This window comes from Hyperoodon ampullatus, assembly GCF_949752795.1.
Source record: "Hyperoodon ampullatus genome assembly, chromosome: 11".
NCBI classification, from domain to species: domain Eukaryota; kingdom Metazoa; phylum Chordata; class Mammalia; order Artiodactyla; family Ziphiidae; genus Hyperoodon; species Hyperoodon ampullatus.
Window position 1 is genome coordinate 73,461,821 of NC_136924.1, and position 111,697 is coordinate 73,573,517.

At 37.3% G+C, this 111,697-nt stretch overlaps 3 protein-coding genes across 3 annotated transcripts; 2 read left to right on the plus strand and 1 right to left on the minus strand.

Moving 5' to 3' along the window:
* Positions 1 to 7,436: 7,436 nt before the first annotated feature.
* On the minus strand, positions 7,437 to 56,356 carry ZFC3H1 (zinc finger C3H1-type containing; the record flags this gene model as incomplete). Its single annotated transcript, XM_079715707.1, has 35 exons — positions 55,373 to 56,356; positions 50,048 to 50,464; positions 43,346 to 43,410; positions 40,232 to 40,430; positions 39,760 to 39,983; positions 38,010 to 38,133; positions 35,780 to 35,877; positions 34,277 to 34,486; positions 33,912 to 34,076; positions 32,847 to 32,984; positions 32,081 to 32,202; positions 31,515 to 31,664; positions 29,575 to 29,749; positions 29,202 to 29,333; positions 28,277 to 28,819; positions 28,082 to 28,191; positions 26,877 to 27,008; positions 26,649 to 26,770; positions 25,595 to 25,696; positions 25,271 to 25,390; positions 24,183 to 24,366; positions 22,673 to 22,859; positions 20,919 to 21,107; positions 20,027 to 20,264; positions 17,616 to 17,721; positions 17,335 to 17,533; positions 16,652 to 16,746; positions 12,968 to 13,078; positions 12,593 to 12,697; positions 12,296 to 12,461; positions 11,072 to 11,172; positions 8,701 to 8,802; positions 8,024 to 8,063; positions 7,704 to 7,766; positions 7,437 to 7,574 (listed from the first exon to the last, which is right to left on the minus strand). The coding sequence occupies exons 1-35, from the start codon at positions 55,968 to 55,970 to the stop codon at positions 7,437 to 7,439; spliced, it is 5,970 nt and encodes a 1,989-aa protein (XP_079571833.1). The 5' UTR covers positions 55,971 to 56,356.
* Positions 56,357 to 56,871: 515 nt separating this feature from the next.
* Positions 56,872 to 66,563, plus strand: THAP2 (THAP domain containing 2; the record flags this gene model as incomplete). The annotated part of the gene is made up of 3 exons (XM_079715743.1): positions 56,872 to 56,942; positions 62,763 to 62,958; positions 66,174 to 66,563. 3 exons carry the CDS (start codon positions 56,872 to 56,874, stop codon positions 66,561 to 66,563), a joined length of 657 nt encoding a protein of 218 aa, XP_079571869.1.
* Positions 66,564 to 73,789: 7,226 nt separating this feature from the next.
* TMEM19 (transmembrane protein 19) lies at positions 73,790 to 86,351 on the plus strand (the record flags this gene model as incomplete). Its single annotated transcript, XM_079714729.1, has 6 exons — positions 73,790 to 73,934; positions 74,514 to 74,627; positions 82,151 to 82,288; positions 82,672 to 82,926; positions 83,781 to 83,990; positions 86,185 to 86,351. Exons 1-6 carry the CDS (start codon positions 73,805 to 73,807, stop codon positions 86,349 to 86,351), a joined length of 1,014 nt encoding a protein of 337 aa, XP_079570855.1. The 5' UTR covers positions 73,790 to 73,804.
* Between the last annotated feature and the right edge of the window lie 25,346 nt (positions 86,352 to 111,697).

The following is a 111,697-nucleotide window of genomic DNA, read 5'->3' on the forward strand; positions in this document are numbered from 1 at the left end:
TTCATCCTTGAATTTTTGCTGTCCACATAGCCACCTAAATAAAGACTACATTCCCCAGCACCCCTTGCAGTGGCCAAATGTCAGAAGAACGGGACAAAAGTGGATATGGTTATATTTAACTTCTATGAAGTACTCTTAAGAGAGGAGGTTTGTCTTTCTCCTTGTTTTTCCTTCCTGCTAAACAGAATGTGAACAAAAGGCCTGGGACTGGAAAAGCCATCTTGAACCATCAGGACCACGACACTGCTGTGTGCAATTCAGAAAAAGGTCCACCCTCCCCATAGAAGTTGGGGTCCAGGTGGTCCCTTTTTGTGAATTAGAAAAAGACCCTCCTTCCTCCAGACCGACTCAACCAGTGCCCTAGGATGCTTGATAAGCTAGCCGATCATGGGCTTTGACCATGTGCAGGACATGACAACCAGAACCATATGTGGCAGCTCTCTTGGGAATGGTGATCACACAAGACAGCAACAAGACAGAAGGTGCCTAGACCCTCTATCACCAGGGAGTGCCACATTGCCTGGATTTTTACTTAAGAAACTTTTCTTCCTTCCTTCCTTCCTTCCTTCCTTCCTTCCTGCCACATTGCCTAGATTTTTACTTGAGAAATTTTCTTCCTTCCTTCCTCTTCCTTCCTCCCTTCCTTTCCTCCTTCCTCTTTTTCTTTCTTTTTTTTTTTTGTATTTATAGCCAATTTAAAATTTTATTTTTATTTTTAATTTTTTGCATTTTATTTTTTTAATAGTTGATTTACAATGTTGTGTTAGTTTCAGGTGTATAGCACAGTGATTCAGTTAAATATCTATACATATACATATTCTTTTTTAGATTCTTTTCCCTTATAGGTTATTACAAAATACTGAGTACAGTTCCCTATATTATACAGTAGGTCCTTGTTGGTTATCTAAGCCACTGCTATTTTCATTTGCCAGTCCTAACATAGGAGGCTCATTTACAATATACTGGAAGCCCTGGATTTTACTCTTTTACTCTTGGCTATTTCTACTCAGACTCTCCTCTCCCACCCCCTGCTAGATCACATTGCTTTTATTCGGTACTGCATTAATCAGTCACCAAAACTCAATGCTGCCAATTACCTCCTGCTTTACTTTCTGTGATTTTTATCTTTTTCCACCACTGGGACCAGAGCTCCCACCAGATTTGGCCTCATTACAATAAAAAGTAAAATCATAGTTAAAAATAAGGCAATTCTCTACTCTTAAGATTATGTTCCTGGAGGGCTGTCTTCCAGCTTGGGGATCATGCAAACTTTATGCAATTTCTCTTGCCTGATTAGGTGATTTTATTACTTTTGCCTGGAAGCATAAGTAAACATAAATTGGTCAATACTGCCATGCCTTTCATAAGCAATTCCAATAAAAAGTATGGAAAGTGGCTTGGATTACTGGCTACTCTTTGCACTTAAACGAGCAACGAATGCTCTTTCTAGATCCATGAACACGTGAACACTGAGTTCCGAATTAAGGAGTGGTCTTTACCCTCCATGACACCATAAAAAGAGCCCACCCAACATGCTGAGAATCCTCAGACTTGAAAAATAGAGTCTTCATATAGACCCTTTTGACTTAAAAGTTAAGACCATCTGCTAACGGATTGTCTTACCTGTTATTTTAGGCAATAACATCAGGAATGAACCACTGAATTTAGATGGCAGTGATCTCTGTTGTGTTTTTTAATTAGACAGCAATTAACTCATGCTTGACTATTGGTAGAGTCATATGCTCCAACCGATGGCAATGAAACTATGTCCAAAAAAAGTAAATTGTTATTTTATAGCATCTCTTTGCCCTCAAAATTTTGGAAAATGATCCCAAACTCAAAATATTATTTATTTTTTTAAAGATAATTTCTATTATATGATCTCTCAACACCCCTGAGGTAAGTACTCATATTTCCATATTTTGTATATGTAGAAACAGACAAGAAGAAATGAAATGTCCTATCATGATTACACAGCTAGTGGGAGCTAAATCTAATATCCAGATCTTTTAGATATGCTTTTTTCATTACTCAACAAATGGTTCACACTCCTCTATTTCTTTGTAGCTCCATTTCAACCAGCATAAAGTGCCAAATATATCCACAGGCAGTCTCATAATTTTGACTGTAGGATGTGCCAAGCTGAGTGTTTGTCTTGGCCTTGGCAGAAGATGTTCTGATTACCTCCATTAATGCAAACAGCTCACCAACTCCTCTATCACCCTTCCTAATTGGTTCAGCTCCCTTAGGCTGCTGGCTATTATTCTCTTTCATAAGTCTTACATCACTAGGTAAGAACATTTGCAAGATTTAATTTGCTTGATAGACCAAACAACATTGTAAACCCACCTTTGATTTTGGCTGAATTGATATTCAATCTTGAAGCTTTAAAATAACCAAGTAAAGGACAAATGCAGTATATTCTCTTTTAGAACAGCTGTGCAAATAGCTTTCATGTTTGGATTCAGGCTTTCACTTAATTCATTGATGATGCCCTTGAAGAATCATATTTGTTTCTGTTTTGGGTGGGCTCCAAAACTTACTAAAAAGCTTTGCATAAAAGCAAAATATTCATAATTCTATGTGGTAGCTGTGATACGACAGACTTTTTTTTTTTTGTGGTACGCGGGCCTCACTGTTGTGGCCTCTCCCGTTGCGGAGCACAGGCTCCAGACGCGCAGGCTCAGCGGCCATGGCTCACGGGCCCAGCCGCTCTGCAGCATGTGGGATCTTCCCGGACCGGGGCACGAACCCGTGTCCCCTGCATCGGCAGGCGGACTCCCAACCACTGCGCCACCAGGGAAGCCCCAGGCTTATATTCTTAACAGTCTATTCACTGTCTTCTATGCAGTTGTGTCTTTAAACTGGAGGAAAAAATTCAGACCCACCAGCACTCGCCGTAAAGTCACATCACTTAAGACCAATCAAATTGGCCTTGAATATTTCAGATCTTCTGCTTTCTTGTTGAAAACAGGAAGCATATATTCCTTTTAAGTTCATGCAAAATTTTTTGCTCCCCAAGTGAATTATTTTATTCCTGGCATTACTGAGTTCCACGTCAATTGAAATATTTTTGGAATTGGGCTAAAATATGTCATTTGGAAAAATCAGTTTAAAGCACTGAAGACTGGGCCATCTCCAGGTAGTTCTTCTATATAAATAGAAAAATAACCATGATTCATAAGAGTCACAGAATATACCTTATAGCCTTGGCTGGGAATGAAACAGGGCTCTGCAAGTTGCAGATATTAGTAAATGTTCAAAGTAGCATTTTATTCATACATTACCCAAAGTTAGGGAAAAAAGAAAGGAAAAAACTAGTAGCAGCAGTTGTAACTCCAATTTGGCTTTCTATGTCAAGGCTTTTTAAATTGGGCCTGATAAGATTGACTCCTACTCAATCATGCTCATATGGATTTAGAAGCACAATATGCCTCAAGAGGTCTCTCTTCTGGACCCGTGTGGCTGCTGTGGAGTTTCACATGTCTTACAATGTCATCATGTCTAACAAACTGTCAGTTGTGCACGAATTAGCACAAAGCCAGAGAAGCTTTTTAGAAGGTTTTTAGGAGGAGCTTCAAGATGGCGGAAGAGTAAGACATCAAGATCACCTTCCTCCCCACAAATACCTTAGAAGGTTTTTAAAAATCCACAGGTTTTTAAACAGTGCAAATCATCCTACAGCATTTAGGTGTAAGTGCCACATAATTTTTGAAAATAGTATTACCTGCCTCAAGTTTTCATCCTTCTATTTTATGACTTAGCCAATAATCCACTTCTATCTGGGAAGACTTTCCCAACCTCCAACCCCAAATTTGGAGCCCCCTTGGAAATGCTTCCTTGGCATATACTCTTCTGTTCTGTTAGACTAAGGGACCTCTATTCATCCTTGTGTTGAGAGTGTCTTAGCACAGGGCTCAAATTGATTCTGGAATGAAAAAATGCCTGACTCTCCACTATGGGGCCTCTGAAAACATGTTGTTGGGTCCCTCTTTTCAAGGTCACCGAATGAAAAGTGGAAACAAATTCAATAGCCATTTCACCATCTATGAAAGACAGACACAGCTTTCTATTACCTACCTCAAAGATGTCAGAGAGAAAAAAATGAAAAGCTCTTTTCACATTTAATGCAGATATCTCAATCAAGTAGTACTCAAAAAGTATCACCTAACGATTACTGAGGAAAGGCTATGTGAGTGGTGGTGGAAGATGGGAATGAGAGTAGGGTGGGGCCACACACCCTTAGGTGGCTGTTCACTGGCCCCTGAAACAGTGAGCACACAACTGAAGAACACCTGCAGAAAGTGAGGGCATTTTTTGGTGGCATATGGAATAGAGCCCTAAAAAAATTTCTTTTAATTAAAAAAAAAAACACCTCTTTTTCAGCTCAGCTCTATGACCTACATTAAAAAGTACCATGACTTGAAAAGATAAAGATAGAGACCCAATTGTGAAATTGTGAAGGTCAAAAAAGAATATAAAAAATGTTCCTTAGAAGCCTATCTTTTCTTGAAAAGCTCTTGTTCCAAAATGCTCTGTATGATGACTGTTAATTTGTACTGAGGGGCAATGATACATTTGCAGGCATAATCCCCAAACCTGCAAGGTCACTAAAATCATATTTCCTCATTCTTCCCTCACACTAATGTTAACAGAGAGATATGAAAGCAGACTTAAGGAAATTATGACCTATCTGTGAAAACATGACAGCTTTAAGCAAGAATATTGGTCCTGCTTTGTATTATAGCCACATGTTCCTACTTTTTCAACAACCTTGAAAAATAAATATTTAAACTCCAATCTTCAATAAAGTCCCTCTACATTTGTTGTCAGCTTTTGCTTGTCTGCTTAGTGCCTTTAGTTCTTAGATGTTGCACCTGGAGATTCTTGCTTGCTTTATGATGTAGGTTTATATGCCCTTTAATTGAAAGCAAACCGCCTTAGATAAGCCAGTGACAACAATGTTACAAGGTCCACTTTCCGTTAAAAGGCAAATAGAAATATTAGGCTGTTCTCTAAAATGAAGAAAAACACATAAAAATACACCGCAATCTGCCACACCACTTCCTTTATTGGAGATAAAACCCCATAGCCTAAAATGCCTCTTTTGTGTTTTTCCCCCCCACAGGAGTGGGAGAGTTTAAGGAACTGCAGTTCTCAATGACCAATCTTTTCTCACTGTATAACATTTCTTTGCCCAAAGAAAGACTTTAGTCATAATGTTAAATATTATATTCATGTTACTACAATAACTATCAACTTTCACCCCAAGTTTTAATATTCTAATTATTACTTGTTCAAAGTACTTCATTAAAAAGAAAGTAAAAGTGAATATGGAAGGATGACGGGAACATATACCTCACTCGTAAGCAGTGCTTGCTATTCTTTTGTGGAGGTTAAAGTGAGTCTGTAAAATGACAGGAAGAAAAGGTGACATTATCTCTAAGGCAATATAATTTCTATAAGATAGCTTCATGATTTTAAGTAGCAATAGGACAACTGATCAAAAAGGAAACAGCTGCTTAACATATGCTAAGGCCTCTGCCTGCATGACTGTGAGCATGTGAACTGGGACCTCTGGAGTTGTTACAATGTACAGCCTGCATGGCTGGATCTTGCAGTTGCATTCTTTTTTTAAAAAAGAGACAAACGTTACTGCTGATGGAATTGTTAATGCAACAAATGGTAGGTTTTAGAATTTACAAAAGTTCAAAATTCAGCAGTCTCCAAAAAACTACTGAGACATTTCAATTAATACCAAAAATATTACACTATGGGGAGACAGACTGGAAATATTTTTCCAAGCACCTAACAGTGGTTTTCAAATAATCAGGGAAGGAAAAGCTTTCAAGGTTGAATAATTAAATGCATACAATGGAGGAATACCCCTCTGGGATTACTATCTTCCACCCAAGTTTCTTTGGTTTTAGATAAAAACCATACAGCCTCTTTTTGGTTTAATGAAAGACCCTAGACAAATGGGTTCTGTTCTTGACCTCACCAAACAGCACTTACTAGCCAAATATGCACTGTCTGGTAGGCACATTAGTAGAGCATCAAAACATGGCTTTATTTTAACTAAGCATTATAAAAATGTACAGATGTACAAATTTGCCTAGTATTTCATGGGGCTGTTGCTCTGTCTTCAACAATTAGATTGCATTGTAGCTGTAAGACCAGATTTGTGGCAGTGTGTGTGTCATTAACAATTTTTCTACCAAGCGCAAATAACCCACTACAGACTGAAAACAAAACAAAACAAAGCAAAACAAAAACAAAGTCATCTTTACATTTGGTCATATTGATATTCAATGTAAGACCGCATGTCGCTAAGCAAATCATTCAAACTATAGTTGGGAGATACTTTCTAAACACCGTGGTCGTAAGAACAAGGAATTTAATGATAGTGCAAGCCTATCTGTTCATTGTCCTCAAAATAGAACAGGACCCATCTTCTCGTGAATTTAAAAAGACACTGGAATGTTTTTATGGGAAAGCAGTTCAAAGTAAGAAGTACTGATATAGGTATAGTGAATATCCATATCTCCTACTTCAACCCTTTCCCACCGGAATGTGAAAAGTGAATAAAGACAGCAACATTTTTCAAAAAGTTAACTTATATTAAAAATATTTTATAAACAATTTTAATACTACAAAGTAGTATTGCAATACAAAGCAGTTCAAATATTAACTGTTCTTTAAACTGTTAAACTTTATTATAAATTAAAATTTCTTTACAAAAAAAATTGCACATAATATTTGACCACTCTTAGGTTCTGATGCACTGGCATTTGCAATAGTTTCTTTAATCTTCAAGTTAAACAGTCTCGGCAAGGAGTCCAGAACGTAGAAAGGGCAATAAACAACCCTGTTAGAGCATTCAAGTGCAACTAGCAGACTTGTGGCCATGGCAGTTACACTTTCCTTAAGATGGACTGCTTAAGTTTTAAATCCTGAAATGAAGAATCTCAAAAGGTTTAAAGAGGAAAAACTAAAAGGGACTGCCGGCTTTTTACTGTAAACACAGCCCTGGAAATTAAATCCCAAACAAGAATCTCTCAGGCATCAGAGAGTGTCAAGTGAATCAGGAATAGCACAACATAAAGGAAGGGGGAAAAGTAAAAAATAAAAACAAAAACAAAGCAAAATGAAAATAAATGTCAGTCACTTTGAGGAACTATACTTACGTACATGATGTTATGAGAATCTGGCAGGGCCTAGAAGCAGGCCAAACAGGAAGTTCATTTATCCAAGCGAAGAGGGTCATGTTCATTGCTTCCGGTTTTGAGGATAGGATATTGTAGGGGACTTGATATGATCAGTAATGCTTGTCTGCCTTACACAGACCTTAGCCAGGGATCAGCCTAATCTTGAAGGATCATTCAAATAATTTTTGGCAATAATTATAAGGACTTAGAACTGACTGCACCCAGTGTTCAGTGATTCTTGCTTTCTGTTTTGTAACTGTTTAAATTTAAGAGCTCATTTAGGCTGACTCCAATCTCTTGGCACTTGGAAACTAGTTTTCTCAGGTTATCAGTTTTACCTCCTTCTGATGCTTCAAACAAGAGTTGCTGTAAAAGACAGGGAAGCATAGAAGTAAGACTTAGCTAGATTTTGAGCATTACCACATCAATGGATATGGCACATGCAGAAAATTTATAGGAAAACTTCAAGATGAAATAAAAGATAAAAAGCATTACATCTTTCCACAGTGATGCACAAAGAGGTAACTTCTGTAAGGCTCTCTGATATAAACGGTGGACCTATAAGATAGATATATATACAATTCCATCAGGAAATGTGGTGGAAAACACCTTCATAATCCTAACTATTTGAATGGTATAACAACATTCAAGACAACATGGTTATGCTGGATTTTGGAGTTTTCAAACATTTAGAGTTCTTAGGATGTTAACTTCTATGCTTTAACCCTTTTAAATTGAGAAGTCAACAAAAAGGGCAGAATAGCTATTCAAAAAAACAAAAAAAGCAACCCATCTGAGAGTCAATCATGGCTTACCTCTCTTTGTCCCTTTAGAACAATCTCAGCAGCAATGGCTCTAAGAAAAAAAAAAAAAGGAATATAGAAAAGGGAAAAGAAAAATTTATATATCTTTGAACAAAATGAGATACTACCACTGGCAGAATACTGACTGTGGGAATCTGAGTACAAAACTTCCTGAAAGTAACAGGCTAAATTTCCAAGGAGGGTAACCTATAGTGAAAAGAAAAATTCAACAATTTTTATCAACTTTACAATAATAAAGCAGGCCAGTGTTTTGAACATAAATAACGTTCATGAAAAATATTCATAATTACTAGTGAAAAAAAATACTTGGCACTAACACCTTTAAAAGAAAGAAGACATCAGATTATAATAGGGGAAAACCCCGCATTTTAAAAGAGATAGTCTTAATATGTGTATAGCAGATCTGTTTGTTTGATAACAGTATTGTTATCTATATGTTCTCCTTCAAGGAAAATTAAAACTATCCATTTTACTTTTAGAGGCAATTGTTAATGAGCACTCCTTCACTCTTGGTATAAAACCTCAGCAAGTGCCAAAAACAAATCTAAATTAGAAGAGAGATCTCTCCGGGGGGAAACAATAGATGTCGTTTCAGATTTACCTGTCTGGAGCAAACCTTATAAATAAAAGCAATAGCTATAAAAACATGTACATGATTGTTGCATTACATTTTCCAGGTGGCCAGGCATGTTGGGATATTATATGTAAACATCTTGGCTTGAAGTTTCAGAATCTGAACATTGCTTTCTTCCCATTCATGTTGAAGTAGCCTGTAAAGTACATTCAGGAAAATGAACAAAAGCATTGCAAGTATAGGGAACTCCAAATGAGCTCTATGAGCAGAATGTTCGATGAAGCATAATTTTTGGTCAGTTAAATTCTATCAAGACTATTCAGCAGGTATTTGTAGAATGCCTCTTACAAAAATTACCCTGGGAAAGAAACACGCAAACTAGCAAAAGGTCCAGTCAAGACCAGTACCATCTTCAACAAACTAAAATAAGGCTGACGTATTCTTATAGGATACTAAAGCATTCTCTCCAAATTACACTCCACATTCCCCCTCCCCGTAAATTTTCTAAAATAATGAATTGATATATTAGTGCAATTTCTTGGTATTTTTCTTTCTTTATTAAACACAGTATACTTAATTGTGAATGTTTCTTGAGCTAAAATGTAGTAAGTACAGTGACTAATTATTAAGTTCTCTATTCTGAAAAAAAAAGGACAAGGATGACCTTAAGGAAATAAGAAGTATCAAAAGTGGAACTTTACCAACAAAACCAACAATTAAACTATCTATATTCCAAAATGCCTATCATTACAGAAACTACTCAAAACATCAGCACATTTTCTATTTCACATGTTTTATCAAAGGTGATGTTTTATAATACACATTTCTATAATTAACTTTGGCAGATTAGCATGCTTACTAAAAATTTTTATTATAAAACCTATGGCATTATTTTGTTACTCTTATCACATTCTTAGGCCTTTGAATTTTTTTTCAGTCTCATATCATTTTCCTACATACATGCTAAGTGGAATGTAAATGCTCTAGAACACAAAGGAATATCTGATAACTATTTTAGGCACCTTATAATCCATAAAACAAGCTTAGAAACATAAGACACAACTGATGCAGTGGAAATGACAGCACAAGTAGAAGCCAAAGCTTTAGTATGCAGTGTACCTTTTTGAATCAAAAAGCACAATTCCTGAAGGTTGAAATGGGTTTTACTCTATCAGAGCAGAAAAACTACAAAGAAATGCTCTAAAAAAAATATTCTAATTCAACGTATGAAATCCCTGGATAAGTGTTTCCCAAATGTAGTTTGAGGGCTCTAGCTCAGGAATCTGCATTTTAAATAACTATCCCAGGAGATTCTGATGCATGCTAATATTTGAGAATGACTGACGTATATGAAAAGAAGTCATAGTAGGACTTCCCTAGTGACGCCTGCCAATGCAGGGGAAACGGATTCGAGCCCTGGTCCGGGAAGATCCCACATGCCGCGGAGCAACTAATCCCACGCGCCATAGCTACTGAGCCTGCGCTCTAGAGCCCGTGAGGCACAACTACTGAGCCCGCGTGCCACAACTGCTGAAGCCCACGTGCCACAACTACTGAAGCCCACGTGCCACAACTACTGAAGCCCGCAGGCCTAGAGCCCATACTCTGCAACAAGAGAAGCCACTGCAATGAGAAGCCCGCAAACCACAAGGAGTAGCCCCTGCTCACCGCAACTAGAGAAATCCCACACACAGCAGTGACGACCCAATGCAGCCAAGAATAAATAAAAAATAAAATAAATTAATTAAAAAAAAAAAAGTCGGGACTTCCCTGGTGGCACAGTGGTTAAGAATCCGCCTGCCAATGCAGGGGACACGGGTTTGAGCCCTGGTCCGGGGAGATCCCACATGCCGCGGAGCAACTAAGCCCGTGCGCCACAACTGTTGAGCCTGTGCTCAAGAGCCCACAAGCCACAACTACTGAGCCTGCGTGTCACAACTACTGAAGCCCACGCGCATAGAGCCTGTACTCGGAAACAAGAGAAGTCACCGCAATGAGAAGCCCGCGCACCGAAATGAAGAGTAGCCCCCGCTCGCCGCAACTAGGGAAAGCCCGCATGCAGCAGCAAAGACCCAACGCAGCCAAAAAAAAAAAAAGTCATAGTAACCAAAATATACATGGGTGGCTGCTTATCTCTTTAACACTTAAAAACCTCTTAAGTAATATTCCTTTGCTGCATAAAACATGCTCTGTGCTTATAATGCATGTACTACAGACAGATGGTATGTGCTTAGGGGACACAGGTGAACTTTACTTGAATTATATGCCCCCTTATAATCTGCAGTTTTCTGAAGTGACTAGATCTCCACATTGACTTTTACACGAATAGTTACATATTGCTTAACAGCTTTGAAATTAAAGTGGAAATGAGGCAATAGCCAAAGAGCAGACTATTAGCAAGTTTTCAAGAATAATTTTATATGAAGAGCCTATAAAATTGAGCTGAGAATTTTATTTTTTCTTACCTCAGTGCAAGTCCAGAATTAGTTGGCATAATTGAGCAAAACTGTTCCAAGGTTTTGGAATGCTGGGTCTTTGGAATACAGCTCAAATAAAAGAAAATAACCTGTGAAGGTTGGGGAGGTGGGGAAAGGAATACAACAAAATGTGAAATCCAGTTACCTATGTGTTTTAATGAGAAAACCAAAATGGTCTTTAAGACATGAATGTATAAATTATAACAATGTATGATGCTGTGAGTTATAGTTCCTGCCATTAATTATATTAGTGACTTTCCAAATATGAATTAGGAAATATGGTCTAGTGATGAGAGCCATGGACTGAGAACACTGACAAGAAGCCAGGAGTCCAGGTTTTCATTCCTGAGTCTACCTTTACTTGCTGTATAGCTGGGCAAGTCATAGGGCTAATAATACCTGCCACATCTTGCTCATGGAATGCCCGTGTGTAAATGACTTAATGTCCATAAAGTGGTTTGAGATCCTGGGATAAAGAATGGCATAGAAGTACAAAGCATAATAATTGGTTATCCCGGTAACAACAAAACCACCCCACCAAAAAAATAAATAAATAAAACACAGAGATGTTTTTGTCTATACTGAGCTTTAGTAGGAGCTTTTAGCTTACATGCACTGAATAAAAGGGGTCTCTGAAAATAAACCAATTTTTTAAAAACCCTTTGCTTCACTGCCTATAAGAAGATGACCTTATAAATATATCACTATCCAGATTCTACTCTTAAAATTCCAAACAGCATCTGATTTCAGCTTTCTTATGTCCTATGAATAGCTATATCTGCTTGACAAAATACTGATTAAAAGAGCAGCTACAACATGTAAGCACATTCTTACTTATTTTGAAGTTATGGAATTTTTCATTCAGTAAAATGTCCAATTACTCAAGCAAAACATTACTGACATTATTACAATTACTTCTTTTGATCTCTCTTCTTTAATATGTATTAAACCTTAACATGTCTTCACTTTTGCTTCAATGCTAAATTTTCTTAAATAGAAGATAATCAATATGCACATTTTATCTTAACTGAACTTTAAAGGGCTCTGTGCCTAGATTTTGAAGAGATAAATAGAAAACATGGTCAAGAACAACAGTAAATGCTAGTAAAGTGGTCCTAGGAAAATCTCTCGATATTAAACAGGAGTTTTGCTATCATTTAAGTCCCCTACTTTTGTATAAATATCTAAAGAAAATAAGTTTTAAATTCTTACCCTATTATGAAATTCATAGTTGGACCAATAATCAGCACTGCTAAAAGGAATGGGGTATCGGGCAGGGACTGTAACCAAACATCTATTCACTAAATCAGTAAAAAATCTGAATTCCTGGACTTTGTTTCTGGATCCAGCGGCTCTATTATTGGCAAAGACAAGATAACTGCCAAAAGAAAAACATCATAATTTAGAATAATTAAGCCAGTAGTTCCCTAACAAGAAAGCTCATCACCCCTTCCCCAACCATATCCCCTTATTTCAAATCCCATTCTTATTAAGAGGAATTAAACTTACTCCAGCCAAATCTTCTGCACTATATCAGAGTTCATGGCCACCCCTAACGCTGCCTCATATGCCTCCACTGTCTCTTTAATACTTGATTGAAGAGGATGACAAAGGCTGTTTAAAAAAATGAAGGAAAACATTGTATGTCTACAGCTCAATTCGATCAGATAAAGGAATGACAAAGTATAAACATTAGAGATATTATTACAATAGAATCCTTCTTTCGATCTTTCTTTTTTTAGTAACGTATAAACCTTAGCATCCCTTAAATTTTGCTTCAATGACTTTAGCAACAGGTTAATTTTAACACAGTGTAATTCAGTAATAAATAACAAATGCAAGCCTAGTATGCAACATTTCTCTCCACAGTAGATAATGTCTCACCAGTATATCAGCCACAAATAAGGAACTTGGTGGTTAAACATTTCATCATCAAAATTTTCTTTACATAAACAGGCTGGAATATCAAGTGGTCCTGGGATATTTAAGAGATACCTGAGGAAAAAAATCATGTTTGAAATTATGCCTATGTACACATGGATTACTAATGCTTTTTTAAAAAAGATCCTGTTTCAACTAAAACTTCCTTGAAATATTTTTATACGGTAATGAGACTTTATTTTCATGTGTATATGATACCGCTTTGGTCACATCTCTAGCATCATATATTTATTATCTTATACCTACTTGAATAACTCTCCTAAAATGAATTTTTAAAATTTTATAGTCCAAATTAAACAAACCACCATAATCATCTAATGAAACCTAATTAAAAACAGAGAACAAATGAGACTACCAAGTATCTAAAATTTTCCCACAAAATCTGTACTTCCTTGAAAAAAAAAATTCTTTATAAAACTTGGTATCTGAAAACAATTTCTCCCTCACATACACACATACACACAAATACCACTCTACATTTAATTTTAGACATGATATAAAAGCGTATTCTACAACATACTGGCCCATAAGGCACTTGTCAAAAAGAGGTCTATGATCAAATAAGATTGAGAAATACCGCAAATTAAAGCCCCCTCTTAAAAAGCCACAACACATATTAGGATATTAAAGGCTCTAAGAAGCCAATCAGTAAAAAAAATCTATTTTACTTTGGTAATTCAGGTTTCCCAATATATTTGAATCTGTGTGTATAACATTACCAGCATCTTCAGGAACAATGTTTTTAAGGGAAATACGTTGATTTTTGAAAATGACAACCTAGTATAACTGTTCACAGTGAATTCAGCAATTATTTCAAGGAACTAAGTTTTAATGGATTAGAGAGGCTGTATGGCGGCTGGGGTGGGGGAGGTTGTCTGCTGGGGGCCGTAAGAAAGGCAAGAAATGCTACTTCTAGAAGGCAGATTATCATCCCGACTTGGCCGTAACTAGCTGTATTACCATGAGTTAATCACTTAACTTCTAAGAATATTGACTTTTCTCAACTGAAAACTGCAGTAAGTAAGAAGAGATAACTTTAAATCTAATCTATGTAAGACTATCCCTACGCCAACTTCAGTAAGGTGAATGAAATCCCCAAGTTAACTTTTATGGTTATCTACTAGTCTTCAAATTGATTTGAAACACACGAAAATTACCCCATCTAGATCTTTCTGTCTGTATTTATACTAAATTTTGCACATAAAATTTTCCAGTATAGGGGGCTTCCCTGGTGGCGCAGTGGTTGAGAGTCTGCCTGCCAATGCAGGGGACACAGGTTCGAGCCCTGGTCTGGGAGGATCCCACATGCCGCGGAGCAACTGGCCCCGTGAGCCACAAATACTCAGGCCTGCGCGTCTGGAGCCTGTGCTCCACAACGAGAGGCCGCGATAGTGAGAGGCCCGCGCACCGCGATGAGGAGTGGCCCCCGCTTGCCTCAACTAGAGAAAGCCCTCACACAGAAACGAAGAGCCAACACAGCCATAAATAAATGAATGAATAAATAAATAAATTAATTAAATTAAAAAAAATTTTTCCAGTAAAAAATTTATACTAAATGTTATATAGAAAGAGAAATGACAGACTCTAATTCTAAATAAATATTACAGTTCTACGTACTTTGCTTTACAATTTCTACTCATGAAATAAAAAAGTATTTTGAACTTATTAAGAGCACTGACTTCTCCTATTAATGAGCTTCGGCTCTTTTATTTTAAAATTTTAAAAATTTCTATCAATACCAAGTAAGTATGGCAATGCTGAAAACTCTCTCACTTACTGCCATTCTCTTAATATTTGACTCAAAGATTTCCTAAGTTAATAGAATACAGCATACTCTGTAAATAAGGACTTCAAATTGTCTAAATAAACTAAGCACAGGATACCTTTTCCTCATAATTCTTGGTGAATTATGAATTATAACTTTACACAAAAAAATTAATAAAGCAAGATGACTTAGCAAATAATGAGAAGATTATTTGGAGGTAGCCCACTTTCACATTTTTATTGTCACTTATTTATTCTGCTTCATTAAGCTGACATCAAGAAGATCTGAAGATCTTTGACCATGGCACAAACTGGCAGCATCTTCTTCAAAGCTAAAACAATTACCTCCATGCTGAAGGGAAGATCAGAACCAGCAAATCTTTAAAAGTCTGGTTCAGCCTTGAATTTATCCTGTGCTTAAGTCTGAGATGTTAAAGCAATCTAATTTAAACAGGGAGAAAGTCAGCATGGGGAAGCTAAACAATCTCTAAATTTCTCATACAACAGTTTAATTTTTCTCTATTAATTTGCATTTCAAATTATTCTCTTGTAATTAATTATAAGATGTTAATCCATATGTAGCAAAGCAGAAAGACTTTCAGGAAGAGAACTAAAATCACTATGTCAATAAACTGTCTACCTACCATAAGAGGACAGATGTAAAGACTCAAGTCTGGTAAAGAACGGTGACCCAAACTTTTTGCCAAATCTCAAATAAAACTGCCATGTTCACAAAATATTCTAGGGTGGATAGACCACTGACTTAACAAAATGTGGGTTATTTTTGAAAATATGTTTTTATATAACACTGCTATACTGTGGGTGGGTGCAAGGAGGGAGCACCTAAGAAGAGAAAAATGTATGCAAGCATTAGACTTGCATATAAAAATCCAAGACTCTATCTTCACTTAGTATTTTCCACAAGAATATTTTTTAAGGAGATATCCAGCTTAGACCTTTCTTCTCTCAGTTCTTCCTAACATACAATAAAGAAGTATGTCATGACAAATATTTTCCTTTTGATGCTGTTTTACTTAGGATCAGCAAACTACACCTATCTTCATAAATAAACTTTTATTGGAACACAGCCATGCCTATTCATTTATATACTGTCTATGGCTGCTTTCTTGCTACAAAAGCAAGGTTGACTAGTAGTGACAGGCCATATGGCTTGCAAGCCTAAAATATTTACTACCTGGCCCTTAAGGAAAAAAGTTCGCTGATCCCTACAGAGAGATGAGGAGGAAGAAGGAAAGAGAACTTTAGAAGCCTCCGAAAAAACCTCACTCTTTACGATCTTCTGTGGCCTCTTATTGTTGTTAGAACAAGAACTCACAGGGAACAAATAAAGGTAGTAAATACAGAACTCTGTATAAGCTACTGAGAAAGTGATGGTTGAGAATAGAATTCTCCAAAGTTTCTTACTCAACAACCTTTCAGAAGTTAAAGCAGTTCTCTTCAGAATTTTTTTTTAAAAGGCATATTATTTACATTCACTTTAAAATCACCAATCCAATAAATTAAAACTCATTTTTTCGAAAATCACTGAGATTGTCTCAGGATAATTTGTTGCTACAGTATTAATTGCTAAAATTAACAATGGCAGTAATTAAAAGAAGCATGAATCACCACGGTGTTAACATAAATTTAGTGTTCTTAATCCAAAGAATGCAAAACATTTTACATCTTGTGTCCATTTTTATTAAATTCTACTGCCCTTATAACAATTCTGTAAGAGGGTATTCAAGTGTCTTAAAAAAAAATCAGTCTAAAATATAATCAATCCACCAAGAAATTGGTAATCTTTCCACTGAGCTACACTATTTCTCATTCCTCTACAAATCAAGAGTTCTACAAACTTACCGAAACAGATCCAAGTTACTATACTTCTCAAACCCAGGTTTAAAGAAGGATGCGATAAATTTCCGCAAAAATGGAAGAAGATTATCTCCTCGATTCTATTTTTAAAACAGAGAGGAGGGACACACATTAGGCTTACAATGTTTAATTAAAATCTTTCAAGGAAGGAAAGGCCCCACCACCACCACCCTCCCAACCACTGATTAGATTAGGTTTTTTTGAGTAGGTGGAGGTAGAGATGACTTTTGTATTCTGATCTCCAAATTGAACTAAACATTAAACAGTTTAACACCCAATATACCACAAGCTCAAGTTTCACTCACCAATTTCACCAATTAGCCATTAAGCTCTATTTACATGTTTGGCACTGTGCTAGGTGTTGGGGGTAGGGGAGCTCTAAATCAGAATAAGACATGGTCCCTGCCATCTAGGAGTTCTTAGAATAGTATACAAAGTAGCTATAAGCAAAATTACAATGTAATGTAATTCAGTGCAGTGGTAGAACTATGCATTATGGCAGAAAGAGAAGGAATACCTAACAGTATTGCAAAGGGCAAAAAAGGATCAGTAAAAGCATCCTGGAGAGGCTGATGCCTGAAACATCTTAAAGGATGAATCAACGTGAAACATAAAAATATCATATTTAAGAATTATGAAAAAAAAATAATTATGAGTCTTTTTTTTACCTGCGAGATGAAGAATTTGCACGTATGATAAAAAACCTCTGCATTCTGAAGATTTTTTTCAAATGCAGTAAGCCACACTGTCCTAGCTTTGTCGTGCTGATTTGTTTCCAAATATAAAGCAACAAGGGATTCCAACAACTGGCAGTTCATGGGACATGATTCCAATAAATATTTACAAAGTTTCACCGCAGCCTCATACCTTAAGAAGAAAAACACACATTTAAACACATGAAAAAATCAATTTTTAATATGAGGTTAACTGCTTGTCAATTAAGTTTTACCTCTCAAGAAGCTGGTACAGAACAATCATGTTTGTGTAAAGTGGAACACAAGCCTCTACTCTTTCCTCAACAGTAAGGCTCTCATCTGTGCAAGCTTTCACCGCATCTATCCAAAAACACCACAATAACATGAATCAAACATAAAATGAATTATGTGACTGTGTTATTTAAACTCTAAGGTAGCCTATTCTTTTGTTTGACTATATCTTATTCACCTTTACTAAACTCCTGGTTTTCACCCAAAGGAGGTATTTCAGATATCTCCAAATTCCTAAAATTGAATCTTTCACCCTCACTTTCCTGTTAAGAATAAAACACCCAATATGAGCTCTTGAATCTTTGCATTTATACTAAATTCCTGAAAAATTATGTCAAAGAAATTAAAGAATGAATTATCTTTTCATCTTTCTCCGACCCACTTCAAGAGGTCTTGCTCTGCTGAACTACAGCCATTTAAACATCTCCCCCTAAACTAGATCTTTTCCTTACTCCTTCAAACACTTTTCCCTTTGTAAAGAGTCCTTTACTCGATCTTGCTACTTCTTAGAGAAAAGTCCTCCACTGTTTCACTTTGCACAACTGTCACCATTTCCTCCTTGCCCAAGGTGGTATGACTTCCCAGAACTGCTGAGTTTAAAAATGAATGCCATTCTGAAACAGCACTTTTGAAGTTCACTTATAAGGATCCTATCTAAACAAATCTATCTCTACATTCATTTTATCTGATTAGCATTTGATAATGTTCTTCCTCTTCTTTTTAATTTCTTCTTGCCTCTGCTTCCAAGAAATTGTTTATATTTTCTCTTGGTCTCATTCACTGACTCAATTCTCCCTTTTACCCCTTACTGCTATACTTTAAAATCTCCATTTCCTCAAAGAAAGAATCTCATAGCTTCAGCTGGTGAATAACTTACTGGGAGTGCATATTAAAAACTGTAAAGCACTATATAATACAAAAATTTCTATGTTGATAACTTTCAAATCCATTTCTCTATCCATAATTGTCCATTTAAGGTGCACTTCCTTATTTCCTTCTGCCAACAAGCATTTCCACTTGGATGACCAATTATCATTCACAAATACCACTCCTACTACCAAAATCAGTCTTCCCAATTCACCAGTTTTCTATTAGTACCCTTCCCTTTTCCTGGTCTCAAAACCCTGAAATCATCTTTGACTATTTTTTCTCTTCTTCCCTGACATTTAATCTGTCCCTAATCTCTATATGGTAACTTAAAATGTCTCCAATAAATACTCTCTCTTTCCCAGGTTACTTTTTTTAATGCCTCAGTTATGGCTGTCAGCTTCTGGTTGGTTTTCCTACCTTTGGTATCATTTCTCTCCAGCATATTCTTCCTTTCTTAAAGAATTTCTATTGCCATCAAGCCTACCATACTTAAAAGTTCTTGAAAATCTGGTATCATTTCCACTTATCAAGCTTAATTCCTACTGTTCTCCAGCACAAAAAGTCTCACTTTGATAAGGACTCTCCCTTCTTCTAATCTCCCTTTAAATCCATTGCACCAATTCCTATCTACTTGTTGCTTTTTGTTTACTTAGCTCCCCTAATAGGAACAGCCTTTTACTTCCTTTCTTCCTTAGTTTATTCAATGAACATTTACTAAGTGCTCAGTACACTGCCAGACATTATAGGCCCTTGAGAAATATAAAAATAAGACAAGAGTCCCATCTTTGAGGAGGAGGCCCACCATGTCAGTCACATTATAGGCAAGCTTCAAACTTCAGCTCCAAGTCCTAATTCGTCTATGAAGACATACTTGATCATGCCAACCTGCAATAATCTCTTCCCTCAGGTTTATGGCCTGTACCATGTAATTCTCTAAATCACAGATCCCAGTCTCTTCTCTAAGCACAGAATTTAGACTATATTCTAATAGACAGTTATGTGGCCTCATATGTTTATTAATTATGTCAGATGTATAGATTTTATCTTCTGACTAGGCTATATACTTCTTATTAGAAGGGAACAGGCTTTATATCTTATATATGTTCCAAAGCAGATACCTCGCTTAGTACATAGAGGAATCAAACTCACTGACTGATGGAGAAAATATTAATTACTTGAAAAAATAAGATATTATCTTTTAACTTTCACCTTGATAGATTGCTTTACAAAAATTTACCTGGTTCTATGATTCAATCAACTCATTAAACCTATGTAAATATGCTATATTATGTACATATTTAGCTGATATCCTTTGCCATAATCAGAAAAACGTGGCTTTCATAGATGCCAATGCTCATCTTATCTGATTCAATCCTTAATTTTTTAAGCATTTATATAATAAAATGTAAAACTTGCAATACATAAATTTGTTTCATTTAATTTTGAAGAATCATAATAAGCGATAAGTTGATGTTCTAAATAATTTATAAACATTTATACTTACCTTCAAATACTGCTAATAACATGTCAGGATTAGTCTTTACATCTTCAACTGCTTGCCACGGCATTAGAAATGGTTCTATATTAACAATTCTTGAAGGATTGGCATTAGACGGATCATAAAATTTTGAAGGGAGAACGTTGAATTCAATAAGATGTATGTAGGCCAGCCATGCCAAACATCGATCACTTGTTTTAAGGTGTTCAGCTACTATTCCATCATTAGCCAATTTCAATGCATTCTAGGTAAAATGGAAAAACAATCTGAAGGTGTTTTTAAAAATATTCCTAATAAGATTCAACTGTGAAGGCAAAGAAGATTAAAAGTGTTTTATTTCTTTGGCATGGTTCTTAAATACCTAAGTCAAAATTCTGATACTCACCAATTTTTTTAATGGAAAAACTCTTTAGAGATATCAATACCAGATTACCATAATTTTTATTTTATTTTATGCTAAAGTTTATGACATAATTAATGAAAAAGTTAAATTTATTTGTACATTTTAAGTATCTTGATACTCAAAATCTAGTAAGATAAAGAGAAAAGAGTAAAAATAAACAAAATACCTCACCACACCCATATAGAAGATTTTCACTATGGACTAACTTTTTCCCCTTATGGTTTGAATATTGAAGTTTATTCTGGTGGGTGCTCAGCAAATATTATTTTCATTTAAACATCATAAACACTCTAAATAAGGTATTATCCCTACTAAATAAGCAAAGGAGGAAACAGCTGTAAACTTACCCAAATTCACACAACTTACCAGTAAGTGGCAAACAAAGATTCAAATCTAAAGCCTGTGTCCTTATCTTTCAACAATGCTACCTGTACTGTTTTAAACCTTCAAAAAATTCTCTACAGAATGTCATTAAATGCTATAATAAATGTTTACCTGTAAAACTGCAAGTGCACTTTGGCATCTTCCAGTAAATATGTGTAGCTGAACTCTAAACAACAGAGCCTCTAAAAGCTGAAAGGACAGAATATCTGATGTTTCCCGCTTGGCTGCTCCCATCAGGAACTCCACCATTCTCTCACATACGTAATCCTTTTCTTCAAAGGTGCTTTCTAGGTGCAGAAACTGCCCAAAGGAATTTCATATGATTACTCCTGCTTCATAACAATAATCTAAAACTACAGATTTTTCACATTTCATTAAGAAACTATCACATATTAAAAATTCAATTTCTATAAAAAGGATAATTACAAATATGTATAAACCCATTGTACAGTACTATAACCTAAATTTCCCCTTCTACCACAAGTTGGAAAGTGGAATCAGATGAAAACTAAAACAATACAGATATACTCTCAGAATTATCACTAAAGCAATTTCACGTCTCCTTTCCTTGAATAAGTAAGTGGCAGCAAGACCATGATGGATCTCCAAAAGCTCACGTTTATGATCACATACAATCTAAATTGCTCAGGTGTGTATAAAAATTTTGAGAATAGCATTCATATAAGAAATATGTGACAAAATAATTAAAAGATTTAATCTTTTAAAGAAATTAAGAGGTCCTTTAAAGACCAAACAACTGGGCTTCCCTGGTGGCGCAGTGGTTGAGTCCGCCTGCCGATGCAGGGGACGCAGGTTCGTGCCCCTGTCCGGGAAGATCCCACATGCCGTGGAGCGGCTGGGCCCGTGAGCCATGGCTGCTGAGCCTGCGCGTCCGGAGCCTGTGCTCCGCAACAGGAGAGGCCACAGCAGTGAGAGGCCCGCGTACCGCAAAAAAAAAGTAAAGACCAAACAACTTAAGGAAAAACATTACACCCTATAATTTGTGGTGATCAATAGCATTAACTTTGGTACAAGACTGCAGGTTAAAAGTCAAGCATTTTTCATTGTCTAAATCTATTCAGTGAGTTAGGAGAGTAAGAAAGTGGCAAGTTCTTTCATTAAGGGATACCATGTTATCCAAATCTATCTGTTCTGAATTTCAGTTAGCAAGTAAATGGCAGATCTGATAGTAACAGTTTATATGAAAGTTTATCTGAATCTAATAATTCCTGAGTTCAGCTGGTTAAAAGTTCACATATTAATGAATATTTATTTTATAAGTGAATTAATCATAATTTTAAGTTTAAGCCTGGGTAAGAAACACCCCATTTTCTCAGAGAATGGGGAAAAACCCAGTTTTTCACCAAATCTTTTAAACTTAGCAAGGTTCGATATTAGTATGATTTACAGATAAAGTTTTTTCCATAAGTAACAAGGGTATATAATAAAAATACCAAATTATTTCCTGGCTTTCATGAAAATGTTATATAAGCATAAGAAAAAAGTTTTTTTAAATTATTTTCAGGTGCTTAGCAAAAAATTCATTTAACTTTGCCCAAACCAAAACTGCTTAAGAATAGGTTAGTCTAAAATGTTTTAAAATGTTTATGTTTCCTAATTACTAATAAAGTAAACAACAACAACAAAAATCACCTCTTCACTAAATACTGTCTTGTTTAGTCTAAATTAATCCTGACCCAGAGAAGTGGTTTTGAGGTTACTGGACAGTGAAAGTAAGGTTATTATTATATCTATATGCAGACAAAACATATGATCTATTAACCTACACATCAATATTTAAGATGACCTAAAGAATTATTGATAACACACACAAACACACACACAACTTTATCTTTTCTACTCACAGTCCAAAAACTTTGATAATCAGGAGCATATTCAACAGCTGTTTCACACATTTCCTGCACCTCCTCCTTGGTTCCTCTTTTTGAGAACAATCTGAGGTAATGACACCAAATTTCTGGATTGTCTTTGTTGTTTTCCAAAGCTCGAGCCAGAACATTTAAAGCAGAATCCAAGGACTCGGAACATAGCCTACATGTTTGAAAGAAAAAGCAGGACCATTTTTTTTAATGCTTGAAGATACTTTTAAAATCAGTCTAGTTCTAATAAGTCAACTTTTTAATTCCATTTTCTATTAGAACCTACCAAGAAGCTAGAATCACCAATGACAAAGGGAGGTAGATTAAGATTTTAAATCACATCCATCAAAAACAGGTCCCGATTTCCCACTGACCCAACAATTCCCTTTTAAGTGGATGTTCAATGCGCATTTACCAGATAAAAACAGTGTTATAAAACCACTAGATTATCAACTTCAAATGTACTTTATGTCCATATTCAGCAATACCTTTTATGATTTACACTGGTCTGGGAATGGGAAAAGTTAAACAAATCTCCCTCAAGGCCAGCTACTACCAGCACAAAATAATCAAAGCTTTCAATATAATAGTTCTTTTCAACAGTCAAGGGCTTGCTATCTCTTGGAGAAGAAAACTGTCTCTCATGATCCTATTCATAAAATAATGTACAGTTTTTTGGCCTTCACTCAGTAAATGAGTCAGAAAAGAAAACACTGTAACTTATCCTATCAACATGAAAATGACACACAGGTAAGTTAAATAAGCACCATGTTCAGGTATGTGTGATGTATGAGCATTCTGCAGTGCTACCTTAAAAAAGTTTTTATACCAAGTTTTAAGACAGAGCAGCCTGTTTAAAAAAAAAACCTTACTATTGTAATTCTAAAATTACAGTAATAAATATTACTCCTGGTAGTAAGAGATTATTCCTGGCAATCCTATCAACAAGTAGGAGTCAAAAAACACAATTATGTAATAGGAGCTGTCATTTTTGAGATAAATTACTATTTATCTTATTTGAATACACATAACATAACACCACACACAGAAAAAAGTCAATTCACCAGAATTTAGAGGTTCTTAGACAAGCTTTAAATCTCCAAATTAAAATTAACATGAAATTTAACCTGTTCCACTGTGACTTTATCACAATTTTATTGAGACCATGACTACCTGACTTATTAAAAAATCCAATGATTAATTCTTGGACCACTCAGAATTTACTGTTTTAACTGACACTGCTTTGAAATAAGAGCCTACTTAAGTTAAAAACTGTAGCTAATTTATTACCCATACACTAAGCCATGCACATAACTCAAGATCTAATCTTAAACTTTTTCTAATAGCTTTAAAACAATTAAGTGCTTTTGGCTTTGTCAAAAAACAAAGACTCCATTGATAGTAGCAAGGAAACCTGATTACCAGAGATGAAATAAACTTCAAACATAAAAATATATATGTGCAACAGTTTACACAAAGATAGAAGGGGACGTACCCCTCATTTTGATTCAGGTACTTGTATGCAAGCTTGAGCCAAAGTTGTACATGAGAAGGATTTTCAAGCACACTTGCTTCTAAATTAGCAATGTCATCAGTCTCATTTGTAAAGTATCTGACATCATCTGGAGTGACAACTGTATCCAAAGCTGGAACATTTATTCGGTTCTCTGTCTGGAAGACTATAAGAAAAAGCACCATTAGCTTCACAATTTCTCTAAATCCACAAACCCAAGAAAAACCGATTGGCCTTATCTTTAAAATAATCTAAAAATCTAAAGCTCATAGCTTTAAGGTAGAGCAATCATATAGCTTATTGTCCAAACCAGGAAACTTCTAAGAGTAAAAAGGGATGTTAATAAAAATTACACCAGGATGACAGGTATAAACTAGGACTCTGCTGGGCAAACCAGAAGTATGACCTCTCTACTCTAAGCGTAAATGACATCAACTGATAATTCACATTCATTAAGTTTTAAGAGAATTATAATAATTTATGAAGATGATTTATTCCATATTCCACTACCTCTAAATTAGAGAAAAAGTGTTAATGTAAATAAGTACAGGAGAGCATATTTGCTAATCCACCAATAGTAGGCAATTAAATTATGCAAACTTGAGAATATAATGTAAGATGTATTCGACAATAAGGCACTCATTTATACATTACTTTGTTCACTCATTTAATTCATTCATTCTGTGAGCCTACTGCATGTCAGAAAACACAGACTCAAAGATAAAATAAAATAGAACTCCTGCTCTCAAGAAGGACACAGGCCAGGCAGTAGTTCTCAAATGGGAGCAGCACTGCTCTCCTCTCCCCACTCAAGTAATATTTAAAGCTGTCACATTTACTAAAGGGTGATCCATGCATTTACTGGGCAGGGGTCGTGAAAACAAAACATCCTGCAATATAAGGCACAGTCTTGTCCAAGGAAGAACTAATTGCCTTAAACGCCAAGCAGCATCACTTTTTTAAAAACAGAAACTTTTAAAAGGCTAGTAGATTACACCAAAAGATTAGCAAAGTGTTAGCAAAGTGTAACACCACAATTTAATGATTCTGGATCTTAAATTACTTCTTACCATACTTAATAGGTCCTGTAGACTGTTCCTCATCACTACTGAAATTATTCTCTGAAATAGGTTTTCTCCAAAACTTTGGCTTCCACTTTCTTTTATCTTTGTAGGTTGTAAATGGAGGTGCTAAAGTAGACAGGAGAAGACTGCTGGTTAACAGAACTAGCCTTTTATAGTTTTGAAGGATACCCAAATGGTACTCAAAAAGAGCTAAATTTATTCTATCATGTTATTCAGACATGGTATACATATATTTCTACATAATGCCAAAAAATTTGTTCTCATAAACTCTAAGGTCCTTTTGTGTGAGAGAAAGATACATATACTCACTATGGCCTTTACTTTCATTGATATTGCTCACAAGGAGAACAGCCATCTGGTCCATTGACATTCGATCTTTGTTTACTCCAAAAAGTTTCTCAACATATTTTTCTGAAATTAGAGCAGTGTTATCTTCATAAAAAGTATAAAAAACACGGATTACAGAGATGAGGCTAATTAAAGAGTATGAAGTAAAGAATAGTTTAAAAATTAAAGGTACTAGTCAAAAACACCTATGGCTTTCTAAAGGGCAGGGTCTACATTATCTTAACTACTACAGCAAATCCTACCATATCATGCACCCCAATTTGGACTGAAAAAAAGTATTTCCTAAAACAACCTAGGCAAGTGAAAATTAAAGTCCCTAATTAGGAATGACTAAATAGATTCAGTGATGTTACCATCACTCTGAGTTGTGATAATACTGAATTTAACAAACACTAATTCCCCTACTTCGAAAGACTTGTAGTTTAAGGTTTAATATTTGGCACTCAATCTGGGAAAAAGCGTAACAACATTTATTCACAATGTCTGGCAGTAATCTATGCTTTCTACAGTGTCAAAGTGTATAAAGTCCTTTTTTATTTCATTGTAGAATCTGAAATTATAGTCACCTCAACTTCTAATCCCCCTCTATTTTTGAAAATAGTAAATAAAAATAGGGTCTATTTTTAAATCATTGGTATTATTTCTATATTAACATATTCTTCTAAATAAAGTGAAATATTTAGATGAGCTCCGTCAAAAGAACTGTCTGCAATAATGGAAATGTCTCACACCTGCACTGTCTTACTGGTAAGCACTTACCAATACTGAGCTCAATAGTACCTACTGAGCACCTGAAATGTGGCTAGTGTGACTGAGGAAGAAAATTTTTATTTAATTAACTTAAATAGCAACACATGGCTAGTGACTACTGTACTGGACAGAGCAGATCTAGATAAAGTGTCAAAGATGAATGTATTGAATTATTATGGCTGTTTAAAGATGTCAACAACTGAATATAAAACTTTTAAATTGCCTAAATTCAATTTTCACTTGGGAAACAAGAGGTCTTTAAAACCTGCTGCAGCAGCAATTTCTTCATCAGTGCTTGTCTCTGAACAACCAATCAAAGACAGATTATATGACAGAATGTCCTGGAATAGCTGTTTTCGGCTAAGCGTATAGTCTTGTGTATGCTGCCTAAAATAAAATAACAACACAGAAAAGATAATCATGTATATATCAAAGCTACATAACCAAGACTGCCTTTTAAATTATAAAATGTTAACAAATAAAAACTACTCACCACTGACAATCATCATCATTACATGTTCCTGTTAAATCAAAACGGCAGAAACACTGATCTGGTTCGATCATATTACTATATGATACTGAGCTTAGGGGAAGTTTTTCCTTGGTTCGATAGTATGGACTAAATCTAAGAAGAGAGGTAGAGAGGCACATTACGATGCTCCATAAACATTCCTCAGAAATTTTAAAATTTTTTCATTTTTTCTTTCTCAATTAAAGTTTCTATACTTTGAGCTTACTATTTATCTAATTACTTAATACCAAAATTAACTCTAGAAAACAACCAGAATATCAAGTCATAGGGACAAACTACTTTTATACCCAGACATAAAATATCTGAAATAGAAAACAAAGAACAAAAATATCCTGTATTCTAAACGTAGCATTTTCCTACCACATAATAAAATGCTGTATAACACTGGTATTTCTTCCACACATTACCAGCCAACCAAAAACTAGAGAAGTCTATACCACCTGGTAGGTGTTGTACGATTTTATGATTAAATCATACCAATTCAATACTCTCACAGCTTCTAAAGAGTCTTTAAAAAAAAAAGAGGGCCTCCCTGGTGGCGCAGTGGTTGAGAGTCCGCCTGCCGATGCAGGGGATACGGGTTCGTGCCCCGGTCTGGGAGGATCCCATATGCCGCGGAGCGGCTGGGCCCGTGAGCCATGGCTGCTGAGCCTGCGCGTCCGGAGCCTGTGCTCCGCAACGGGAGAGGCCACAACAGTGAGAGGCCCGCATACCACAAAAAAAAAAAAAAAAAAAAAAGAGACAACCTCCCAAAGTTAATCATCTGAAAGTGTCAAATCAATTTTATGAAAGCTAGCCAATGCATTCCTTAGAGTAACAATAAAATTAAAAAGCAAAAATTTTAAATTCTCCTAAGACTCCAGTTATTTTTCCTAAAATCCTTAACAGATGTAGTAATTCAGAATTCTCCACAATTTCACCAGTAGCCAGAAATTAGGATTTGATAAGAATTAGTAAACCCAAGTGTAAGTTAAATCTTACTTCCTGTTTGGTTCAAGTTTGACAACAAGGCACTTAAATTTTTATATTCCCTAAAAGGACAAGTTCATTTCTGAGCAGCCATGATTCAATTTTTTTTTCATGGTCATCACACATTCCAGATTAAGGTATCATTAAGAACAAGGAGCAATCCTGAACCTCAAGTTTACTGAATCTTTCTTCTATACCTGTAAGACTTAAAAACTAGAAGGGGACTATGGTAGGGTCTAAACGGACATGGCTTCACTTCTGTTGTTTTACTCTGTCCTGTCACGAAATCCACATCCACAGAAATCTCCTGCAAAAGAAAACAGAAATTGCATAAGGTAATAAAGGCTAGGGTGAATTCTAGATTTTATAAAGAATATGAAATGTTCAGTTACCTGACCACGCAAAACCTTGTCTGTAATGCCTGTGGTAGTTTTTAAAATCAGTTGTTTTAAGCTATCAGCTTTTGAATATAATTTCTGCAATTCACCAATTTTTAACCCTAGAAAAAGTTCTGGTTTTTCTACTGTATTCTTAGTAGGTTTGTTTATACATTCTTTGTTAGGTGTATCAGTGTGCTTAAGGTTAGGTTTAGTAAAAGAATTGGATTCTAAGAAGGATCTTCTTCTTTCTCTGTTTGACCCAGACAAAATCTCATCATCAACATCATTTTCCTCAGTGTCCAGACTTAATTTATCTTGAGTCAGATCGTGAAGTGAGGGTTGAGGCAAAGAAAATTCAGGTTCCTCTTCCACAAGTGGACCAATATTTTGCTGTTCCTTTGCTTTAAGGGCCCTGGCTTCTTTTAGTTTCTGAATTTTCAGGGCATATTCATATTCTAGCTTTTGCAATCGTCTTTTTTCCATAGCAATTAGTTCTGCTGAATGCTTTCTTGGACTTGATATTGGAGAATTGTCCAGTCTCATCATTTTGTTAGGCTGGGGGGAAAAATGATAGCAATATTTTATACTGCTATGACTTTATAAACAATTTTTGGTAAGATAATTGTGCTATCCCTACAATACAATGCCAACATTATAAAACTAAGTCAATAACGAGAATAAAACAGTTTTACAAAAGCCTCCAACAGATTTGCTAGTTAATCTATGAGGTACGAAAAACAAACAAACAAAAAAAGTCAAAATAAACAAACAAAAAAAAGTTTCCAAATATGTGGGCGCCATTTAAAAACAAATCTTTAATCTTATTCTCTTTGAATCTGCAGGGAAAAGCTTGAACTTTTTATGCATCTCTTACCCTCAAAAGAATAATTAAAACCTTCTCCTTTTCAAACATTAAATATTTCTACAAACAACTTACTCCAAGGCGATCTTGTTCCAGTTTACGTTTTCCTATTTCTTTACTAGCCACTGCTTTTGCACGAGCAAGTTCTTCTCCATACTTCAGAGTCAAAGCTTTCTTAACTGTAACACGTTGTTGAACTCTGTGAATCTGAAATATAGGGTAATTCTGAATATGTAAATCTTAGGAGAGGAAATACCTTCTTAAACATAATTTCTTTGGGGTATTCAAGTGAACATTAAAAATATGCTAATATTACATCTCAATGGAGAACAATGTATAGGTTACACATTTTGATGGCTTTGGTTTATGGTTTTATTAAAAATTTGGCCCATAAAAATGTGTAGTAAACATGGGACCACAATATTTGAATTTAAGAAAAGAACATTACTTGTTCCTGAAGCTTCTTCAAAAACATTCTGTTGACACTGAGAATTTTCTCTGTTGCCTGAAGCTGCTCTGTAAGTTTTGTAATTTTTGTTTCAGCATTTCGAACAGATTCTTTCTTCTTAGCTTCTTGCTGTACTAGATTCTTTAAAACAGATTCATCTTTCATCAAGAGAATCCTAATTGGGAAATAACAAAAGTCTTATGAACGTTTTTCTAAACTAGTGGACTGACACCATCAGAATAAAAAACTTACAAAGTAATAGCTCATTTTTAAAAATATGTTTATGATACACAGAGGTAAATATTTAGAAGAATAAAATAAGTATTCAGATAGACACTGTTAAATTTTATGAAAGCAAATATGGGTTGGTCGTTTTTTTTTTTTGGCAGCACCACGCGGCTTGTGGGATCTTAGTTCCCCGACCAGATACTGAACCCAGGCCCTCAGCAATGAAAGCGCAGAGTCCTAACCACTGGACCACCAGAGAATTCCCTGGGTCTGATCTTTAAAAAACAAAACAAAACATGCATCTGAGTAATGTGAATTACAGTTGAAAAGCTATTAATAGTAACCTTCAATGTAGCCCTAAATAACTCCTGAAAAATGAGGACCTAAGAGGGCTTCCCTGGTGGCGCAGTGGTTAAGAATCCGCCTGACAATGCAGGGGTCACAGGTTCAAGCTCTGGTCCAGGAAGATCCCAAAGGCCGTGGAGCAACCAAGCCCGTGCACCACAACTACTGAGCCTGCACTATAGAGCCCACGAGCCACAACTACTGAAGCCCGTGTGCCACAACTACTGAAGCCCACATGCCACAATGAAGAATAGCCCCGCTCACCACAACTAAAGAAAGCCCGTGTGCAGCAATGAAGACCCAACACCCCCCCCAAAAAATTAAAAACATAAAAAATTAAAAAAACCTCAAATAAAAAAAGAAAAATGAAGACTTAAGACAGAAAATCGCCGTTTAGTTTCATTTATAATGCTCCTAATAAACACACAAATAAACATCTAATAAACATAATCAAGCACATTTAATTAATTTACAAACCTCTAACTCATTTTATCTAAAGCAAAGCAAAGGAGAGAAAAAGACGTCTAATTTTTAAACAATAGACAGATGTAAAGACTGGAACTGAGAAGTAAAAATCAGGACAAAAAGACAAATTTACAGATACAGATTTTCATCTTTTCAACTTCTGAATATTGTGATAAAAAAAAATCAAGAATCTTTCCCAGAAAGATACCATATTTCAAACAGTCATGACACATGACATCTAGAATGAATCATAAAAACAGAGAATATGTGATAAAGAGAATGAGGAATAGAAAGACAAAGAATTTTTAAAAATCTTTTCATTTGTTATAAAAGTTATTAAAGAAATGGAATCTATATGAATTTATTTTCATTTCTTTTAAAACATACACAGTACCATTTCTCGTTGATAATTTTGGAGATTTATGGTCACCACAATATTTCACAATATTTCATCTATGAGTAACATTTTTCAGATCTCTAATATCAGGGTATCTTAATGTTACTGCATATCATATTTTTTGTAATAACACAATATTTGACCATGTGTCTTACTGAACAGACTAAGTAATGACTATTTCCAACAATCAAGTCTACCAATTTTAACAATAAAAATATGCTTCCAATAAAGGTCTTTAAAAAACAGGCCAGAGGTTTTAAGCCAAACATAAATCTGAAGGGGAAAACTTTCTTTTGAAGTCTTGATATTTTTATTTAAACATTAATACTATTACTTCACGTAAATGTACAGTTCGACAAAATGACAGCCTTCTCTAGGCCTATCAAGTATGAAAGAATTAGTAATCACACAGTATACTTATTATTGACATACACCACAAAAATATATCCCTCTGATATAGGAACACTTAGATACATGCAGTATTTAATCAGATAATGAGACTCACCTATGTTTTTTAAGTTTTGCTTCTGCATCTGTAACCTGCTTAGTAACCATTGCTATCCTGCCAATCCCATCAATTTCTACATCAGAGTTTGCTGGGGATGATGAACTTGTCTTCAGCTGATCTGATTTAATCAAACGCTGCTTCTCACGACTAAAATAATCAATAAAGATTAATAAATTATACCAAAAAATAAACTGAAATTATTTTTTAAAGATGTATTCTATTTCATAAAATAAAGTAAAAATATTAACTAAGTGACTAACATATTGACTAATAACAATGATGACCAATATGCATGACCCAAGTTGGCATTCAAAGGTGATAGTGTAGTTCTCCTTTGTAACAGCTTTTATCTTTTTCTAAGCTGTTTATACCTCAGTGCATCACTGTCTTCAAGCTTACAGATGATCATCTGGCTCCCCATCCTGTGCAAGTTCTAAAAACATTAACTCTTCATCTTGGATAAAAATCATCATCTTCATTTCCCAATGCCAATAAACTGTATACAGATTAAGCACCGAAAATAGTACACACCTTTAAAGCTAATTACATAAAATGCCACTTACTTGGCAATCTCTTCCTTTAACAATCTATATTCAATCTTCTTTTCTTCAGGCAAAGCTTCAGGTGTTCGCATGGGATCATTTTCTTTTTCAGATTTTGGAGGTACTTTCGGTTTTGAAGCTTGCTAGAAAATATTTGAAGTCAACCAGATCAAAAGCTTTTATAATCCCACACTAAGATCTATATTTTACATTATCCAGTACACATTTATATGTTTAGAAATAAATAAATATCTTCATCCATATTTTCTATTCCGTTTAAAAAAACGCAATGCCGGCCGTTAACCACCAAATTAATTGTACAATCCAAGTAGTCAAGACTTATGGTTTGAAAATAATTGAACTGTTTCATATCTAAGCAACTGCTGCAATTAGGAATAGGGATAAAAGTTGTATTTAGGTGATACACTTTGATAAAAAAATTATTTTCTGGTAATATAACAAAATTCCAAAACAATAAATTTCCTTAGTACAGAGGACAACTATCCACACAATTTTACTATTTTGAAAAAAGGGACAGTCAACTGGAAACAAAAATAAAAGGGGTTTTTTAATAGTTAAACCTATCTAAATTTATACACGCTTCATTACATAAACTCCTAATAATACAAATACTTATTTGTATTATTTATAATTTCCGTAATTCTTATTTATATTTCCGTAATTCAATATATTAAAAATCTAAACCTCTAAGGTCTAATTTCCAGGAAAAACAAACAAACTTTAATGATTGTCAATAAATCTTTTCATCTTTCATTACTGCACTTACCTCAGCAGTTCGTCTTGCTTCTTTAATCATGGACTCCAATCCACCAAAAACACTATTGGTTGACTTGGATGCCTCTCCATCAGATTCACTATCATCGGAATCATTTAGGGTTACAACCACTGATTTATGCTTTGGAAGCTGCAAAGACAGTATATTTGTTACTCTTGATGACAAAAGTATCTCTATCCTTTTCTTGGCTCTACCACAATTAGCTTCATGACCTTGAACAAGTCACTTTATCTGTATGAATTTAAATTCATAAAAATAATGGGTTTCAAGCAGACAGTCTATGGTTCCTCCTGTTTATATTGTATTAATTGACTTACTTTGTCCCACTCCACAGATACTGGTTATATCCAAAAACATAAAAATATTCTATTGATTATATTCTCAGTCTCTCTAGATACTATCATCATTTTCTTCATTAAGTCTTATTTTCTCCAACTTTCTATAAAGAACCATAATGCAATCTAAATTAACCTTTTAAAGCCAAAGAAAAAATTAATAATTCTACATTATTATTAACAAAACTTTTTGGCTTTTGTGCTTATATATGGAGGATAAGTTTACCGAACAGAGGCAAGATTTCAACTTGGCTTTGCTCCATTTATTTTACTTTAAACCCATTAGAAAACAAGGTAGAAATAAATTGTCATTTCAATCTCCTTAATAAACATTGAAAAACATCATAAGTTCTTCCATTATAGTATAGTCATTAATTGAAAAATTATGAGCAAAGATGGGAGAAATAAAAAATATATATAATTTGCTAAAACTGACTAGACAGAAAATCTAAATGGACCAATTTATATGGAACAAAAACTGAGGAAATGGCAAAAAATACCACTCTGAGGAAAATAATGCTTCCCAAAAAATATTATCATGAACTCTAGCAGTTTTTAAGTGAAGAAGCTGCTCCCATTTCACTATTAATAAATAAAAAATAATACATATATGTTTGTATATAATAAACTAGGAGTTAGGGAATAGGACAGCAAAACTGCAGACAAATTTCTCACAAGCTGTTTAAATAACAATAAGACTAATTATTTTGTTTGTTTTTACCGAGATCACAGTTCGTGGAAGACGAGGTCCTCTGTGAAACTTTGGGTTCTGTATCCTAGGCTGAGATACTGTATTAATACTGACTATCGATAGATTGCTTCTTGGCACAGGCTGTGAATTGTTCAGAACTGGAGGTGAAGGTGGGTCACTATTACTGGATGTTTCCTAAAGAAGGAAGAGACAGATATGAAGTAATTTTAAATGAAAAGAAATTTCTGTCACCTTTAAAGGTCTTGAGCAAAGTAGTATCAGACTTATCCCCACTTTACTGAAAAGCCCAATGAATCCCAAACTAGCAGAGAAAAGTAGGGCTACCTAAAACTAAGCTCAACAGCACCACCTAGAGGTTCAGATACCTAAATTACCTCTGGCTTGAAAGCTCTTTTATTCGCTAGAGATTTAAGTAGCTCTTCTCGAAGCAGCATTTCTTCCTCTTCTTCCTCATCTGCAAAAGGTGGTTTTGGAGGCTGTTCTGGATCTTCAGGTGGAAGAGGTGGTAAAGGTGGTAGAGGAGGTAGAGGTTCAAGAGAAACACACAAGCCTTCCACATAAGGCTGGCTCAAAGGTGGTATTGACTAGTTGTTTTTTTAAAAAAAAGAAATAATAATTACTATGCAAATTTTACCCATTCCAAGTGTTTATCTTTAGAGCAACATTAAATTAGAAAAAGGTAAACAGGTTATTACTTTACTGTAAGCATAAGTGAACTAAGAATACTGGAAATCTCAAAACTAACCAAATCCAATATTCAGCCATGAAAAAGTATAATTTTTACAAAAAAATAAAAATCAACAATATTTGAAACATTTAATTTATAAACTGCAAGATAGAGAAATCAAACTTTACAGTGTCTATCTCCCTAGATGACTACCTGAAAACAAACAGATAACAAAAAATCAGATACATATGACACTTAAGTAAAAATCAAAACTTAGGAACCAAAGGGATTCCGGGTGGGAGTAGTCTAGAGTATCTCAAGAATTAATTGTAAAGAAGAGTCACCACTACCCTCATAAAATCCTTGTGAAACGGCTTCTTCGAGATTATCTATAAAGACAATTTTACCCAAATCCCTGAATTTGCACATATTTTTGCTTCAAAGACCTTCCAGTATTTCTCTTGGCATATAAAACAATTCAAGGAAGAAAGAAAAAATGTTTCTCTCTCACTCTCTGCTCTAATATTCCCCTCATCTTCAACCTCCTAGGAGGACACCAGATATCTACCTAGGAACTGTGAAATGGCAAGGTCCCCACTAACCTACTAAGAGAGATCCAGTGTGACCTCTAGGTTCTCTCATCTGAAATAATTTCAGAAATTTTACTTAGTGATCCCCCACTTCCTTTTTTTTTTCTTTCTTTTTTTTTTAACAGGGACTGACAGTTCTTTCAAAAGGTAGGGAAAAGAAATTAACTTGCATAGACAATGCTTTTCTTTTACTGAATTTTCAAATTATAAGTAACTATTTAATCAAAAGAGGAGAAAGGACAAAAGTTTCTAGAAGCACCTTAATGCACTTAAATCCCAATTCCCCCTAAAAAATCCAGAACAATAGATAATTCTTACTCTGCTTTGGAATACATTTTCTGAGGAACAAAGAGAAGAAAGAAGGAAACATACTAAGTACTGAAAGAAAGTCAACATGAGAGTAAAAATTAGCTACGAAAAAAATCTACCAAATGGACAGTCTGCCAATAATTAATCAACTGTTTATTCCACAGATTTCATAGCTATTAATTCTGATAAGCAATTTTGATTTTACACTCTCTTCAAACCTAACAATTAATTATAGGCCAGCTTTTCAAAACAAATTAGAAAAGACATAAGGCTACAAAATATTCGTAGAAATCTTATCAATTCTCACTTACAGAAACCTGAGGTGGTGGAGGCAAAGAAACAGATGGTGCCGGAGAAAAATACCCCAATGAACATTCAGAGAAGAATGGTTGTTGCACTGGTGAAGGAGCTGCAAAAAAATTTTTTTACAAGAGCTTAATAATAGATATATTTCAACAGGAATAAATTAAATTTATGATATTTTTAAAGAAATACAATTGCATCTAAGTAGAGTACAAGTGAGATTTTATTAATCTCCAATAAAATATTTAACCTCCATGAGACCACCTCCACCTATTTAAAATTGTCCTTATATCATTACAAAATCAGCCATCCACTTAAGTTGATATTTAGTCCCTCAAAACTCTCTACTTTGTTCTACTTTTCACCTAGTGGTGGTAACAGGGAATAGAGCAGGAAAGGCTAGAAACACTTTTTTTTTTTGGAAATAAACATACTTTTTAAGAAATAGTAAAACAAAAAATTCCCCTGAATCTGCCAAAGTGTCCTAACCAAAGGAAAACAGTGATGTGGTGACTCCATTCCTCCCTTCATGTGGAGAAAAGTGAAGAAATGGACTATTTAAATTGGATAGAAAGCAAACAGGACTAGCAATGAAAAGAACTACCCGTTGTATTTAATTATTAAAGTGTACACTTTTTCACATTTTAATAATTCTGGGGACTTCCCTGGTGGCCCAGCGGCTAAGACTCCCAATGCAGGGGGCCCGGGTTTGATCCCTGGTCAGGGAACTAGATCCCACATGCCACAACTAAGAGTTTGCATGCCGCAACTAGAAGATCCCACATGCCACAACTAAGACACTGATGCAGCCACATAAATAAAAAAATAAATATTAATAATCCTGAAATAGTTACTGATGCATCTCAGTTAAATTGTTAGCATTTCTTCCTTGGCAGCAGCTAAAAATATTGATAATTGCACATTTTACTGTCAGTGGTTTCTTTAGACTCACTGAAATCTGGCAGATTCAAAGACTACTCTTGCTACTCAATGACCATACAACCTTAGGGAAAACTAACATTTCTTCTTTGTCCCCGTTGTCTCTCAAGTCAATATAGATATTAACCACATGCCTTATATGGGGCTGACTTGTGGCCCAAATGATGCCATTTGACTATACACTGACCCTTAGAACACTTTACTTCTTGAAAATGTAAATATTTGTGATGAATATGGCAAAAAGTTAAAATTTAGAAAACTGAGTAGAGTACATTCTCTGTATAATAATTTTTTACAAAATTCTTTTAAGAGGGTAGATCATAAAATTATTTTATAGAAAGAGTAATAATAATATTGTCAATACTTGGGAACTACAATGAATCATCTCCAAGAACCTGGAAGTATGAAAATTAAAGATTGACCAAAGAGAATTAAACTATGAAATCAAAATATAAGATTATTAAATATGAACCGAAACATAGTAACCTGAAAATGAGCACTTTTATTAACATTACCAAATCATACAGATTTTGCCTTCTCTCTAGGCACACTAAAGTAGAATTCTAGTTTAATTTGGTCTCACAATATGACCACTGGAAGAAAAACACTGATCATGTGGCCTTGCAGGTAAGTATTCTAGTTCCTAGAACACCAGCTGCATTTGGTTGTCTGCCTCAGTTTTATGTGTGTTAATTAGTAAGAGAACAGGTCTCTCACAGCTGATCACCACTGAATATCAACTAAAGCGAGCCTCTAGCCCGCAAGGATGGTCATACCCTAAAATGTGCAATCTAACTGAGGTACAGCCCTAACAGTTCTAACCAGCTGATCCTAAGACACCACTAGTATCACTTTCCATCTCCCTATTCCTACAGAGTATCATCCATCAGTGGAAGGAGGAAGGAAGCCTAAAATCAAGAAAGATTGCCCCCGCTTTTTTAAACTAAAGCGAAGAATGCCTTAGATACAAAGATATTTAAGAAAGCAAAGGTTTGTTTGTTTTTTAAAACAGTGTTCTCACCTTTCCCACAATCTTCACTTTTTAGATCACATAGATAACAGTAAAACACTGCCTTCTTATTAAAATGCTATATAGAAATACTTAGAAATAAAGGTTAATATTACACATCTGAGGTTTGCTCTTGAAGTATTTATAACACCAAATAATATCTATGGTTGTACAACCTGCCAGCAAATCTCACCTTCATTACACATTTCTTTCAAGGTTTTGGGTAGCTTTGTGACCATTTTCTACTTAATAATTGTGAATATGCAAATGTTTTAAGGTTTGGCTCATACCTGGAGAATTGGTTTCACTATCTGTATCCATAGCAACTTCTTCATAGTTATCATATTGATAAATGCCTCCTCCACTATCAGTAGGTTGCTTATCTAAGGATCGTCTCAGGTCAGGATCTGAAGACTTAATTACATAAGATTTTTTTTTAGTTTCACAACATTTTCTGTCTTAATCTATTCTTAGGCTAGAAATTACAAAACAATTAATAATTATCTTTTATGCAGAACAGTATCAAAAATCATGATGATCCAGTTAGAACTGCCTATCACATCTGATTGGGGAAATTCAATATACATGACAGGTACACTGTGGTTGACATTTTACAACTGTCAGAAAATGAAACTAGCAAGTACTACATATACAGATGAAATCTCCCAGAGTGAGCTGAGCCACTAAATAATCAGCTATTCCTCTAGAAAATAAGATGACCCCAAGCTCATAAATACTAATGGCCTCTCTCTGTAAGCTAAGAAATCAGATAAATGAATTCAAGTTTTATGTAATCAAAACTATATTTAGAATATTGCCCAAATAATCCATTAACATTTTAGTTATGAATAAACTAATGATAACTGAAAACTAAAAACTCTTGTCATATGCTCGTATGTTTTCTTTTTCTTTTTCTTTTTTTTTTTTTTTTTACTTCTTACAATGTTCCACTCGGAGACAGTTTATAACAAATTGAAAACTAGCAAAAACTATCCAGGGCTTCCCTGGTGGCACAGTGGTTGAGAGTCCGCCTGCCGATGCAGGGGACACGGGTTCGTGCCCCAGTCTGGTAAGATCCCACATGACGTGGAGCAGCTAGGCCAGTGAGCCATGGCCGCTGAGCCTGCGCGTCCAGAGCCTGTGCTCCACAATGGGAGAGGCCACAACAGTGAGAGGCCTGCGTACCGCAAAAACAAAAAACAAAAAACTATCCAGATGGATATGAGTAACATACAACTATTAATAAAATACTTCTCTAAAAAAAGATTCTATCAAAGTGCTTTCTGGAAGTTCAAAGTATGAATACTTACATATTCCTTACTTAAGCAAACCTAACTCTTGACTTCCTACAATTAAAGAGCTCTTATTCCTTAATATCCCTCTATTCTTTAATAATACACTCACGAGTGTATGAGACTACACTCGTGAGTGTATTATTAAAGCTCAGAATTCTGAAATTTGTCACTGCTAATAGCACTAGATCAGTATTAAATCTCCAGTTTACTTCCTAACACCATCCATAAAAGACAATGACTTAGTCATTATCAATGACTTATACATAATAAAGGCTCACAAATGCTTGATAACTAAAGTCACATGCACTAATGCTATTACTATATGACGATTTAACTTTCTTTTAAAATAGGCCATATCAATTAATCATGACACATTTCTAATTCTACATTACTAAAAAATGGAAAACTAATAGGGAACAGTCATTTTAAGAATAAGTCCTCACTACAACTCAGTAATGTTACTTTCTTCTAAACAGAAAATGACAAAAAAGTCAAAAGGAAGCTTTTCTAACCATAATATTATATTAGCCTTTCATTTATTCTATTTCTAATATCTATAACTATAAAAACGACTCATTCTCAATTATAACCTGCCTTCCCTTCTTCCCAAGAGTTATTTATATAATGAGCTCTATCAAACAAAAGAACTTAGTACTTTTTCTTAGTTGACTGAATTTATGAAATAAGACTATAAGGACAGTTAAATTTGAGTAATATTTTGATTTTGTATTTTTGAACTCCTTACTTTACTCCTTGATCTCCTCTTTCCACCAACCAATTTCATGAATCGATTGTATTGCTCTTCCTGATTTGAGAGATCTCGAATTTTTCTGATTTCTTCTTCTCTTTTCCTTCTCTCTTCTTCTTCAGCTTGTTTCCGTTGATCCTCTTCTTTCTGCCTTTCCTGTTCTTTTTGTTGTTGTAGTTTCTTCCATGCCTTTGTTTGCTGCTTCCTCAATGCTTGTTTAGCTTTAAATAAAAAATACAGAAACATCAGTACCTATTAGAGTTAGAATTTTCTAGAAGATAAAAGAAAATAAGAGCTTTAACAATTTTTTTCATTATTAAGTCATATATACAGCTGCTCCTCTAAGTTCATTTATATAAGATTATCCTTTAGTCAGGATATAATTCTCAGCTCAAAACTTTCTGAATTAAAATCTAAAAACCATACTGATATAGGAAATCAATTAAAAGAATTTAACAGAAATGATCACCTGTAGTGCTAACTTTTTTGGCTGAATGTGTTTTTGTACTGGTTTTAACTTTTTGCTGTACAGTTTTCATCTTAGTCAGCTTTTCTTTGCTTTCTTTCATCACCTGCTGTTCTTTTTGTTGCCATTTTTTACTGGCTGACTGAAGAGCCAAAAGACGAAGCTGCAATTCAGATAGCTCCTCTTCATCTTCACCAAGCTTCTTTAAAAAAAGAAACAGTTGCCATTTAAAAATTATTTGACTTTAAACATATTATCAAGTCAAATCTTTTATAAGATCAGTTTGTTAGTTTTAAGGCAAATACTTAATGGTAAATATTAATACAAATAAAATAAGGAAACTGAATAACTTACCATAGCCCTATACTCTAATTCAGTCCCTGTAATACAAACAGAAGATCAACCTGTAGAGGGTATGTGTGTATATGTAAGTGTGAAGGGTTAGAAGGGGAGGGTACAACTGATGATGAAAAAAAAAAAGTTAAGGGTTAGAGATTGGCATTTAACTGCCTCCCAAACAGGAGTAGAAATCTGATGGCAGTGAATGGAAGAAGAAATCAACCCAGGGGAGGGAAGGAATGAAGAACGAAGTGGTTCCATAATCAGGTGTACTTGCACTAGCCTTACAAGTACTACATAGAACAGGCACAGTGAATGTCAAGATACAAATCTGCAAACTTTTTAAAATATATATTTTATAAATCTTTAATAAATCTGTAAATCAGTTTTTTTGTTTTGTTTTTTTTTAAGAAGACATTGATGAAACTTTTTTTTTTTTTAAGATGTTGGGGGTAGGAGTTTATTAATTAATTTATTTTTGCTGTGTTGGGTCTTCGTTACTGTGCGAGGGCTTTCTCTAGTTGTGGCAAGCGGGGGCCACTCTTCATCGCGGCACGTGGGCCTCTCACTATCGCAGCCTCTCTTGTTGCGGAGCACAGGCTCCAGAGCGCAGGCTCAGTAGTTGTGGCTCACGGGCCTAGTTGCTCTGCGGCATGTGGGATCCTCCCAGACCAGGGCGCGAACCCGTGTCCCCTGCATTAGCAGGCAGATTCTCAACCACTGCGCAACCAGGGAAGCCCCCTTTAAATCAGTTTTAAAGGAAAAAATATGTAAAGATTTGCTTATATTTGAGCATTCCATGTTCTAAAGCTACAGATATTTATCTGAATATTGAAAATATTTTGAACACCCAAGACCTCTTCAGGAAAGCTAAAACAGGAAAACAGGTTAGGAACAAATGTTTGAGAACTTTTCTCCAATTGAAGTAACTTCTTAATTTTTTCACTCTACTTTTTTTGAGTTAATTTTTTTAAATTATTCTATTCTGTACATTTTAGCTAAAATATAACTGAAAATGTCAGGGAACCTAAGCAGAGGTTCTAAATTGGAGTCCATGAGACTTTACTGGGAGGGAGAGAAGGAGTCCTTTGGCATCCCCACTACTTGAAGTTAAACACAAAGCTGTATATGTTTTTCCTTTATGTGTATATATGGAGAAGGAGGGGCGACTCAAAAGAGGCTAAGACTCAAGAAGGTTAAAGCCCGCTTACCCAGTGACTTTCCCTTATAGGTGAATTGTAATGACATTTTTAAAATCCAATAAATTATTTAATTGTTAAACATAAAAAAACAAACAAACAGGGATACTACCTAGTAGTTTAACCTTATATAGACTATTATAAATCTCTAATTAAACTACCAAAACATATTTCAGTACTTCAGCTTACCCAAGCCAGGATACAGTTACTCTTTCCTTTTTTGGGAAGTATATGTAACAAATGAGCTTAAAAATTATCGTGAGTCTTTTTTACTCCAAGTCACTTAAACATATCAAATTCTACTGCTTGGTACTGAAGACCTATAGCCATGCTATCCAAAAATGGGATCAACAAGCCACGTATGGCTATTTAAATTAAGCTAAAATTGAATAACAACTTTATTTCCTCAGCCACACTAGTCACATTCCAAGTGCTTAATAGCCACATGTGGCTAATAGCTACCATATTGGAGAGTGCAGGTATAGAACATTTCCATTATTGTAGAAAATTCTATTGGACAGTGCTGATCCAGAGCTTAAGTAAAATAAAGCTATCATACTGTTCCACTGAGACTTAAAAGTCTTTGATTATCTTTTGCTACTAACCCTTCTGGAATGAAAGAGACCACTGATTCTGTCATTCAACTATATGCTACTTAAAGCAGCTACTTGATCAGCAAGCGCACTGAGCCTCATTCAAACTCCTTGTTCTGACGCCTAAGTCCTATGTAACTTTAGGCAAGTCACTTAATCTATGCACATGAATCTTAGTTCATCTGTAAAAGAGATGTCAACCTACCTTACAGAGTTATGGTTATGATAGTCAAAACCATACACATATAAACGCACGCATGTGTGTGTGCACATGCGTGTGTATCTATTATATTATCATCCTTAAATTCAGGACCCTTTCTTTTCTAACGCTTCTAGGCTCTTTGCATCATTTCAGTTTACCCATAAAAAGCAACTGAAATCTTAACAGAAGAAACTGCAGATATTTCAGATCTCTAATTCAACAAACAAAAGGCTTGGGCCAGTGAGTACCTATTACACATCAAACACAGTGCTTGATGCTCTTGTACTTTATCCTGCTGAACCTCACAACAACCCAGAGAACAGATGACATTAAACTCATTTTGTAGAAAAGAAAACAGAGGCAAGCAAAGGCTGAACAGCTTACATAAGGATCACTCAGCTAATAAGAGGAGCTAGAATTGGATACCAGGTCAAGGTTTGTCTAACTCCAAAGCTTTCTCACATAGCATAATCCCCCAAAATTAGGAAAAGAAAATCTGTGGAGGAAAATTAGAAGTTTCAAAAACCAAAAAAGCAAAAACATTATCTATAGATACATATAACATTTCAATTAAATGTAATCTAATTAAACCCAGTGGAGATACTCCAAGATGTCTCTCCAGATTTTCTTATCTTTAAGGCTTATATCCAAATGAAGGTATAGCAATGATGGAAAAAAAAAAAGAGTGAAAAACAAGACAGAATTTCCCTTTCAAAAGAACAGAGTAAAGCAGTGCAAGAATCAGTCTTACAGAGATATCCAATCTCACAAAGCAATATCTTACCTTTTCAGATAGAATATCTGAGGCACTAATTCTTCTCGTTAAATTTTGTTCCTTATCTTCTAATCCTTTAAAATAAAACAGCATACTTTGAATGCTTTAAAAGATTGTCACAATCAATTTAAAATAAAATGCTACATGATATTTACTAGTATTTATTTTAAACGGTCTCATTAAAGGGTCTCATTTTCTCAATCTCTCAACCAAAAGGAAAGAATCCTGTTAGAGAGAATGAAAATCTGAATAAACTTTCCAAATCAGCCTCATTTCTGAAAGTTATAATGCAAAAACAATTCAAAATATTAAATTATAAATTAAAACTGCACTATGGTAAGAATGACTTCTGAACTAAAAATAATTATTTCAAATAAGAACAGAATTTATAGAGTAGACAAGAAACAAAGCTTCATTACTGAATAGATAATACACAGAAAAGAATATGTGATGATTAATTCAGACCTCAAAAGTTGAAATGAATTCAACATTTAGAGATTGTATTGGATTTATTCATAAAAGAAATGTCTTCGGGACTTGGCCAAAAAGTAGAAAAAAGAAAAAAAAAAAGATATGTTCTCTATTTATGCAGAAAAGCATCAGCAGAAGTAGGTTAAGTATCAACCAAATTAAGTCCTTCCACACATTTTCCAGAATTCTAGCCTTGGGCCCAGATTTCTGATTAAGCTATTACAAAATCTTATTTATATATTATCTAATCTATGACAGCTCTACAAATTACACAATAAAGTTACAGTACATATATAATAGTACTGAGAGAGGCACTTTCATAGCTAAAACAGATTAAGTTAAAAACTAAGAAAATCTTTCCTCAAGATGACACAAATGAATTTGCAAAGCTAGGATTCAAACTAAGTCTAAACTCCAAGCCTAGTTTTTTTTTTCCATAATACCACTACCAGTACTCCAAATATCCTAATTTGATTGCTCAAGAAGACCTACTGATAAAAGAATAGGCAACTTATTCAATACATAGAAAAATTATTATATCAAGTACCCTAGAAAAAGTAAATGGAAGGCAATCACCAAACTTTGAGTTAGGTCAGTTCTGCCATAAGGCTTGTTTTGGAAATATGAATTTGTTGCAACATGATTGATATATTAGAAAATAATCTGAGGACAACACAAATTTCACATTTGCTTACGTACAATTTGCATCCAAGAAACACTAAGAGAATGCAGAAAGCTGCACCCAGGTGATCCATGTAGGAATATACAAATCCCACACATGGTGATCAATTTACCAGCTACTTCAGTTCACTGTGTACGCACACCCATCCCCATCTGGTATTGCAACTTACTGTCCAATTTCAAACAACCTTCCTTGCTCTACTTCACAATAACTCATAAGCTGCAGATCTACTTCCACAAGCACATTTTAGGTCTTTTCCAAGGTAAAGTGACATATTTATTGTAGTATTTCAAGCATTTTTACCCATTTGATGTGTAAACCTGCATTACCGTTTTTATTAGATTCCAATCTTTTTTCATGTGCACTGACAAGGTTTCTGAGTGTTGTTTTCCCTAACACCATTTGCCCCTAGCCCTGTGCTTTTTATTGTGCAATTCTGCAGTGTAGTGATTTCCAGGAATGCATATGTCACCTTATAACAAAACTGACCATACTTCAAAGAATAAGAGAATAGTAATAACTCTTAGACAAAAATGAACAAGGAAAAAAAAAAATAAAGACAAACTTTCCACAATAAATGTAGAAAGAACTTTTCTCCTATACTATGAGTCATTAGTCATGAGAGTCTATTAGTTGATGAGGCTCTCTTTCGTCTATAAAAGGTGGCAGCACCTCCCTTTAAGGGAGCATAGAGGCCACTATCCACTAAGCTGGCAGATACCTAATGAGCACAATGTCACCTGAAAAACAAGCAAAAACCATAAATTTCAGACCATAAATCTAACTTTACACAAAGATTAATAAAAGCAGGTTATGATTTAATTGACCAAACATGTAGTTTGGTCCTCCTGTCGTACCACTGTCATGGATCTCTGTAAAAATATTTCTATTTCAATTCTTACTCAATACTTCCGCAATGAAAATTGGTCTTGTACAGTCATGCAGTATTTTTAAAATTATTACCTGAAATTCTAAACTGAGCTAGAGACAGTCAGGATATAGGTGGTACCTAAAACCATAATAACTGAGAACACCCAAGGAGAAGAGAACAGTGAGGACATCAACAGTTAAGAAGTTACAAAGGAAAAGTATTTTTTTTTAAAAAAAGGAAAATCAGAAAGTTGTAAGAAACTACTGATGTGTACAGTAGCAGAGAAATCCCAAAATTTCAGGATTAGTGAGAAAAACATCACTGAATATAACAGATGTGTCTACTCCCTACAGGATACTCTCAACATAGCAGCAGTGATCCTTTGAGAATTTAAAACACATTATGCCAATCCTTTGCTCAAAACCCTGCAACAGCTCCTATTTCACTCAGAATAAAAACCACCTTACAAAATACTACATGATCTGTCCCAACCCGTTATCTCTGACCTCTTCTCTCCCACTACTCATTCCCTATCACTCTCTCTTCTTTAGTGGCACTGGTTTCCCTGTTATTCCATAAATATGCCAGTACCCTTCTGCCTAAGGGTCATTAATCTAGTTCAGTGATTCTCAAACTTCGTCAGGTATCAGAATCAACAAGAGGGCTTCTTAAATACAGATTTCTGGGCCCCATTTCCAGAGTTTCCAATTTAGTAGATCTGGGGTAGGGCCTAAGAATTTGCACTTCTATCAAGTTCCCAGGTAAAGAAGGTCCAAGGACCACAGTTAGAAAATCAATGCTCTAACTATTTATTCTCTTTGCCTAGAAACCTCTTGCCCCCATTTGGTTATTCCCCCACCATCTTCAAAGCCTTTGTTTAAATCTCACCTTCAAATTCAGGCCTCTCCTGATCACCCATTAATACTGCAGCCTGTACCCACTATCTCCATCCTAACTTACTTACTGCTATGCTTTTTCTCTCTCTACAACTGTTATTTAGTCATCATATTTTCTGTCTCCTCTTCTTAAAATGCAAGCCCATGAAGGCATAAATGACTGTCTATTTTCCACTGATGTACTTCCAAGAGGCTGGAATAAAGTGCTCAACTAAATTTTGAATAAATGGAAGAATGAAATAAAAAATGAATGAAAATGAAAAATGAATTTTGCAATTAGGTCAAAGTAACCGTGCCATGAGTAGTTTCAGTATTCTGGTAGGGTCAGAAAAGCAAACTACATTGAATTAAGAAGGAATGACAGGTGAAGTGAAAGGAGTCAGCGTAGATTAGCCTTTCTGGAAGTCTGGTTGAAAAGACAGAAGTTGGGCTTCCCTGATGGCACAGTGGTTAAGAATCCCCTGCCAGAGCTTCCCTGGTGGCGCAGTGGTTGAGAATCCGCCTGCTAATGCAGGAGACATGGGTTCGCGCCGTGGTCTGGGAAGATCCCACATGCCGTGGAGCAACTGGGCCCGTGAGCCACAATTTCTGAGCCTGCGCATCTGGAGCCTGTTCTCCGCAACGAGAGGCCGCGATAGTGAGAGGCCCGCGCACCGTGATGAAGAGTGGCCCCTACTTGCCACAACTAGAGAAAACCCTTGCACAGAAACGAAGACCCAACACAGCAAAAATAAATAAAATTAATTAATAAACTCCTACCCCCAACATAAAAAAAAAAAAAAAGAATCCCCTGCCAATGCAGGGGACACAGGTTCAATCCCTGGTATAGGAAGATCCCACATGCCGCACAGCAACTAAGCCCGTGCACCGCAACTACTGAGCCTGCACTCTAGAGCCCACAAGCCACAAGTACTGAGCCCGTGTGCTGCAACTACTGAAGCCCGCACGCCTAGAGCCCGTGTTCTGCAACGAGAAGCCACCACAAGGAGAAGCCTGCGCACTGCAATGAAGAGTAGCCCCCTCTCACCAACTAGAGAAAGCCTGCGTGCAGCAACGAAGACCCAACGCAGCCAAGAATAAATAATTTTATTTTAAAAAAATGTTTTATTAAAAAAAAAAGACTGATAGCTGACTTTTCAAAATCAACAATGGAAGCCAGAAAATATCTTCAATATACTGAGAATATACTTAACTAATCTAGAATTCTAAACCTAGGAAAATTGTCTTTAAAATAGGGTAAACAGAAATAAGTTTTTCATATAGCAGACATAAAGTAAAGGAAATTTTTAAAAATGTATTTTAAGCATAAGTGATTCTAGACACAGAAGGAAGAGTGAGCCAAGAAAGTGTTAAATGCATGGGCAAAGGTAGGCAAATACTGGTCCTTGTATATCAGGGAGAGGGTAAATAACTTGATTAACTTTAAACACTGATAAGAATTCATGTTACAATTCCTAAAGGAATCAATGAGACCAAAAACTTTGTATCTAACTTCCAAAAGAGTAAAAGAAAAAAAAAATTGTATTAAAAAAAAAAAAAGTTGGGCTTCCCTGGCGGTGCAGTGGTTGAGAGTCCGCCTGACGATGCAGGGGACACAGGTTTGTGTCCCGGTCTGGGAAGATCCCACATGCTGGGAAGATCCCACATGCCGCGGAGCGGCTGGGCCCGTGAGCCATGGCCGCTGAGCCTGCGCGTCCGGAGCCTGTGCTCCGCAACAGGAGAGGCCACAACAGTGAGAGGCCCACGTACGGCAAAAAAAAAAAAAAAAAAAAAAAAAAAAAATCACATACTAGACAATAAAGCAAGTCTCTACAAATATTTCAAAAGATTGCTACTATATAGATCTCATTCTCTGAGAATGTGATTGACTTAGAATTCAATGACAAAAAACACACCTAAAAAACCTACGTGTTGGGCTTCCCTGGTGGCGCAGTGGTTGAGAGTCCGCCTGCTGATGCAGGGGACACGGGTTCGTGCCCCGGTCCGGGAAGATCCCACATGCTGCGGAGCGGCTGGGCCCATGGGCCATGGCCGCTGAGCCTGTGCGTCCGGAGCCTGTGCTCCGCGATGGGAGAGGCCAGAACGGTGAGAGGCCCGCGTATGGCAAAAAAAAAAAAAAAACCTACGTGTTTTGGAAGTTAAGAAACACACTTCTAAACAGCCTACAGGCCAAAGAATAACAAAAATCAGAAAATACTTAGAACTGAATGAAAAAAATTTACAAATGACAAACTGAGATGCAGCTAAAGTAGAAGTTTCATAGCCCCAAATGATGTTAATAGTAGAGAGGCTAAAAATTAATGAGTTTTAAAAGCTGTGGACTTATTTCTGGGGAAATTTTAAAAAGATGATGGGAGACACAATTAATAACTGCTGCAGATAATAAAAAGGTAAGATTCTTCAGAATAACTTAGTATAAACTGTACAACTTCAGGAAACGAGCACATTACAAGAAAAATAGTTCACCTAAACTGCCTTAACCAGAAATAGAAAACCAACAGTCAGTAGTTTAAAACCTTCCCAGAAAAAAAGCCATTCTGGCCCAGATAATTTTACCAGCAAGATCTACCAAATATCCCAGGAATGATCCCAACTTTAAAACTATCCCAGAGAACAAAGAGGAAACCACTCCCCAACTCATTCTGAGCATCATAACCTTATACTAAAACTTGTAAGGAAAAACAAGGAACAAAACTACAGGCTATGAACCTACGTGAAAAATCCTAAACAAAATATTAGCAAACCTTTATCTATGAAGGTTTTGTAACTGCCCCAAACTGGAAGAACCAAATGTCCCTGAAGTGGGAAATGGATAAACAAACTGTAGCATAGCCATACAACGGGACATTCAGCAATAAAACAGAATGAACTACTGACATATGCAACCACATGGATCAATCTCAAATACACTATGCTAAGGGAAAGAAGCTAGGGTTAAAAGGCAATGTTCCACAAGACTCCATTTAAATGACATTCTGGAAAAGGCAAAAGTATAGGGTCAGAAAACAGACCAGTGGTTACCAAGTAGGGTTGGTGGCACGAGGGAATCGGTGGGAGTTAATGAAACTGTTCTATAATAGTGATGGCTGGTAATGGTTACCCAACTGCTTGCGTTTGTCAAAACTCAAAGAACTATACAGTTAAGTGGGTAAATTTTTACTGTATATAAATCATACGTTCATAAAAAAGAGGAAAAGAAAAAATTAACAAACCACATCCATGATGTATAAAAATGATATATCATGAACTGGATTTATCCCAGTCATACAAGGGTGGTTTAACACTACAAAAATCAATTAATATAATCCATTACACTAATAAATTAAAGGAGAAAAATTAGATGCTCTTCTCCATAAATGAAGAAAAAAGATTTGATAAACTTCAACATCCATTCATGCTGAAAATTTCAAACAAGGAATGGGGGCTGGGGTGGGGGTGAACACCTCCTTTACCCAATAAAGGACTCCTACAAAAAACTTAGCCAACATCATATCTAAAAGTAAATGGCAAAAGTATCCCCCATAAGTTAGGGAACAAAGGTGCCCACTACCACTTATGTTAAAAACTGTATTATTAGTCCTGACCAGCACTTAAGGCCAAAAGTGGTGAAAGATCAGAATGAAACAAAACTTGTCATCACCCAACAATATGACTATCTATGTAGAAAGTGCAAAAAGAATTCACCGATAAAACACCAGAATCATTTCCATGAAGTACACTAACAAAACAACTAGTTACCCCTTTAGAGGAAGAAGAATATCATCACTAACTGAAATTTTAAATTCCATTACCTTGACTAGATTCAGTAGTGTCAGATTTCAGGGAAAGCTGTTTTGTACCATCTTTAACTTTTTTCAACCGGTTCTTATCTCCTGGTAAAGTCAATTTTTGCCTGAGTGGTTTTAATTCAAATGCCTGAAAAGTTTTGACCTGTGTTTTCTCCTCAGGAGCTACTTCTTTACTTGAGTCCTTTATAATACTGACATTATCAGTGCTCGTTTGGTCCTCAAAGTTCAGTGTTTTAGGATCTTCTTGCACATTCTCCTCTTTGCTACTCAAAGCTAGTTTTTCATCCTTATTGATGCACTCTAGTTCCAATTGTATTTGCTTATACTTCAAAAGTAAATCTTCAAAAGTTTCTTCCCCACAGTTTTCACTTTTTGATGAATAATTCTGTTTTCTTGATGGAGATCTTCCAAAACTTTTAGCTGAACAGCATATTAAGGAAACCAGTTTCCAAAAATTTTCCAGTTAATTTAACAAAAACACATTAGGCTATAGATGAATTGTCTCCCTTTTTCATGTTTTTCAAGGAAGATGAATTGATATTTTTAAATTACTAAATGCCATTTAACATGTGCTGCTAATGCCCACTTTCATTATGTGCCCATACTTTAAAATTAACAAGTATGCATATAAATAGTCCACTTACAAAATCACTAGTGTCACTTATTACCTGTTGTATCCACAGGTATTACACCTAGTTAGGTTATAGCATCCTTCCTTCTGCAGGTTATCAGGAAAGTCCATAATGAGCTGGATGTTAGAGATTCCCTTCTGAAGGAAGAGGGGAGAAACTGAACGGTTTGTCACAGATGTGGATAATTTACACTTCAGATATCAGAAGAAAACGTTTCTTCTTTTTAATTAGTTTCTTGTCATGTCTCAAATTTTTAAAAAGAGATAAAAAATGAACACTGACAATAGTTAAGACTAAGTTATGAATAAGAAACACTGTATTAAAAACCTAACATAACAATTGTAGAGCTCATCAAGTATACTAACATCCAACATATATACAACTAAGACAATGAAGGCAGTTAAATAATAAAAAAAAACTTAAGTTGTATTCAAAATGTATCTTCTAAACTAATTTTCCCCTGAAGAAAAGGATATCTAAAACCAATTACTTTTGTTTTTTTTTCTTCTCTAACATAGTGATACATAAAACTTAACTTCTTGGTTGGAAATGGCTACAAAGTTCCAAACTACAATTTTTATTCAAATTAATTCATACATATGAGAACTGTTCCACCTCACTTCTCCAGCCTAGAAATTAACAAAAGACAAGTAGTGGTTTTAATACAATGTCATTTATAGATCATTAAATTGGCTATGATATAACATTACAGTTCCCCAAATAGTTTCTTTTCTGTGTAACTTACCGGACAAGCAATCTACAAAGATTTTTAAACTTCCCTAATGACCAATTTAGGAATGGGAATTACCACCAAATATTTTAGAAACTAAATGAGCACTACAACTGAAAATTTTTAACAGTTCTGCAGCAAAACTGTTCTAGTAAATCTGGTTTTCTGATCTCCTCTTCAGAGCTCAGTTTCTTGAAAGAATACTAGTTTCTCATTACCTGTCTTACTCCTCCACCAAATGGAATCTGGTTTCTGCTGGCTGAGTTTATCCACCCTGACTTCTCTGCAGCATTAAACACTGTAAACTACTTCTCTCTTGGCTTCCATAACTCCACTCTCCCCTTGTTTCTTTTCTTTTTTTTTTTTTTTTTTTTTTGCCTATAAGTCTTCATGACTCCTTTCTCTTCCAACTCCTGCAAAAATGGTGCTCGCCAGTGAGCTCTACTTAGTCTCTCTCTTTCAATTTTGAGCATTCTAATGCACTCCCATAGTTTTGGCTGGTGATAGACATTTAGGGTTCTATCTCCCACAAGCCATCCTCCATCCTATTGGTAGACTAATCTTTCTAGAACACAAATCTGATCAGATCTCATCCCTTGTTTTAATCTAAGAATAGAGTCCAAAATCCTTAAAATGGCATATAATGTTTCATGATTCCTTTCCAATCTCGCCTCTTCCATGTTTATCACAATTTATGCATAGCTTTGTGTCTAGGGTCTTCTGTTCCTCAAATTGACCCCAATTCAAATGCCACCCACTATGTGAAGTCGGGTAATTACTTGCTCCCCCACCCCACCATTACATACTCTCTGTACATAAACTATGTAATTATCTGCATTTACATCTCACTTTTTCAATGTAGCTACAGTAACTTAAAAAAAAATGACTAGAGTCCTTGGAAACATTCATAAAGGGAAAAGATTCAATATGCTAACAAAAAAATAAAATAACTAAAGGACAGAAAAATGAGAAGCAACTGTGCTATGACTAATTAATCTCCTTCAAGGCTAAATGCAATCTCCTACTTCTGTCTATACAGAACAGCTAGGATGAAACCAGCACTTAAAAGATTTAATTTGAAATTGGTCAAGATGCAATTTCTAACTGAAACCTGGTTTAAAAAAAGAACTGCCATTCAACCTTTACAACTGCAGGTGAAAATGGAATGACTTTCTACTGATGAGACACTGGACTCATTACGTTAGCTCTGATCAGATTTGAAAGTTTAAAACAGCAGCCATCCAAAGGAGACATATGCTAAGATTGATTGACAAAGTGTCTCTCACTAAGGAAAATTAAAAATGAATGAGAATGAAAATAACTACTGCAGGGGCTTCCCTGGTGGCGCAGTGGTTGGGAGTCTGCCTGCACATGCGGGGGACACGGGTTCGTGCCCCGGTCCGGGAGGATCCCACGTGCCGCGGAGCGGCTGGGCCCGTGAGCCATGGCCGCTGAGCCTGCGCGTCCGGAGCCTGTTCTCCGCAACGGGAGAGGCCACAGCAGTGAGAGGCCCGCGTACGGAAAAAAAAAAAAAAAAAAAGAAAATAACTACTGCAATAGAATCTATTTGGTTTATTAGATTCTGATAGAATCTAATATCTAAATAGAATATGAATCTAAATAGAATCCAAATAGAATCCAAATAGAATCTAAATAGAATAATGGTTTATTCTATTTCTTTAAAGCTGCATCTAGCATACCTTAATTATTACAGAAAAAAAAAAAGTTTTAAAAAACAAAAACCCACCTGCACTCATGCTACTTCACTTCTAGATTATGGAAGTGAGTCACAGAATAACCTTATTCTTTCTTAATGCAATATTTGTAAAATGTCATTATTACAATCATATAGTGGAAATATGAATTAAACTTAGTACAATCATGGTATTTGGGTTAACAAAATTTTGTATTACAAATTTTGCTTGCTCACATTACACAAAAGTGGCTGGGAGCTATGTTTTCCTTCACAAATTCTTATAAAGAATACCACCTCTAGGATGGGTTAGTGATACTTCACAAGGAAAACAATGAGCAGAAGATCAAAACAATCATCCTTAAGTGCAGCATCTGTGAAAAGAAAAACAGCAAGAGAGCTCATTTCTAATAAGTTACTACAGAAATCAGACTGGATATTTTCCCATACTTGTTTCACAACATCATGTGCCTGTTCATTAATAACAACATGTAAGATTAACAATTAATAAAGGTATGTGGTAGAGGTATTGAATGAATGGTCAGAAAGAAGGCAAAGGCAGGAGGTAGGCAAGTCCATGTACCACTTCCTTCTCTAATATAAAATAAACTAGGAAAAAACTTTAAGCGCCCATAGTACTTTTTACATACCTCAATTTGAACTTTTTACACTGAACTATAATTATTTACATTTGCCTCTCCAACACAAATTAGAAGTTACATCTTCGTATTCTTAAAAAATTTACATATTTGTACTTAAATAGCCTCTCTGTTTTTAGGCTCAGAATTGACAACTAACAAATCCTTGGTTAAAAAAATATCTTGGGCAGAGGTTTTCTAACTTTATTGAAAGAGCATCCCTCTTTTTAAAAGTTAAATACCTACGTGATTTTTTTCTGAAACAATCCTGGAGTGCTCCTAACCCAACTTTTGATTGTAGAAGTTTTTTCAGAGCACTAGCACCAGAAGCTCCTACTTCTTACCTAAACCTACATTTCTGGTCCCCTTCCTATCCCGACATCTGGGAAAGACTGTTTGGTCCTAAGTATTCTGTGAAAAAAATGTTGAGTGTCTCCCAAACAAATGTCTTTATATATAAGTTTCATATATAATGAAGATATTAAAAAATCATTACACCATGGAAATTACAACCAGTAATAAATGTTCTTCGTAAACTATTTTTATGCAGTTATCATGGAATATGTCAAGACACAGTTCTACAAAAAAATCTGAAAAAGTATATATTACCTTACTACAATAAATTATAGTATTATAAATATAACTGAATCACTTTTCTGTACACTTGAAACACGTTGTAAATTAAGTATATTTCAATTAAAAAAATTTTTTTAAAGACATAGTTCTACAAACACGTCTTAAAATAGCAAACCCTCAGATGAGTAAACTCAGGAATGTTTACAATAACTATGAATAAGATTATAGGGGACAAAAACCAGATTATTTTGCTATTTTCCTTCTTAACCTCTCCATAGACTCCACCTTCCCATAAACCCCATGGTTTCCAATATATTAAAATAAAAATGCTGTTAAGTTTCATTCTCTATCTAGCCCACATTTGTCAGCAGTAAGAGTTATAAAATGTCCAAAATGTGAACATAAGAAATAGAAAACTTAAGGAGCTAAAGTTTCCTCCAAAGATATGTGAATTTCAAACCTCTGAATTTGAGTTGGCGAGGAAGATACCAGGTCTTTTTTTTTTTTTCTTTAACTTTAAAAAAGCAGCAATGTGTTAAGAATAAATCAAGAAAAGTAAAAACAGAATCACAAATAAAACCAGTAGGATTATGAACGATGAAACTTCACAATTTTCAATGTGACACTGCAATATGAAATAAGCAACAGTATTCCCCAAACTTTTTATGGCCAATTATTTTTTTTCTCCCTCTAACAATCTAAGGCAACTTCACATAGCAAAGTTCCTGTACTAGCAAAAACAAAGGCTAATGAAACTTGGGCTTCTGATGTAATACTGCAAATCTGATTTTACACTGTCTTAGATTCCACTAGCTTGGCCCCCATCCGTAACACGTTCATGTTAAAAAGCAATGCACCCAATAAAGCAATTTTAAGAAATAACGCTACAGTTTGACACATGGGTGGGGATTACCAAAGAACCGCCTACGTTAAGTATACTGACACAGTGAAAGCAAGCGGTTCTGACGGTTCTGAAAAGTTACTCATCTCATAGACCTGAGAAGACGCTAAAGGGAACTTCAGTGACACACCCAGGGCAGACCGCCACGTTAAGGATACAACTCTTCCGAGGTGGAGAGGGCTCTCGCCAGCTCTGACTGCTGCCGAATCCGGATCCCGCTCCTCCTCCCAGAGGAGGTCTGCCCCCCGGCTTGCCTCCTCGCTCACCCCCTCCTCGCCCCCGACTCCAGCGACTCCCACCCCGGTAAGGCCTGCCTCGAAAACGGAAACGGTCCAAGGCGATGTGGCTCCGTTCCCAAAAGGACGGCCGGGGACTGCTTTCGGACAGTGAGCTTGAAGGCATCCGCACGGAGGGCGGGTGAGACCGGAACGGCTCTTTGGGTCGGTAGCTGCTGTGTCCCCTGAGGTGGCCCCGCTCCGACGCGTGCCGCGAGCGTGAAAAATTCCTCAGCTGCTGCTGAGAAGAGGACGATGACGAGGAGGAGCCACCGCCTCCGCCGGATCCACCGCCCCGGGCCGGGTGAGGAGGCCTTCGCCGCGGGTACGGTAACAGCCCGCCACCACTGCTGCTGCTGCTGCTCCGGCTCCGTACCTGGCTGTTATTATCGTCGTCGCTGATCTCCCCATCTTCGAGCTCCCCTTCTTCCTTGGGCGAGAGGCCACTGGAGGCCGGGGCCGGAGTATCTGCAGTCGCCATACCGGGAGCAGCGCGTTCCACACAACCTTAGCGCTCTGTCCGGGGATCCGCCCGTCAGCTGCCTTCCTGCTCAGTTTCCTTCTTTCTCAACGGACCCGGTCGGTGCGGCCTTACCCTACTTGCTCACCTAGCGGGCTCTGCTCCCCAACTTCCCCGCACCCCAGCTCTTTCTCGCCGGACCGTCGCAACCCACTTCCCTGCCCTAGCGCCCCCTTGCTCCTCCGCGATCTGGCTCTTCCGCCTCGCGAGAAAAGATCTCTGGAAGTGGCTCTGCTTGCAACGTCACTTCCTGCGGCACGCAGGAAACAAATCTCCCAGTTACACCGTGATAATTAGGACAACGCGATCCTCACTGGGAGTTGTAGTCTTTTTTTTTTTTTTTTTTTGCCTCTTGCTTAGGGTTTGTCCTTCCAGTCTGAGGCCCGTCCGCACTCCAGACGCTGCTTTGGGGTTTCTGGGTGCGTGGCGGGGTAGGCGGGCCCGTTCTTAACCTCGGCCGCGAGAGTTTCAGAGTAATGGGGCTATGGGAGGGACACACGTCTTTTTTTTAATTGCTCGGAGGACAGCTGCTGAAGAGAAGCAGTAGTCCCACTCCCTTTTGGGAGCGAGGGAGAGGACGGGGTGCGTCCGCCATGTTGGTGAAGGCAAACGAAGAGGACTAGAGCTCCAGGACTGTCGGCTCCTGTGGCTCAAGTCCGCCATATTAATAAAGAGAAAGGGAAGGCTGACACCACCCCCCTCCCCGCACACATACGTACACCCCTTCTTCCCACCTAGCTCCCGCAGCTTAGCTGGGTGGGCCCTTCCCCAGCCTCGCTTGCCCAGTCTCTTCCCGAAGGAAGCGTAGCAGCCCGCGCCTCAGATTAGGCTTAAGACAGCGCCGAATGAGGGCGAAAGGGAAATGCCGACCAATTGCGCCGCGGCGGGTTGTGCTACTACCTACAACAAGCACATTAACATCAGCTTCCACAGGTAACCTGGGCAGGGAGTGGGGGTGACGGAAACGGGAGTTCCTAGACTGGGTATCGCTTGTGTGGAAAGAACAGGATTCTACTAATTCTAATAACTTCGCTAGCTAGCTAGCTAGTAGCAGGGACGCATCATTTTTGCCCTTTGTGTGTGTTTCTCAAATCTGTCCAATTTTTCGCTCCCTTCGGGGAAGGTTTACTCACTTTGTAAAAGAGAGCCAAGTTCTCTCCGTAATTACTCCTTCTCTAGAAAGTGACAGGAGGATACCTTAATTTTCTACTCTTTTACTCCCTGTGTATTAGACCAGGTTTTGATATTAATGACGCCATAAGAGGAAGCGAGATCTGCCTTTTCAAGTCAGCAATCACCTAAAAAGCCTGCTGTGTTACCGTATAATTAGTCAGTTTTCACTGGCTGGATTGACATGGGAAGCATTTAAACTTCAAATAGTCACGCACAGTAACTGCGGAAAAATTGAGTCATCATCATTAGTAGCCGTGGAATTAAGCGATGTTAATGAAAGTGGAAAAGAGAAGCTTTCTATTCTTACTAGAACAGAGTAGTATAAAAAGAACCCAGGTTATGTTTTGCCTTCGTTTGCTGGAAGAGCAATCAAAATTCTTTATTTCTGTCAAATCAGAACTCTGGAAAGCGCTTTGAACCCTACATGAAACATAATAAGTACTTGGTAAATGTTTACCTTCTCGCAAGTGCCTGCCATATGCCTGAAGAAAAGAAGCATTCAAAAAGTTAAGTACAAACAGTTCTGATTTTATATACCTCACAACTTAAGATCTTAGAATGTAGAAAATGATATCCTTGACCTTTCTCCCTACTTCATTATGACAAAATGTACCCACTTATTAAAAGTTACCACTTAAAAAAAAATCCTTGTGGTGTTTCTGTTTTTCATCTACTTCATGCAAATGTAGTGCTTTATTCATTCATCCATCAAATGTGTACCAAGCTCTTATTTCCCCGACATGGTGCTAGGGATCCAGAAAACTCTTAACCTTCCTGGAGTTGGAATGAGAAAGACCAACATAAATAATTGTGGTCAAGTGCCAAAGAAGAGACCTTCAGGGTCTCTAACTTAGCCTTGGAAAGTCAAAGAACACTTCTCAAAGGATGTGAAATTTCAGATGAGACCAAAAGATGACATAGATTTGGTCCTGTACGATACTTTAAGGATTTTCTATTTTATCCAATGAGTACTTGAGAAGTTATGGAGGGCTTAAAAAGAGTGGCGTGATTAGATTTGTATATTAAAAAGCCCTCAGGCTGCAGTGCAGAGAATTACAGTGTTACTTAAAGTGCTGGTCAAGCATCATCAAGAGATGAATTTGACAGAAAGGAGCTTATTACAGAATGTTAATGCACCTGCTATTTCACAAGGATATCCTGCTACAGCGTCAACTGAACTAAATGTACTTCTGTTGCTGGCACAATGAGCACTAGATTAGAAGAGGTGAGCGTTGATAGAGAAAAAAGTTGGGAACCTGTAGTAAAACAATGGAGAGTCCACCCAGTGGCCTAGACTACAGTGGTACTGACAGTAGAGATGGAAAGAAGTGGACAGACTTGAGAAATGTTTGAGGAGAAACTACCATATATGGTCGTTTGATTTGGAAGATGAGGGGGAGGGAGGATTCAAGGTACCAATAATGAATGTTTAGGAGATGCACGGTGGTACACTAACATACATACCTCCTCTCCGTGTTTGACTGTTTGCTATGAAATTAACATTTTCATGTGTAACCCCAGAAGTTTAGGTGTTAAAATAACATTATAATAAAAATCCCTATTTCATAATTAACACTATTCACTCCTTTCCTAGGACATTGGTAGACTTCTTTATCCCCATGTACAGCTTATATTGCCTAAACTTACTGTCACCATTTTTCTTATCTCTTACTCAGCCCATTCCAGTCTTAAGTGTTGCCAATAATAATCTTTTGAAACTGTTCTTGCTAACATAAAGGACACTCCAGCAGCCTTTTTTCATGGCATGTGATCATTTCCTCCTTGAAATACTCTCTACTTTGAATTATTTGACACTAATTTTGTGATTTTCATCTTACTTTTTTGGCCTAACTTCAGTCTCCTCTGCCACTCCACCCCCTGACCAAGATCTTCCCATTCTTATCAAAAGGATTGCAACGGTTCCTGTGGTCTTGGTTAACATTTACCTGTTAATGCCTCCCAAATCAATACCTCTGGTCCAACTCTCTCTAATGAGTTTTAGACCTATCGGTAAAGTGTCTCAGTTATTTCCCTGGTCTCTTCAGTTCCTCACATTCAGCGTACTAAAACTGTACTACTGAACTTGCCCTTCCCCCAAACCTACACCACTTCCCATATTTCCTTTCTCAGTAAATGGAAACACCATCCACGCAGAAACTAGGAGGTCATCCTCCCTTGACTTCTCACCATTCCCTCTCAGTTGGATTATTACAACCTTTTAACTGGTTCACTGCTTCCATTCATGCACTCCTAACCGCTCTTCTATAATCAATAGTGTGTTGCTAAATTTTTAACAACAGGATTTCCAGGAAAGGGGGAAAGCCCTGATTTGTAGTGTTTGTCCAATTTCCATGATATAAATACTCCCACCATAACTGGTTATAAGCTACCAATATGACATCACTGATCATGGAGTTGGGAAGAAATGTGCAATACTACCCTATTCTATAGCATTTATTCTATACAGGTGTAACAGACATAAGTAACCTGAAGAGTATAGACAACAGTAAAATAATGAGGAAGTGATGGGTTTTTAGTACTTATTACCTTTGTTTTTAATTTATTTAAATGCAAACTTACATAATTTAATTTTTAATAATGGCTGTGTTTCACAACCAGTTAAAATATTTTCTGTTGACAGCTCTAAATTAGGCCTCTTAATGGCTTACCAGTGCCATTTTGGATAAAGTTCAAAATTACTCTTTAACTTGGAAAGTCCTCCATCTTCGTTTCATGTCATAACACTCTTCCTGTCCCCAAGATACTCTTTAACACTCTTCACTACTACCATCCTAATTTCCCTAGCTAATTCGTACTGTCTTAAGGCCTCTTGATGAGATTAGCTCTTCCCGTTTTATGGTTCCATGCAATCCTGTACTTACCCTTTTATAAACTCATGACACTTGTAATTACTTTTATAATAATAATAAACAGCATTTATTTAGTATTTACCACGTACTATGCATTGGGCTGAGCATTTACTCACAATGTCTCATTTAATCCCTAGAACCACACTAGGTACCGTTATAACTCCACTTTATGGATGATGAAACTGAGGCCCAAAAAGGTTAAACAACATTCTTAAAGTCACCCAGCTATTACGTGAAGGAGCTGGGATTGATACCTGGTTTGATTACAGAGACTATTCTCAGCCACTCTTTTCTACTACATCAAGCTATTTGATTCTCTACCTTCCCCATTACAGTATACCCACACAGAAGGTAGATGTCATAAAGGTAGATCAACTTTGTTTACCACTATGTCTTCAGTGCCTAGGACAGTGCTTGGAATGTAAGAGGCATTCACCTGTTAAAGACCCAAGCAAAATAGCATTGTTAAAATACTGAGTGATTTTCCAAAACATCTAATGTTTCTGAAAGCCTGGTTCTATTATTGTGTAAGCAAGAATATATCCATCTATTAACACCACGTTAATTTTTTAAAATTAATATTTACATGATTTATTATTACTTAAATTCAGTTTATGGGCTGCTTCTCCCACTCTTTGAATTTGCTGAGAAAAATCCAAACAACACGTGCAAAAACAAGATTAAGGTTAATACTGTATAAAACATGATCTAAAATCAAATATAAAATTGTTGATTATTCTTATTTTATTTCAACTATTTCAACACAGATAATCTAAAGATTATTTAGTAATGCCAAACTAACTCCATTACTTTGTATATTCATTGATTCACTCAAAAAGTTCATTGAATGCTTACTAACAGGAAAAAGTAGTGAAAAAACAGCTCCTAACCAGGAGAAACCTGTGATCTAGTGGTGGAGATAGAAAAGTAAACAATTAGAATACAGTTATATTAATGTTATATGATATAGGAACATCTGACCAAGTCTTCTGATCATAAAAAAAACTTGTTAAGAACATGGGATTCCTAAACTGAGTCTTAAAAGAAAGAAGCAGAATTTGATCACGTTAAGGTCCAATTGGAGACGTTGGTTTCATAATTTAAAACTTTTTTTTAGTTTAAAAATGAGCTAAAAGGGGAGGGGATGAAAGATAATATTTGAAAGAAAGTCTTCATATATCTGAAGAGTCTTATACAAATGCTAATACAATAGTACTGATAGTACTTATTTGTGCTTGAAGTCCCAAGAAGAACTAGTGTGCTTATAAACTAAAGCTTAATTTTTAGCTTAGTCCTCAGGAAACATTTTCAGATCACTAAATATTGGAACAGAGAGCTTTGAAATGAGAATACATTACTATTAAGAGGTGAGGGCTAGGCCGAGTAGATAAAGTCTCCATTAGAGAGACTTGTATTTCTAGTGAAATGCAAAACAACGTACATATATGAAAACATGTGAACTGCAGAGTGACACACAGATGTTATCCTCAGGTGAGGGTGTGTTCGGGGCAGTGGGGGTGGGGACATGAGATGGCAGGGTGTCTAAGTAAGTCTGGGCCTTCACCTCTGTGGCCCTCCCTGCTGGTAATTTGAGCAAGCCTAGTATATCTGACACAGCCAAAGCTGTTACCTAATGAAGGTTCAGTTGGGGGCTTTTGAGCCACATGATCTTCTAACATAAATTTAATGGTTCTTTTTAGGTACTAGTGAGTTCATAATTAATACTTCAAGGATAAGGTAGTCAAACTAAAGAAGAGTTCAGTTCAAACTTATTACATGTGAATGTTGATTCCTCTATTTGCAAGTCAGTCAACACAGTTACCATTCGAATTTTTAGACAGTCTCTTATATTTTTCTCTTCCTTAATGGTGTACACTGGGTGCATATCAATATATTTTATATCTGAAATAAATATAAAAGGAAAAACATTCCTGCTGGGCTTGTCATCAACATTTTACTTTTTGTAGTAATTAATTATGCCTTTTACTGTACAACATAGCTTAAGAGGTCATTTTTTAAAAATATATGCAGTTTAACTTCATGGAAGTAATATAGTGAATTATAAATTCATATATTCTGTATTTATATTAATTAAGCAAATTTTTGTTGAGTCCCAACTGTTTCCAAGGCACTACGTAAGTGTTAAAGTTAGATAAAAAGATAAAATGATCCATGTCCTCGAGAAACTTATAATCTTCTTTGATTTCACTGGAAATTTATTAAAATGGAAAATTACAAAGCAATGTAGTAACTATCATAATGAACACAGAGGAAGGAATACCAGAATCTGTCTCAATAAAATTTAATCTGTAGATGATCTGATTTGTCTTGACCACGGACATGAGCAGCAGATCAAAGCACTGTGAAATTATTCCTGCTTATAATGGATCTACATAAATTTGATCTAGATCAGTTTAGTCTCGTTTATTTTACTGCCCTTGTTAAGGACTAGTTTGGGAAGAAAGGTCTCTTTTTAAAACCCTGAAAAATTAAACGACTTAAGTTAGTTTTTTATTAACTTTTTTACAACTTATAAAAATGAGCATGAATTGGTTTCTGTTCCAGTATCTGGATACTGGAAATGTTTAAATTTTTATGTAAATGGAAGACATTTTAAATTGTTACCTTTCAAAATTTCTTTTAACCATTTAGGTACAACCAGAAGTGTGATAGTTGGAATTTGAGTTGCCTTTTTTTTTTTTTTTTAAAGGTTTCCTTTGGATCCTAAAAGAAGAAAAGAATGGGTTCGCCTGGTTAGGCGCAAAAATTTTGTGCCAGGAAAACATACTTTTCTTTGTTCAAAGCACTTTGAAGCCTCCTGTTTTGACCTAACAGGACAAACTAGACGACTTAAAATGGATGCTGTTCCAACCATTTTTGATTTTTGTACCCACATAAAGTCCATGGTAAGTAATACTACTTTTACACCATCTTAACCATTTTTAGAATCCATCCCTTTTTGTTTGTAATATGGAACAATTAAGAATATATTGAAATTCATATATAATGCTGTGCCTCAAGAAAACTGCAAAACTACAGTAAAGATGCAGGCTAGAATTAGTGCTCAGCGTTCCTGACTCCAATATTCTTTCCCCAACCTAAACTGTTTTATTATATTGGAATTTTACATCATTGTTAATTATTATCGACAATTGACCCATTGGTAAAACTGAGAAATCGTAATGAAACCTCCAGCATCGCTCTGCTCTGATTTTAAGATGATATGCAAATAATGTGTGTTAAGTGCTTTCAGGGCAGCACACCCAAAGAATACCAGAGTTACACCAAAGAATATAAGTTCAGAGGGAGGCATAACAGAAAACCTCATAGAGCTCAGGCATTTCGGCTGGGCTTGAGCTTGGAGTTTGGAACGTAGGAGAGGGTTCTTGACTTTGCACAGCGCAGCAGCAATAGCATGATGAGAACAAAAGATAATGAGTTGAGAAGTGAATGGAAAATAAGTGTTAGCAAGTGATATTTAAAAGGAAAGAGAGGGGCTTCCCTGGTGGCGCAGTGGTTGGGAGTCCGCCTGCCGATGCAGGGGATGCGGGTTTGTGCCCCGGTCCGGGAAGATCCCGCATGCCGCGGAGCGGCTGGGCCCGTGAGCCATGGCCGCTGAGCCTGCGCGTCCGGAGCCTGTGCTCCGCAACGGGAGAGGCCACAACAGTGAGAGGCCCACATACCGCAAAAAAAAAAAAAAAAGGAAAGAGAAATTTAAGGTATAGTATGAATGTATTAAAACAATGTTTTAGCTAGTTAGGGAAGATCTGATCAGAGGGGAAAAAGCTAGCTGAGAAAGACAGGGTCACTGAAAGGTTCAGAAGGGGTGGAATGAACAAAAAGAGTTTAGCTTTGAAAAGGAGGATAGACATCTTTTCTCTCAGAGAGGAAAGATCACTGCTTTTCTTGAGTTATTTTTGACAGTTAAATTTGTAAATCTACATGAGTTACTATCTGAATGGAAGAGAAGGGAGAGGAGATTGTGGTAAACCAATTATCACAGATACTAGAAAAGCTCCAGGAGGGCAAGCATTTCATTTCTGAATCCTCAGAACCTCAAATAGTGCCTGGTACATAGTACACACTCATATATTTATTGAATTTGAAGTATAACTTGTTTTTGACATTTTAATCATTTATTCATTCAACAGATGTTTACTAAACTTTACATTATGTCAAAATCCAAGTTAGATGCTGGGAATATACGGATCAAAAAAGAGTCCCTGGGCTTCCCTGGTGGCGCAGTGGTTGAGAGTCCGCCTGCCGATGCAGGGGACACGGGTTCGTGCCCCGGTCTGGGAAGATCCCACATGCCGCGGAGCGGCTGGGCCCGTGAGCCATGGCCGCTGAGCCTGCGCGTCCGGAGCCTGTGCTCCGCAACGGGAGAGGCCACAACAGTGAGAGGCCCGTGTACCGCAAAAAAAAAAAAAAGAGTCCCTGCCAATTCCCCTAGACAGGAGGAATGCCAGTTGTAGGTTTCACGAAGACAGGAACCATATTTATCTTACTATTCACTGTTGTGTCCCCAGGAACTCATAAATGAATTCCTGTGTTTCAATAAATGTTTGTTGAATGAATGAAAGACACAAAGCTATGAAATTAATCAAATAATCTGGGAACTATAAGTGGTTTAATATTATTGGAGTAAAAATTAAGATGATGAATGGCAGCACTTCCCTGGTGGTGCAGTGGTTAAGAATCCGTCTGCCTGCCAATGCAGGGGACACGGGTTTGAGCCCTGGTCTGGGAAGATCCCACATGCTGTGGAGCAACTAAGCCCGTGTGCCACAACTACTGAGCCTGCGCTCTAGAGCCCACGGGCCACAATTACTGAAGCCCGCACGCCTAGAGCCCGTGCTCCGCAACAAGAGAAGCCACCACAATGAGAAGCCCGCACACCGCAACAAAGAGAAGCCCCCACTCGCCGCAACTAGAGAAAGCCCATACACAGCAATGAAGACCCAACTCAGCCAAAAATTAATTAATTAATTTTTAAAAAGATGGTGAATGGCAGAATGGGGTGAGATCCTAAATGGTACAGTATGCCATGTAAAGATAATTTTTTTTCTTTAGATAATAGGGAGGCAAAGAAGAATTTAGCCAGTATTAAATCATCAAATCTGTTAGAAAATTATTGTGTGGCAGAAAATAGACTAGTGAGGATCAAAATGAGCCAGAGATCAATACAGAAGTTTTTAATATATTCAAGCCAGACATGAATGATATGGGCCTGATATGGGTAGTAGCATTAAGAATGATGGAGAGGAGGGACTTCCCTGGTGGTTCAGTGGTTAAGACACCGCGATTCCACTGCAGGGGGCGTGGATTCGATCCCAGGTCGGGGAAGCTCCCACATGCTGCACAGTGTTGCAAAATAAATAAATAAAAATAAAAACCTTAAAAAAAAAAAAAGAAATGAAGAGAGTGAAAAAAAAAGAATGATGGAGAGGAGAGGATTTGTGATACAGATATTTAGGAGATAGAATTAATAGGACTTGATGACTAATTGAATGAAAGAGATAAAAGGAAAAAAGGGTCCTCAGGTTTCTGATTTGGAAAGAAAGTTTCTAGCCAGATTTTAAAACCTTGAATGTATCAATAAGATATAACTGTGCAAAATTAATAGGTAAATCTATTCAGGAGCTTGATACTTTGGAATATGTTTGTATTAAGTAGGACCACAGGTCTGAAATATTAATCAAATTGAGAGGATAGTATTTACCTAAAAAAGAGATCAAATCAGTATCACAAATAAACCAAATGTCTAAATGCATTCTATATTGGCCTTAGAATATTGCAAAGAATTTTCTTAAGTCTCTACAGAATCATATTCAATAATTTGGAAGAGACTTAGGAAGTCCATTCTCTATTTCCAGACCAATGCTTTTATCTCTCTGGAGAGAAAAGACAAAAAAAAAAAAAAAAATAGGTGGCTGGAGTTAATTCAACCAGTTGAGAAACTTGAATCCATGACTACATGAGATGGGCTGCTGATGTTTCCTATCAAATTTTTAAAATCAGTTTTTAAAAGAGCAGTTTAAATACTGTTATCCAAAACAAAATTTACTTATTTGTGATATTCCATAATTTATGTTCAACCCTCTAATTTTATTCTGCTCAGAAACTCAAGTCAAGGAATCTTCTGAAGAAAAACAACAGTTGTACTCCAAACGGACCATCTAATTTAAAATCAAACATTAGTAGTCAGCAAGTACTACTTGAACACAGTTATGCCTTTAGGAACCCTATGGAAGCAAAAAAGAGGATAATTAAACTGGAAAAGGAAATAGCAAGTTTAAGAAGGAAAATGAAAACATGCCTACAGAAGGAACGCAGAGCAACTCGAAGATGGATCAAAGCCATGTGCTTGGTGAAGAATCTAGAAGCAAATAATATATTACTTAAGGGCACATCAGAACACATTTTACCAACTGCCTTAAACAGTCTTCCTTTGGAAGATTTCAAGATTCTTGAACAAGATCAACAAGGGAAAACATTACCAATTCTCTAACTCCAAAACAGACTAAAAGTACCTTCAATTAGGATTTGATGCTTGAACTTCATTCTGTTCAAAGGTAAAGATATTTAAGGAAATTATTCCAAAATTGGATATTTAATAAAGTTTTACCTGAAGTAACAACGTTACTGCATAATTTATTTATGAAGACTTGGTTACAAAAAAAAATGGAGAACTTCTTATGAAACTTATTTGAACGAGAATGGAAGTGCCTCATGTGAGAATCATGTACTTAAAATTTTTTCTAGAAAATTGTATGTAAAGTGTTTTGTCTTTTTGTCTTTTTAAACTTCTTTTAAAGAACAGTCTATGACAAGTAATGTTTTTAAATTATATTATAAAAAATCTTTTTCCTGTACCAAAGTTGGGATATTACATTCTAAGTAATTTGCCTAGTAGGAGTTAACCAACATGAAATAAAACTTTAAAACTGCTGGATTTTTTATTAATTAAATTATTATTATTGGCACTGTGATTGGGAAAAATTTTAGGAAAAAACCTGAAGTACAGGGCAAGTTCTTTTATTTAAACTTTTCATATCTTTTTATCAGTAAAACTGAGCTAATCATGGCCTCCCTCATAACAAAATTAGCTTTTGCAATAGCTTGTAAAATATTTTGAAAATAGTATTTTCAAATGTGAAGTACCCTTGCATCATCCAAGTAACTCAGACTACTAAAAACAGGTAGCTGATTATATTCACCTTCTAAGAAAATATGTTATGAAATAACAGAGATAGAGATCTAGCTTTTACTTTAAACAAAACGATAAATGTATACCACATTTATTCTCATAATAAAAATATTACATTTTCTATTTCAAAACTGATACGTTAATAGGCAAACATGCTACACAGTTCCATGTTAGGAATACTCCCTCTGTCCCCATGTGTGTTGATACCAAAATTCTTAAGCTTTCTTTTTTTTCCATAAACCCACAATAGAATTGAATTATAGAAAAGTACTTACCGTATTATATCTTTACAACTTATAACCTAAAATGAAGTCAATTTATCTTACACATCAGCTTGCTTTTTATCTCCTCTTTTAGTGAGAGTCAAATAGAGCAACCATACTGCATAACGGAAATGGAATGTAGATCTCTTTAAAAATACATGTGTCTCTGATAAAGCTATGCAAGTGCTAATTATTTTACAAAATAGAATATCAGAACTATTCTTATAGTTTCCATTTGAACAATTAAAGGGTTTGCCTTATTTTACCAGATAAATGTTTAATAAGAATCCTTTCCTTCAAACAGCTTTGGTCAAATCATGTAAAAATTTATTAATGTACAATCAGGTTACCCAGGCCTGATTTGAGCTTCTGACACCGCCATATGAAAGTAGCATATACATAATCACATATTACTGTAAATCCTTCCCATAAGGTAATGGCTACTTGGTGATAAAAAATTTTTTTATAACATTTGCTGAGATCCTAGCAAAAAGTCTTTTTACATTATTAGCACCCTTTCTTTTCATAAGGAATGCCTCCCAAGCAACTAGATGCACAAAGGCAAAGGTAGGAAACATCTCTTTTAGTTATCATCAGGCACTTAAAATAAATATTTATGAAAATTCTTTTGTGTATAATGTAAACCTTGTTAGTCATGTTATCTTTTTTTTTTTTTTAAGTCATGTTATCTTTAATATTGGATGTAGCTCCTTGGAATTGTCATTACATGTTTTCAACTATCTTTATATGGTTTCAAACATAAACATCAGGAAACACTTACTGACCATTTCTATTTTATACCTCAAAATAAGTTGGGCAAATAATCATTTAAATATAAACTATGTTTCCCAAGTATAAACTCTCACGTTGTTCACCGCCCCTCCCCAATACAAAACAAAACACTAATGCAGGCTGATTCCCATCTACAATAATACCCTGATATCTTAATATAACATTTTTTAAATCACAAAAATAAAGTGTTATAAAATACAACAAGCTTTTGGCAAAGTTAGACTTCATTTATTAATATTTGAGAGCACTGAATAAACTACCACTCAGTAATTCTAAAGTAAAAATTTTTGCTGGTTTTTCCATGTCATTTTCATGTTACTGTTCCAATAACATGCTCCATCCAAACTCTCCCTGCATCAAATTATTTTAACATACATCTGTCTACCTTAAAACTACTTTCATTCATAGAGAAAAACGTAAAAGGAATCTTTTAAAATCCTGTTTTCAGTCTGTTGATAAACTTATCACTTAGCTCATAGACCATAAAACTAATCAAAATTATAACAGTTCTTTGTCCTATGCTCTGACACAACACATATCCTCTGTTCTATGCCTGTCATTCATTCTATGTCTACCAGGCACTAACCCCTACAAAGGACCAGCCAAAGGCTAGAATTTGATATAAAGATGAATATGACATGATTTTCTGCCCTTAAGTTGCTCAAAGTCTCTTGCGAGAAACAAATATTATTCATAATACAATATGATAAATGCTATGAAAGAAGTATGTGTGAAGCGCTTTGAATTGGAATTTAATGAGAACGTGTAAACTTTAGACCTTTTTACAATGAACCAGTTTTCTTTTGAAACAAACAGATTTTCTTCTTATAATGACTTACCAATGGAGATTTTGTAGAAGGACATGGGTGTTGACATGAATCACATACAGTGTTTATTTAATAAATTGTAAGACATTTTTTCCCATTAAAATGAACACTGAACAAATTTGTTGTTAATGATATCCTGTTAAAAGGAAAACATAAGTAAGTAAAATATATCAAAACCAAGACTGGAGTTTGACATTTGATATTTTTACTAAACAACAAACCCTACTATCACGAATTTTTTAAAATAATTTTAACTCAGAGTCTTAAAGTGAACAAAGCACTATGGCACCAATTAGTTCTCTTACTTGTTCGTCACATATATTCTGTGTGGTAGGTGGTATTATCTCAATTTATAGATGAAGAAATCCTTGTTAATGTAATTTATTCATTCAGACATTTATAATGTGTCAGCTGGCACAATGGATAGAAATGCAGTAATCTAGGAAGTTCTAGATTGAACACTGGTCTTCAGCCTCCAAATCCTCTTCTCTGACCTCTACATTTTAACCTTCTGTTAAATATATGAATCATTAAAATAGGACAGGTTATGTGTCTCAAAAAACTAAAATAAAAAATATTGTGTGTATATATACAGTAAAGACAGTCTGTGAAGTCATTGTTGATCTCTTCTAGGTAGACTTTGTAATGTTGGGTTTTTCTAATCTCATTTCTCAATGTTAGAATACGGGTAAATTTTAATTTTGGTATAATATAGAAAGTGGTTCCTCTTTATGTCAGAATATGGGATTCTTTTAGTATTTAGACAGTTGGAAACTTCATAAAATTAATGATTTTATAATGTATATTAAACAATTGCATATTGTTTTCACAAAAAATGTATTCTGAGTATACTGATATTAAAAACTTTTCCAAGGAAATTACTGTCATGCCTATTATTTCTAAAATATGTACATAAACATTTCTGTGGAAATCCATCCCCTAAATTGATCCCCTAAAATACTTCTGTAGAAGTCCACCTCCTTAAATTGAAGCAAACTGTAAGCAAAATAAAGATATGTAAAGCCTAGAAGAGGAATTATCATTTTTATTTTATGGCTCAAATTAAATCTAAACATAAATTATAGTTTATTTGCACTGTTTTAAATACTGGTTATACAATCTACACCAGATATATGAAGGGCTATAAAAATGTTCTGTCTACCCTGACAATAATTTGAGGCTCACACAAAGATTTATTTGTAGATATGCATTATTTTAATAGCAAGGAAATAAGATATGATATTTTTCTTATTAATTTTTTCTAAGTATTAAAATATTATTTAGTACTTTAATTTAAAAAACACTTTTAACATTCACTAAGAGACACTGAGTGAACTAGAATGAACCAGATGGAAATGGTTCCTGTCCTCAAGTCTACGGGGAAAAAAAAAATTCCATTTGTTTATTCCTGCCCTCACTGCCCCCTACCGTCTTCCTAATGCCCTTTCAGAATAAGTTGAATCTAAAACAACATACCAGTCTTCAAATTGCTGCCTAGGCTTTTAAAATTTGTGCTCCAAAAGCTTAAAAAAATAAAAACTTTGGGTTCAATGCCAAGAAAGCAGATACGTGCCTATCTCTCAGATGAATTTTCAGTGTAATTATTTAGCTAGTATTTCAGACCTTTTTATGTCTAAATCCTCCATTCTCATGAATTTCTATTTTCACTTTCTTAACCACCACATCTTTACATATTGCCCTTACTTTAGCTTGGTCATTTAGCAATCTCCCTGTCATCTTTTAAGTATTAGCTCTGATGCTCCCTCTCTCTCTGTGACACTTTTCCTTAACGTACCAAAGTGACATAAGTGCTTCTCTCCTTGAGTCCTGTTTTATACATAACTTGGATAAAGTCATCATCTCATTATAATGTTATTGTCTACACATCTGTCTTTATTTTCTGTGTTCCTTCAAGTGTGTGTTTGTGTGTATGTTCTTTTCTTTTTGGACTCAGGGGTCTGGCATGTTTATATTAGCCATTCTAATATTAACACATTTCTCTTTAGATTTCACAAAATCTAAATAACTCCTTTGGCTTAGATTCAAAGTGACTGTACATAGAACCCACTGATATTTTCCTAGCATCAGTAAGTGCTTTTTGCCATTGGGATGATTTTTACAATTGATATTATGTATCAAATGTCTATCCCAGAAAATGTTTATGTCAAATAACACTTAAACATAAATAGGTATTTATATTGTGAAATTTAAAGATTATTACTCCAACAATGAACTTTCAGTCTGTTGCTCTGATTACAATAACAATTCTCAAACTGTAATGTTTTCTGAGGGAAGGTAATCTGTGGTAAAACAATTAACTCTGTTGGAAAGATTTAACAAAAATGTTCAAAGTTTCTTAACTTCTCAGAGCCTTTAGTGCACTCTCACAGTCCTATGAAGAAACAAAATTTCTGAACCTTAAATTTGATCAGAGGTATTTTGGAGGGGAGGTGGTAGTGGAGGGTAGCATACCTACTGATATCTTGAGGAATATAGTTTAGAAAATGCTTAACCATAAAATTCTCTGTTGCTAGAAAGTGGCTTTTAAAGCAAATGGAAAAAGACTTTGTTGAAATGTTTTCAGATTGTCTCTAAACATTATCAGATTGTAAAATCATTGTTTCTTTTTAAAGAATATTTTAACTACATTAATTCCCCCAAATTGTTTCAGCCTTAAGCTCTAATAACTTGTTTTATGAAGAACAACAGCAATAATTGGACACCGGGAAAAACTGGAAGAGAAATATTCATTTGAAGAGTCAGTCACCAACACCGTTATTATTTAATATGCAATTTTAGCTACATATTCATGAGAGAGAAAATCATCCGTGACATTCAGGAACTAGCCAGACAAAGCTAGCCTTCATTGTTGTTAGAAGATGGCCTGCACAGGCCATGGTTTCCTATTAGACATAAAAATCTCAAAGAACACCAAAATCAGGCAAGATAACCCTGTAACTGCACTAAAGTGAAGGGGGGAAAAAAGCAATACCAGTTCATAATTTTGTCTAAGCAAAGACAAAAACAAGGTCACTACGCAAACCACAAAAATATTAGGTTTTATTAATAATAACTATGCCTAATTGTCTAGTATCACTAATATTGGCCAGTCAGCTTTCTAAGGTAATCCAATTACTTACCTGTGCTGAACAAACCCAGACAAAACTTAAGTGGTCACATAATTTCTGCATAAAGGCTACATATGCATACAGTAAGGGAAGTCCACTACTATTTAGTCCTACTTCACAAATTTGGTTCTCAGGTAATTAATCGGATGCCTTACCAAAGGAAAGAGCTTCAAATAGTCTTGGCATATAATACAGTGAGTTTTCAAAAAGTAATTACTTCTAGCGGGTTAAAACACATTTGGGTACTATGTCTGAAAGTGAGTTGCTTCCTCTTTTTACACTGTCAGCAATTAACTGAAAAAGTTCAGAATATAATGTAATTATCAATTAGTTACTGTTAACCCAGCAAACAAAAATTAAAACGTGAAATCAGCCACAAGATTCATTTGTTTAAGGTGACAAACCGTTCTGCTTTCTAAGTGAATTGACTTTAAATAGGAGAGGTGCGGGAGCAATTTCCACAATCTTCCACATAGTAATTACTTGAGAATTCAATAGCAGGAACTATGTCGAGCTATCTTTACATCTCCAGCGGCTAACAGTGTCCAGCACCTTACAGGTGCTGTTTTTAAGTGATCTTCTCAGTCATAAAATTCCCTTTCTACAGCCCAAAATATCCCCCACCCGTAAAAAGTCCATAATATTGTATGCCATGAACTGCTCACAGACGAAAAAGCATTCGAATCTGATGCTTGACATGGTCTACTGGGTCTAAGTTCACTTGCTTTCATTCCTCTATTCTGTTACTGCCTTGGTGGTGTTTTCACTTTTCAGCGTTTGGGTATGTCCTCAAACACAAGACCTTTACAGGTGTTCCAAGCCTCCAGACTCTAAGGAGCATTACAAACGTACAGGGCCCTGCTGACGGTAGTCCTCGCTTGGTCCTCTAGCTCTTGGAGCCGCCCTTTAAACGCTCACGTGAGCGAGGCGACGCCCACGGGTGGCGGCTGCGCAGGCGCGCAGGAGGCGAGCCACGGGACGCTGACAAGCGGCGAGGGGCGAGCTGAGCTCAAGGGTCCTCGGCCCTGGCCGCCTGGACCCGGCCTCTAGGGCTGCGCGGGCGGCCGTCGAGAGTGACCGCACTCCGACACTCGGGGCTCGCCGCCGGAACACGCCAAATTCCGGCCCGCGCCTCGCCTCTCTGCACTGCCGACCCCCAGCGTCGGCGCGTGGGTGGGCGGTGGGGGCGGAGCTCGCCCTCCCGGGCCGCTGATTGGCTGTCTCCGCTTCCCTTTCACCTTCCTTGCTGCGAAGTTCAGTTGTGACGGGACCGCGGTCTGCGAGCCCGCCGCTGTCTGAGAGGTTGCGGTTTGCTCTCCCAGGGAGGCGTTAATCTCGCCCAGGCTTCTGCGGCAGCGCCCCACCAGCCCAGTTTCCGGAAATAGTTTGGGTTTATATTATTTTCTCGGACGGTGGAAGATGTTGGCATTTATGTTCTCTTCTACACGAATGTTTTGCTGGCAACTTAAATGACTATTTTTCTCAAAAATGCGAGATATTTTCTTCCCCAGGTGTTCATACTGTTATTTTTCATGACAGATCTTGACCACAATACATACAAAAAATACATAGAGATGATAACTAATATAGTTATATTGAGTCTGATCATTTGCATTTCCTTAGCTTTCTGGATTATGTCTATGACTGCAAGCACCTATTATGGTGAGTATGAATGTTCTAAATTGTCTTTCTATAATCTAATCGGTGAAATTTAGAAAGTACCATTGTGAAAGCCAAAACTCATATCCTCTGAATGGTTATAAACTGTTGTGTTTACTTAATTTCCACGGCCTGATTTGCATTTACTAACATGGAAATATGCAGTGCCTTGAACGTTTTAAAGCTTTTAGTAAATGCTGCTTGTCATAATACTAGTTATACCGGTTCCAAAATGTCTTTTATTTCATGTAATTATTACATCTAGCTTGGTGAAAAATAAGTGAGGTTGGGCTTCCCTGGTGGCGCAGTGGTTGAGTCCGCCTGCCGATGCAGGGGACACGGGTTCGTGCCCCGGCCCGGGAGGATCCCACATGCCGCGGAGCGGCTGGGCCCGTGAGCCATGGCCGCTGAGCCTGCGCGTCTGGAGCCTGTGCTCCGCAACGGGAGAGGCCACAACAGTGAGAGGCCCGCGTAACGCAAAAAAAAAAAAAAAAAAAAAAACCAAACATTATTATAAATAGTTGTAAATGGTTCTCTGTGCAGCCTTCATACAATTTATGCTCTACCTTTCTAATTTTTCAGGTAACTTACAGCCTATTTCTCCTTGGCGTTGGCTGTTTTCTGTTGTTGTTCCTGTTCTGATCGTCTCTAATGGCTTTAAAAAGAAAAGTCTAAATCATACTGGGGCTTTAGGAGGTATGTTTTTCTTTTGAATGTTTAACCATATAATAAGTGCTTGCTTATATAATTTAAACTCATGTTTTCTAAATTCTGAATATATGAGCCTATAAATCACAATGTTGCATATTTTAGACAATGATAAAGTTATGCATTACTCAACTTTACTATTCTGTCAAAATTTCAGATACTAACATACCCTTTTAGTGTGATGTACAAATTGGACCTTGTAATTGATAACAACTAGATTAGTAGGATAGACTTTTGAGGACCTTGGTTATTCTGCTCCTGAGTTGGATTAAATTTTCTGCTAGCAGAAACATTGGAACATTTTTCCTCAAGGTAAAATAGAGGAGCCATTGAGAAGAATAGCACTTGGAAATTGCTGTTAGTAGCCTCAGGCAGAGTAGTCCCAACTGAGTATTCTCGATTCATTCTTCAGAACTGAGATGGGGACAGGCCATTTATTTATTCTTCTAGCAAATGTTTGTTGAGCATTTACTGTGTGCCACTCTTTTAGAAACTGGGGATATAGCTGATTTCAGATTTTATGGAACTTTTATTCTTTAGTACAGAGATAATAAACAAATAAAACACATAAAACTTTTAATATAACCATAAAGTTTATGAGAAAAAAATTAAAGATAATAAAGTGTGTATATTGGGGAATGTGGGGCATTCTTTTGTGGATAGGGTCTGGATTAACCTTTCTTCTAAAGAGGTAGTTTTGAACTGGGACCTGAAGAAGTCAGAAATGAGAAGATCTGAGAGAAGCATGTTCCGCTGCCAGAACAAGTAGAAAGGCCCTGACATGTTCAAGCCTGGCTTGTTCAGGTGTGAGAATAAGGCTCATTTGACTGGAAAATAGGAAGGAAAGGAAAAGTAGAGTAAGATAAAGTTGAAGAAATAGGTAAGGGCCAGATAATACAGGGCTTATCAGGACACAGTACAGATTTTATCCCAAACTAGAATCCCCCCTGCCTCGAACCAGGGGATTGATGGGATCTGATTTGACTTTGGGATTTTCATATCCTACCAGTGTTATAAGCCCCAAGACATGAGGATTCCCCCCCCTCCCCCACCAAATACTTCCTGTTGGCTGAGATCACTACAGGATAAGGATTATTTAGAACTGGCAGGTCTTGAAGTGCCTACCCAGCCTTCAAAATGCTGATGATCATTAGCCCTAATGCACTGTAGAGACACCCTATCCCCTCTGTGTTCACATACAGCAGACGTTTCATAAAGCTTTATAAACTAGAGCAGGCCATCACGGAGACAATATAGCCTGATAGGTAAAAGAACAAGCACTAGAATCAGGCAGGATGAGTTTGAGTAATAGTTATGGATTTGGAAAAGTCACGTAACCTCTCTGTACCTCAGTTTTCAGAGAAATGGGTTTTTAATATCTAACCTAGAAATTAACACAACATTGTAAATCAACTATACTTCAATTTTTAAAAATTTCAAAAAATAAATAAATGCTTCCTGTGCAGGAAAAAAAAAAAAATCTAACCTAGAGAAGGACAAATCATGAAAGTAATAAAGCTTAAACTTCATGGCATTTCATTTGCGATGGTACCTTTCAAGGTTCTAGGAAGAGCCCTAACAATGTGCTCTCATGGTCTTCTTGTTTTGTAAATTTTACAGAGGTAAAAGATATTTTTGTGCTTTTTTTTTAAAAAAGAGGGCCCCCAATTTATAAGCTTCAGGACCCACAAAATCTTGATCCACCCCTGATTTCATTCTCAGGATTGCAGTAAGAATTAAGTGAGATAATTACTATAAAGTTTTTAGCTCAGAGCCTAGCACATAGCCAACATGTATAGGGTGCTTGTTATTATTAGGCACAGTTTTTCAGAATCATGCTCATTTTCCTTCTTCATAATTGAGATACACTGTTCAAGTTCTGTTGAGAAATTGAGAAATCTGTTGTTAGCACTTTGAAAGTAATTACTCATTTTTAGCAAATAATTTGAGCAATCTCTGCTTGAATATAATAATATAGAGTTACGCTTTGCTAAGAATGTCCTTTCTCAGGTAGCCTTGCCTTGGTTTTCATTGTTCTTGACCTGTGGGAAGAAGCGTCAAGTTCTTCTTGAAGTACTGTCTTCCTTTGGCTTCCATGCTGTATACGATCCTGCTTCTCCTCTTACTTTTCTGATCTCCACTTTTTTTCTTTCCTACTACCATTTCCTTTTCTGCCTCCTAGCCCTTGGGCCTCTACTCCTCTCCTACCTGGCTTGATTTAGAATTAGAAGATATAAGGACTTCCCTGGTGTTCCAGTGGTTAAGACTTCGCCTTCCAGTGCAGGGGGAGCGGGTTGGATCCCTGGTCGGGGAGCTAAGATCCCACATGCCCTGTGGCCAAAAAACCAAAACATAAAACAGAAGCAATATTATAACAAATTCAGTAAAGACTTTAAAAAAAAAGAATTAAAAGATATATATTTGAATTGTAGCATTGCCACCTGCTATCTTTGTGAACTTGTCCATGTCACGTAACTCCTCAGAGACTCACTTTCTTCATCTCCTATGAAATAGGTCCTTATGGGCTTATTGGTGAGGCTCAAACAAGATAATGTGTGGAACAACATATCTTTTTTTTTTTTTTTTTTTTCGCGGTACGCAGGCCTCTCACTGTTGTGGCCTCTCCCGTTGCAGAGCACAGGCTCCAGACGCGCAGGCTCAGCGGCCATGGCTCACGGGCCCAGCCGCTCCGCGGCATGTGGGATCTTCCCGGACCGGGGCACGAACCCGTGTCCCCTGCATCGGCAGGCGGACTCTCAACCACTGCGCCACCAGAGAAGCCCCAACATATCTTTTTAAACTATGAAGTATTATACAATAAACTCCCCAAAGACACAGAGTGTATCATATGCTTCTGTGTCCTAAGCTTTTTTGAATAGTGCTACACACTCTTATAATAGTGCTTAGGAAATACATGTAGATTGATTTTAAAACCACTACCCTTTTCCTAATCATTGCATTCTGTTGAATTTTGGTATCTTTTTTGTTTGGAGCTTTTTTTTTCCTTAAGGACAAAAAACTGTAATGTTGATTCAAGGTATATCATAGTACTTGGGAATACTGTCCTGAAGTATGACTGCAAGTCACTTAAACTTTGTGTTATAATTTTCCCACCCATAAAATTAGAGGGAATAATATTATCTATAGCATTGACTTATCATGAGGAGTCATACGTGTAAAATGCTTAGCATAGGACCTGGCACTCATAAAATAATAACATGTATTTTATAAATGTTAGTATTGTTTTCCTTCCACAACTACTATTACAGTCATAGGAATTTTACTAAGGTTTGCCATATCATGTCTTTAGGGTGCTTGGGATTGAGAAGAGTTTCAGAACTTCCTCAGGATCTGGGTGTTTAGAGTCCTCCATGACACAGGAACATACACCTCAGTGTTGAAGGAAGAGGGGAGGGGTTGAGGCAGTGCTTAGGGTGGACACTGAAGTGAAGGGCTCTTGTCTCCTTGAAAGAAAGAATGCTTCTAGAATAAGGAGAGGATCACATGAGGGGTTGTGTGAAAATGTACTTGTAAACTGTAAAGCACTGTGCAGGTGATTTGCTCCAAGAAAATGTTGTCTAGTCTAGTTATTCAGTGTGTTCCTTTGAACATGTCTGTGTGGACAGTTTGTCATCAGTCTCTTGGCTTGACAAGTTTAAATTTAATTTCACTTGTCAAGACACTTAGGCTTAATGGTTTCCCATTTTTTTTTATTCATTCATTCAACAAATATTTAGTAAGGGCCCCCTATGTGCCAGACATTGTTCTGGGCACTGAAGACTTAGTAATGAACAAAATAGATAAAAATCCCACTCTCAGAGGAGACAGATGATAAGTAAGATGGGTTTGAGGCATTTAATCCCCAGAAGGAGATGCTGTAAGTGTAATGGAAGTGCACAGCCAATGAGGTGTTGTCAGGAAGGGCCAGTAGTTGTGCTCTGTGTGTTCTCACAAGGATGGCCTTACCTCTTTGGTTATCATAATTCGGGTCTGGCGTTCAGTCTTTTGAAATAGAAACCTCATTCTGTCAGGTACCCAGAGTTGATTAGAGCCAAGAAAACTGGTTTATGTTGCCATTGTTATAAGAGACTAATATATGAGCCAGAATGCTACTTTATTAATCTGATAAAATATAGAACTACTGGGCCAACTGGAATACAAACATCACTGTTCAGACATGTCCAATTCTTGCAGTCAGAGCACTTGAGAAGTCAGACAGAGTCTGAGAAACAGTCAGTAATGCAAATCCACAGGTCAAACAGTCCTGTCCCTTATATAGTATTTAAGTCTGCCAACCTCTGGTTCTCTTGGCCTTCATATTCTATATTTTGGGCTAACCCGCCTTCTTTTGATTCCCATAGTCTTTCTCTAGGCAAATTACTTATGATATAATTGATTAGGTTTGAGTTTATTGAGTTATAAAATTCCAGTCCTACCTTTCCCTTTCTTGTCTCTCAGATATTATTCCCAGGTCCCCTTGGTTGGAATTTTGGGTAACTCTACTCCCACTATCAAAGACGTTTGTAGACAGTGTTGTTTTACTTCCCTAGATGGCATCTGCCAGTTATAGAATTTACCTGTTTTAAGCTCAGAAGGCAGCCATAATTCTTGAGTCTTCACAGTCTTTGGGAGCATCCGATTGTTATGCAAATTAATTCCTTAGCACGGACAATTAAAGATGATAGCGGTGGGTTGAAGAGGTGGAAAAGACACCAAGTGGAGTTAGCAGTTACTAATCTAAAAGTTGTCATAACTGGGAGATGCAAAAAGTTCTAAGATATTTTTTAGACTACATAAAAGAAATCATTCCTTCAAAGCACATTAGGTTCAATTTATTTCCTCATTCCTAACCCGTCATCAACTTGAACACTGATCACTTCATGTGATATTTTGAGGTGTTTGAAGTAAAAAGGATGTAGATGCCTTTTTGTAGCATATCAGTGTAGGTTTTTTTAGGGCCATTTCACTTTGGGTGTGCTTAAGACTGTGGAACAAATTGTTAACAGTGACTGTCCATGGAGAAGGGATGGGAGTGGCGGTGGTGAGGAAAAGAGGCACTTTGACTTCTGTATGTTTTGGCTTTCCCCTCCAATACCCATGTAGTAATTTTGTAATATATTTAAAAACAATTGAAAAACCTTAAAGGTTGGGTAGCATAATAATATTCATCTTTATTATTATAATAATAACACATAAGTGCAATAATAATGATGTTCTTGTTGAGGTTTTGCCACTGTAACTGCCATTATTGCCAATGATATTAGTTAACATTTATTACGGGCCTCTTACATGCTGGGTTTATAATAAGCATATTATAAAAATTATGTCATTTAACTTTTCACATCAAGCCAGTGAGGTAGGAATTATTATTCTTCTTAATACACCAATGAGAAATTGAGGCTTAAAGTTAGGTAACATCTAGTCATGCAGAAGTAAGTGGAAGAGTCAAGATTTTAACTCGAGACTGTTCAACGCCAGAGCTGAAGCAGTTTATTTCACTTTATACAGCGTTATAGTGATTTCTTGCACTCTCAGTAAAAAAAGTACTAAACGTAAGTAAAATGCCAATAACTGAGTATCTCTGGATGGATCAATCAGTCAGGATGGAGCTAACCAATAGAAAATTTCCTATTGCTACAGAAATAGGAACCTGGTCCCTTGTTCTATTATTTAATACTTATTTATTAAATACATGGTAACTTATTTAATAATTATTTAATATCTATTCTGTTACTTAGTAGAACTTTGCTTATTGTGTTATTTAATAAAAATCTTCATATAGCAAAACTCAATCTATTTATCTTAAGAGTTACAGAGAGCAGAAATTGTCAACCATGAACCCCATCGTTGCCACTCTTGGGTGCCACTGATCTGAGTACTCAGTGGCAGACTAGCACATTCTCTCCCTGAAAGAAGGAAGATAAAATTGTCAAAAGTGTGCTTGAAAGTTCAAAATCACATATAGAGAATGCTACCTTTTGTGTAAGGAAGAAGGAAAAATAAGAAAACATGCATATATCTGCTTATCTTCATAAAAGAAAACACAGGAATGATAAACTGGAGAACAATGATGTTGAATACATACAAAGAATGGAAAAAGAGCAAAATATAGAGGGAGGGGCAGAAGGGACATGGGAGGAAGTGACATCTCTCTAAATATACCTTTTTATATAAGTGTGACTTTTAAAAGCATGTTTAAGAATATCAGTGAAGTTGGGAAGGGGGGATCTAAAACTGAAAGCAAACTAAAACAGATGAACCCAACTGTATTTAAATGAATACTATAAGCACACTGAAGGGAGAAAAAGAAAAAGAGTAACTTATGGACCCAGTATTTAACTATATTCTTTATTCCTTCAGTCTGGGGTTACAGGAAGGGGAGAATTACAAAGAAATCTTAAACTATTTTTAGTACGTTTGTTTTTGTTGTCGTATGGGTGAAGCAATTCTAAAACAGTTTTTTAGATGTAATGGAGGATTGAGCAGGTGAATGAAATTGTCATTGTTGTTTGAGGCCAGAGTTCTAACTAAGGAAAAAGGCATACAAATATGGAAAGGGGAAAAGCAAAAGAGAACCTGTGGAGATAGATTGGAATTGGAGTTACTGGTGTGATCTTGAGATTTCCAAAATATTTATGTGTATGTGTATATACATGTGTACGTGCCCATATATAAGCATGCATATATATGCATGTGTGTATATTTGTATGTGTGTGTATTCACTTGCTTTGTCCACAAAAAGCAAATATACCTCAGTAGCAATGAACACACCATGAGCCTAGATTTTGACCTCTGCTCTCCATTCCCCACTGTAATGAACCAGAGCTCCTCAGAGAAATGTCTGCTTCCAGGGCTGGGGCAAGGTAGGTCTAAGATGAGCCTCGAGCATTTTGTTATGCCCAAAAGAAAAGAAATGCTAAAAAAAAAAAAAAAAAAAAGAGGGAGAGGGAGATCATGTCACATGAATGCTGTCTTGAGCTTGTCTATTTTGTCTGATATTAGTATAGCCACCGCTGCTCTCTTTCGGTCACTTATTTGCATGGATTATCTTTTCCAGTCCTTTTACTTTCAAACTATTTGTGTCTCTGGATTTAAAGTGAATCTCTTGTAGACAGCACGTATTTTTATCCATTTTGCCAATCTCCATCTTTTGATTGGATCATTTAACCCATTTACATTTAAAATAATTACTAATAAGGAGACACGTACTTCTGTCATGTTGGAATTTGTTTTCTATATGCCTCTCTCTCCCAGATTTACTCTTGGATGCTCTATTTATTGAATTTTCCTTGTAAAGTAGAAAAAAATCCCAGGCTATGGGGGGAAAATGTAAAAAATAGAAACTTGAAAGACCCTATACTGTTTGGTAATATCTTGGTAAAAATGTAAGTGTATGGGAAATGAGCATTTCCAGTTATAATATGAAAATAACTGAAAAAACATCATTCTTTTTTTCACAGCATTAATGTATGGACTAAGTGTAATTTTGTGTATATATGTGTTTCTTTCAGGGCTCGTGGTTGGATTTATCCTAACTGTTGCAAATTTCAGCTTTTTCACCTCTTTGCTGATGTTTTTTCTTTCTTCCTCAAGACTCACTAAATGGAAGGGAGAAGCAAAGAAACGTCTAGATTCAGAATACAAGGAAGGTAGAATGAATTATGTTTAATGTTACTTAAAATAGTAACCTTTATTTCATCTTAACATATCATAAGCTTTTAATCAGAACATGTTTAGACTATTGAAACATAAATTTTGTGAGAATTACTTTAGTAGTAGCCTGATATAGTTTATTATTACTTTACCACAATAGCAAGTAACAGCAGAATTTTAGAAATAACTGAAGTCTATCATTCATTATTCTAAAACCATATAGAATGTGGGCAAAGTTACCATCCCACTTTTAGTCATTTTTGAAATTTTAGTCATTTTTCTTTTCTTAAGTTTTGAAATGTAAGTTCCTATAAATGCATGATGTTCCTCCTGAGGAGAAAACATTTTTTGTCTTTTTCATTCCCTTGTTTGTTCCTAGGTGGGCAGAGGAATTGGATTCAGGTATTCTGTAATGGAGCTGTGCCCACAGAGCTGGCCCTGCTATACATGATAGAAAATGGCCCTGGGGAAATCCCAATAGATTTTTCCAAGCAGCACACTGCTTCTTGGATGTGTTTGTCTCTCTTGGCTGCACTGGCCTGCTCTGCTGGAGACACATGGGCTTCAGAAGTTGGCACTGTTCTGAGTAAAAGCCCACCGAGGCTGATAACAACCTGGGAGAAAGTTCCAGTAGGTGAGTCTTAATTTAAATTTCTTTAAAAAACAAAAATGAACAAAAAGCCTCTTGATTTATTGTGTTTCTTATTTAAAAGCCTTTTAAGAATTTCAGTTTGTCTCCTTAATTGGAAAATCGCTATAGGATATTAAATCGGTGATAATAAATAATACTTGCAGGAAGTGTTAGTAATTCCTAGATAAACAATATAGAAACATAGAGATTGGCCCACAGGCTTATCAGTGGGAAAGGAAAAGGAAGGAAATGATACGGTGTTTCTTGGGAGCCTGTTATGTGGTTAGTGCTTCAATGTATATCTCATTTCCCCATTATCATTATCAACTACTACTACTACTACTAGTACTGCTACTAGTACTTTATCATTGTCTCCTCCTCCTTCCTCTCATTTTTCTTCTTTTCTCCTTCATCATCATCGTCATCATCATAACAGTTAACATATTTGAGTACCTACTATGTGCAAAGCAGTGTTCTAACTGCTCTCCATGGATTACTGTTTACTCTTAATAACCATGTGAATTGGTCCTTTTATTGTTTACATCTTACAAATGAGTAAACTAAGGCATAGAGAAGTTAGGTAACTTCACCACAGTAACCAGACTTGGAAATGACAGGACTAAGATTGAAACCGGGCAGTCTAGCTCTATTAAACTATTCCACATCACTGCTTAGAATGTCAGGAGTTACTGAGGAGAAAAGCCTGTTTTCTAAGTAGGATGGTCTTTGGATTGCATCAAAGTGAACCCTTTCTTTAAATTAGTCTTGATTAGATAGGTACCAAAATATTTTGCTTTTTTTGACTTTATCTGTTTGCTGATTGTTAACCAGATGATTTTATCCATGTTCTTCTTTAGGGACCAATGGAGGAGTTACGATGGTGGGCCTTGCCTCCAGTCTCCTTGGTGGGACCTTTGTGGGCATTGCATACTTCCTCACGCAGTTGGTTTTCGTTAATGATTTAGACATTTCTGCTCCTCAGTGGCCAATTATTGCATTTGGGGGTCTGGCTGGATTACTAGGATCAATTGTGGATTCGTATTTAGGAGCTACCATGCAATTTAGTGGTAAGAACATTACCTTATTGTTGTAACTTACTGGTGTATTAAAGAAATGGGAACTCAGCCATGCACTGTGGTGGCTGCTACAAAGAAGATATGTTTTAGACAACACTCATGTTTATGGGCAAAAAATTCAAGGACTGTATTTTTGACTAATTGTATAACAAGTTATTTTAGTTTCTTTTCTGTGGAAAGTGTAGAGCATTACAAAAAGGATTTTTAATGTAGAGTTGTTTTTTTCACCCATGCTGTTGACTGTTAAATGCAGTACTCTGATCATGACACTGAATAAATGTGTCCTTAAAAAAAACGGGGTGACTTCCCTGGTGGTCCAGTGGTAAAGAATCTGCCTTACAGTGCAGGGGATGCAAGTTCAATCCCTGGTCAGGGAACTAAGATCCCACATGCCGCGGGGCAACTAAGCCCATGTGCCATAACTACTGAGCTTGCACACGTCAACTCGAGAGCCTGCGTGCCACAAACTACAGAGCCCTAGTGCCCTGGAGCCTGCACGCCACAACTAGAGAAGAGAAAACCCACACGCCACAACTAGAGAGAAGCCTGCGCACCACAACGAAGAGCCCGCGTGCTGCAACTAAGTCCCTATGCAGCCAAAAATAAATAAATAAATAAATCTTTAAAAAAAGAAAGAAATGGGGAAGAAATATGGAAAAGGAAGAAAAAGAGATGTGGTAATAAAAACAATTGCCAAGACACAGGTTGTTGGGGGACCCAGAATGAAAGAGCAAAGTCTCCTCTACCATTTTGAATTTCTCATTCTTTTGTGTTAAATTGATTGAAAGAGAATTACTCCTACAGAACAATGAGTAGAAGCTATGCAGGGAAGATAGGATAGTGCAGGAGACGGATGCTTTTGCTTATGGGTCTTTATCTAATCCCACGGATGCAGAATTTTGGAGTCAGATCATTATAATGCCCCTCCTTCCATTTATTTTCCAAGTCCATTTGAGAAATAATTATTCTAATAATCTGACTATACACATATGATGTACTTTTCTACTGTGACATCATGTTTGCTATCCTCCCCACTGAGTTTTTAGTCCCACTCAAGATATATGGGAGGGCTTCCCTGGTGGCACGGTGGCTGAGAGTCCGCCTGCCGATGCAGGGGACGTGGGTTTGTGCCCCGGTCCGGGAGGATCCCACATGCCGTGGAGCGGCTGGGCCCGTGAGCCATGGCCGCTGGGCCTGCGCGTCCGGAGCCTGTGCTCCGCAACGGGAGAGGCCACAACAGTGAGAGCCCCGCATACCGCAAAAAAAAAGAAAAAAAAGATACATGGGAGAGTCAGTTTTCTCCAGAATTTTTTGTGCTTTGCATCTAAGGCTCTCCTGTCATGTCAGTGTACTGACATGTTCTGTTAGGTGTGTATTTGCTCCACCCTCTAACCAACCACATTTTCTCTTTTGATTCATACAGTGAAGAGGCTAGACATCTGGAGAATGGTTCCCTGAATACAGTGCTCCCAGTTCTCTTCATGTCCCAAGATAATCGACTTGTCCTTCCACTCCCCTTTCCACCATCAGAACATTTGTTCTCTCAGGTTCATTAGTCTTATCTAGATGCTGAGGAGGAAGCAAACTGATTTTAATTTATACTAAAGGGTTAGTAACCATATATGCACACGCACACGCACACGCACACACACACACGCCCATTACACGTTTTTTTAAAGAGCCTAGGTTTTATTCTAAACTGGACTCTAACTGGGAAGTTTCTGATCATACTGAGTGGGTTGGGGGAAAAAAATGTGGGCTGGGGAGCAGATTAGATTCATCTTTGTGTGCCTTCTTTTTGTAAGCACCTTGCTACTCCTGGGTATCCATTGTAGAGGCTCCTATTCTCAGGAGTCTCACAGGTTGGTCTTAGTGGGGAGCCACTGGGAAGGCAAGCCCTGTCTGCCAGTTTCATGCCATCTCTGCTTTTCAGTTTCTCCCTTCTACTTTGGAAAGAATTCCAACATTGTTGAGAGAGCAGCATTGAGGTGTATTGGAACCCATTTATTCAAAGAGACCTTTTGTAATCATGGGTTCCGTATCACTCACCATATACATTATCCTCTAAAGTCATTTTACGAATGGCTGAGAATCTTTGAAAGATTATCTCCTTTGGAGGAGAAAGCTAATTTTTTTTTTCAAGTCATTTGGATTTTCCACCTCACTTGCTTCTTTTTCGTTGCAGGTTTGGATGAAAGCACTGGCATGGTGGTCAGCAGCCCAGCAAATGAGGTGAAGTACATAGCAGGGAAACCCATTCTTGATAACAATGCCGTGAATCTGTTTTCTTCTGTCCTTGTCGCCCTCTTGCTCCCAACAGCAGCTGCTTGGGGTTTTTGGCCCAGACAGTGAATTTTATTTCATTTACAAAAGTTAAAACTTCGGTAAATTCAGCTAAGTTTGCAATTCCAAGTTTCATCCCAAGAAGAGTAACTGTAATGACAAAGCAGAAATGCCAGCTTCTCCTCTATTCCATTACAATGGAACTCCACGTTTTCCTCTCTGAACTCCATTGTAACAACTAATATCCTTTTGGTGAAAGACAAGGCTCATAGAATTTATGCATATTTTTCTTCTGCTGAATGGAACTTGAGCAATGAAACTATAATGTCCCTATATATTTAACTGAAAGTTCCTGCATGGTAGATATAAATTTTGTTTTGTTTGTTTAAATCAGTAAAGGGACTAAAAGTGATAAAATTTTTAAATGGCTCAGTTGTGGCAGAGAAATGTCACCATGCCAATTATCCAAATGTTGTATCTGTTTTAAGTATTTAAACCGATGTGTGTGGAAGCCTGAACAAGTGTAGCATCCTGGACTTCTCCCATTACTTGCCATTTATTATTGTAAAAAGTGTGGAGTTTGGTTCCTGGTGAGCTGCGAGGTCTACTCCACGTTTGTTCTTCCTTCCTCAGGGTTAGTGATGAAAAAAAGTAAATGTCTTTTTCATGTGACCATTAGAATGCATGAAAAAAATTTATTTTTAGGTAAAGGAAAAGAGATATATCTTATGTCTAAAAAATATGCACCTTACTATATGTTTTAGTTTGTCTCTGAGCAGAAATTATCTTGAATTTAATATTTTTAATGTATTTTCTAGCTTTCTTTGAAATTTGTCTATGAATCTGATTTACATTGGCATCTTGACCAGTTAAAGAGTCACTGGAAAATTATTGCAATTATTATTTCATTTGCTGTCCTAGAATTCACTGGAAAATGCTATGATTTCCTATTATGTACCTTCTAAGTTGTGCTGTCCTTTACATATAGCCTCAACCAAAGTGAATTCTACTTTTCAGTTTTGTTCTTCACTTTGATGTACGTAGTAAAGGGGTTTAACATAGTATGGATTATTGTGCTAAAGTATTTTGAAATATTTCTCACGTGATTTCCATACCTTTCTTCCCCTTCCCCTTTTGCATTCATAGAAAAATTGACGAGAGATTGCATGAATAAGCCACTGTCCGAGTGGAGAAAGCTTTATTTTCTTTGTTGGTGACCCTGCTACAGTGATTATCTAGAAATGACTTGGTTCAGGAAGAATTTTTTAAAAACAGTTGACACACTTAAGCCTTAAGCCAAGAAACTCAGTGGGTCGCAACCCATCTGCTTTGTGTATGTATACATTGGCATCACCTGAGCATCTTTAAAAAAAATACTTGTGTCCAGGGCTTCCCTGGTGGCGCAGTGGTTGGGAGTCCGCCTGCCGATGCAGGGGACCCGGGTTCGTGCCCCGGTCTGGGAAGATCCCACATGCCACGGAGCGGCTGGGCCCGTGGGCCATGGCCGCTGGGCTTGCGCGTCTGGAGCCTGTGCTCCGCAGCGGGAGAGGCCGCAGCGGTGAGAGGCCCGTGTATCGCAAAAAAACAAAAAAACAAAAAAACAAAACTTGTGTCTGGGCTTCACCCAAAGATTGTGTCTGGTCTGGGGTACAGCCTGGGTACTGGGACTTTTTAAAGCTCTGGCTGCCCGTTAGAGTCATGTAGGGAGTTTTTTAAAACACTGTTGTCAAGGCTCCTTTCTAGACCAAGTAAATCAAAATGTCTGAAAGTGAGACCCATGCATGGGTCATTTTTAGAAAGCTCCCTCCCTGGGATAGTCTAATGTTTAAACAGGTTGAGAACTACTAAATAAGAATATCCGTACACAAATGTCAAATCATTGTGTTGTACACCTGAAACTAATGTTGTATGTCAATAAAAAAAGATAAAAAAGAAAAGAATATCCTATACCTAACAGTCTCAAAAGAGTGGGAATTTTCATTTTTATGCAGACAACTATTAGCAGCAGTGCCGTGTGCTGTCTTTATGGATGGATAGCTTCTGGTAATTATACAGTCTTACAGCGACATCACTTACCAGATCATTCCTGTGGCAGTTTTTTGTGCAGGCTCTTTACTCCTACAGCTGTTCTAACATGCCTCTTTTCTCTTTTCCTGGAGATTCATCCTCATGACATACTTTGAGGCAAAAATACTCATTGGAGCCATTTGGGGTTTGGTAGAATCACCACATCAGTAACAGTTTGGGGACATACTGCTTCACAATCCTTTGTTTGAAAACCTAGAGCTAGTTGTGTTTTGGAATCAAAATTATTCAGATTTTAGAAAAATGATAGGGTACCTATAAAATATTTTACTTAAAAATCCCAAAAGAGGGCTTCCCTGGTGGCGCAGTGGTTGAGAATCTGCCTGCTAATGCAGGGGACACGGGTTCGCGCCCTGGTCTGGGAGGATCCCACATGCCGCGGAGCAACTAGTCCTGTGAGCCAAAACTACTGAGCCTGCGCGTCGAGCCTGTGCTCCACAACAAGAGAGGCCGCGATAGTGAGAGGCTGGCGCACCGCGATGAAGAGTGGCCCCCGCTTGCCACAACTACAGAAAGTCCTTGCACAGAAATGAAGACCCAACACAGCAAAAATAAATTAATTAATTAATAAACTCCTACCCCCAACATCTTCTTTAAAAACAAAACAAAACAAACAAAAAATCCCCAAAGAGTCTAGGATGGCACCCATTATCAAATACACTAATATTTCTGTGGTGAGTATATGAATACCACCAGTAAGTGTGTTAACTAAAGACTATGAGAGCCTCAGATCAGGTCAGATCAGTTTTTGTTGCAGAATTTAGGAAGAAACTTTCTGTTTTCAGAGCATTTTTGGATATGATAATTGTAGATTTTTTTTAATTAAGCACTTTTTTAAAAAACTTATATGTATCTTACTGAAACAGTAAACAGTTTGTGTAAAAAACACTTTTCGTGGAAAGAGCCCCATGTAGCTATATAATAAAATAATATGTACTACTGCCTACCTAGGCAGCTTACAGGCATATATACTACTTCTTGCTATACTGTCACACAGGAGAAAAGAGCAAGGTGTATGTGGCTCAGGGCAGCTCCCGAAGGAGATCTTTGAAGACTTGTCAAATGGAGCCAACAGAACAGTGAACTGCTACAACAGGTCATTCCATTCCTAGCTTTTCTCATTACTTGAGTTATCTATGCCTCAGCCTAGGGGCATATGTCTCTTTCTTATGTCTAGCTGCTTTACATGTAGGATGCTGGCTTCAGAAGTGCCAACCTCATCCCAATTAGGTAGAGGCCTAGTATAGAGAAAAATCATGTGCGGTGACATATTGCAGACTTTGCCACATGCCTGCAATATGAACAGCTGCCTCATGTTTGCACAGTGGGTGACCTGGAGCCCCCATCATCTCATGTTCCTGATGCCATCGCAACGAGAAAAGACTGTACTTAGCTACCAAATCCCAGGTGGCTTGCACTTGGTTTAAACATGAAAACACAATTATGCAGCTTAACTATGGACTACTGTTGCTATAACTCCAAGTGGAACATTTGGAAACCGACCTGAACATTTTTAAAATATGTAGGTGTTTAATATACGTTTGTTCGTTAAGTTGTTTGACGCTAATCAGTTCTCCCTTTAAGAATCACTGAAAGTTGATAATCAGGAACATATTTCTGGAAGAAAATTTAAAAAACAGTTTAGCTACCTGAATTTCAGAGGACTTAGATGACGCCAACATTTCTCAATCAAGTGATACAGTTTTAATGGCTTTGGAACTAAGGAGGCAGGAACTGATTGTGGAAGGAGTGAGGTTGAGACCAGGGTAGCAGGGCAAGGCTCCTAAAGTTATTTTCCCTGCCAAGACTAGACATGTTAATTCTTTTTCGTTTATCATAACCACCCCCTTCAAAACTTATTTTATACATGTGGCAACTCTTGTTTTAATGTTTGGATTTTTTTCTCTTTTTTTTAAATGCGTAGTTAATACCCAGAATCTATCCTTCTTTTTAAAAAATTACAACATTAGAGGTAAAACTAAAATATGCTTTGCCTCCACTTCTCAGCAAACCTAGCTTTCTCCCACCTTCCCCAAGATAACTACTGCTAGAAATTTGAGATATTTTCCACATAACATTTGTTTTGAGTGTACTTTAACATATATTCTTCTTAATCAGTGAAATGTTGTTATAATTTGTACTATCATTTTGCTGCTTCAAGTCAGGTACTTACACCCAAGAAAAACCTGTTTCGGAAAAAAGATTAGAAGGATGTCTACCAAAACATTAATGTGTTATCTGTTAAGATTACAGATGATTTTTATTTTTGTTAAATAATTTTAAATTTATGGTATATGAATTATATCTCAATAAAACTGCTATTAAAATACTTATACAAAAATAATTTTAAATACTTTCCTAAAAAGCCTACAGTCAGGGCTTCCCTGGTGGCGCAGTGGTTGAGAGTCCGCCTGCCGATGCAGCGGACACGGGTTCGTGCCCCGGTCTGGGAGGATTCCACGTGCCGCGGAGCGGCTGGGCCCGTGAGCCATGGCCGCTGAGCCTGCGCGTCCGGAGCCTGTGCTCCGCAACGGGAGAGGCCACAACAGTGAGAGGCCCACATACCGCAAAAAAAAAAAAAAAAAAAAAAAGTGTACAGTCAAATATGTTTCTTCTACAAATCAAAAAATGCTCAAAGTAAACAAAATAATCTCTGGGAATAACCCCTCTTCCCCACTACCCTTCCCCATTGTTATTTTAAATAGTATTCCTTCTCTTTATAAAAGACCTTATTAGCAATGAATTTAAAAGTAAAATGGGGTTTAGCGCAACATAAATCCAGTGCAACATTCTCTTGGTGTCTCTATGCCTTAGGCACTGTGTCTGAAGCTGGTGAATCAAAGATGAATGAGGGCTTCCCTGGTGGCGCAGTGGTTGAGAGTCCGCCTGCCGATGCAGGGGACCCGGGTTCGTGCCCCGGTCCGGGAAGATCCCACATGCCGCGGAGCGGCTGGGCCCGTGAGCCATGGCCGCTGAGCCTGCGCGTCCGGAGCCTGTGCTCCGCAACGGGAGAGGCCACAACAGTGAGAGGCCCGCTTACCGCAAAAAAAAAAAAAAAAAAAAAAAAAAAAAAAATGAATGAGACAAGGACTGTGCCATCCATGTGCGATAAAAGTGGGGAAGACAAATGTGTGTAGCATGTTGAACAAATATGACATGTGGTCTGTGATTTTTCAAAGTGACCTTATTTTTATCTTCTACTGGCCCTTTAAACTTCCCATAACCTTATATAAAAACTCCAGCAAGCCGTGAACATTTCTTCTTATTCTTAGAAACAGGTAGGAGAACAGGTGAACTGTGGAAGAGCAGAGAACCGTGTTCCCCTTTCCCACTGCAGGCTTCCAGCTAAAGCAGGTCCAAGGTGAGGGTTGGGATTTAGTTTTTTTTGGTTTTGGGTTTGGGTTTTTTTGGCTTTTGTTTTTTAACCCAGGTTTGGCTATTCTAAATGCTGAATTGAGACTCTCAATAAACTAAAATTTTGCTGATGCTGGTTGACTGTTTGCCCCCAAAATTCATATGCTGAAATCCTAACCCCCCAACGTGATGGTGTTAGGAGATGGGGGCCTTTGGGAGGTGATTAGGTCATGAGGTGGAGCCCTCATGAATGGGATCAGTGCTTTATAAAAGAAACCCCAGAGAGCTCTCTTGTCCTCTCCACCAAGTGAGGACACTTGAGAAAATGGCCATCTGCAACCCAGAAGAGGGCCCTCACAGAATCTGACCTTGCTAGCACCCTGATCTTGGACTTCTAGCCTCCAGAACTGTGAGAAATAAATATCTGTTGCTTATAAGTCACCCAGTCTCTGGTATTTTTGTTATAGCAGTCGGAACAGACTAAGACACTGCTGTAGAAGTGGGAAGGGAGATAGAGGCAGGAAGAAGATAAATCTGTAATGATACTTTTGCCTCTCCAGGCGTGGCAGATGGCAAAAGCTGGTGTTATTGGATGAGTCTGGTATAGAAGGTTAAAATTGGTATTAGCTTGGGGGTGCTTTTGTGGGCTATTTGGAGGTTTCCTGCTGAGCCCCTCTTTTACAGTTCTTCTTACACCAGCAGATGCATCTCTAGTTCAAATGGTTGCTTGCATCAGTTATCTATTAATGCAGACCACCCCAAAACTTAGTGGCTTACAGCAAAAACTATTTATTTTCTCAGTTTGTGGCTGGCTGTTTGGGTTGGGCTCAGCTGGGCAATTCGATTTTAAGTGATGTCAGCTGGGCTCACTCACCCATGTTTGCAGTCAGTTGACAGGTCAGCTCGGGGGCTAGTTTTGATGGCCTCATTTGTATGACTGGCACCTTGATGCTGACTCTTGGCTGGGCTTACGTGACCCATCTGTCATCCTCCAGTAGGCTTCTTTACTTGATGACACAGGCGTTCCAAGAAGGATAAAGTAGAAGCTGCAAGTTCTCTCAAGGCCTAGACTTAGAAGTCTCATGATATCATTTCTGCTGCAATTATTGGTCCAAAAAGTTAAAAGGCTACTTAGATTCAAGGGGTGGGGAAATGTATTCCACCTCATCATGGAAAGAGTAGTAGAGTCACACTGTAAAGGAGAAAGGTGACAGATGTGATGCATTGGGGGACATTATTCTAACAAACTACCACTGTTACTTCTCAGCTCCTGGGCATCTAGCCTCTTTCTGCTGTGGTGCTCTCACCTCTCAGGTAACTGTATTGGATAGGATTCAAGACAACCTCATGATAAGGTTTCACCAGGTGAACTTCATGTACTCCATGGGGAAAATCCCTTGCTTTGACAACCCCTGAAAGTGCTAGCCAATCTCAGTGCAATCTCTGGCTTTACCGTCCAAGAGGAGTCAGGCACTTTCTTGCCCCCTGGAGTCCCAGGTAGAAGTCAGCCCCCAGGATGAATGTTGACTTTAACTTTCTCAGGCATGAGTCAGGCATGGGCCATCTCTCTCTCTCTCAACTAAAGGAAACACTCTCCAAAGGTGCACTTGAAGTTTCATCCCCAGGTTGGGGACTCACAGCCCGGCTACCACTCCCTCTACTCACAGAAGCTTTCTCTTCTCTGGCCCCATTTTATAACTCGGGTCTGGCTGAGGAGTCTAGGAGTTATGCGACAGGTTGTCAGGTTCTCTATGGAAGGGTGTGTGTGTTATCCTCACTTTAGTCTCCTGATGTCAATCATAGTAGCATCTCCATCAAAACCAGGCAGTTAGAATCATTTGCATCCTAACACCATGTGTTCACATATGTTATGATGTGTGGCTAGTGTATAGCAAGAGTATGACAAAGGCAGTGAGAACCCTGCCACTAGCTGCTTGGGTGATGTGGGAACACCTGGTAGAGCACATTAAGTGGGACATTACAAGATGAGTAAAAGTTTGCCAAGTCAAGATGGTGGGGACTCCCTCCCAGAGGGTATGACAAGACATCCAAATACTGAATTGCAAAGGGTGTGACATTTTTGAGGGGAAAAAAAAGTTCACTGTGACTAGAGATTAGGTAGAGGGAAGTTGTATGAAATGAAGACTAGAGAGGTAGTTTGAGATCCATTTGTAGAGGGCCCTAATACTAGCTATATGACCTTGGGGCAAAACATAGTCTTTCTGTATGGAAAATGGGCATACTTAATAGGCATACTTCAGTTTCACATATTGTTGATATCAAATCAGTCAATGCGAGTGAAAAGCCTTTGAAGAAACCATGTGTTGTAGGCAGAATAATGGTCCCCAGAAGATGTCCATGTCCCAGTCTTTGGAGCTTGTGACAACCATACCTGGCAAAGGAGGCTTGCAGACATGATTAAGCTTAAGAGCCTTGAGGTCGGGAGATTATCCTGGATTATCCTGGTGGATCCAGTCTCCTCACATGTGTCCTCAAAAGTGGAAAACCTTTCCTGGCTGTGATCAGAGAAAGAGATGTGACAACAGAAGGAGGGTCAGAGAGATGCCGATTTTGAAGATGGATGAAGGGGGCCACAAGCCAAGGAATGTGGGCAGCCTCTAGAAGCTGGAAAAGGCAAGGAAACGTGTTCTTCCCTAGAGCCTCCAGAAAGGAAGGTGGCCCTGCTGACGCCTTGATTTTAGGGCTTCTGACCTTCGGAGCCGTAAGGTAATAAATCTGTGTTGTTTTAAGTCACTAAGTTTGTGGTGATTTTTTTCAGCAGCCACAGAACTAATAGACCATGTCAGCTTTGAAAGACAGCATAATGCAGCACAGGCTCGGAGCTAGACTGCCTGGGTTCAAATCCTAGCTCTGCCACTCACTAGCTGCATGACCCTGTTTACTTAACCTCTCTGTGTCTCAGATTCTTCATCCATAAAATGGGGCTATTGTTGCTGTGAGGATCAAATGAGTTCAGTCTTCTGACATATCTAGCACAGTCTCTAGCATATAATATGCAGTCCGTAAATGTTATCATTACTATTTGACACATCTAAAGTGCCGTGCAAATGCAAGTTGCTTCTACTTTTATATTTGGTATTATTGTTACTATTCTCTGAAAAAGATAACTTCCAATATTATATGAATGAACTGGGTTCATGTAATTCATTTTGCATGAAGAAAAGTATATTTTTTTACATCAAAATATATTAACCAAAACCTCATTCTTAAACTTTTGGGATGATTTTTCTCCTAATGAGATAATGGGTGCCTAATAGTAAGTACAAGTCTCCCTATGCTGTTTGGACTTAACGGTTATTTCCCTACTCATGCTTCATGCATCTGGGCCATCTGGACTATTAATAGTCCCAGAATATATCCTATGCTTTTCGGTATCTCCATGTTATTCCACACATTCTTACTAGAGGGTTATTGCTTCTGTTCTGGCAGGAAGTTCACTGGCATCTGTGAGAAGACATATGTACTTCCACATGATAAATTAGATCCTTGAGTGACAGGATTATGGAAAATGACCTCTGTGTCCACTTTCCAAATTCCTTTACTCTTTTACTTAATTTCCACCTCATATTCCCACCCCCAAATTCCTACTTTTAGAGCCTTTGAGGGAAGAAACAAGAACTATTACAAAAAGTAGGAGGTGCTGTCTAAATATCCAGATCACCATGGTCCCTGCTGGGCTTCCATCTGATAGAAGAAGAGAAAAATCAACTGGCTTGAGAGGAAATGTCTTTGAGCCATCTTTGTGTCATACTTGCTGTCCCACTTTCCTTATAAACTGGATGGCTGTCACCAATTTTTACATAACGACAGGTTAAAATGTGCTCTTGGAAGATTTTTCTCACTGCCCACCTCCCACCGCCAGATTTTTGTGTTCCTAGTTATAATCAGGGTTGCTAAGATGACTTAGTGTGCAATTCATAATGCAGCCTTCACACGACACAAATGCTCTTATAATTAGCACTGTAAAACAAGAGAAGCGATACACTTTTACACAAAGCTACTTACACGAAACAGTTTGGTTTTAGGTTTTCAACTTCTACGTTTGGGATTTTCAAACACATACAAAGTAAACGGAATAATATAATGAGCCCTGGTATATCCATCTCCCAGCTTCAACAATTATTGACATTCTACCATTCTTGTTTCATCTATACTGCCACTCACTCCCAGTCTTCACCTGATTTTTTTCTTATGGTTCTATTTTTTGAAGTAAGTCTTTCTACATTGGGACACAAATATTTTTAACTGTATAACTTTGACAAATGATACACCCATGTGAAGCACACCCTTTCAAGATATAGAACATTTCCATCACCCCAGAAATTCCCTTGCGTCATTTCCTGTCAATTCTTCCTCTTCCCAGGGGTAATAACCATAAAGTAGTTTTCCTGTTCTAGAACATCATACAAATTGCATACAGTGTGTACTCTTGTGTCTGGCTTTTTTTTTTCCATTATAATGTCTGAGGTTTATCTATATGGTTACATGTGTATGTAATTTCTTCTCTACTAAAAAGTATTCCATTGTATGATGTCATAAACAACCTCTAAGATGGCCCCTGATTTAGTCCCCTTTCATATTGAATAGAGTTGGCCTGTATTATCAATAGAATATGGAAGAAATGACAGTATGTGACTTCTGAGGCTAGTTCATAGAAGACACCACAGCTTCAACCTTGCTTTCTTTTGGATCACTCATTTCTGGGGAAAGCCAGCCTTCATGTCACAAAAACACTTAAGCAAGCAGTGGAGAAGCCCACATGGAGAGAAATTGAGAGCTCTTGTCAACAACCAGCACCATGTGAAGTAAATCCTCCAGTACTCTTCAAGCCTTCAGCCTGGCCAAAATTTTGGCTGCAATTTCATAGGGACTCCACCTAACTAAGATGCTTCTGAATTCCTGACCCACAGAAACTATGTTCTTGAGAGATGTTGGTCTGTAGTTTTCCTTTCTGGTTTGGTATTAGGGTAACGCTACCCTCATCGAGTAAGCTAGGAAGTGTTCCCTCTGCTTCTATTTTTTTGTAACAGGTTATAGAGAACTGGTATCTTTTGTTCCTTAAATGCTTGGTAAAGTTCACCAGTGAAACCGTCTGGGCCTGGTGCTTTCTATTTTGGAAGATTATTAATTATTGATTCAATTTCCTAAATAGATGACCTATTCAGATTATTTCTCCTTGTGTGAGTTTTAGTAGATTGTGTCTTACAGGGAATTGGTCCATTTCATCTAAGTTATCAAATTTGTGGAAATAAGAGTTGTTTATAATATTCCTCTATTATCCTTTTAGTGTCTGTGAGATTGGTAGTGATGACACCTCTTTCCTTTCTGTTATTAGTAAAAGTCTTTCCCCATGTCAAAAGCTAGAGGAGGCTGGAGTTGGGTATTTCCCCATCCCCAGGAGGGTTAGGCTTGGTGAAATCACAGTCACTTAGGCTCTAGTAAAACAGTTTTCCTTGAGGGACAACCTTGGTAAGGAGAACTGAAAGCTCTGGGCATATTTTAAATGGTTACTTTTCTCCTCCCCCTGGAGGGATTTTCTCTGATCTTTACAGTGAGAATTTGGTATGGCTCTTGGAGGTAAAATTCAGGAAAGTATGGGGCTTCCCTAATCCGGGGCCCCCTAGGAGTTTTTAACTCTCAAGGCAGTCTACACTGAGCTTCCAGCAGTTTGTTAATTACAGTTTAAAGTTTTTCTATTTATATTGGCTCCAGCTGCTGGCTTTTGCTCCTGGGCTGCTGCTCCCTGTTAGCTGTGATTCTTTGTATCCACCTGTCTGTCTCTCCAGTTTTGGGGGAAGCAGTTTGCCCTGTGACCTTGGTTCTTTGATAAATCAAAGAAGAGTTGTAGATTCTGTTAGTTCAGCTTTTTCCTTGTTGTCAGATGAGAAACTGGAATCCACCAATGTGGTTTTAACCCTTATGTTAACCATTTACAAACTGTGATAAGCCTAATTTTCTTTTTAAATAAATTTATTTATTTATTTTTGGCTGCGTTGGGTCTCTGTTGCTGCGTGTGGGCTTTCTCTAGTTGTGGCGAGCAGGGGCTACTCTTCGTTGTGGTGCGCGGGCTTCTCATTGCGGTGGCATCTCTCGTTGCGGAGCATGGGCTCTAGGTGCATGGGCTTCAGTAATTGTGGCACGTGGGCTCAGTAGTTGTGGCTTACGGGCTCTAGAGCACAGGCTCAGTTGCTCCGCGGCATGAGGGATCTTCCCGGACCAGGGCTCGAACCCGCGTCCCCTGAATTGGCAGGCGGGTTCTTAACCACTACACCACCAGGGAAGCCCAAGCCTAATTTTCTTATCTGTGAAGAGTTACTTTGCAAAGTTGCAAAGAGATTTGGAGTTCATGTATGCAAAGCACTTGTAGAGGAATTTAATGACTGGTAACTTTATTATTGATTGATGGTACACTTTTCTGAGGAACTGGGCACGTTCCAAATAGTAATCTAGTCTGAACTAAAGATTAACAAACTTTCAGAACAATTAAGCCTTTAGTCACTTATGCTTTCACTTGAAAACTGAAACTCAGTTCAGTTTCCAGTATCTTCTAGTACTCACTTTACATTATTGTACAGTAAAAATTGTTTTTCTGAATGATGACTGAATTAAACTTTCATTCATTCCATATGTCTAAATTACTTTCTTGATCCTCTTGTTTTATATCTGCACCAGCAAATCACTTAATGCTAGAAAGTTCACTGGACTGAGAAATGGGAGAAATGAGACCAAATCCTAATTCTAGCACTAATTAGCTGAATGATTTTGCGCAAGTCACTGTAATGCTTGAGTGTCAATTTCTTTATCCAAACCACAACCTATTTGAAATGGATGATCAAAAACTCCTTTCAGGACCAAATTTCATTTATTCATTTATTAAATATTTATTCATGAGCTATTGGTTGTACAGATCTTCCTTGACTTATGATGGGGTTACATCCTGATATACCCAATGAATACTGAAAATATCATAAGTTAAAATGCATTTAATACACCTAACCTACCTACCAAACATCATAGCTTAGCCTGGCTTACCTTAAACGTGCTCAGAACACTGACATCAACCTACAGTTGGGTAAAATCATCTAACACAAAGCCTATTTTATAATAAAGTGTTGAATAGCTCATGTAATTTATTGAATACTGTACTGAAAGTGAAAAAACAGAATGGTTATCTGGGTACAGAATGGCTGTGTCGGTTGTCTACCCTCACAGTCGTGTAGCTGCCTGGGAGCTTCAGCTCACTGCCACTGCCCAGCAACACGAAAGAGTATTCTACTTCATATCGCTAGCCTGGGAAAAGATCAAAGTTCAAGGTTCGAAGTAAGATTTCTACAGAATGTGTATCACTTTTGCACCACGGTAAAGTAGAAAAATTGTAAGTCAAACCATTGTAAATCAGGGACCGTCTGTATTGTACAGTATTAAGCATAAAGCATTGAGACAAGGAAGTAGGACAAAATAAACATAAAGCTTATAGTCTAGCTAGGAGTTTAGGCATTAAGCCAATAATCCCACCAGTAAATATGTAATTACACATTGTGATAGGTGTTGTGAAGGAAACTATAATGTTGGTGAATGATTACAACAACGGGACCTAGAAGGACTGATTGTATTGGAAAGTCAAGAAATATTTTTCTGAGGAAATGATATTAGGCAATGGCCAGGTTAAAGAAATGGGGTGGGGGGCAGTGGGGGGAGTAGAGAGCATTCCTGGAACAAGAAACAGCCAGCAGAAAAGCCCTGAGGCAGAAAAGAGCTTGCTTGGCCTGTTAAAGGAGGACAAGGTGTCTGGCCAGGCTGGAACATAGTGAACAGTGGGGAGAATGATTCAAGGAGGATGGGTCGAGCCCCCAGCGGACAGGGACTGGACCTCCATAGCGCCTTGCCTTGTCAGACTTTTGATTCTATCTCAATGCAATGGAAAATGACTGCAAAGTTTTTCCAAATTTCCGTGATTCTGAAATTTAGCCTTACTCTGTAGTCCTCTCTCTAAGATCTGTATTCTGCAGAGCAAAAGAATCTGAGGAAACTCATTTGCAATGACTAATACATGAGGAGATCAATCTACGAACACTGAATTTTCTTTGGTGTAAGAGTTAAGGCAATGTTTTCAGTGTTGGCTGCAGAGTGAAATCACCTGGGAAGTTGTGAAAACTATTGCCTTGTTTCTCCTATAGAGAGATTTGATCTAACTAGCCTGGGGTACAGCAAGAGAGTTTCTAAAAGATTCTCTGTGATTCAAATGTGCAGCCAGAACTGAGAACAATTGAAAGGGAAAGCTAGAAAGCTCAAAGTTTTAACAGTTCTTCTTCACCACATATGCATCTATTTTCAGAAGGAATTTTAAAAAACAACCCATATGCTTGCCAGGAACTGTTCTCAGTACTTCACAAAAGTAGACTCATGATTCTCACAATAAGCCCATAAGAATACTCATAATTTTCCCCCTTGGATAAATAAGGAAATTGAAACATAGAGTGTGAATAATTTGCCCAAGACCACATCACTAGTAAACAGCAGAGCTGGTATTTGAGCTGAGGCAGTCTGGCTTCAAAGTACACATTCTTATCTGCTTTGTTGTAAGACCTCTGTGGAGTAAGAGGGGTGACAACTTGCCTGCTTTCTACACCACCAGTGTCAACTGAAAGAAAAACACACAACTTAAAAGCTGTAGGTTAAGTTTTATTCAGGGCCTCACTGAGGACTATAGACTGGGAAATAGTCTCTCAGTAGCTCTGAGGAATTACTCCAAAGAGGTAGGGGAGTGTATATATATATATATACACATACATATACATATATATGTGTGTGTGTGTGTGTATATATGAATTTGTTTTTGGCTGGGAAATATATTTGGTTACACATAATAAGATTACTGCTAATCACAAAGAACTCTCAAGTTCTAGAAAGAGGAAAAGAAACACATTCAAGAGAGAAAAAGACCTAATTTTGTAAATTATAAAGGCTCCCAGAATTCCAGGGCCGGCTGAATTGATAGAAAAGACACATGCACAGTCTGGTAAAATTCCTGAACTCTAAAGAACAAATATTATTTGCTACCATTTAGAAAGAACAAGCTGCTGAAAAAAAGAATCACCTTTGCATTGGACTTCTTATCTGTAACACTAGTAGCTTCAAGGCAATAGATTAGCATCTTTAGAGAGAGAAAAAGCAAGATTCTTTACCTAGCTATGATACAATTAATCTGTCAAGTGAAAGAATGATCTTTGAGAATGTGCAATAATTCAGAGAGTAGATCATTCCCATGCCTCATCTAGAAAAATATTAAAGAAAAGACAACAAATTAATGTGCACAAATGCTTCAAAATAGAAACAGAACGAGCAATACACATTGCTATGTATATGCACAGTTACATGTAAATAGATAAGGGTAGATTGGGCATGTGTAAAGTAAATTTGTAATAGAAATAGAAAAACTTGAAACTCTAAGAATCTAGAAGTAAAAATATGAAACTCTCAAAATCTAAGAGGGTTAGTGGAAGAAGAGAGGAATTAAAAACTTCCAAGACCTCATGGACAGAGGGAAGAAGGAGAGTGAAATTATTCTAAAGACCTTAACATATTGGTAAAGAGAAGGAGAGGAGAAACAGAGAACCAATTTAGCTCCACTGCTAAGATGGAACCTCTGAGATCTCTACTGAATGACCCATTTATTCAGTGAGGTGTGTTCACTCTGTCTGATGGGCACTAGAATGATCCCAAGTCTTGTGTGAGCTCTAGGAATTTTCTTGCATCACAGCTCCTCTATAAATATTCCCTCCTCAGCAGTTGTTCTTTGCCCCACCTCATGGAGTTTTACCTTTCACACACAAGACTGGAATTTAGTCTGAAAGAATCAAGGAGGGACATCTGTGAAAAAATTCTGGAGTTCTTTTTCTAGTACCTTTCTCTCCTATTCACTGTCCCACACATTTTAGCTGTCTTGGCATCCCTGAACTTTAATCTCTATCTTCTCATCTTTTTTTTTTTTTTTTTTTTTTTTTTTGTGGTACGCGGGCCTCTCACTGTTGTGGCCTCTCCCGTTGCGGAGCACAGGCTCCGGACGCGCAGGCTCAGCGGCCATGGCTCACGGGCCCAGCCGCTCTGCAGCATGTGGCATCTTCCCAGACCGGGGCACGAACCCGTGTCCCCTGCATCGGCAGGCGGACTCTCAACCACTGCGCCACCAGGGAAGCCCTATCTTCTCATCTTAATGAGACTTTCCTGCACTGTGATGAAAATCGTCCTTAGGGAGAAAGACTGGGCATTCCTAGTGCTCACCTACTTTGTTTCCCTTTGCTGAAAGATCACAGTCCTGTGCCGCCTGTTGTCCAGTTGTTTCATATTTCCCCCCTACTTTTTTTATCCCTACTTTTCTAGTTGTTTACAGTTAGCGGGAGGGGAGTCCCAGAGCAGCAGAAAGCTAACCTTGACTTAATATTCAGACTCTTTGTAATAGTCCCTATGTTCTTAAAACTTAACAGTTACAACATCTGAAAATGGTTGATGAAATTTCCTTTGCCCCTAAATGTGGAAAAAGCACATGAGGATGGAAGCAGTAAAGACGCTATTAATGCTGTCAAGTCCATAGTTTACGGCAAGGTGTTTTCTAATGAAAACCACTCTGGGGACTATTACAGGTATATATAGGTACATAAAGAAGACAAATCTTGTTAATTTCTTTTTCTACAGAGCATCCTAAGGGATCCCATTGGGGAAGAGAAGAATGCCAAGCTTCACCTCCTTCTTAATCAATCATAATAACTAACGTAGCTCATAAAAATCTGTGCCTTTGAGAGTTTTTTGTTTGCCTGTGTAGAGGTGACAACAAATAACATACTCGTTATCAGTATATGGTTTTCAATTATTCATTGATTTGACAAAATATTTTTAAATGCCTACAATGTGCCAGACACTACAGTAGGCACTGGGCATACAAAGATAAATAAGAAACCGTCTCTGATGTCAGGGGGCTTATGAGATAGTGTGTAGACAAACTCCTGAACATTTAATTATGGTTCATTATATAACCACAAAAATGAGAATGTATACAGGGCATCACAGGGGCACAGAGAAGAGACACCTAATCCAGTGTAGAGGGGAGTGGTTAATAAAGTCAAACGCAGCAGAGAAGGCCAGACAGTTAATTGAGAAATGTCTACGGGATTTTGCAATATGGAGATCATTGTCAGTTATACCCAAGGAGTGCTATAGAAGCAGCTGGAGTGGTTTGAGTACTGAAAAAGTGGAGACAATACATGAAGACATCTTACTGAAAATGTGGATTTGAAATAGAAAACTCGTTTAAAGATAGAAAGGCAATATACTGTGAGATTAATATCTGTAGCCATACTGCTTGCATTTGGAAGCAGGCTCTAATTTTCTTTGTGTAATCTTGGTCAAGTTACTTAACCTCTCTGGACCTTGGTTTTTCTTCTCTGTACATTGAGTATAATACTAATAGTGTAGCCACCTAATAGCATTGTTATTGGGATTAAATTAGTTAATAAGTGTAAATAGAACTCTGGTACATAGAAAGTACTGAATAATTGTAGCCATTCCCATTATTATTAAGTAGGAGTGTTAGAAGTTGAGGAAGAACATACCCATTGACCTAGTTTTTAGTGATTTAGAAGGCAAAGTCATTTACTGAGAGTACCTGTTGTAGGTGTCATTAGAACCAGGAATGCCAATTAAAAGACAGAGATTGTCAGACTAGATTTTTCTTAAAAAGCAAGACTTAACTATTCACTCCATAAGAAACCCATAGACATAGATTAAAAGTAGAAGGATGGGGCTTCCCTGGTGGCGCAGTGGTTGAGAGTCCGCCTGCCGATGCAGGGGACATGGGTTCGTGCCCTGGTCCGGGAAGATCCCACATGCCGCAGAGCAGCTGGGCCCGTGAGCCATGGCCGCTGAACCTGCGCGTCCGGAGCCTGTGCTCCTCAACGGGAGAGGCCACAACAGTGAGAGGCCCGCATACTGAAAAAAAAAAAAAAAAAAGTAGAAGGATTCAAAAAGATATACCATGCAAACACTAATCAAAAGAATTTTATAAGAGCTATATTAATATCAGACACAGTAGACTTCAAAGCAAGGAATAATATCAAGAATAAAGAAGGATATTACATAATAACAAAGAGGTCAATTCTTCAAGAAGACATAAAACAGTCCTAGATGCGTATGCACCTAACAACAGAGCTTCCAAATACATGAAACAAAAACTGATAGAACTGAAAGGAGAATTAGACAAATCCACAACTGGAGTTGGAGATTTCAACATAGAAGTAGTAGACAGAAAATCAATAAAGATAGAGAAGATCAAAATAACCCTACCAATTCACTTGACCTAGTTGACATTTATTAAAAACTTGACCCAGCAATAGCAGAATACACATTCCTTTCAAATACACATAGACTGTTCACTGTAGACCAGATTCCTGGTCATGAGACAGATTTAAACAAATTTAAGGAATAAAATCGTACAAAGTATGTTCTCAAACCATAATAGTTAAGTTTATAAATCAATAGCAGAAAGATATATGGCAAATCCTCAAATATTTGGAAATTAAATGACATTTATAAATAACTGTATCCATTTTCTATTGCTGCTGTAACAAATTATCACAATTTTATTGGCTTAAAATGAAACAGATTCATTATCTTACAGTTCCATAGGTTAAGACATCCACCATGGGTCTCACTGGGCTAAAATAAAGGTGTTGAAAGGGCTACATCCCTTCTAGAGGATCTAGGGAAGAGTGTGTTTCTTTGTTTTTTCTGGCTTCCAGAGGCCACCTGCATTCCCTAGTTCATGATTCCCTTCCTACATCTTCAAAGTTGGTAATGGTGGATCACATCACCCTGACCTTGTTTTTGTCATCACATCCTTTCTGTTTCCTGCTTGCACTTTTAAGGATTGTTGTGGTTACATTGGGGCCCCCTGGATAATCCAGGATAATCTCACTATTTTAAGGTCAGATGATTAGCAACCTTAATTCCATCTGCAACCTTGATTCCCCTTTGTCATGTAACTTAACAGGTTCCAGGAATTAGGATATAGACATTTTGGGGTTGAAAAGAGGGAGAAAAGGGACATAATTGTGCCTTCCACAATTACCCATGGGTCAAAGAAGAAATCCCAGGGGGAATGAAAAAATACATATAGATACATATTTTTTAACAGAATGAAAATGAAAATATTCAGTGTTAAAATTTATGGATGCAGCTATTATAAACACTTAAATAGAAAAGAATAAAAATCTCAAACCAGTAATCTAAGCTTCTACTACAGGAAGCTGGAGAAAAATAGAGCACATTAAACCCAAGCCAGCAAAAGGCAGGAAATAACAAAGATAAGAACTCAGTGAAGTTAAGAACTGAAAAATAATTGAGAAAATCAATGAAATCAAAGCTGATTCTTAGAAAAATAAATAAATAAAATTGATAAATTTCTTGCCAGACTGACCAAGAAAAAAACACAGAGAATATATAATAACCAATATCAGGAATAAAAGAGGGGAAATCACTATCTATGCACAGAGACTAAAAGGATAATGAGATACTATGAACAATTTAAATTAAGACCAGAAGTAGACTGAGGAAAGTTTGTAATAGTGATAAAAGGGGGTGGGAGGAAGCTGAAGCCAGAAAAGTAAAAGAACTGACAGGTAGCCCAAGAATGAAGTTGATGACTATGATTCTGTATTGATGCACATAATCTAGGTGGCTCAGAATAATTTTCCAGAATAATTTTACTTGAAGGTTAGTGCTCTGTGATGATGCAGTAGACATATAAGGATATAAGAGAATCAAGAATGCTGCTAAGAGAGAGTTTAGATGCTCAGTAAGGAGTCCAAACATAGTGATGGAGGAGAGTGGGAATATGAGGTAGCTAGAAGTAGGGGGGATAGAGAGACCAAGAGAAAGCTGATAGATGGACTGGGAAATGGGGGTGAATTTTCTGCATTACAGCTCCTCTGTAAATGTTCCTTCCTCAGCAGTTGTTCTTTGCCCTGACACATGGAATTCCACCCTTCACACACAAGACTGGAATTTCATCAAAAAGATTCAAGAGAGAGACATCTATGCAAGTGGAGGTTGGGAATTGGTGACAGATGGAGGTTCAAGGAATTGGAGGTTTGTACAAAGGCAAAAAAACCTTACTGAAAATGAAGGCTTAAGAGAGCTGGTATTTGGGAGGTTTGGTCAATTTTTTTGTATCTCCCATGTTCCAGGCATTATTCTGGACACAGGATATAATGGAGAGCAAGGCAGACAGATCTTTACTACCATAGAGCTTACAGCTTTAGTACTGATAAATAAATAGGTAATTGTAATACTCAAAGATACATGCTATGAAGTATTTAGAAAGTGGTACAGAGGAATGCTAAGATTTTAAATGAGACCGTGCAAGGCAGGAATGAATAGCCAAGAGAAGAAAACACTCAAGCAAATGGTACTGAGTGCTATAATCCTCAGTATTTATGTGTACTACTTACGAATTTCCCATTAGACCATCCACAGCTATCAAAAAGCTCTCCATTCTCAACATCACAAATCTCCCATTAGAACCCTCAGCCAAATTATTTCACCAGGGCAAAACAATTTTTCTAAGAGGCTTTTCTGTCTTTACACTGATTTATTTCTCAAGAAGATGGGAAAGGACAGTCACTCAGACCTAGTTTAAGTGGACAAATCTCTTCCAAATTTCCTGTTCCATTTAACTACTGACATCTAGTTTTAAAAAGTGAGACTGACTCAGACTGCTTGCTACCTTTCTGAATGGAACTTTTTAGTAGGGTACTTTGGTACACACTGCTGGTACACAATTCTATTGCCAAGTATGTCAAACGTACACTTCCATCTGATACAACCTGATATAACCTGGTTATTTCAAAATACACGTACAATTTATAAATAGTAATATAAAATGCACATTACATTTAAACTCTTTGACTTCTTTGTTTGCCTTCCCTTTTTAACTCTTGAGATTGTATATTTTTAGTATAAATTGGTAAGTTCTGAGAATCTGCAAGTTTGGCTTAAATTCCTTCTTTGACAAGAATATGTAAAGTTTCTTGAGACACTTTTTTTTTTATACAGTAAGATACATGTTTAATAAAAATTAGGTACATGGTATTAAAAGACATCTAACAAGTCTTGGGCTGGGAATAGGAGGGAAAGCTCCAGGTTGGTTTCTTTTCTTTTTTTAAAAAAAAACATTTTTATTGGAGTATAATTGTTTTACAATGGTGTGTTAGTTTCTGCTTTATAACAAAGTGAATCAGCTATACTTATACATATATCCCCATATCTCCTCCCTCTTGCATCTCCCTCTCACTCTCCCTATCCCACCCCTCTAGGTGGTCACAAAGCACCAAGCTGATCTCCCTGTGCTATGCAGCTGCTTCCCACTAACTATCTATTTTACGTTTGGTAGTGTATATATGTCCATGCCACTCTCTCACTTCGTCCCAGCTTACCCTTCCCCCTCCCCGTATCCTCAAGTCCGTTCTCTACATCTACGTATTTATTCCTGTCTTGAGACACTTTTAGTTAACATTAACGCCTTAAGGATAAATGGCTCCCCTCCCTAGCCTATATGTCCCTTGGAATATTCTTGTTTTCTACAACTCAGAAGAAAATCTACTTCTAAGTCATAGTCTTGAATGTATTCTGGCCAACCTGGTAAATTTCACCGAGCTGCTTGTGCCCCTTTGTGGCCAATACTTACAATTACAACTCGGTTTTGTTTGCCAGGGAGAATCATTTGAATTGCTGCTTCACATGCATGAACAGTGGCCTCTAAAAGCTAGAAAGAACCGCAAGGAGATGAGATCAGAACCAACCGGAAGCTAGGGGCACATGGCTGCACAGGAGAGAGTAGGTGAGCAAGGACCAGATTTTGATTGAAAGGAGAAGGAATTGTGGATGCTGGGATGGCCACTACACCTCATTGTAATTGTTTCTGTGTTGCCTCCCACACTAGAATATGAGCTCCGTGAAGGCAGAAATATCTTGCCTGGCATTCAACAAAGGTTGCTGAACAACTAAGAAAATAAAGGAACGAATGGGTTTAGTTCACAGAAGCTTCATAGTAGATGATAGCTATTTTTCTTTCTATTGCTAATTATTCTTATTAGATACTTAACATGGAAAATGCTTTGATGATTTTATTTAACAAAGCCCCCTATGTCCCAGAGCATTTCTCAAACCTCAGTATTTTATAGGCTTAGCTTTATTTATTCACTTGCTTTGAATTAATAAATATGAATTGAGCACTACATTCCAGGATCTGGAGATACAAAAATGTGACAGACATAGTTCCAGCCCCCAGTGGAAAGTACATCAGACTATTATATTGAAAATCCCTGTCTTGCTGCCAAGCACCAAATTTCAGCTCCCTTTGCTCTGGCAGCTGCAGGAATAATATCTTATTTTTGTTTCCTCTATTTCCTTTATCTCTCTTATTGTATCCCTGTTTTTTCCTCCACTTTATCTCCTAATACTCAATATATTCTTTCTCAAATGATTGCATATTATAGTATATTAAACCCAAACTTTTTTTAAAGTTTTTAAAAATAAATTTATTTATTTAATTTATTTATTTTTGGCTGCGTTGGGTCTTCGTTGCTGCTCGCGGGCTTTCTCTAGTTGCGGCTAGCGGGGATTACTCTTCGTTGCGGTGCACGGGGTTCTCATTGCGGTGGCCTCTCTTGTTGTAGAGCACAGGCTCTAGGTGCACAGGCTTCAGTAGCTGTGACACGTGGGCTCAGTAGATGTGGCTCACGGGCTCTAGAGCACAGGCTCAGTAGTTGTGGTGCATGGGCTCAGCTGCTCCGCGGCATGTGGGATCCTCCCGGACCAGGCCTCGAACCCATGTCTCCTACACTGGCAGGCATATTCCCAACTACTGCGCCACCAGGGAAGCCCAAACCCAAACTTTTTGTATTTGTAGAAAAGCTATACAGAAACAGTGCATCTATACTAGAATTTTCTATTGATATAAGTAGTTATAGCGGTATTTTTTAATTCCTTTTTTGTCCCTAAAGAGAAACCTAATTATAATAAGAATGTATTCCCTGTAACAGTTGCTAAAGGAAGGAATGTTCATGGAGGATTATAAATGCCTTGGGGATACAAGATGATTCTACATGAAGAAATGGAGCTGAGAAAACACTTAAATGATTGTTTAAAAGATATACATAGATAATAGTGGCAAAGTTGGAAATAGTTTCCTCAGCTCTTGAGTTTCTCATTCTTTTACTACTTGTTCAGCCATGCTTTCTGTTGGCCTCAATAATATAATACACCTAGGGGATTTATAATTATGATGGGCTGTGAAAGTATACATACTTTATTAGGCTAAAGCAGGGTTTCTCAACCTTGGCATTTTGATATTTAGGGCAGGATAATTCTTCGTTGGGGCAGGGAGGGGAGCTGTCCTGTGCGTTATTATAGAATGTTTAGCCTCATTTCTAGCCTCTTCTCACTAAATGCCAGTAGCTAAAATGTCACCAGATGTTGCCAAATGTCCCCTGGAGAGCATAATTACCTCTGGCTGAGAACCACTGAACTAAATCAACTATTTTCAGTTAGTTCCTAACCATTACAAGTTTAATTTAACCCCTACCTATTAAAACTGTTAAACCAAGATCTCTAATTACTACATTGTAGCTAAACCAGTAGGCACTCACAGGTCCTTATTTAACTTGATTTCTCCAAAGCATTTCATGATTCCTTCTTTTTTAAGACATTCTCTTCTCCTCAACATTGACTTCTCCTAGTTTTCCCTTTACTTCTTTGGATAGCCCTTGCAGTTCCTCTTTCTTTGCCCATCCCTTAAAAGTCAGTACTTTCAGGGTTCTGTCCTAGGCCCTGGGGCCGCTTACTTTTATACACTTTCTCTGTGTGATCTCATCCACTCCTGTGGAGTCGACGTCCCTGTCTATATTGATGACTCTCTCATCCTTGCCTCAAGCCCAGATCTCTCTCTTATGCTGTCAGCCCATATAGCCAGGTATAAATACTAGGTATTTCTATTTGGGAATTTCTCAGGGCTTCAAAATAAAAATGCCCCAAACCAAAAGAACAGAACCAATATTTTTTTCTTCTACTGTGTTTCTTATTTCAGTGAAAGGCATCACCACTTACCAGTTGCCTAAGCCAGAAATGCAGGGCTCCAATTCCTCTTTGTCTCTCTTGCTTTGCTTAACCATGTCTCCTAAATCAGTGCTTTACAAACTTTAGTGTGAATAAGAATCACAAGGAGGATTTGTTAAAACTCAGATTCCTGGATCCTGCCCCCATTCTGATTTAAGGGGGAGGGTGAGAGTGGGGACTGAAAATCTGCATTTCTAACAAGCTTCCAGCTGATGCTGGTGGTCTGCAGACCACACTTTGTGTCATACTGTCCTAATGGACTTCTCACTGTTTTTATGATAAAGCCCCAAATTTTTAGCATGACTTTCAAGGTTCTACATGATTTCATTTACTTCCTTACATTCATTTCTCACCATGGTCATCTCATTCCTGGTGCTTGTTTAATGGCATGCTGTGTCCTGAAATCTGAATGTTTATCTCTTTGCTTGGCTGATTCCTACTCTTCCTCCAATGTTCAGATCATTTATTTATTCTGTAGAAGGTACATGATCTTTGTCCACAAACAAGAAACTTAATTTTTCTAAAAGTGAATTTATTTGACTTCTACTAGATAATAGAAACTAAATCTCAATGTGCGTAATCTTAGTCAGTTCAGAGTGTCCTTCACATCTTGCCCAGGTCGTATCAGTATTTGACCTACTGTTACCAAATCGGTTGACTGTACCCACGCTGGGGTCCTAGCCCAGGCTGAGACCCATTGTCTCGGCTTCTTTTTCTGCTCAGATTTGTACAGCCAATAAAGAAATTGATGCTGAGACTGGAACAGCACAAGATTTATTCAATAGCCAAAGAATGGAGAAGCAGGAACTTCGTTCTCAAATCAACTTCTCAACCCGATTTGGGCAGAGACACCATATATATAGGAGGTTTGAGGTAAAAGGGAGGGAATTGGAAAGAGAGGGAGAAATATTCATAACCTATCCAAGAACAGGGGTGTGATTTGGACCTGAAACTGATGCAACACTCCTTTTCAGTCCTGGTATGGGCTTTTCCGGTTGCTGTCATGACAATTGTCAACTGTCATGGTGCTGGTGGGTGTGTCATCTAGCATGCTAATGTATTACAGTGAGCATATAATGAGGCTCAAGGTCTACTGGGAGTCAAATCTTCTGATATCTTGGGCCTACTTGGCTCTAACCAGTTCTTGTTTTTCTCTTTGCAACTTCCTCCTGAAATTTAGATAAGAGTAATTGGTTTCCATTCAAGGGAGGGGCAGGGGTACAATTCTGGGGCAACAGACTTGGGTAACACTATGAAATTTGGAGATGCTGTGCTTCGGGGTCTCAGTTATCATCATCCAAACATGCTGGCATCTGTCATCTATTGCATTCTCATAGCCACTTGGCCCTCAAGTACTGCTGTGTCCTCCTTGTCTTAGCCACAAAATCTCTTCAAGTAGGGTGACCAAGAATTCTGGTTTGTCCAGGAATGAGGGGTTTCCCAGGATGTGGGACTCTCAGTGCTCAAATCAGGACAGTCTTAGGCAAACTGGGATGATAGATCACCCTATCTCCAAGTCCAACTCTATCAGTTTTCCTCAGTAGCTTGTAGAAGCATTTGAAGACTCTCTTTAATACTGGCATTGAGGAAGCTCTGTAAGTTTATTTCAGTCTTTCTCTCTAGACAGTCGATGCAGCCACCGCTACTCTATAGCTTCATGTCCATCTTAGATACAGGTGAACTTTACAAAGCTTGTTACGTTCTCAGGCTTTGTTGAGGAAGAGAGAAATTTGTTTCCTTCGGTCATAGATTCCCCAAAACTATCTGGGATGCTATCATTACGAATATAT